The sequence below is a fragment of the Ylistrum balloti genome, unplaced genomic scaffold, assembly GCF_031769215.1.
Source record: "Ylistrum balloti isolate Yb309-2 unplaced genomic scaffold, AGI_CSIRO_Ybal_v1 Utg369674, whole genome shotgun sequence".
Taxonomy (NCBI): Eukaryota; Metazoa; Mollusca; class Bivalvia; order Pectinida; family Pectinidae; genus Ylistrum; species Ylistrum balloti.
Genome location: NW_026781918.1, coordinates 97,051 through 231,677, shown reverse-complemented (window position 1 = coordinate 231,677; position 134,627 = coordinate 97,051). Strand labels below are relative to the sequence as shown.

At 36.1% G+C, this 134,627-nt stretch overlaps 2 protein-coding genes across 2 annotated transcripts; both read right to left on the bottom strand.

Moving 5' to 3' along the window:
* Window positions 1–62,141: 62,141 nt before the first annotated feature.
* LOC132563409 (guanylate cyclase soluble subunit alpha-2-like) lies at window positions 62,142–120,345 on the bottom strand. Its single transcript, XM_060228173.1, has 10 exons — window positions 119,638–120,345; window positions 87,011–87,081; window positions 86,537–86,658; window positions 79,856–80,565; window positions 77,430–77,609; window positions 70,460–70,598; window positions 68,289–68,455; window positions 63,389–63,532; window positions 62,739–62,893; window positions 62,142–62,613 (listed from the first exon to the last, which is right to left on the bottom strand). Exons 1-10 carry the CDS (start codon window positions 120,007–120,009, stop codon window positions 62,412–62,414), a joined length of 2,262 nt encoding a protein of 753 aa, XP_060084156.1. The 5' UTR covers window positions 120,010–120,345; the 3' UTR covers window positions 62,142–62,411.
* A 1,528-nt stretch (window positions 120,346–121,873) lies between these two features.
* LOC132563457 (uncharacterized) lies at window positions 121,874–122,553 on the bottom strand. The gene is made up of 2 exons (XM_060228219.1): window positions 122,476–122,553; window positions 121,874–121,957 (listed from the first exon to the last, which is right to left on the bottom strand). The coding sequence occupies exons 1-2, from the start codon at window positions 122,551–122,553 to the stop codon at window positions 121,874–121,876; spliced, it is 162 nt and encodes a 53-aa protein (XP_060084202.1).
* Window positions 122,554–134,627: the final 12,074 nt, after the last annotated feature.

The window sequence follows — 134,627 nt, the reverse complement described above, 5'->3', positions numbered from 1 at the left end:
TTAGTTTTCTTTCTTATCTTTTTTACTACGAATCTGATCATGTTTTGCACAGACTGGGGATGTACAGTAATGTCAACGTTGAAAAAGAAGAATATTTCTTAGGAATTCTAGTTACGACGAACAGGTAGTCGATGTGCATCAATCCTTTACTGTCAAAAAATGGTTACCACTGCACTATTTTGGACCTGGTGGCTTTGAACGTCTCTGCCTTTGGAAATTGGGTTCGTTTCCATGTAATCAATTCCTCTTACTCTTCAGATCACAACGACAAAGCCAACGAAAATAACAAAAACAAATGTTCCACTGATGGAGACCTTCGATTTCTTCTTGTCATTCAAAAACATTCACAAGGACCCATCATGTACATACCGTGGACATTTTGTAGATTGTCATTAAGATGCCATGTATGGATCCATATTGAAAGTCGTTTTCCTCTACTAACCCATGAAAAGTAATACAACAATTTCCCATCACTAGTTTGTGCAGTGCTATTCTTTTCTGGTTTGGTAACTGTTTGGTGATCGTCACGACTGAGTGCCATCTTTTAAATTTTCTCTCTGCCACAATGTCGCTCCTTCACACAGCATATGCTAGGAGAAGACGGGAAAGACACAAATAAAAGACAGTCACTCTCTCTTCAGCCTTGGTAGATTGAGCCTTCAGGACTAGAAACTATATCAGCGCTCTTTACTCTGGTTTTTCAACCATCGTGTTCATGTTGACAGGCAATCACATTTAAAAACAGCTCAACGTAAAAATCTTTCACAAAATATATTTCAATCAGTCATTACAGATTGTTCCAAGTTAGTTTTGAAAAATTATGAGGGATATAACAAGTTTCTTATGCTACGTGAAATAAGTAAATACATAAATATATTTAGATTATATAAGATGCACCAAATGTCGTTTAAAATCAAGAACAAATATACTGATATGTTAACGAAATCATAATTTAAACATAAATTCGATGAAACGAGGGGAAAATATGATGAAAAGAAATCTTTCTTTTACAAGACTCCTGAAAAAGTACAAGGAACATACTAACTAAGTCAGTCAAGAGAGGGACACCGTTTGTTATGAAATCTTTAGTCTTATCAAAAATAGACAACATAACATATCTTAGATGTCTCCTGTTACTATTATCACAATATGTCATGAAGAACAGGGTCTTGATTAAAGAGTGGCCATCTCATACGTTATTGATAGCTGGCATTGATATTAGTTGTGTATTTGTGTAGAAACTCCGTTACAAACGTCCTACTTTATCTAGCTATAATGGGGGCATCAATAAACCGATTAAACAAGGCATTACAGTACGATCTTCTGATACAGTATGATTATCCGGACATGATGTATGAATGTGTAAATATTGACGATATAAACAACAAACATGTAATCAAAACAGAGGGCAACACAGATTGATTTTTGTAGACCAAAAGAAAACAGAGAGTAGAGTTAGAGTATGTTCTTAAGTTTGTACCAGCTTTACTAATTTGATGCTTTTTCAAGTCACTGAGGAAGAGAAGCATCGTAGTTAATGGTAGTGCAAATTGTTCTTGTTTTACATTTAGGTACACATGTAAAACACGACTATGGTAGATGTAGGTCCACATACGGACCTCTTATAATTGGAAATCGATCTCGAGTGCCGTAAGGTCCTTACCATACATTGGCATTGTGGGCACACTTGGTTGTTGTCGTCAATTGAACTGCCATAAATCACGGTACCTGACACAAGCACATTGGAGATGTCCCAGGAGGACATCAAATCTTCGACAATCCATGTCGATATTGGAGAGGCACATTTGTTGCTACTGCAGACGAACCGACACTTTACAGACGTGTCAGGGCAATGTCCGATACCTCGATCTGATATGGACTAAAAGCCCAAGGTCATTCCTATATTGAACTTTTTTCGCTTTTCCTGTCATTTCCGGAAATACTAATGAACCCTGTTCGATTTATATTGTCAAGTAGACAGTGCGGTAGAGAATGTTAGATAATATTATGGATACTTCTCCTTAAGATTACAGATAATTAGCATATTTCGATAATAACCACTGTTGTGGGAGACTAATTTTCTTTTTCATTTGTTTATCATCCAAATCTGCTATTTTTCCTCTTTTTCCACATTCTCGTTAGACATTCTAGTTTTTTTCCGTTTTTATCGCTCGACATGTCAACGGAATCTTAATTCAAGTTCAAATTCGTTCGAATATTATCGAAATTTAAACGATTTACATGGTAGCATCTAAAGAAAAGTACAGGTTAATACGACCAAGTGTTCTGGAATTGGAAGCGTCTTCTGTTTCATCGCCGACACCTGCCATGTAAATTTTGGTCAACCAAAAGTATGTAATGTGACGTTCTCAAATGAGAACAAAATATACTACAATAGAACCACCAGGCAAACTGATGAGCTTCAAAGACATATCGCATAAGAACATAAATCACTTGCCAATGAGTAAACATCAAAAGTTCCACATGATAATCACTAAACAACCTTTGTGTTACCAGTTTATTTGTCAAAGATCGACATCTTGACACATATATAAATGCCCTTGTATATGATTCATTCAGCAGAGGACGATATTATATATTATTTTATATATATATATATTATTTATTTATTTTTTATTATTATCTTATTTATAATAATGTTTTCATGGTATATTTTTCTTATTGTATTTATTATTACTCTTTTATATAAATAGAAGTTTTAACATGTTTTCGGCTTCGCCTTTTCCTCATTTATAGTTTTTCCGGAAATATTCAGGTGCCCTAGTCCATGCTATTTTCACCTAGGATACAGATATTTTTGTCTAGTTTCCCGCCTATGATGTCGAAATTTTAATAAAAGTCGATTTTAAAAAGTTTGCTTGAAACTATTAAAATTCACTTATTTTAAGTAATGGTTACATTCTGAAGCATACAATTAAAAAGTCATCGTGCTGTAAAGAGTAAACTGGACAATGTCGAAGTCGACCAAAAAGGCCTATCACGGAGATGATGTCAGGAATAAGTTTTTATATGGAAACAACACGCTTGTTATTATTTGTTCCATATATGTTTAACGCAGGTTAACTTAAATTGAATAAAAGTTCAAAGAATTTTATCAAAAGAAATGTTTTGCATAATTTAACTCTGTAATACCTTGCAATATAACAGGCGATCAAATATATTCTCTAACAGCTCTTGTGCATTGATATACACTAAACATCATTTTGTTTTCTAACCATGCAAGGAAATAGAAAGCTGAATGTCAAGTTTCTTTGCCATTGCTTCATGCTTGGGTCATCAATGCTTAAAGCATCGTGTAAGTTTGATATTTTAAAACTATGTTATTCGTAATCCATGGATGGATTCACTTTTTATGTCTAATTTTCGGTCGGTATCCTAACCCAGATCATGTGGATTATTCTCAAACAGGAGTCATTGATTTTTATTTTTATGGCCTCTGAGGGAACTTTTTTTATTTTCATGGGATTGATAATGATTCCGTTGTAAAAGTGAGTGCCATTGTAAAATAGTTTAACTGTTCTCTTAAGATCGTTTAACCTTTAGAAATATAACCGGTAAAATGGTGTGACTTTTGATTACAGATTTCGTGAGGTCGAATGCAATTCTTTTGTGGCATCGCTTGTAAAATCAGCCTCTTCATTTAACCCTGATGGAAACTCTTCTGTTTCTCAAAACATAAATATCAAGCGATTAACGCCTGTAATTTGATCAAATTGATTTGTCTGTTAGAATTGACATTTGCTTGTGTATTTTTCTTGTTTTTTTTTTTTTAATCTTAATTTACAGTCTCAATGTTATCAACTTAAGCCTGTCATACTCGAAATGATGTGAATGCCTCGTATTTAAATAATGAGAATTAAAAATTTAAAATTTAAAAATGTTAATATTCTCTCAAATTAGTCTTCTCGATCAAGCAGTTTGATATACATTTATGAAAACTCTATTGTAGTTTTTATATTTCTTCTTTTGTTACCGTAAGCCATCTGATTTTTGTGGAAATAGGTATCTCACACTTTTAAGTCAAAACTTTCACCAAACGGAAAACGCTTAAATCTAATTTGATTAGCTACTTTTCTACAAACATGGTTACATTCCCTACATACACAAAGAACTAGGCTTGTTTGATAACTAAGGAAACACCACCTATATATGTACGTTATGCGATCTTTCCAAATGAAAAATACTGGCTAATCATGCTTCAGTACTACAATCATCTCAATAACCTACATATGATAAGGATACAGACCTCCCCCGTTTATATTGGATTATTAAACTTCACAAAGATACTGATAAACAGCGTTTCATTGCTGGCTCGTCTAGATATTCAACCAAACCTATGACAAAACTATTTTCTAGAATTCTAAGTAGTATTAAATCTGCGTAACAGTATTATCGTAATAGTGAAGAAGTGGAATTATTATTATGTGGATTTAAAAGAACTCCAAAGAGCGTTTGACCCATCTTCAACATCCTCTTCTTCAAAAAGTTTCTTCTATAAGAACATTTGAATTTTCCAATCTGTTCACCGCCATACCCCATTCTAAACTGAAATAAAACCCTTTATCTTGTTATGTGAGCTTTCCTTTCCGAGGTGAATTTTGTTATAAAACTATGATTATGAAATATACTAAAGCGTATGTCATAACAAACGCAATGTATAGGGAGGACGAAGCATTACAGTTGTCGAGGTTGTGATTGACATCATTTCCATCGACTTTGATGGTAAGAACTTTCAACAGACTACTGGCATACCTATATTAATCATCATTATCATCGATGAAGCAGAAGACGCTTACTCTTCCGGTACATATCGGGTTTGAAGTTCTGTTAACACGTCGGTATTTCATTAAATTATAAGTTTTAATAGATAGCAAACACTTTCAACAAATTATTTTCGAAATTTACCTAACGCGAGTACATGTAAAAACTGTCATCGAGTCACCATATTGTTTCACAACATGTAACGGTCCATATTCAAGTTACCATTAAGCTTGACAACATGTTCCGGTCAATAGTTAGACTTCATTTGTACATTGGCATTTCATCCTGTATACAGAACAAAAATATGTTGAAATTGACACAGCTACTTGTAGCAATATTCTTCTGGTAATAAGTAAGACGTGCCAAGACGTATTGGGCCGTCTGTTTGGTTATCGTCACGCACATATCCCCAACAGAATTTACCCACCTCAGCTACTTTCCGTAATAGAAAGAATTATATAGTGTATATTGCTTTTGATCCTCAGTTATTCGTCTGGGCAAATATAAGCTTTTTTAAGTAGCAGCTCGTTAACTTTGCCTTAAAAGCGTCTGGAAGGCAATGATCACTATCTCTAGCAAATAAAATCATTTCAAAGACGTCGTCAAAAGAGAATATTAATGAAACCATAAAGCACTGTTTTTGACCATACAGTTATGCAATTTTCGTCCTCTGCATTTGAAGTGTATATGTATATATAGAGAGATATTGTAATTATCGCAAAAGAGTTGAAAAGATGAATAGAATGTGTGGCTTCGAACGATAAGGACTTTAACAGTCAGAGGGAAGCATCAATCGTTGACCGCCAACCACAAACATCGGAAATCAATGTGGAGGAAAATTGAATTGAGGCGCGAACGTACCGTTATGCATGAACATCGTCCTCTTTTTACCAGCTCCCCAACAAAAGGGCATATCTGTTTGATATGCAGAAGACACTTATTAGGGATCGTTCGTGCACGGAGGCGCCTTTGGACCGGAGACAGCCCTCGTGACTCCAAATGTAATTCTATCCGTTAGGACAACTACCGTGAAAGTGTTAATCCGAAATCTTGTTTTTCCCATAACACAAAGAACGTACACCACATACACCAAACTGTTTATGAAGTATCTACAATAAAGCATATCAAGCAATGCGTCTGTTGGTTCCTCTGGTTTATTTCAATATCATCAGTTTTATAGCTGTACTCAGAAAAGTCGCAAAAATGAGATATCCTAGAAACGATATCGGGACAATGATGTTTTTACTGGTAATTGTTTTTAATCAATAACGTGCGACAATGTTAAAGTCGAAATCGAAATTGGAGACTGACTTTCTAGTTTGTTTAGCTAATCCATACATTATATCATGAAGACTATAGACATCTCTCCGGGTATACATTTCCTCACAAAATTAGGAAAAGGGGTTGAATATAATAAAAGACAGTACCTATATAGTCTTGATTCGCACTCAAGGTCGATTAAGCATCATATGGACAATCTAGGTAAATAATATCATGTTCGCAAATGAGAATAAGGATAAGGTTACCAACAATGAAATCATTACATGTGTATATATGGGGTTGTAAAAACAACTGAAAGACGGAAACTAATTTCACCACAAACAAAAAATCTTCATAATTTTCTTTTATCTAGTTATTTATATATAATTGAAAATGCACGTTCTTTTTATTTTCGATTTTATAGTATTATAAAAGTGCTGTCATTGTTAATGTTTCGTGTTCTTTTTAAAACAAGCACTTCGCCAAGGCAAAAAGTACAAGCTTAAAAGTCAATTCATTTTGCAAAGCTTTCTCATGACCTAGACATATTAATCCAAACAATGGCGTGACTGGAGGATTTCAGGTTGTTAGATTGACCAATTACCCCCAGACTGTTTACCGATTACCTGTATTACGCTGCTTGTAAACAAGTGTCTTCACTCAATCAAAATGACAACCAATGTTGATCGTCCCGTCTACTAATTACTACCCAGCATGGCAGACTTGAACGCATTTTTCGCTGAAGCAATTAAGAAGGAACAATACGCTCAAGACATTTTAAAATGGCCATGACAATGGCGACAAATTAGTACATACATATAAAAATAGATTTTGATATAAAACTGTAGTTTACTAGGTTGGCGGCTTCTGTGTGTCTTTCTTATAGACCTTTGTCTAGTTTACAATCCAACAGGCACCAGACTGGATAGAACACCCTCTTTCCTCATGCTACTTACAGCATTAGCGAAAAAGCAAACAGACGTTTTTGAAGGTTGCGAGCACAGTTTTCAATTATCAACTGACCTTTTTCTTCAGGTTGATAAGGTCAATAGAATTAAAGCTCGTTTGTCACAACCAGTAGATGTGAGTGTGACGTTTCGATGACAACTCGGTCACCATCATCAGACAAACGACCAGTGTGGAGCGTACAAGCACTGACGCGCTCAGTGTATAAGATGGTAAGGACTCGACCAACGTTTCAGGCTTTACTGTAATCTCATGAACGCTAAGGTCGACAGATGTGTGACGAATGGTATGCAGATTACAAAATTGTACTGTAGTCGATTCGACCACGCATTGTTTAGTACTTGACTATAGATGTGAAGTACAAGAATCTTCTATTGGTTGTGTTATATGAACTTTTATCCTACAATAGTTTTCAATTGCAGTTTTTTTTATCAAAGAAAAACATCTTTGAAATATTTGCTCTAACATTTTTAACGATTTACTTGCAAGTTTTGACTCTTCAAATCCACCAATGGAAAGATAAATCTCATTTTGATGCTTTACAACATTTTGCGTCTTAATGGCATTTTCATTCAAGCTTTACTCTTTTTTGTAATTAACTTTAAAATAATGTATGCCAATACCATTTCTGCGAGTGTTTTCAAGCCTACAGTTTTAACAAATGCGAAATCACAGAGTGCATTCTCCGAGATCTACCTTTGACAGAGCTATATTGTCAGAAGAAATACACACAAATTTGGAATACGAAATACCAATATATTTTTTTAAATCGTGGAATAATATATGTATTTTACTCTGTATCTACATGCTTATCATAGAATTACTTTAGCATGGTGAACTTAAAGAGAATAAAACGCTGAATTTTGATTACCAAAAACGGAGTTCTATGTTACCTTAAATAACAAGGAAAACTACTTTAACACTTCGATTGACAATTTGTTGTAAGTATTGCTTACTGCATATCCACAACGGGAGACAGTGTGTTATAATCAACTGATTGCCAATCGAACCTAAATTTCCATTGAAGTTGAAATCCCGATCATAACAAGGTATTCTTTCATAGCGGTTGGGTTGCTAATGAAGCTAAGCCCTCCTTCAGAACCTCGAAACCCATCAACGTCGGGTTAACTCAAGTATTCCCATCAAATGGCGGATTTTAATAAGAGTAAATGCCTACATTACAGTCAGAATTCCTACCAGAATAAGGATCTCCCTCAGGAAGAGGTTCACACATTGTCAAGGTTTTCATCGCATCAGATGAAGGATTCACATTAGAGAAATTGTTCCTTTCAAAGCAAAAGTTTTTAACGGAATGAGTGTTTTCAAGGGAGCAAATGTATCTTCTATGACATGGTTTGTGGTTTTGCATTTGATCGAAACAGTTTTCACTTATTCTGTAATCATCATCTTTCATTCTAGTCCAGACCAGCTTATTGTTCAATAACAGGCAAATTTTAGATCACTTAATTCATTGTTCCCTTTAGGTGATTGTAGGTTCACTATAATTTATTTATGTTAGACATAAAAATTTCGATGTAGAAATTTACTTACTCTTTGTTTTTACACATGTTTTCGGGTCCCCTTGACATCATTTCTTCTCAGAGACGTTTATCGTATTGCATTTTCCTTAAGTTCAAAAAAAAAAAAATTAAATTCCAACTGCACACCACTTCAATGTTAAATATACATAACAAAGCCACATATGCTTCTATTTAATTACAATGAATGTCACCTCGCACCAATAAGTACGATTTATGACAAACATAGGACTGATTCCTAACGTTCCAGTTTATAGTCACCTTTCTCAAAGTCTCTTTTAACACATGTATTTCTGCTGTCGGGACAAATGGACGCCATCAAGGTAATGAAACACACGAAGTGTTAGTGTAGAATTGCGTGTGGGTTCACGTGACTGATATGTTCTTACATTGACAACTTAACATTATCTAAAAAAAAAGAAAAATAGAAACATATTTCATCATGGTACGAAATATAACAGCTAAAAGTACTCGAACAAATGAAACCAGACAATTAAATGTCTGGTTTAGAAAAATGTCAAATAAACAGTAAACAATCTTATTATTTTTATCGTTTCCATGGGCGTGGGATTGACGTCTGTAGGATTAACGTTTACGTTGGTGAAGCTTGGTTTGAATAAATTCCGCTTGTACTGCTAAAACACCCTTGTCTGCATCCGATCACGTGTTTTATTATATGTATGTACAATAAAGTTATACAAATACAGCTTCAAAATACCATATCTTACCTTAGGAAGTTAAAACATGTCTGAAATCTATGTTATTACAGATACTGGGTTCATACTCAATTGACAATGCGATGCGACACCAATTCACTTATCACAATAGTGTAAAATATATATTATTTGCAAAAAAAAAAAAAAATGCGGAAAACTGAAAACAACAACGTACAAGAGACCTGTGATGAACAGAAGCTAACCCTTTGTTATATGTGTTACGTTTGTCATGTTATGACAATAATATATAAGGTGTTTGAATATTTATCAGTGTGTCACCACTTTAACCCATTGTATGTAATAATGTTTTTGTTATATGTGTAACGTTTGTTATGACAATAATATATAAGGTGTTTGACTTTACCAGTGTGTCACCACTTTTAACTCATTGTATGTAATAAACCATTCCTGCTCTAAACACCTCAATTGTTTCCTCGTAAATATTCATTCACGAACCCAAATATTTACAGGTGAACATTTCTGTATTTATTTTTAACTTTCAACTACTTTCCCTTTTATTAGAGCAATATTTTCTATTGAGCAAAATGTTTGCGCTGTTATTGCACCATGCTAACTTTAACCTGAATAGAAATCTAAATTCTCCAACCTAATAATGTATGAACATTATTATAAACTCTATCGTATTGGAACGTCTTCAAAGCTTTTCTGTAAGTCGTCTGAATTGAATGCAGGAATATCCGTAGGAGGATTGTTGTCGTTTCAATCTAATCTGACCTTTCTGTCAACATCCCCGCTTACAGATGACTATCAACCACTCGATATTCAATACCAAAGTGTATACAACATGAATACAAATAAGTATACAATACAAATTTACAATAAAAAAATACAATACTTCAGATATGAATAAAACATCGCCGAATAATGCAACGTTTCAAATGTAATAATAAGGTTTACCAATTTACGCTAATATGAACTATTCTCCGGATATGAAAAGAGAAAGGACTAAGTTGTAATATATGCGAATATATTGATATATTTACTTTTAATCTAGTCTATCCGAATAAGTAATATGACATTGCAAATATTACTCAACTTACTAACAAACCAACCATCACAGCAAAACCTCTGTAACAGTCTTAGTTGGCTAGTCCTTCTTACTTACTTGTAGTCCACTCCGAAAGATTAAAATTACGTGCTTTGTGATTTTAGATATATTTTCTGATATATTTAACCTAGTTATGTCATATACGAACGGACTAAGAAACAAGATCTTCCATTCGTCGTCTTTACCTTCTATGATTCCATCCACTAACACTCAGTCATATTACTTTTAATCGCCACTAACACCACTTAGCTTCCGCACGAATGATGTTGTGACATAACAGTTTCCAATATGGTTGGATGGCTGGTAATACCACTTAAGCTCCAGTGTCACACTGGATGTCCGGGCGGTACCGACAACCACAATCACACAAATCTAATTACATACGTTTCCATTTCTTTCAAGTATTATTTTTTCACGTTACCTGAGTTATAATGGCGAGACTTTACTCTAGTTGTAAATACCCTCCCTCGGTATTGTTCCCATGTTGGCTTATGTACAAGTTAAAGTAAAAAGGGTAAATTTCGCTAGTATCATATGTTTATGTTCACATACGGATTTAATGTTGCTGACAGTGTCCATATATACATGTACAAGTGTTTGTAATATCTAGTTTGGTATGAACAACTTGGTAGTTATCTACTGGCAGATACCATACTTTAAAATCGCGAGCATACTTACATGCATATCGGTAGGTGCTTACTAACATTGTTTGTTCACATTATTTGATAAATAGAACTTGCCGTATGAAAGTTCCATATGTGATAATTTTAATGAACAGATTTTTAAGGCAAGCAGCTTGGAATGAATGAGTTTTGATATGCGTCTTGTTACTTCTTTTTCAAACCTCGGTCACCCTTTCATTAAATAATAGGTGATTAAGGACAGACGTTAGTTTTGTTGAGTTTTTAATACATAATCAACAACGAAAATACCGGCACGTCATTTGAATTTTAATTAAAATTCAAAATTTTAATTAAAATTCAAAATCAATTAAAAGAAAGCTTAACACAGATATTCATGGAAAAAACAAGGAGAAATAAAACCAACTGTTACTGACAAGGTTAGCATCTACTACTTCATCGATGACATCCGTCATGTAAATCTGGGTCAGTTAAAGCAAGTAATGCCATGTTCCCAAAAGGAAACAAAGTCAACAATGACGAAACCACTAAGCACACTAACAAGCATCATCCCATCCGAATAGAATATTTTCTATTGTAATCATCAAAACGACAGCACAACATTATCTTACATCAGCTTGCATCTCTCGAAACCTTGAGTCATTAGTTTGTCAGCTACTGACATGAGGCGTGCGTGATAGCAAAAATCTTTTTATGGCCTAATAATTCTTCATTCACTCGAAATTCTTGATACAAATTTTTTATGAACCATCAACTTGTAAAGCACAACTATAGAATAAACAACCTTAATGTTTTGCTAAATTCAGGTACCATCTATTTTACTACTCTCCTTGCAGGAGAAGAGTTCTTATAATAAATCATTATCTAAATTTAAAAGAGAATGTTCTTGCTTACTGGTTACTGGATCCAAGGTTGAAAATATTAACATTTATTTCAAATTATATTAAACAAAAAAGATTTATTACAACGTATTGCAATTTGCAAACGTTAGAACACGATCCATAATTGGTTTAGCAAATATAACATTACCATTCGATATTGTTAATACAAAATAATGGCCTGCTTTTGCATTGTTCCGGATTTCTGCCGAACAATTATTGATTGATGTCATTCAGTTCTGTTCTTGCGTTTATAATCATGTCAATGCATATTTAGAATCATGTAATCATTATATCAATCAAAATTAATACACCTTGTTGATTTGAGCTACAAGAATTAATTAGCTTAAATATGAATATGTTTGAATTTGTTTTGATAGAGATCTGCATAAAGACATGCAATCTTTAATTCTAAAAATAGAAATGGTAATAGTTCACATCACAAGGGGATTACCAGAATCATTAAAACAAGGAAGCCTGCATTTTGCAAATAAACCAATCGAGTTTCTGACTGACAGCATCTTCCTTGAGTTTGGTGGTAAGACAGACTATTGGCATACCTATGGGAACTTACTCTGCCCCTCTGTTGGCTTTTATTTCGTTTTTGCTTATTTGTTTGTTTGTTTTTTGCATTTACTTTGTCGTATTCTCCTTGTACTTTTTCATGAGTCTCACTGTAAATCTTTCTTGCGTTGATATTTTAGTTTGGATTATGATTTTGTTGACATGTCTGTTGTTTCTTGATGTTTTTTTAATATCTTCGTTTGAATTAAACTAAAATCAAACTGACACCTGTTCCTTAGATTCCCATAACTTAAAATTCATCAAATCGTGCTATTGATCAATTTTTGTAATATGTCTACAACTTTGCGACAATAAAACAATATTCTGTTTTAGATCAGATTTTGTCAGCAACACTGTGGCGGAAGCCGTAGAATACGGCGGCGACGAGGGGAATGTTTTGAGAACTGCTGCGTCGCAGAACAGAACCACTTTGACGGCGGAAGTATATCGGTTGCGTGGTGTGTGTTATCGTTCCAGACGTGTTGTGTTAAAGGGATATTTAACTTGCATTCGATAGCAAGACGAATTCTGAAGATAAGAGGTCCTGACATTTTTAGGCGTCATGGGATTTGTGCCATTTTCCAGTAGGATAGCGCGCAAGCGCTCACCAGTCGCCTCAGTAGAACTCTTCTGATACAGAAAACGTACAGGTGTCACCCAATTTTTCACAAGTTTCGGACGTCTGTGGGCAACAATTCAAAGAAAGTCTTAAGCAGTCGTCGACTTACAGGAGCTGTCAAAAGACGTGAATGGCGAATGAAATAACATCATTTCTCGAACTGTTAAGCGAATTCTATAGGGCGACGCGGTAATGGTATTTATCTTGCAGACGACGACCATACCTGTTACTAATTATGTTATACTTGAAATTAACCCCAACATCCTTTAACGTCAAACGTGCAACTGAAAGAAAAGTTCTGAATTTAACCATGATAGCAGTTAAATACGAATTGATCAATTACTCTGTCCGAACATGATGTAGAAAGCAGAGTTACATTTCTATCAAACTCAAATCATGAAAGGCACAGTATTTTTCTGTCTCTTGGCAAGTGATTGTCTGGTTGGCATAACCGTTAGAGTAAAAACGTGTAGGAATGTGAATTTTAAAATCGATAATCGTATTTGGCAATGATTCCCTGTGTTTTTGTGTTGATATGATAATGATATAACACTTTTTGAAAGTGTCTTTAAAATGAAAATTCAATGATAATTTTTACAGACGTTATCCGCTCCAAGTTATAGGTTTAATATAAACTTCCACGAAAATAATGAAATAACACTCTAATTGTGACTGAGTTTCTACTTATACAGGAGACATCAAAGACACCATCGACAGTTCCACAGATTTAGTTTTTGTTTAAACTTCGATAACATTACAGCAAAACATAAACAAAAGGAAGATGAACACGGATATTCCTGAAAAAGGACAAGAAGAATAAGAACATGCGTTACTGCCATCCACTTCACTGAGAACACAATCCATGTATAATTATTTATATGTATTATTGTTACAACTGGAAGACGGGCAGTTCTTAAGAAAACGTACCAGAAACCAAGAGCATTTCGTATGATTTCTAGGGACAACGCAGTAACATCAAACACAGCAAGGTATACCATCATTTTTTTTTTCGTAAAGAAAATAAAAAACATAATATAACCATACATCAAACAATGTAAGAAAGACAACAGCTTGCACAATAGTACGAGATTATATTGTGTCATTATCAATAACAAACCTACTGGTACAAGGCGCTCAAATTGATGTTCAACAGACATGGCCAAGGAAAATAAATCCTAGACATGTATCGCTTTGACAAGCATTTCTCTTCTATTTGCGAAGTAAATCACTCAATATCCTATTATAGTCGCATCTCTAGACACAGTAATTGGGTATAATGATTTATATCATAATGCATGGCGAATGTAACAAACGATGAAGGGTTCGGGTGATGGTCCTCTTTCACGATAGCCGATCTGTAACATCAGGCAGTTGCTTGCTTTGTATATGTCGTATTTGTTTTTAATGGGTTATTTTGATGAAGAACTGTATCATAAATTTCAAGATAAAAAAATTCAATACATTGCACATTGAATTATTGTAACCATACTTTTCTAAAAAGATCTATATTAATATATAAGTTTTTGCGATGATTGAAACTAGTATTAAGCACCACAAATGTAACAAAAAATAATTTTGATTTCATACTTTCTTAACACTTTGTTAGTAAGTATTTAAAAAAAGCATCTTAATTTAATTGACCTTTCATGAAATGGATATGACTTTAAGATGTGAAAAGTATATTTAACACAACAAATATATCGATTCTTTCTTGTAGTGGTATGATACCATCTTTTGTTCCTGTACTCTCTCAAACTGCGATGTCTTTCGTTTCCAAGTTCCCCAATGAATTCATCAACACCTCATTAATAACCAAATGGATTTTTGCTGGAAATTAAAAAAGAATCATATTTAGATGTTCATTAGAATAAAAAAAGCACTTGAAAAAGTCTCGATCGGGTTTCAAGATCTTTGTAAGCTACGTTAAAAGAAAGGAAATGGAAATTCGAACCTTTTCAAAACCTCATTAAGCTTCAAATACCGGAATAACTATTTCCATTTAAGTATGAAATTTGATTTACTTTTATGGTGAATTTTTTCACAATTCATTTATTTTAATGCTTTCTCGGGGTTACAAACACCAACCTTACACAAACATTGCATTTGATACTCACTTAGAAATCTATATATCTTATACATGTGTATACCACCTTTATCATTTGTCCATTACTGCTGCCTTGTCCTCCAACACGCTATTGGCATACCTTTGGGAACAAATGCTGTTCCTCTCTTGGTTCACTTGTTTTTAGTTTCCATATCACGCTGAAATAAAAGTCATATCAAAAACAGGTCACAAAGTCGAATAAACTTTAAGATATACTGATGTGGTATTTGAAAAACAAGAATTTGACCACGCCCATAACATACCCATCAAAATTGAAATTCAAGGACAAGAGACTTTTTATTATCAGGCGTCTACCTCAATATTTTCTCACATGCCACTCCAGCAACCGTTGGTATTTTCAACTATCTACAGTGACAACTAATACTGGTATCCCACTACAGCCACCACAAGTCTTGGTATTCAAGTACAACGACTACTGGACCGTTGGTCCTCTAACAGCCATCCTGTTATCCTACTACAGACATCACTGGTCCTGTTATCCTACTACAGACATCAATGGTCCTGTTATCCTACTACAGACATCACTGGTCCTGTTATCCTACTACAGACATCACTGGTCCTGTTATCCTACTACAGACATCACTGGTCCTGTTATCCTACTACAGACATCACTGGTCCTGTTATCCTACTACAGACATCACTGGTCCTGTAATCCTACTACAGACATCACTGGTCCTGTTATCCTACTACAGACATCACTGGTCCTGTTATCTCACTACAGCCATCACTGGTCCTGTTATCTCAATACAGTCACCACTGATCCTGTTATCTCACTACAGCCACCACTGGTCCTGTTATATCACTACAGCCACCACTGATCCTGTTATCTCACTACAGCCACCACTGGTCCTGTTATATCACTACAGCCACCACTGATCCTGTTATCTCACTACAGCCACCACTGGTCATGTTATATCACTACAGCCACCACTGGTCCCGTTATATCACTACAGCCACCACTGTTCCCGTTATCTCACTCCAGTCATCACTGGCCCTGTTATATCACTACAGCCACCAGTGGTCCCGTTATCTCACTACAGCAATCACTGGTCCCGTTATCTCACTACAGCCACCACTGGTCCTGTTATCTCACTACAGCCACCACTGGTCCTGTTATCTCACTACAGCCACCACTGGTCCTGTTATCTCACTACAGCTACCACTTGTCCTGTTATCTCACTACAGCCACCACTGGTTCTGTTATTTCACTACAGCCACCACTGGCCCTGTTATCTCACTGCAACCATCACTGGCCCTGTTATCTCACTGCAACCATCACTGGCCCTGTTATCTCACCACAGCTATCACTGGTCCTGTCATCCTACTACAGCCACCACGTGCCCTGTTGTCCCGCTACAGCCATTATTTGTTCACATACAATTCCTGTTGCCCTGCCACAGACGCCACTAAAATTTCAGCACATATATTGTATCTAGCTAGGTAGATCATGTAGCCATTTCCGTCTTGAAATCGGGAAGACCTTTTGTGGCTTTCGTAACTAGCCCATAACAACACGACACATACAGACCTAAATTCTAGGATATGTTTACAATGGGATGATTAGTATTTATATAACAAATTTTATAATTCATTAATTTACTTCTCATGAATCAATTTGCTGATACATAAATGTACATTGTCATTTCAAGAAATTGAGAATATTTAATGAAATGGTCATTCATTCTGAATACTGACCCTGTTTCTTTAAATCTGGTTTTGTAGACCTGTATATAGATATTGACACTGGGGTCGGTGATTTCCTTGACCATTTGCGGTGCTATATAAGTAAGACATACCATAATGTTTAAATACTTAGTCAGCCTTCCCTTTAGGTCTATATATACTACCGGACATGCTATCCTGATCGTACGTCACCTTCGTTAGCGCAAATTTCTCGGACGTAGACAACGTTGATTTACGATAATTAAATCCAATTACAGCTAATTCTGGTCATATTGTCTAAAAGGATCTTACCTCTAACCATCCATTGTGAAAATTTATGAATCCCGTGGTACGTGCAAATAAGGAAAACGTGCAATTAGACACGTAGCCGGTTTTAAAATATCACCTTCTGCTCTTAAGCATTTTCTTTTTATTTCAAATATATGATTATGTGAATCACAGGATTACGATTCGATCAGGCTAAACCCACTCAAAGCACCGAGTTTGAAATATATCTTGGAACCGACTATTGCTGAGGATCAGGATTTCACTACATCAATTCTAGGCATAAGAATTTTTGTTTTTACTTGTGATAGATAGCCTGTAGAGTATGACACATCTACCGACACATTACGCGAGTCATAAAGATGTTTATTCGAACAGAGATGTATCAGGTCTATGAAATACGATAAAATTTGTTCATCTATTGCGTGTCATGAGAATGTAATTATTTTAGAATAAAACTTTGATTTATTTTTGAAAGCTGTTACGGTACTCAATTCAAACATTTTTGCATGAAAGTAACAGGCCTCAAAGGAAATGATTAATACAACTCTCAATGCAAATTTATTGGATTTAAAGCTCCTCTACCGTTCACTGTGAACAGAAGGTGTCACACCTATTAGAAAAAATAATGGTATATCGCAAAGCGGCATTTACACAAAGTACGATCCTAACGGTAAACAGTCAGAGGATAGAAAATCATAAAATGCAGTTTCATCAGCATTGAATGATTGATATACGAAACCATCAACAAATAAAGAGGAAAAATACTATATTGTCTATTGCTTTACTGAATTAACTCTACGGTATTGAACAGATAACATATAGACAACATCGCACATTCACTCGAGACAAAAAGACAACATCGTCCATTCACTCCAGACAAATATACAACATCGTCCATTCACTCCAGACAAATATACCACATCGTCCATTCACTCAGACAAATATACCACATCGCCCATTCACACCAGACAAATAGACAACATCGTCCACTCACTCCATACAAATATACCACATCGTCCATTCACTCCAGACAAATATACAACATCGTCCATTCATTCCAGACAAATATACCCAAATCGTGCATTCACACCAGCCAAATATACCACATCGTCCATTCACTCCAGACAAATATACCACATCATCCATTCACTCCAGACAAATATACCACATCGTGCATTCACTCCAGGCAAATATATCACAACGTCCATTAACTACAGACAAATAACCACATCGTCCATTCACTCCAGACAAATATATCACATCGTTCATTCACACCAGACAAATATATCACATCGTTCATTCACTCCAGACAAATATACCACATCGTTCATTCACTCCAGACAAATATACCACATCGTTCATTCACACCAGACAAATATACCACATCGTCCATTCACTCCAGGCAAATATATCACAACGTCCATTCACTCCAGACAAATATACCACATTGTACATTCACTCCAGACAAATATACCCAAATCGTCCATTCACTCCAGACAAATATATCACATCGTCCATTCACTCCAGACAAATATACCCAAATCGTCCATTCACTCCAGACAAATATATCACAACGTACATTCACTCCAGACAAATATATCACAACGTACATTCACTCCAGACAAATATACCACATCGTCAATTCACTCCAGACAAATATATCACATCGTACATTCACTCCAGACAAATAAACCACATCGTCCATTCACTCCAGACACATAGACAACATCGTCCATTCACTCCAGACAAATATACCCACATCGTTCATTCACTCCAGACAAATATACCCCATCGGTCATTCACTACAGACAAATATACCACATCGTCCATTCACTCCAGGCAAATATACCACATCGTCCATTCACTCCAGACAAATATACCACATCGTCCATTCACTCCAGACAAATATACCACATCGTCCATTCACTCCAGATACATAGACAACATCGTTCATTCACCCCAGACAAATATACCACATCGTCAATTTCCTCAGATAAATATTTGACAGAGACATCATTTTATGTAGCGTAGCATCATCAATTTCATGAGACAGATATGATTGCGCGATGAATAGATTCCACGACAACGTACAATTTGTTTCTTTGTTAAGTATGTGCGAAATACAATCAAGCATGAATCTGTTGCATGTCTCAGTCCTCGTCTAAGCCGTGTACGCATCCACAGCGTAAACAGAACTGATCCATGTAAGGTGGAGGAGATATCCCCGTACACAGAACAGATCCATGTAAGGTGGAGGAGATATCCCCGTACACAGAACAGATCCATGTAAAGTGGATGAGATATCCCCGTACACAGAACAGATCCATGTAAAGTGGAGGAGATATCCCCGTACACAGAACAGATCCATGTAAAGTGGAGGAGATATCCCCGTACACAGAACAGATCTGTGTAAGGTGGAGGAGATATCACCGTACAGAAAACAGCTCCATGTAAGGTGGAGGAGATATCCCTGTACACAGAACAGATCCATGTAAAGTGGATGAGATATCCCCGTACACAGAACAGATCCATGTAAAGTGGAGGAGATATCCCCGTACACAGAACAGATCCATGTAAAGTGGAGGAGATATCCCCGTACACAGAACAGATCTGTGTAAGGTGGAGGAGATATCACCGTACACAAAACAGCTCCATGTAAGGTGGAGGAGATATCCCTGTACACAGAACAGATCCATGTAAGGTGGAGGAGATATCCCCGTACACAGAACAGATCTATGTAAGGTGGAGGAGATATCCCCGTACACAGAACAGATCCATGTAAAGTGGATGAGATATCCCCGTACACAGAACAGATCCATGTAAAGTGGAGGAGATATCCCCGTACACAGAATAGATCTGTGTAAGGTGGAGGAGATATCACCGTACAGAAAACAGCTCCATGTAAGGTGGAGGAGATATCCCTGTACACAGAACAGATCCATGTAAGGTGGAGGAGATAACCCCGTACACAGAACAGATCTATGTAAGGTGGAGGAGATATCCCTGTACACAGAACATATCCATGTAAGGTGGAGGAGATATCCCTGTACACAGAACAGATCCATGTAAGGTGGAGGAGATAACCCCGTACACAGAACAGATCCATGTAAGGTGGAGGCGATATCCCTGTACACAGAACAGATCCATGTAAGGTGGAGGAGATATCCCTGTGCACAGAACAAATCTATGTAAGGTGGAGGAGATATCCCTGTACACAGAACAGATCTATGTAAGTTGGAGGAGATATCCCCGTACACAGAACAGATCTATGTAAGGTGGAGGAGATATCCCCGTACACAGAACAGATCTATGTAAGGTGGAAGTGATATCCCCGTACACAGAACAGATCCATGTAAGGTGGAAGAGAAATCCCCGTACACAGAACAGATCTATGTAAGGTGGAGGAGATATCCCTGTACACAGAACAGATCTATGGAAGGTGGAGGAGATATCCCCGTACACAGAACAGATCTATGTAAGGTGGAGAAGATATCCCTGTACACAGAACAGATCCATATAAGGTGGAGGAGATATCCCCGTACACAGAACAGATCCATATAAGGCGGAAGAGAAATCCCCGTACACAGAACAGATCCATGTAAGGTGGAGGATATATCCCTGTACACAGAACAGATCCATGTAAAGTGGAGGAGATATCCCCGTACACAGAACAGATCTATGTAAAGTGGAGGAGATATCCCTGTACACAGAACAGATCCAAAAGATTCTCCAAGCGATTCTCAAGACATTTGTATTTAGATATCCTTTATAAAACATCCATTTTCTTCTTCCCGTCAATTTTTCTAAGCAGTACCTGTCTGTTGTTTATTTTTTGGTTATCTGTTAAATATTATCATCAATGATATATCATACTTACATTTAAAGTCTTTAAGCCTTCAAATCACTATGTCTTTCATCAACAATGACATAAATTGCAAAATATGTCATGATGATGTTGATAAAATGGTGTAATGATGTTGAAAATGATATGTTGGTGCCTTGATGATGATGGTGGTGTCGGTTGGTGAAGGTGTGGTGGGGATAGGGTGGTGGTAGTGATGATGATGATGATGATGATGATGATGATGATGATGTACATGGGTAATCTTTAATGCGTATGTATAAAACAAACACAATAAAAAATTGAATTTCTTTTTAAAAAATCAAATGTTAAATCCACGCGAGGTTTGGAAATATGTCTTAAGGAAGAATATTACATCATATTATTTTTTACAGTAAGTGTGATTTCGCATAAACAACATGTATAGACATACCTAGAGTCGCAAAGGTTTCAGCATTGTTAAGCTACTAGTACATTATAAGCAAGTGGGAAGTGAAAAAAACAAAATACACCATACAGCATTTTACATAGGAATAGTAGTGTATATATCGCGGTCTGCTATCTCATTTTTGTCCCCATGGATTGTTTTTTCACAAAATAAACAGAGCTGTTAACATATGTATGATGCTACGCAATATTAGACTTTATCAGTCGCTGATCACGAGCGTGCTCGTTCGTGTTATAAGAACATGACAGTCCATCCACGTCTTCAGATTCTGCTCTGAAACCGATTGTTTCCTATCATGAAATAATTTCTTCAAAACGAACACTTCGACATCAACCATACGTATTACGGTGAAAGTTGAACTCTCAATAATTAAAGCTATGATAAGATCCGTCAATTAAATTACTAATGTCTATGTTTTCTGGATAAATCGTTCAGGGTCTGTAGTAATCTATCTTGTAATTTGAAAGCCGATGCCAAGATTAACAGAATAGTAATAAGACCGTTGCTTTAATCAGGGCCGTGAATTTTCCCCAATCTTCATATCTATATGTGATCCTATTGCGTATCGCAGTGCTATTTTGTCTGTCTCCGTTGCAATGAGATTAAAGCAAAGATTCCTTCTATTGATGGTAATGAATTTTTACATTTGTTCTGACAAGTCTTTGATTTTTGCTTTGTCTTACTTCATAGTAACTGGAAAACCCATTTAGTTGCATGACGCATTCGTAAGTTTACACATTTTTAAGTTACGGAACCATGTTTATTTCATCAAACGGAATCATCATCCTCTACAAATGAGTGTTAAACCTTAAAGCATGCTTGTATTTTTTTTTTTTGCAAATTATGTCCTTGGAACATGAAAGTATTCTTGCTTCAAGAAACAGCTGACATTGTCACAAAATATTGTAAAGTGTCTTTTTTTTAAATCCCTCTAGTCTCGCATTGATTTTTAGAATTCAGCAAACTTTTAAAGGACTTTCGATTATTATTGGCGTTTAAAACAAGTACAAACAGGTTAGGAACGACCTTCTCGATGGAAGAGACCGATGGGAGTTTTGTCAGTCGGAAGGATTGCGTAAGCCTTATGCTATGGCGTCAATATCTGATTTTTATTATTCATCCAAATCTTGATTTGTATTTTTGTTTTTTTTTTTTTTTTTGTTTTGTAATTTGACTGTTCAATGAAAGAGGGTTAATTTGTAGGTACTATGATTAAACTTTTACTGTGATCAGTTCCATTTTTTTTCTATCTTCTGAAGATTTGTCGCATTCAAATTTCGTTAAACACCTTTAAAATTCGTTTATATTCCATATTCCACAGGAAAGACAACAAATGCATATGATCTGGAATAGTTTCCACTTTCTACGTCCAACGAAAATCCAGATATATGGTGGGAATGGGTCAGCTGGCGAGTTCTCCTAATCAGACTTGGACGCATCTGAACAGAATCACTCCCAATGATATCATGAGAACAGACAGTTATAACACCCTACCCAGTCATGCATGGAACATGGTTATCCCTTCTTGATATAACTTCATTACGTTGTGAGAACATAATACAATCTGTACTAGCCATATTGAGTGCGCACTCGGGTAACAAGACACTGGGGAAGACGATAAGGAACGCGAAGGGAAGTGGACACAAGCTCCGGTGGACAGTGTCAATAACCTCACACTTGTGTGTGTTCTATAACAATAATACAAAGTATACAGAAGGGATATAAAATTTGAGAAATATATCACTGCGGGAATGTTCTGTCTGTATCACTGTAAAGCCGGGGATCGGTTTATTGTTTGTTGTTCATCGATATAAAAAGAGAGAGGAAGATAGGAAACTGGGTGATATAAGCTGATTACTGACTGTAAGAACAGGAAGAATCAGAGAAATTCTTATCGATATATCTTTGCAAAAAGGATTTGCATAAGTAAGACATTGATGTAATTCACATTATAGCAGGGGAAATATGTTTTATTACAACAGCAAATGTAGGCATCGACAGCAAAAACAGAAGGTGACGTTATTAACACTGTTACCGCAAAACACATAGCTGACGCCATGAAACAGTCGAACGAAAAACATCAATCAGATGATATACCATTTATTAAGACCTTGTTCCAATAAACTTGTCACAAGCTCATTGGAACGGTTTTTTTTAAGAACTGTTGAATTAGTTTTGGTGTGTTTTGATCTGAAGCAAAAAGGTGGTCATTCCGGTTTCAATGAGTTACTGGGATACTAACAGATTTTAACCTAATGAACCAATGAAGCCTGGTAGGAAAAAAGTCCCTTCATCTCAGCACCACTCCCCGGTCAAGGAATGGAGACACCCCACAGGTGATGGATAATCGATTAATGCGCCTGTTTATGGTGGGATAGTGATTAAACATACTGTGTAAGTGTGAGAGATTGACACATTTGATCTGAAGTCCCACTAGGTAGCTTACCTTTGGCTGCGCTGTCAACAATCAGCTAACTGACGTGGTCCACTTTTGTTACTACGATATCGCGATATTATTGGCTGTAATATCCGTTTCCATGTTTACAAATCATGGTAGATTAGAAATTGTTTTTGACGTGTTTCGAGGTTATCGCAGACTACCGAACGATCTCCTACCACGCATGAAGACCTAACTAGAATTATTTCTGTCATATAAACAACGGGGGAATAAAAAAAAATACACACACACACAAAAAGAGATATGCTTCTATATTTGTAATTGAACCTATTTATGGTTCGATCTTTACGTCATCACTTCAAAAATAGCTGCTGACAAACCGTTTTAATTTGATTTTGATTTAAATGATATTAGTACCATTGTGTATCATTTTAACGCAGCTTCTTACTAATATTCTTACTTCAACTTTGTCCATTTTAATAAGAGTTGTATTCATTTATGATAAACAATGGTGATGAACTGGCAAAAAATGAACATGTTTTTTTAATAATTCCAACGAAATTCCCATCGATCCTTTACGTCTGATCCCTGGACACTTATTTTCTCTAGAAAGCTCTTTTCATCGCTTCGTGAATCGGTGTGAAAAGTTGATATCTTGATTTGCAGCCGGGCATTCTACCGTGTCCATTTGTTATGTTAGATAACGCTTTCAAAGCATCAGAGAGTCGCCGCAATGGCCTTGGCAAAGGTGAGGACATGAAACCACACACAAAAATATTATAATCAATTGATTAATAATAACAGCATCTTCGGTATTATGTTACAACATTCAAATTCACCATGTCATAAGCACCTTAGTGGATATCGATATGACTTTTATAATGTTTCGTTGTACCGTTATATCAAACGCATAATTGTATAAAAATGTTTAAATTGTACGCGTCATTATTAAGGAACATAGAACAAACAACAGAGTAAGCACGCAGTCAACACAGACGGTGAGTTTCACAGCAGTTTTCACTATCAGTCGAACAAACGCCATTTTCAATTTTTACTCTACATCGAAATCTGATCAAATTTGACAATGCAAATAAAAAGAGTATATTACATTTTCAAAACAAACAAACAAACAAACAAAAAAAGTAAATTTTTACCCTTAAAAATCATAATTATATATGGCGTATGAATCAGTTAAATCCCCAATGCAACGTATTACATAACAAGACAATCTAAAAAAACAAACAAGTGCGTGTTTTAGGTCAGACTGAATTTGGTTCAATATTTCAATCTAACATTAATGATGACAAATGTATGTTCTCAGAGGAATTTGAAACAAGAGAAAATCCAAAGCAAATAATGACTGAAAATGTCACTGAGTTCAACTGTATTGCAGTCTCATTTACTACGCGTTGTTGTTGTATACCAAATGTCGGTAAACCACATATCTGTGTGAATACCCTTATTGCAGGTGATACGCTTTATCATCATGTGTACGTGTTCATTTATATAGCATAATAGTTAGAAGGAGATGTTGTTATTCTTATTAATGGAATCTTCATTATTCCTATACGGGTGGTTATATCATTTTACGTATAAAATCAACGGGCCTCATTTCTAAAAATCAAAGAATGTCTCCGGAGAACGTTTTAGTATAGAAAGAGAGAATTTTTAATGAAAATTTCTTTGATTTCAAAATTGCAATATGCAATACATAAGATTTCTCTTTTAATTAGTCTTTGATCATTTCTTTGGGAAAGAAAAATGTACAATTCAAAATGTTTATTTCATGTGTCTTTCCATCTCAAATGTTTCCGTACAGCGTTATCAGAATTCAGAATAATGACCATCAGTTCCCTTTAGACGACAAATACGACAAAGAAATGGGAGGAAATATTTCTGTTCTATATTTTTATCTGTCTAGGCCTTGAATTACATCTGTACCATGAATAGATTTATATATATATATAGCTTATCATTTTACAATCCACAATGATTTAAAGCATGACAGTATCCGTTTAAATATGGTGATGAACCATTTATTAAAAGAAATGAGTACATGTAACTGGATGAAGTGTTACGATGTATTTGTGTTTGGTGACAATGGCGATGATATACTGAACATATATAGTACAAAGGAAAATGGCCCATTTGTGACTCGTGCTTTGTACAAGGACTGCGGTGACGATCACCACATTGGCTCGCCATGACATTTCTCAGCACCGTGTAACGGAATTCTCAGTAACACGTTAACTGAATTCGGACGCCTCGTCTTGTTAACATCCTCGTACATCTGATCTGATCTACAATACATACCGGGGTCATTCCCATGCATTTGACAGTTTTCATAGGAACTTCTCGTTCCTCCCCTATCAGTTTAGACATGTCATCCCAATCTATTTAGCTTCGTTAGATTATATCCCGTTTCTAATTAAGAACAGGTTTATCGACGGAGAAAAGTCGCTGTCGTTTATGTACAAAAATAATCCCACACCAGTTTGGCTAGTCTGTTTATCACTCTCATGATGGATATTACCCACGCTTTCCAGATTACACTTGGGTCATTTCCACTCATGCAGGTCCAACGGTTCCACTAATGCTGTGATTTACAGTAACGCCTTTTCGAAAGGACAAATTGTCGAAACCTGTTGACTGATCATGTTATTGTGCCTTGCCTCGTTGTTCTGGACACAGAAGTGTTGTTTCCCTTACAGAGAGTCATGTCCCGGGGGAGGGAAGCACGTGACTCCATGCAGCCATTAGTAGGATTACGACAGAGCATCATCGACAGAGATATGAGGATTGATCAAAAAAATACTGTGATGAGCACTGTTACTTAGTGATTGGCATACATTTTACAAGGAATTCCCCGTAATGTAATGCAAAGTTTATACGTGACAAAGGGGACATTATGATTTCAATAATACACATCCCAGATATACAAACAGTTTGATATGAAAATTCAAATTGCAATGATGCCAACAACGGCACTTTCAATCACTGACAATGGTTTCCAAATTACGTTAATTGTATATGGAAAATATGTTTTCTACAGAAATTAATTTTCCTTTCAATTCTCTCTATTGTCCGCCACCATTAAGTATCATGGCTTATTTGACAGGTGGAAAGTGGCGTATGACTGATCGGGTTGTGATTTGGAGGAGCAAACAGCGATAATAGTTTGTTGACATGTGGTAATTAATTTGGTTTGCCGTAATCAGAACGTTTCAAAGAGACGACGAGAGATCCAGTGGGGGTTACATGCAATGATCTGTGTTTGGACGCAACAGAGCAGATAGGGCGATCAATCATTTGGAGAGTGGATCCTAGAGTAGGGACTGAGATAGTCAAAACATCAACAGGAATAATCATATTCAGTAGTCAAGATTGCCAATCAAACTGACCAATACCAGATTTGATGGAAATGTTGACAGGTACATTCTACATCTTTTTAAATTCACCTTTGTTACTGTATTGACTCCTTTGATAGCTGTGTGAAACATTGATTTCTACATAAGATTAATGTTAACAATTTTACAAAAGGACACACCAGTGAATTGTACATTTCAATACAAATTGAGAACTAGATACAAGGGAACCAGATACTGAATTTAACTGCATCATATGTCCTCCTTCAGGGAGTCGTCAGTGATGTTAAGGACCTGAATTTTGAAACCTAAGAGACGATTGAGAGAATTGATTGACAGAAGAGTCAAAGTCCAGATATGGAGGCCCAACAGCCCCACAATTGATTTTTATGATTTGCTTTGAATACCAAATTTTCATGATCATTTTCATTGTTGAACTATTTAACCATGGGTTTTTACATTAACTAATTAAGCTAACTCTTCCGGAACATCTGGTCTTAGTTCATATTTTGCCTTAGCTTTTTTGAAATAAAGTTTGGATTATGATCATGTTCATACGTAGTTATTTTCTTGTTATTCGTCAAACCAATAAATTCAATGGAAGTCTTAATTTTGCAGTGCTGGGTGTGTTCGATGCTCGATATTGTGAATTTCTTGTTATAAACATGCTTCTATTTTCAGCATGGGACATGACTTAATTGGATTGAAGTTACAGAAGACATCGTATCCTCCTCCTGCTTAGTATACAGTCTAGGTATAAATACTTTTATTTTGCCGTCGTATCGATGGTTTACTAATATATTTTATATACGTAAGATATCTCTTTAACATGTTGTTTTTTTTTTACTTGGAGTGACTCTTCTTCCAACAAAAGCGTAGTGACAAAGGACTAAGCTGTTATCTCCTCAAAATCAGCAGTATGTACCCGCTACACAGACACCGTTTCTAGAATCAAGGATAAATCCTGAAGTCCACTTTACCTGGGCGGATTATCAACAGACAAATTAAAGATTGTTCCACTGAATAAGACATGACATTGTATGTAAGGAAACCTGGATAGAAATGTTGTAATAGTTGTTGAAGACCTATTTTGCTCATACATATCTTTGTGGGTATTGTAGGCAACAATATGGGAACAGTAGCTGTATCTGTCGATAACAGAATTCGCTACGAGATAAATACGATCTTACTGAACCTAATAACAACTTTGATTTTTATTCAATATTTGTTGGTTAGGTATCAGACTAATTCAGATTTACTTTGTCATAACTTGTACTGCAGACAGTCTGCTCGGAAACGAAAACTAGATCTTACGTCCACGTGAGGAAACATCTCACGACATGTGTTTCGGTCATTGGTTCTTTTTAGGTTTTTAAATGATATGCCACTTTCTTACTGTTACTTCATAGGGACTCACTCTCTTCACAATAAATCTTCCGTTGTGTCACCCTGTGAGTACACTAAATGTTAGCCATGTCCATACACGGTTTATACCCAACCCAAACTCACTTCCGGTTCCATTAGATTACACACATCAGGACCATTAGTAATAGCGGATGCCTCTGTTTCCCACCATTTAACCCGCCATCTATGAGCAGTCGTCATTTGTCACTCATACCACGCATGACTGATAAAGAGGGTAATGATTTTTATTGAAGGGCCACTTTCATATTTTCTAATTTCAATTGCGTTTGATTTTGTAGCCCTTTGTGTTAAAGAATATACAACAGTTATGTAGAATTGTCATCATCAAAATTGAGAATTCAAAATCGAATGCGTTTTTTCTGATTTGAAACTAAACTTTTCGGGAAAACCTTCTAGGAGCCCCATACATCTGTCCTGCTTTCGAAGACATTTATCTTTCGGAAATAAATGGAATCATGTTTCCTCTATTTCCCAGTTTTTCGGTGCAAACGACAAATATGCCAGCATCAGAACGGCATCATACGCTGACACGTCCGTTACTACTTCCGGTCAGTAACACGAAAATGGCCGTCTGCGGAGTACAGGAAGAAGTATGTCACAGATGTAATGCACTGTTAGCAAGAAGAACAATTATCCAAATTAGAATTTTCCCGGTGGTAAAGCGTTCTGTCATCAATGGCAGTAATCCTTCTTGATATATTACATTGACATAGGAATGTCACGATTTGTTATTGTAGCCAATTCGCAAGACAATCCAAATTTATTGTAATAAGCCGCAGTTATGAGTGGATATTGGAACACCTACGCGGAGAATGAGGCTGTAAAATAATGATATCAAAAACGTTTTCTGTATGTGTAAACATCAGACCGACTTACACCGAAACTGGATAAGCGCGAAGCAAACATCTTAAATGCCTAAGTTATCATATCTCATTTCTGGGGAAAAAAATCAAGGTTAGAACATCCCTCTCTCTCTCTGTCTCTCTGTCCCTCCCTCCCTCCCCCTCTCTCCCTCCCTCCCTCCCTCCCTCTCTCTGTCTCTCCCTCTCCCTCCCTCTCTCTCTGTTTCTCTCTCCCTCCCTCTCTCTGTCTTTCTCTCTGTCTCTCTGTCTCTGTCTCTGTCTCTCTCTGTCTGGTTGTCTGTCTGTCTGTCTCTCCCTCCCTCTCTCTCCCTCTCTCTGTCTGTCTGTCTGTCTGTCTGTCTGTCTGTCTCTCTCTCTCTCTCTCTCTCTCTCTCTCTCTCTCTCTCTCTCTCTCTCTCTCTCTCTCTCTCTCTCTCTCTCTCTCTCTCTCTCTCTCTCTCTCTCTCTCTCTCTCTCTCTCTCTCTCCCTCTCTCTCTCTCCCCCCCTCTCTCTCTCTCTCTCTCTCTCTCTCTGTGTCTCTCTGTCTCTCTGTTTCTCTGTCTCTCTGTCTCTCTCTCTCTCTCTCATTATTATTCGGATCCTTTATTCAAGGGTCTGCAGGAAACCAAAAAACGAAAGTCATTGCAATCGTCCATACAACATTTAATAGTTTTCTTCGCGCATATCGCTGTGGATCCTAACGATATACAATATCCACTATGACGATTTTTAAGGTAAAGTTTGGAAGTGTCATGGCAAACTTAAATCAAGACAAGCATCAAAGCATTGCTTCTTTAAAGCATTTTCATCTTCAGTCATGTGCTTGACAGACAGAAATTGCTTTTAGGACCCATAAATCAAACAACGATAATTCCTTTATGGAGTATCTTTAATGTCATTGAAAATTATAGACATTTCTGGTGCAGAAATGTCATGTTATTGCTACAGTGACATATGTTGATTATATATTTGGATTGTCTTAAATAATTCAACACCAATCCTAAAAAATGAAAATTTAAGTTTACCAGATTTCGTTAACTATATTCATGCTCGAATCCCTATTAAATATATTTTATTTCCCTGTTAGAACCAACACAATCAGCATATCTTTGTCAAGTGATATCCATCATGAAATAAGACGTAATGATGTCAGAACATACCAGGAATATGCATTCCTTGCTTTGATCGGAACACCCATTAAGGAAATATGACCACAAACAAATGTTTCTCTTGATCTTTAAGAAACAAGACCCTTATAAAAAGTCTTAAACATTTTTCCTTATTTGTTTATTGTCTTTACATATCTTTTTCTTGACTGTCGATTGTTTTTAAACCTTGAATTTAATTTGAAATGAACATAATTGAAATCGATTTCTTCAACGTAGATCAAAGGGAGAATTCTTATCAAACTAAAGATCAAACGAAGAAACAGATACGGAAAGCAGATAAAATAAATCACTGTAGTATCTAATAAAGCTTTGTGTTATATAATATATACAAACAAGCTTTTGATTTTTAGAGTCTTTTTATCAAATCGAAAACTCAAAATTAGTTAATGTTCCTCTTCTTATTTGCAACGATTTTACTGTTAGGTAATTTGCTTTTGTACAAAACATTGACTTTAAAAACACAAAGTACCATTATACTAGAATAAAGGAAGACAGAAAACTATTTTCTTTATCCAAAGAGAGAGCATTTTTCGATACGGCTTTCGTCAGAATACAATATAGCTCCAAATTATGATATATACTCTCCGCTGTCAAAGGCTACATGATTTTGAAGAATGTTAATATATTTATGACTCTTTCAACGTTTCGCTTTTTACTCGTTTTAATATTTTCTACTTTATTTTTGTATTCTAAAGTCATTTGTTGTCAGGCGCTCTTTTCTTTTTGTCATACATCATAGTAGTTCTGAATGCATGTGTTACAGGAATGATAAAGCAAGTATTCCAAGTCACGAATACGCTTGAAACATCTGACTGGGTCACGTAAATGTTTGGACTTCGATGATATCTTTGGTGTGGAATAAATGCTATGTTGTACGCTATTAATATCATTGGAATCAAAACCTAACACGCCAAGAAAAAGCAGATACTTTCATAATATACAAATTTGAGGATCTTTAGTTTGTCAAACGCAAATGTTAACTTCTTTTTATAATACATAATTTTCGAGATTAGATATTGATTAAGATAGTGATCTTTCTTTCTTAATCGGTGGCATACAACTCCTTAATTCACATTACATATTTGTATTGCACCAAACAATTGTAAACACAATCTACGACATGGAATATTTTTCGAAATGATTTTTTTTTAACTTAAATTGGGATTTTTTGTTTATTTGAAGAACGTTATGTTAAAGATTATGTAAGCGTTTGTAATATTTGAGGAGAACAGAGCAGATCAGCCGATACACAACACATCTGACAAAGATAAGGTCAGTTAAGTGCTATTTTACTGTGGTATCATGGATCCTTCAATATCCAGTATTTCCACAGTCTTCGCTCTGGCAATAACTTACACTGAAATTTTTAGCCTTCAATATAAGACCAGACCGAGATACAAACCGGGACTTTTCAACTTTCACTTCGCTTTTCTGTATAAAGCTCAACTTTAAATTAGCGATGGCATAATTCTACCAGGTGGAGTGTCAGACTACCTCCTCCAAATGCTGCTGTATTACAGCCTGTATGTAGAGGTTTGATGTACTACAACCCTGGTATTTAACAGATATAAAAGTATTAAGTGATATCTGACAACTATTTTAGTTCCAGTTAGATGCTCATGTGTTGAAGCCTATTTGCGTTCAGTTTTTCCTTGCATGTTCGTTTGAAGGGACAAACAAATATTGGACATATTACGTGTCTACGGCATTGAAGCCAACAGTGCATAGAAACGTTTCCATAAGTTATATAGTACATACTTATTTTTCCAAATTCTAAACTTCCAGACACAATTATGAACCTAGATATGACAATAAATTCTACAAGAAAATGTCTGGCAAATTCTTTGACTTCTTTTAGTGATACAACTCCTTTCTTTTATAGTGTTATACATTTTTCTATCGGAGTCTGGTTTCGATATTCCTTACACATACACATTAACTGGAACAACAGTCATATATTTCTTACGAAATGAATCCTGGCGGGATCAGCTGTTGCCTTTGTCATAGACATAGTTAATTCAATTATCCTAGTACTATAGTCCTGATGTGTAACGATTGAGTCGTTAATGTGGGTTAAACTATGTTTGAGTGAATACGAAACGAAATGTTTATTCGAAATAAAATATTTCTGGCATGTTTAGGGTTTTGTGTGTCCTCTATGCTATCCAATTAAAACAATAAAATACTGATTATATATATATCTATAAAGAAAATTGTTAAAAAACACACACAAGAAAAAGTTAAGTTAGCATTTTGCATAACGTTTTTTAAACAATTTTCTTTATATTATCACTTGCGTATCTTCATTAACTATATTATATATATATTTTCTTGTCTAATTACATTTAAGGTGTAATTCCAAATATCTGTTTTCTAAAATCTTCCATTTTGAACTTTTGTAAATAAAATTTTCAAAAGTCACCTTCACAGGACCAGTAGAGAATATACCTTATCAAATTACCTTAGGATACCATTTGCTGCCAAATATTCATTAAATGTACTGTATAGTTGTTTTAATATTGCGCATTCGACCCGGGTTGAATCTGGTAACATTCCATAGTATTAAATTTCGTCTATCAACTATTGTCCGTGTACACAGGCATAGCAGATATTTTCAACGATTTTCATTCACTGTAGAATTATTCGCGGTGTATTTATTTTAGCGTCATCTCTATGGACCACAAATATGGAGAAATTAAGACCACCGCAAATATTACCTTCAATACAGTAAGATTCGCCTTCGCATGAAACGTTTTGGTTTTCGCCTTGTGTTAAATTGGCACTAAATATATAAAAGTACACATTTCGTCCCCTTTTGTAACAGGGTGAAACGAGCGAACGTTGAACTGCAGCAAAAACGTACAATAAGGGCTGCCCCTGGGGAAATGAATCATCCAAATTGTACTGGTTTGTTTTCACTTTGTCTTTAGGTACACGTTGATCAGCGTGAATTATCTTTTCTGACAGTGAGTGATTTTTACATAAAATATCAAACAATCACTTATTAAATTACACGTATCTTATTTTTGCAGCATTGGTGCTGAGGGATTTGAAGTTTTGGGGGGAGTTTAACAGCTGGATCGAAATAGATTTTTATTTTATACCGGATACAACTACATCACAGAAATAAACAACAAGTACAATCACAATGAAATCCTAACAATATCCTGCTCGTGTGATTTAGTGTGAGTAACTCAATATAGGGAAGCATACTGACTTGAATGCAACAGGTGGTCCTTTGGGAAAATGACAACGAAGATTTACAGTGCAGGAGTGTCCATAGAAAACAGCGTATATTTGATAGTAACCATACTTTATACAGACTACGATAAAATAGCGATCTGACAGACAGCATATAAAATGAATTACTACAATGAATTTAATTGGTGTCTTTATATAAAGAGACAGCTGCCATCCTATCACATAGAAAACGGTCGCGTGATGTATGGCAAGAGACTTGTTTCAGTTTCCATTGTAACGCAAATGATCAGTGCTTTTTAAATGATGTTGTTATTTATCCAAAACACAAGTGCCTAGAATAAACCATTCCAATTTTAATTTCAGAATTATAGGAAAGTGATACGACCGTCATAACGATCTCATTGTGAGATATGAAACTAAATGTGCTTGATGCTCGTTAGTTTGCCTGTTGGTTCTGTAATCATATACCTTGTCCCTCATTTGAGAACGTGGATTTCTTACTTGGATTGACCAAAGTTTACATGGCAGGTGTCGTTGATGAGCAAAAGACGTTTACTCTTCCAGAACACCTGGTCTAATTCGCATTGTATTATTACAAGATTTCTCGTGTGTAGATCTTTCTTTTGATCATATTTTTCATTAGATTTTATAGAATTTGAGTTTGGTTTATGATTATTTTGACATGTTGGTATTTTCCTGGTTTTTTGTTTTACAAATACTTGGATAAATGTTTTACTTCTTCTGGAGTAAGATAGAAAAAGCGCTCGTTAACATGTTGAAATGAGTAATGTCCTCTCCTTGTCCATCATCAATGATCGCTCGATGCATTCCAATCGTTATATTATCTTCTTATCTCTGGGCGGAGAAAGAATCTTTGTGAGATCTCGATCTGTTCATACAACGAAAAACCGACAGACACATATTTCCCCACAGATGTATAATAAGCCTACTGATTTTTATATTCCTACTGAAATTGTTCCATTCTTAACTAATACCGACTTCTGCAGCCAATATCAATATATTGTGCAGCATTGAGACGTCTGACAGATAAATCCAATTTCGACAACGCAGATTCGAAAGGTGCAGCTTCGATGGAGATTATGAGAAAATTTCAGGGATGGTTGTTACAGTCAACACATTTTGGAATAATGTGTTTCGTTAAGCAATACGAAGCTGGACGTGATCAACGCTCAATAATTTGCCTAGTAGTACCTTTGTTATTTACTTGTTCTCATTTTGGAAACATGACATTATTAATTGGGATAGACCAAACTTTACATGGCTTCGATAAAGAAGACGCTTATTCTTGTAACCCCCTGAACGTTTTCGTGTTCGTTTGTAGAAATCTCTCTTTTGTTCATATTTTGACTTATTTTCGTCAGTTTTCAATTTGACTTAAGAATCGCTTAATATTTCGTTCTTTGTTGTTGATTTTGTTGCTATAGAGATGAACATGTTCAGTAGATATTGTTTGTAACAACGACCTTTTTGAGAAATATGTGTGAAATAATTAAGTTTACCACAGACCGTTTTACCACACACCGTTTTTACCACAAACCGTTTTTACCACAAACCGTTTTTACCACAGTCCGTTTTTACCACACACCGTTTTTACCACACACCGTTTTTACCACAAACCGTTTTTACCACAGTCCGTTTTTACCACAAACCGTTTTTACAACAAACCGTTTTTACCACAGACCGTTTTTACCACAGACTGTTGTTACCACACACCGTTTTGACCACAAACCGTTTTTACCACAAACCGTTTTACCACAAACCGTTTTTACCACACACCGTTTTTACCACAGTCCGTTTTTACCACAGTCCGTTTTTACCACAAACCGTTTTTATCACAAACCCTTTTTACCACACACCGTTTTTACCACACACCGTTTTTACCACAAACCGTTTTTACCACAGACCGTTTGTACCACAAACCGTTTTTACCACACACCGTTTTTACCACACACCGATTTTACCATTTAAGTATTTACTATATGTAGTACCAAAGGTATTTGGACCTGCTCTATATACATATTATGTATAATGTCAAGCTTTCGTCGGCCTAGACTTTCACAAACTTGTTGAAGTCGACCAAGATATACAGTATTGGTGATATGGATGACTTAGAGGACGCTTACCCTAGAACATATCATAATTCAATAGTATCTGAGGTTGATGTTCATCCCTATCTTCCTGTCGACAATATTTGATAAGAAATAAGATTTTGTTGATCTGTCAATATTCTCATGTCGACTTTGCAGCAAGAGAGAAGTTATCCATCTTGAATAAAACGGAATGCGTTTTATCTCACTACAGGATCAAGTTGACAATTAGGATTTCCTTTTCGCTCGACTGAAAAGACCACTGACTCTTAGAAAGCTCTATCGTTCAGCACCAAATGCAAATTGTGTTCATCTTTATATAGCAAAAGGAAATAGAGTATTTCCCAATAAGATCGTTATGAAGAAGGCGAAACTTCGTAATCTGCATCATCTCTCGAAAACCTGACGTTGTCTGTCAGTTGTCAATATCTTGACTGACTTTGTATGATAAAAGTAGACCTTCACACATTCACTCCGACTATTCGAATGTAACTAACTGAAGGCAAATGTGTAACATATTTACCGTAATAATTATATACGATAAAGCTTTCCTGGTGAAGCTAAATCATTCTTTTTAAGTCTTCTCTTAACGTTCTCTACTAATACTCGTCTTTATTTTGTAGAACGTTTATTTAAAAAAAAAAAAAACATTATATACGCCGTTGTGTAATAACTAAGTATGTGTTTTCTAGCATTATGTTCTTTTAATTGTGAAACTGTGACATATTTTTTATTTAAGAGTCAGCGCCCTGGTTTAAATCTACTGTTGCGTTGTCAGTCATTTGTCCGAGAAGCTATAGAGTATGTGTACAGACTCCGAAATGTCACGCAAAAAATGTTTTCTTTATGGTTGTAATATAAGAACATACATTCAATATACACAACCTATCTGAAGAAAATGTCATTTGTCAAAATGTTTTGTTTTTGTTCAGTTGTATCCATTTCACATTAAAATTTGATTGAATGCATAGATAGGTTGAATAATATCAAATGTATATCATAAAACGACAAGATAATAAGCGACATCGTGCAGGAAACTTGTTGTTGTCTGGGGAGTTGCAATGTTTTCACATTAGCCGTGGTAACACATGGCATGTGTTATTATGAAATATATTCGTTAGACACTGCATTACTCTATGATTACAAAATTGATAAAAGAATGTCGTGTTGTATCCATTATTAAAATCATACATCAAAGTTTGGTTTATCACGCTACATGCCAGGTTAGGAGAATATTTCCTACCCTTGTGTATATTAGTTTTCAGATTTCACTTAACCATACTCAGTGTCTAGATATTTCTACACGATACTGAATATTATTATGATAGTACTATAATGGTACCGGTTAAGCTTATCTACAGTTACCTACCACGAGTCTTTCACGTTTTTTGTTATTTTGCCATAAATTCTTTGTATAAAACCTTTTCCAATGATTTTTTTCACTGACGTTTTTCAAAGATCAATTTTAAATGAATTTAGTATATTTATTGTGAATTGAGCTTCGTCTCATTTTATTTTCATTGTTTTCCGTTGTGTGTTACCAGGGAAATAATGATTTATTTGCCTTATGCGAGTTCCGGGATGCCATTTTGACGTCATTTTGGTAAGAGTATATAGGAAAATGGCGTCACACGGAAATTGAAAGTGTAGATAATTTTGTATTACTCCTGAAATAAACAAAAAGGAACATTAAATGAATATTATGAGAAGTTATGAATGTTGTTGTACAAAATGGCCAAATATTGTCAAAATCTAAAAAAAAAAAAAAAAAAAAGTAGTCAAGTAAATTCATGGAAAAAAGGTGGAAAGTTAACGAATATATCAAAAAATGGAAAAAAGTGAAAGACTTATGGCACCCCACTGTGTATATACCGTGTCCTACCAAAACATACACATATAGACATTCGAAGGTATGGAGGAGGGAGAAGGGTGTTAGAGAGAAAATGTTCGCAAATTTATTTTAATTCTTAATTCAAACTCAAATGTGATAAAACTGTCCCTATGTGTGTATAAGGAATATAAGACCAGGTGTTCTGGAAGAGTAAGCGTCATTTGCTTCATCGGCGAAAACCGCCCTGTATATCTTGGTCAACCCAAATGTCATGGTACCAAATCAAAACAACGTCAAAATCAATGAAACCATCATATATATTGAAGAACAACCAACGAGTTCTAAATTATATTGCACACGGTAAAAAAAATATTAATCCAAACAAAATTAGAGCGATTTTGAGGAAAAATCAAGATACTTGTGTTATAAAACAAATATAGTACTTTTATTTTACGTAAGAAATCCACAATATACTAAAAATGTATAGTTAACGACCAACCTATTATATTGGTTTTCGTTAACGAGTCCTTCTGTTCTACCACCTAATCAATTTCCCCGTGCTTAACTAGAATTATCACCTCATAATGTGACCGAAATAGAAAATCTATTCCTTAGATAAAACCAAGATGTGCCGAATTAGACAAAAATATCGACTCAGACGATACCTGTCCGTACACTTACCAGTTGATGAATTGGTTTCCTGTTATCTCTGAGACATTAAGAGATATATTGTCCATACCGTGAGGTTCACAATTTATTAAGTTAACTGGTTAGGAATATAAATTATATCGCTTTTCTTTGAATTCTGGGTTTTTACACACTTTAACTAAAATTAGTCATAACACGTTTTGAAAATACCTGAAAAAGTGCGAACGAAATGTTCAGCCTATCATGAAAAAGGACGCCGTCAAAATTACGTTCATGTTTTGAATATATATATATAGTATATATGTTGAAGATGTATTACACAATGGCTTACATCTCTAGCGAAGAACGTTTACTTTCATAAGTCTCATTCTTTTTTATCTTGGATGCATATTTCTTAAAAAGGATAACTACGATTGTTATAAACAAGAACTAAAACGATATTTATGAATAATTTATCGTGTGTTTCTCAGTTACTAAACAGTACAGTGCTTCCGTACTCTATTTCTGAGTGCATGACACCCCATGTCGTAAAAAATATACTGAAACACGCGTCTGTTTACAAAAGACGTAATAAATACATTTTCCATTTTATTGTGTTCCTTTTTTATTTATTACTCGTTCTTATCAGTTCCTGTCGCAAACGTCGTTGTCCAAAAATGTTTTAAACAATCACACCTTTTCGTGTCTTTGATTAGACTGAACCAATCCTGGTCGTTTGTGTGTTTGAGGATATGGAGTTTCCTATAGACATCGGTATAACTACTCTCCATTACTCTAATATCAGTGGTATTTATATCGGAAATGGATAGGACATTCACGCCACTCAATTACCGCTGAGTGCTAAAACCTCTTATATATTTTCACTCAAAATACGCAATCCATTTAGCGTCATACATACCATAATACCATTATGCTTCTTTACAGAAATCCAGTTTCCGTGGAGATAAATCATAATGAATGTAGCAGACAAGACCTACTCATAGCTGCATTAAGAGGAAGTCATTTTTATACATAATCTCTACACTTAACCAAGACATTATTGCGGAAAATAAATATTTGTGAAATGTAGTTATTTATTTTTACAAAAAAAAAAAAAAAAGAAGAAGAAAAATTCATCCACTGCTCAAAAATTCCATTTCTCCGATATTCTGTATTGACATGTTGACAACTAAACACTATATATACCGTTTATTTCCCGCGCAATCTAATATTATGTACAAGTGCACTGTTTATCGTGTCGTTTATGACGGCACTCACGCCGATATGAATACACATAGAGCGATAACGCCGGATGCTGTTCATAGGTTTAATCAATTATTTCTATAAGTTGTATTTAGGTATTATGTCCGTTCTTGTTTTTTTGTTTTTTTTCGTGAAGAAATGATTACATTTTTTTAACAACATGTCTTTGTTATTGGATACGTCAACCTATCCTTGTCTATGCATTCAGATAATAACATCAAGAGTGACAGTGAATGTTAAGAATAATTTATCGGTTTCCACAATATATTTCTTATACTGAGCTACCACTGAGATTGTCCTTATCTATATGTTTTACAAGTCGAACAGGAATAGCAACAACATTTGACCTATAGTCATGATCTGCATAAGGAAAGATCACATTTCGCTCATATCTAGCAATATGTACTCATCTGGCTATATCTAATGCTCTTTTTTGGTGTATCTGAACTTACAATATAAGGATAAAGGCAACTCGTGGAGTTCATTTTTTTCAGTTTTCAAAAATAATTTAACATTTCAATGTCCTTGTAAGATTATATACCTTTGATAAATCGACTGGTCCATCAATAACAATAGCGTGGAGCACCAGACGTGTGACTTTCACTTGAGTTGATTTCTTCTTCCTGAAGATCTCAAAGCAGCAATAATATTCTTCAATAATGATTACTTCACTAAGAGGTGAAAATAGGATGCGATATTTCGAAAGGGATTCAAATTAATCTGCAGGAGGTTAATAATTTTACGGACTAGGTGAAAAAATTAAGTCTATTTTTTATTTTGTCTTGCATATCTCCTTTGAAATTTTCTAAAAAAAAATGTATGTACAATTTGTATATCAATCAATTTGATGACAATAAATCATACTCAAATATTTTTTTGGCTTTTTTTTTTAATCATTATATCTTAGTTAATCCAATATACCATTGACAAATTGAGAGTTTAGGCATGTGGTCAATGTATGACCTGTTTAACTTGCATGGAAAAGGAGTAGATGCATGATTTACAAATATATAACCCCCACCCCCCTTCACTCTCTCTCTCTCTCTCTCTCTCTCTCTCTCTCTCTCTCTCTCTCTCTCTCTCTCTCTCTCTCTCTCTCTCTCTCTCTCTCTTCTCCCCCTCTCTCTCTCTCTCTCTCTCTCTCTCTCTCTCTCTCTCTCTCTCTCTCTCTCTCTCTCTCTCTCTCTCTCCGTCTGTCTCTCTGCCCACCCCCCCTCTCTCTCTCTCCCCTTCTCTTCTCCCCCTTCTCTCTCTCTCTCTCTCTCCCCGTCTGTCTCTCTGCCCACCCCCCCTCTCTCTCTCTCTCTCTCTCCCTTCTCTTCTCCCCCTTCTCTCTCTACGTCTGTCTCTCTCCCCACCTCTCTCTCTCTCTCTCTCTCTCTCTCTCTCTCTCTCTCTCTCTCTCTCTCTCTCTCTCTCTCTCTCTCTCTCTCTCTCTCTCTCTCTCTCTCTCTCTCTCTCTCTCCCCTTCTCTTCTCCCCCTTCTCTCTCTCTCTCTCTCTCTCTCTCTCTCCGTCTGTCTCTCTGCCCACCCCCCTCTCTCTCTCTCTCTACGTCTGTCTCTCTGCCCACCCCCCCCTCTCTCTCTCTCTCTCTCTCTCTCTCTCTCTCCCTTCTCTTCTCCCCCCTTCTCTCTCTCTCTCTCTCTCTCTCTCTCTCTCTCTCTTTCTCTCTCTCTCCGTCTGTCTGTCTGTCTGTCTGTCTGTCTGTCTGTCTCTCTCTCTCTCTCCCTTCTCTTCTCCCCCTCTCTCTCTCTCTCTCTCCCCCCCCCTCTCTCTCTCTCTCTCTCACTCTCACTCTCCCCCCTCTCTCTCACTCTCCCTCCCCCCTCTCTCTCTCACTCTCCTCTCTCTCTCTCTCTCTCTCTCTCTCTCCGTCTCTCTCTGCCCACCCCCCCTCTCTCTCTCTCCCCTTCTCTTCTCCCCCTTCTCTCTCTCTCTCTCTCTCCCCGTCTGTCTCTCTGCCCACCCCCCCTCTCTCTCTCTCTCCCTTCTCTTCTCCCCCTTCTCTCTCTCTCCGTCTGTCTCTCTGCCCACCTCTCTCTCTCTCTCTCTCTCTCTCTCTCTCTCTCTCTCTCTCTCTCTCTCTCTCTCTCTCTCTCTCTCTCTCTCTCTCTCTCTCTCTCTCTCTCTCTCTCTCTCTCTCTCTCTCTCTCCTCTCTTCTCTCTCTCTCTCTCTCTCTCTCTCTCTCTCTCTCTCTCTCCGTCTCTCTGCCCACCCCCCCTCTCTCTCTCTCTCTACGTCTGTCTCTCTGCCCACCCCCCCCCCTCTCTCTCTCTCTCTCTCTCTCTCTCTCTCTCCTCTCTTCTCTCCCCCTTCTCTCTCTCTCTCTCTCTCTCTCTCTCTCTCTCTCTCTCTCTCTCTCTCCGTCTGTCTGTCTGTCTGTCTGTCTGTCTGTCTCTCTCTCTCTCTCTCCCTTCTCTTCTCCCCCTTCTCTCTCTCTCTCTACGTCTGTCTCTCTGCCCACCCCCCCCTCTCTCTCTCTCTCTCTCTCTCTCTCTCTCTCTCTCTCTCTCTCTCTCTCTCTCTCTCTCTCTCTCTCTCTCTCTCTCTCTCTCTCTCTCTCTCTCTCTCTCTCTCTCTCTCTCTCTCTCTCTCTCTCTCTCTCTCTCTCTCTCTCTCTCTCTCTCTCCGTCTGTCTGTCTGTCTGTCTCTCTCTCTCTCTCCCTTCTCTTCTCCCCCTTCTCTCTCTCTCTCTCCGTCTGTCTCTCTGCCCACCCCCCTCCCCCCCCCGTCCCCCCACCCCCCCCCCCCACCTCTCTCTCTCTCTCTCCGTCTGTCTCTCTGCCCACCCCCCCCCCTCTCTCTCTCTCTCTCAACTTATTTTTAACTGTTTCATTGTTATTATATCATACTGCCACTTTTTAAATATAATGTGTGTGTATTAATATGTTTGGAAAGGGCTTTACATAAGTTATAAAACTTGATCTCAATCCTATTGCTACTTATGTACAATAACATATGTTTAAATTAATTCACAAGACATGATATCCACCAGATACCGACCAGCCGTGATAGCCAGCCGTCACGTTGGGATCGATGGACGATTACTAAGGCTAAATCGGAGTGATTGATGATCTTAATGCTTAATTTAAATGACCAGGTGTAATAATGGCACGATCTATCATGCAATTTACCCAATGTCAAAATCAAATTAGAGATACAATAGCTAAAGACAGACACCGGAAGTAGGCCGTTCAAGAATATGTCAAAAAAAAAAAGTATATCTACGCTGAAAAAATGGCGACAATGATTAGAGTCAATATTTTATGACATTTCAGTCGATATCGTTGTGATCTTAGCACGTGAATTATATAGTGATTACTATCTAAAAAGATGCTTTGTTTAGCATATGTTTTTTTCTTCTGAATATCACAGTATCGTGGTTAATCAGAGGATGTTGGTGGGCGAATAGAAGTTCATCTACGTTTGCTGTACTTAAGAAAAGAAGAATGCTTCAGGCAAAATACAAAATCTTAGATATTGGACAAGAGAATTCATGGCCAGAAAAGTGTATCTTAGAATGATGAAAAAAATAAAATAAAATGAAAAAAGTAACACCTGAACAAAGGAAATACCGTAAAAACTCAACAATGATACTCAGTTTATTTTCTTTAAGAGTGAGCAAATGCATGCTTTTTATTTAAGACACTAAAGGTTTCTTTTCACTATAGGCTTATTTTTGAGGTAGGCTTTTTTTCGAGTTTTCGGTGTATTTACATGGATCCACGCAGGAAAAATCAAGAAAATGAATAACGCTTGTTTAGGATGGATAGTCACCTTCCGCTTCAACATCAATCAATATAATGCTACGTTCTCAAATAAGAACCGTGGAAATCAATTACGAATTATTCTATATCACAGGGAAATAGATGATTTCAAATAGATATAATGGTGATAACAGTAACACTGACCGCTTTATCCATTTGTGTTATTTTTATGCCTTCAGGTATGCATTGTTTTTGTGCTGTCTGTTTGTCTGTTGACAACTTTAACCACGCCCATTATTATAAAAGCGTAATAGGTAAGTCATTCATATTTTGTATGTGTGTTCCTTGTGGTAACAAAACCTTTCCAATGGTACCAACATTTTTTACCATGTGACCTTGACGGTGACCTTTGACCTGTATTTGAAAGTAAAAAAAAAAGAGATCATTACCATAATCACGTCTTACACAGTTCAGTTTTAATGTCTCATTCAGAATTTTGTTGCAACAGGGAGCATAGTGTTTCATAAACAGATCTTCTTTTTGTCAACTGTCGACATCTATAGTGGAAATCGTAACGACTGGAAGACGAAAATTTATCTAAATCAACAGTGCCATGTAAACACCATCATTTTTGAAGCAGAATTTTTGATTGCTGGTTAGAAATCGGAAACTGCTTAGTAGAAAGCTATCCCTGTTGGACACGCTCGAAAACTGCACAAAGGTAACATTTATTGTGAATAGTACCTTCTAATGTAAATTTATAAATGGATACTGTAGAGTTAAACAATAAATTAAGCTGCATCATACAGCTTTTTATCCTTGTAGGATTCGTCAGTGATGCTACAGCATACCGCTGTTTCCCTCCCTAGGACTCGTCAGTGATGCTACATCATACCGCTGTTTCATCATTGAAGGACTCGTCAGTGATGTTACATCATACAGCTGTTCCGTTCTTCTAGGACTCGTCAGTGATGCTACATCATACAGCTGTTTCATCCTTCTAGAACTCGTCAGTGATGCTACATCATACAGCTGTTTTGTCCTTGTAGGACTCGTCAGTGATGCTACATCATACAGCTGTTTCGTCCTTCTAGGAATCGTCAGTGATGCTACATCATACAGCTGTTTCATCCTTCTAGAACTCGTCAGTGATGCTACAACATACAGCTGTTTCATCCTTCTAGAACTCGTCAGTGATGCTACATCATACAGCTTTTTCATCCTTCTAGAACTCGTCAGTGATGCTGCATCATACAGCTGTTTCACCATTGTAGGACTCGTCAGTGATGCTACATCATTCAACTGTTTCATCCTTCTAGAACTCGTCAGTGATATTAAGGAAATATTTCTTAGAACTAAGACATGACTGAGAATAATTCAAAGTGATCGAAAGACATGTCTTAATTGTTGATGTGGATGTGCACTGTCCACATAATCAAATTAAAACTCAATATGCAGATTTTACCGACAGAATCTACTACTTGCATCTTCTAAGCTTGTATGAAACACCAACACGTGAATGACAGCTTTTAAAAATTATATGTTGAATTGCATACAGTGAACAATTAATAAAATTAAGGATATTGGATTTTAGTTCATCTCATTTGAAGTACAATACTGAAGCTTACCTAATACTTTACCGGATCTCTAAAGACATCTAGCAACAGAAAGTTTACATCCAAGGTCAGCATGTGTTCTATAGATGTGATGCCCTGCTGCTTAATATTTCCTACAGTAATCTAATAGTGACATGGTTACGGATGTATTTAATCAGTCGATGGAAAATCCTTCTCAGCCCAGTGAAGAAGACGAACAAGTTAGGTATTTTTATGAGAAGTGGTAAATTGTCGTCGAGTAGATTTGGATGTCAAACTGTTAGACATGGATTTAATTTAAAACTACATCCGAACATGATTGTCACACGAAAACGGAGAATTTACAACTTAATTGCAAACTTAAGATTTTATTTTGCTGCCTTGTCGAGATTTCTTCGTTATACGTTGTATGTGTTTGATTGGATAAAAGAGCACGCGATTCGAAATCTTCATAATGGCTGAATTCACAGACATTCGGATAAGAATTTTCCTGTCATTAAAATCGTGTAAGAATATAGATTAATACACGGTCAACACAAATACTAGCATACTATTAGTTTATATCAATTATTACAACAGACACAATGGATGTGTGGATGATTGTATTATAACACAAGACACGAGGGATGTGTGGATGATTGTATATATAACACAAGACACAAGGGATGTGTGGATGATTGTATATATAACACAAGACACAAGGGATGTGTGGATGATTGTATATATAACACAAGACACAGGGGATGTGTGGATGATTGTATATATAACACAAGACACAAGGGATGTGAATGATTGTATATATAACACAAGACACAGGGGATGTGTGAATGATTGTATTATAACACAAGACACAGGGGATGTGTGGATGATTGCATTATAACACAAGACACAGGGGATGTGAATGATTGTATATATAACACAAGACACAGGGGATGTGTGAATGATTGTATTATAACACAAGACACAGGGGGTGTGTGGATGATTGCATTATAACACAAGACACAGGGGATGTGTGAATGATTGTATTATAACACAAGACACAGGGGATGTGTGGATGATTGCATTATAACACAAGACACAAGGGATGTGAATGATTGTATATATAACACAAGACACAGGGGATGTGTGAATGATTGTATATATAACACAAGACACAGGGGATGTGTGAATGATTGTATTATAACACAAGACACAGGGGATGTGTGAATGATTGTATATATAACACTAGACACAGGGGATGTGGGGGTGATTGTATATATAACACAAGACACAGGGGATGTGTGGATGATTGTATATATAACACAAGACACAGGGGATATGTGGGTGATTGTATTATAACACAAGACACAGGGGATGTGTGAATGATTGTATTATAACACAAAACACAGGGGATGTGCGGATGATTGTATATATAACACAAGACACAGGGGATGTGCGGATGATTGTATATATAACACAAGACACAGGGGATGTGAATGATTGTATATATAACACAAGACACAGGGGATGTGTGGATGATTGTATATATAACACAAGACACAGGGGATGTGTGGGTGATTGTATTATAACACAAAACACAGGGGATGTGTGAATGATTGTATTATAACACAAGACACAGGGGATGTGTGGGTGATTGTATTATAACACAAGACACAGGGGGTGTGTGGATGATTGCATTATAATACAAGACACAGGGGATGTGTGAATGATTGTTTTATAACACAAGACACAGGGGATGTGTGGATGATTGCATTATAACACAAGACACAGGGGATGTGTGAATGATTGTTTTATAACACAAGACACAGGGGATGTGTGGATGATTGTATTATAACACAAGACACAGGGGGTGTGTGGATGATTGCATTATAACACAAGACACAGGGGATGTGAATGATTGTATATATAACACAAAACACAGGGGATGTGTGAATGATTGTATTATAACACAAGACACAGGGGGTGTGTGGATGATTGCATTATAACACAAGACACAGGGGATGTGTGAATGATTGTTTTATAACACAAGACACAGGGGATGTGTGGATGATTGCATTATAACACAAGACACAGGGGATGTGCGGATGATTGTATATATAACACAAGACACAGGGGATGTGTGGAGGATTGCATTATAACACAAGACACAGGGGATGTGTGAATGATTGTTTTATAACACAAGACACAGGGGATGTGTGGATGATTGCATTATAACACAAGACACAGGGGATGTGCGGATGATTGTATATATAACACAAGACACAGGGGGTGTGTGGATGATTGCATTATAACACAAGACACAGGGGATATGTGGGTGATTGTATTTTAACACAAGACACAGGGGATGTGTGGGTGATTGTATTATAACACAAGACACAAGGTGTGTGTGGGTGATTGTATTATAACACAAGACACAGGGGATGTGTGGATGATTGTATATATAACACAAGACACAGGGGATGTGTGGATGATTGTATATATAACACAAGACACAGGGGATGTGTGGATGATTGTATATATAACACAAGACACAGGGGATGTGTGAATGATTGTATTATAACACAAGACACAGGGGATGTGTGAATGATTGTATATATAACACAAGACACAGGGGATGTGTGAATGATTGTATTATAACACAAGACACAGGGGATGTGTGAATGATTGTATATATAACACTAGACACAGGGGATGTGTGAATGATCGTATTATAACACAAGACACAGGGGATGTGAGGATGATTGTATATATAACACAAGACACAGGGGGATGTGTGGAGGATTGTATATATAACACAAGACACAGGGGATGTGTGGAGGATTGTATTATAACACAAGACACAGGGGATGTGCGGATGATTGTATATATAACACAAGACACAGGGGATGTGTGGATGATTGTATATATAACACAAGACACAGGGGATGTAAAAATGATACTAGACATTTTGATTTTACACCGATGTATATCTATGTGTGGTTAACTATGTGAAGCAGGCAGTTATCCTAATTAATCTTACAGTTGACTACAAGTTTTACTACATGGTTCATGGGTGTTATTGGTAGTTCATTTCCGGCTGACAAAATTCCTAGGCGCATACACCCAAAATCTTAATTCTATGTAACTGGTGACAGTGTGTAACTGGATATACAAGAATGGTCTCTTGTTTGTAGTTATACATCCTGACATCGACTAGTGATCCAATTTCAAATTCAATTTCCGTGTAGGTCGTCAAATTCTCCAAAAGGTTGTAAGGATCAAATAAACAAACTATAAACATGATTTATTGAGTAGACTGGGTCATGTTTACATATCCATGGGGGTCGGCTACAGACCTATAGTCACAGTGCTATAAAAACCGAACACTTCAGGGTTAAGACAATTTTCTTCTGGTTTACTATTACAAATCGATGATGTTTGATGAAGAACCTGTCTTTTTCATTATAATTCTTCCGAAATCTATTTAAATCGCTAACGAGGACCAGGTTATAACTCTACAGAACTACTAGACACATGGGACGAGAAAGCGTACCGGAATAATCACAATGAAAGAATATGCTATAGAAAGTCACCTCCTGTTTGTAATTCTACGTGACAGGAATACTAATCTACTTTTAACAATGATATGTTATATCAAAGATACACATATTAAACAAAAGTCGATATTCTTACGCAAATACGATTCTCTCGATTACGTACAATAAGCATGTACTTGTGATTTCCTCCGACCTCCGTTGTAGTGAGATTTTATTCCGGTTGGTGTCTCTGGTACAATACAATGATATGATATCATGGTGAAGCTAATGTTATTATATGTGATAGTTCCATTAGAGCGTCACACGAGCGGGCCACACGAACTCAAACGCTATACAAAGTCATTACGGTTCCCTTTCATCTCCAATGGTATTCATCACAGTTTCCGCGATTTATATACGATCTTTATACCTTCCACGAAAGAAATATGGCAAGTTGCTGTCACATTTTATTCCTAACACATAAAATTAGATTATTGTCGGTTAAATTGATTTCTGATTCTGTAGGATTGGCCATTCTGACTTAAAAGTACAAAGTATAAAATTGAAATAAGAGTTTTATTTCATAGCTATGACAAAGGCTATATAGTCACGTGCAATTTAAAATAAACAGCAATATGGTTGAGAAATCCCAGCCCTGTGATCTGAAGGTGTTTTAAACACACGGGTGTAATCGTAATCTTGAAAGTATTTAATTTACACTGGTGATGATGGATTGGTATCTTATTTGCCCTAGTTAGATGTACAAGTGATTTCACCGGAAGCATTCTTAACATTCTTGTAACGGTTTTTTAACAAGGAGTCCAGGGAGTGTTGGAGAACAATGGCTTCAGGGAAAAACATAAACTGATACAAAATCTTATTGTATCTCAATGCATACTAACGGGTACATCTTGTTGTATACTTTGGTTTCGCAGTGTTCGAACGTCGATAGTCACAGCTTGAAGTTTTGAGGGTTCACTGAACAGATAGTGAAAGGAACAACAATTATCGATCTGTTTCCATAGTTACTATAATGGGAAACCTTCGTTCAACACGCCATTGGTTTTCCTGCCGTGGGGTGTATCTGATGTGTCCTGTGAATAATGGTGCGTAACACCAACCGACCGGACAATGTTCCCAAATGAAGATGCTTCAAACCTGGCGATGTATTTCTCTGATACGTGATAATTATTGCGGGAAAATGCCGAAGAAATGTCGGTCTTGTCCAAATGATGAACGTTTAGATGGGTACAGCTTTGTTTATGGATAAGATTTTAGACAAAAAATATTTTAACGTAGATTTAAATTTCACGAATTTTGTACATGTACATAAATTTGCGGGCAAGAAGTGATGTATTTTAATGAAAACGTCTTTATGAATCAACTTTCTTTTTGAGACTGAAATTCGATTGTATTTACATTCGATAAAGAAGAAGAAAAACAAAACAAACAAAAACAAAAAACTGCCAGTAAATCACACTTCACTGACCTTGATATCGATTTGCTCTGTTCCGTTTTGGGTAAACAAACCACAGTAATTTATTTGTTTATTTGGCATTATTAATAAAGACATAACGCTCAATTCAGTGGACGATTGTCGACTTGTGAACTGTATCATTATCTACTATCGACAATTTTATTTCAGAGGGATGTATCTGAAGTCACGGGTTTTAGATATAAACGGTATTCTTCTATTCTTCTCAGAGGAAATAGAGTACTATAGTAGATATTTCAGACGTTGGTGAAAGACATTATTGAATTACTCAATAGACCGACGATGTTGACTTACACAGTGCTATAACAGACGCTAAGATATGACAGAAGCAGAAGACAGACGCTGAGCTATGAAAGACGCTGATGATAGGATTCGGGCCATGGTAGAAGATGTTGCCGGGCGCTGACACACACTAAAGTTTGTTGGCAGACGCTGAACTAAGACAAAAATTGAAGGTAGAAGCTGTGCCATGGTAGAAGATGTTGCAGGCGCTGACACACAATACAGTTTGTTGGCAGACGCTGAGCTAAGACAGAAATTGAAGGTAGAAGCTGGGCCATGGTAGAAGATGTTGCATGCGCTGACATATTAGAGAATGTTGATACTTATCTGTGACTGACATTGAATATAGAAGCTGGGCCATGACATATACTAGTGTTTGTTGACAGACGCTGAGCTGTGACAGACACTGAGCTGTGACAGATGCTGAACTGTGACAGACACTGAGCTGTGACAGATGCTGAGCTGTGACAGATGCTGAGCTGTGACAGACACTGAGTTGTGACAGATGCTGAGCTGTGACAGACACTTAGCTGTGACAGATGCTGAGCTGTGGCAGATGCTGGTTGCGACAGACGCTGAAATGTGACAGACGCTGAGCTGTGACAGACACTGGGCTATGACAGACACTGGGCTGTGACAGATACTGAGCTGTGACAGACACTTAGCTGTGACAGACATTGAAGGTAGAAACTTGGCCATGGTAGAAGATATTATCAGGCGCTGACATATATTAGTGTTTGTTGACAAGACAGTGAGCTGTGACAAACGCTGAACTGTGACAGATGCTGAGTTGTGACAGACACTGTGCTATGACAGACACTGAGCTGTGACAGATGCTGAGCCGTGACAGATGCTGGTTGCGACAGACGCAGAGTTGTGACAGACGCTGAGCTGTGACAGACACTGGGCTATGACAGACACTAGGCTAGACAGACACTGAGCTGTGACAGACACTTAGCTGTGACAGACACTGAGCTGTGACAGACACTGATATGTGACAGACAATGAGATGTGACAGACACTTAGCTGTGACAGACGCTGAGTTGTGACAGACACTGAGCTGTGACAAACACTACACCGATGCATCGATCGAAATATGCCGAGTACTTCGATACAAAGGGACACTAAGAATGTTGCTGTCGTTGGTGACAAATAAGAAAGACAGACTCTATAGACAGACGATATTGACCGACACTACAAGGGAAGCGTTGATGAAGAATGAAGCTGAATTATGACAGAGGATGTTGCTAGACGTCGAGCTAATTTTTGAGAGTGAAAGAAATACAATTTATATTAACCACGAGTTTGCGTGATCTGTTTATAACTCACTACAAAAGCAATTCTGAGGATGAATTGACTTGTTCTGAACCAACGTATCGGTTTGGCCGTAATGATATAAGTGCCGTTATTGATATGCAAAAGTGACAATTTAACAATTAAATTCCTGACAAATCGTAACAAATAATAAAAGAGTTTGTTACATCTACAAAGCAAAAACAAAATTCTAATTATTACAAATTCAATCATAAATGACATGTTACTTTAATTTTAGCGAGTGTTTGAAAATGCTTTTTCGGCGAAAACTTCAACTTTTCAACCAATTAAAGGACCGGATGGACATATACCACAAGTGGTACATACATACATTGTATATCATATAGTCGTCTGCACATTTACACAATGGCTTGAATGTGGAATAACAAAACGTATTGTGGAAGAAACATGTATGGCAATATCTTTAGGAACGTCATTTCCTTTAAAAGAACCCGTCTTTTAAACCCATCTTTGATTCCGAAATGGTTTCCTAAGGTCAATGACCCAAGACAGAGTAAGTTGCTATCAACAACGTCATTTCACATTCTTTCAATCATTACTTTCCTCTTGTTGTGATACGCATGCGCAGTCAGCAGAAAAAAAGACCGGAAAGAACGCTGGTTACTCTAACTGTCGCTAGCCGGAAGCAGGTACATCTCATACCAGTTTGATTCTTTTACCATGACGGAAGTAAATACTCCCACTGTGTATACCGGAAATAGACACGGTAATGTACACGTTGGTGTCGTGTGCAAACTTAATTGCTGACAGGGCTTTTGCACGTAAATGGTGTTGTCTATATTCTTTTTGATACCAGGCGTTCAGACGCCGCGCGTGGAAAAATACACGTGGGAGATTTAATACGACATTAATTACACTAGATATAATGCTCCATTTGAATAGAATCAGTGAAACACACTTGGCAAGGACGACTCGGCAGATCGTAATGACATTGGCGGACAAAGCTTAATGTGTTCAGTTCAAATAATCACTTTCATCAGGATGGATTTATTTCACAAAGATAACTCCAAAGACTAAATTATATTGGTCTGCAAGAAAAAAAAAGTACGGCGACATGGTTAATTCCAAGAAATGATTACGTCACATGTAAGAGATCAAATTATTTAGCGTTGATTACCCTTACCGATTCCCATAGCTACAATATCGATAGACAACACTTAGGATACACACTATACTTAAAGTCAATTTTACTTTGGTATTAGGTATCAATAAGGACATCGGCGAGGCAGGGCATAAAAGGCATTACTTCAATTTCGATGTACACAACAATTCCCAAGGAGCCATGGAGACGATAACCATAAAAGTCGTATTTTTGTTTTTTCGTTTCTTGTTGTTTTGTTTGTTTTGTTTTCGTTTTTATTTTTGTTTGTTTGTATGTTAGTTTGTTTGTTTATTTGTTTGTTGGCCTCGTTGTTATTTTTTTTATGAAATGTGGGTACTTTTATAATGTCATCATTCATACAAGATTTAGACTGATCTTTCATTTCATATGCAAGTTTATGACATGAATCTTACAAATTTTGATTGCTGTAAACCTTGGCGAGCATAGATTTAAACATAGAGATCATTTACTTAAAAAATGAACACAAATTGAAGATACTTTTTTTTTTTGTATTACTAAAACCATATTTTGGCAAGTTTTAAAGACACAATTTTGAAGTCAAAATGTTGGGAAACAATCAATTTCAATGCAAAACTTAAAGCGATTTCTATAACACTTTAAAGCCAGAAATTAGGAAAATGGTAAAAATGTTGAACTTCAAGTATGTCAGTTATTATATGATGTTATCATGTGAGTCTAATATTCATAACGCAGCACTGAATTTTCTACAAACTCCATCAGGGGTGATTTTCCATGTTTCACAACAGGATATCACGGTTGAAAACATGCGGGAGATATACATCAATTATTAAGGCTTGATAAATGTAGCTGAAGGAAAATGTCGCCGTAATACGAGCTATATTTTACCACTCGTCTTGATAAATAATTAAAAAAGAAACTTTAAACATGAACCTTTGAGTAAATTGATTTTTTATCCTAACGTGATAGAAAATTTATGACGTATAACTATTGGCGGGAGATCACAATAAAACATTGATGACGTATAACTATTGGCGGGACATCACAATAAAACATTGATGACGTATAACTATTGGAGGGACATCACAATAAAAAATTGATGACGTATGTCTCAGTCGATATTCACAGTCGATATGACACAGTCGATATGTCACAGTCGATATGACACAGTTGACATAGCACAGTCGATATGAAACAGTCGATATGACACAGTCGATATGACACAGTCGATATGTCACGGTCGATATGACACAGTCGATATGTCACAGCCGATATGACACAGTCGATATGTCACGGTCGATATGTCACAGTCGATATTCACAGTCGATATGACACAGTCGATATGACACAGTCGATATGTCACAGTCGATATGACACAGTTGACATAGCACAGTCGATATGTAACAGTCGATATGACACAGTCGATATGACACAGTCGATATGTCACAGTCGATATGACACAGTTGACATAGCACAGTCGATATGAAACAGTCGATATGACACAGTCGATATGTCACAGTCGATATGTCACAGTCGATATGACACAGTCGATATGTCACGGTCGATATGACACAGTCGATATGTCACGGTCGATATGACACAGTCGATATGACACAGTCGATATGTCACAGTCGATATGACACAGTCGATATTACACAGTCGATATGACACAGTCGATATGTCACGGTCGATATGACACAGTCGATATGTCACAGCCGATATGACACAGTCGATATGTCACGGTCGATATGTCACAGTCGATATTCACAGTCGATATGACACAGTCGATATGACACAGTCGATATGTCACAGTCGATATGACACAGTTGACATAGCACAGTCGATATGTAACAGTCGATATGACACAGTCGATATGACACAGTCGATATGTCACAGTCGATATGACACAGTTGACATAGCACAGTCGATATGAAACAGTCGATATGACACAGTCGATATGTCACAGTCGATATGTCACAGTCGATATGACACAGTCGATATGTCACGGTCGATATGACACAGTCGATATGTCACGGTCGATATGACACAGTCGATATGACACAGTCGATATGTCACAGTCGATATGACACAGTCGATATTACACAGTCGATATGACACAGTCGATATGTCACAGTCGATATGACACAGTTGACATAGCACAGTCGATATGCAACAGTCGATATGACACAGTCGATATGACACAGTCGATATGACACAGCCAATATATCACGGTCGATATGACACACTCGATATGTCACAGGCGATATGACACAGTCGATATATCACAGTTGATATGACACAGTCGATATGTCATAATCGATATAACACATTTGACTTAACACAGTCGGAATGAAAAAGTCGATATTCAGAGTCGATATGTCACACTCGATATGTCTCAGTCGATATGTCACAGTCGGTATGTCACACTCGATATGTCACAGTCGATACGTCACACTCGATATGTCACAGTCGATATGACACAGTTGATATGACACAGTCGATATGTCATAATCGATATAACACATTTGACTTAACACAGTCGGAATGAAACAGTCGATATTCAGAGTCGATATGTCACACTCTATATGACACAGTCGATATGTCACGGTCGATATGACACTGGTGATTTGAGAGTGATATTAGTGAAACAATAAGTGAAAACCCGTTTTTTCAGCACTGGATCTTCTTATGGGTGTCGCGTGTGTGACTCTAAGTCAAATCAGAATTAGGAATTACTTGATAGTGATCGTCAACAATGTAGCGACCGATTCGGGCAGGTAGCCATTTTTGTGTTCTGGCGTTGTGTTGTGCGCATATGATGACGCAAAAATATACATATCCCGACTTCTGCTCAGCAGATAAGGATTTGCTTTGTTATCATTATTAGTTTACCTTTTTATGTGCATATTTCAACGAAAACAAACTGTCATTGTTCATAAGGTAATACACTTGATATTCAATAATAAAAAAAGACCAGGAAAAAGAACCATTTACCCGGATGTCGCTTTAATGATTGGTATGAGCGTACTTGAGGCTGTGATGCGTGAGATGTGTTGTGAATATGTGATAAAGTGCATAAGTATGACGTCATATGCTGCTGCACAGTATCAAACTTTAATATTATTTATACACTTTAACATTTCCCTACAAATACACTGTTATATTGATTATGTCAATTTTTTACCTAGTCTTTGATTTAAATTTATTGTGACAATACCATCAGTCAACAATGACACAAGCGACGTTTTCTCAATCAGAAAAATGTCACAAGCGGCCCAACTCATTTTGCTGGTGTCACGCGCAGGCATTCTCATTCTGGGAAATGTCACATCTAACCTGCTGTATCCTGATAAATACACCCACCGAACAGCCTTTATTACCATCAATCATTTTGTAATTGTGGTCAAACAGCACTGTCCTAAGTCTTCTGGACACTGTCCATTTGTAACCGTGCATAGTTAAATTTCTTGTTGTTTTTGAATATCTATATAAGAAAGCGATAATATTCTCGAGAAGAGTGACTACAATAAGATGCAGTTTTGTTATGATAATATACTTCATGATATTCAGAACAGATCAACCGTCTAAACCACCTAGATTGCTAACGTAATATTTTAGCAAAATCGTCTCAATTGACATGACAATAAATATAATTTCTACAATATATTTTATTTACCAATTAGCTTTATGGTCCCATTCTGTTTCAGTGGCAATACTTTTCAATAAATAAATTATTTCCATGCTGGTTTTTATAGACATCTTGTCGTGACACGCATACCTACTTTACAACGATACTATCAATATATGTTTAAGATCATTTAGACTATCTCAGTTTACTATGTTAGGACGAAATTCGATGTCTAGATCAGATACAGTTATACTATAGAAACTTTTGCATATTTTTCTGTCCTTTTTCACTCCCGCCCACCACATGATCTATACTTATTGGTAGCATTGACCTCCGTCTGTTTTGGTCATGGTTGCCATCAGCCATGAGTTGGCACATATTACTTCTCGCAGCAAACAGAACACGATGTCGGCTGTATCTAACTGTATCTCTGTATGTTTTAGAATTCTATAGTATCAGCTTTGCGAAAAATCACATACTTATCGATATTCTTCTGTATTTGTAGATGAGAGATATTTCAAAACCAACACGGATATTGGCTAAAGGGAGAATGGTGTCCTTACAGAAAAAAAACTTTCCATTTTTATCCATGCCCTATTTCTATGGTAGCATCATTTGTCGAGCTGATGAGAACGTTTCCATATAAATGATGTAAAGCCTAAAGCATTACAGCGTTGTTATTACATCATACATTGTCAAGGTGATATTTTATCACGTCGAGGGGCAAAATTACAAATAGGTCATGAATCGATAACTGTTAATCAGTTTATATAGGACATCTCCTAATATTAACCTGAGTGTCTCTATTGTCATGTGAGTGATATTAACTTTACAGACAGGAAATTCTTTAGTCACTGAATTTTTATTATTTTGTTACCGGTTGAAACCGATAAAACAACAATATATGACACAATGAATCATTCCTTATGGAAGGAATTAAACTAAACCATCAAATTATCAGAGTTTTATCAATAACAAAGCAAGTTGCTTAAGGGAAAGTTTCGTTCCTAGTCTTAAATCACTTAAGAAGTACTTTTTTCGAAATGTATAAAACTAGGTCATTCGACAGTTGGTATCTCGATCTGGCCTCTTTGTCATTGTTATCATAAACTTCTGTTCCGGAACGCTTCATAAGACAGCTAAGAGGACAAGTCTTTCGTGAGATCCAGAATTTATGGAACTATCTGATCCAGGTTACAACTGACTTTCGTGAGATCCAGAAGTTATGGGACGGTCGGATCCAGGTTATAACTGACTTTTGTGGGATCCAGAAGTTATGGAACGGTATGATGCAGGTTATAACTGACTTTTGTGAGACCCAGAAGTTATGGGACGGTCGGATTCAGGTCATAACTGACTTTTGTGAGATCCAGAAGGTATGGGACGGTCGGATTCAGGTCATAACTGACTTTTGTGAGATTCAGAAGTTATGGGACGGTCGAATTCAGGTCATAACTGACTTTTGTGAGATCCAGAAGTTATGGGACGGTCGGATTCAGGTTATACCTGACTTTTGTGAGACCCAGAAGTTATGGGACTATCTGATCCAGGTTACAACTGACTTTCGTGAGATCCAGAAGTTTGGGACGGTCGGATCCAGGTTATAACTGACTTTTGTGGGATCCAGAAGTTATGGAACGGTATGATGCAGGTTATAACTGACTTTTGTGAGACCCAGAAGTTATGGGACGGTCGGATTCAGGTCATAACTTACTTTTGTGAGATCCAGAAGTTATGGGACGGTCGAATTCAGGTCATAACTGACTTTTGTGAGATCCAGAAGTTATGGGACGGTCGGATCCAGGTTATAACTGACTTTTGTGAGATCCAGAAGTTATGGGACGGTACGATGCAGGTTATAACTGACTTTTGTGAGATCCAGAAGTTATGGAACGGTATGATGCAGGTTATAACTGACTTTTGTGAGATCCAGAAGTTATGGGACGGTCTGATCCAGGTTATACCTGACTTTTGTGGGATCCAGAAGTTATGGGACGGTCTGATGCAGCATCTTGTTGACGTATGGGGGATCCAGAAGTTATGGGACGGTCTGATCCATGTTATAACTGACTTTTGTGAGACGAAGAAGTTAATTTGTTTGGGCAAGTTTTCTTGAGTGACTGAATTTTGTTTGCAACTGCTGAAAGGACTGATTTCATACATCTTTGTGAGAATAGAAGTATGCAGTGACTAAACTGTGTTTGTGAAGGTTGAAACGAATGTCTGTGTAGCGACTTCAGTGCCTAAATTTACCTTGCTACTGATCAAACGACTGATGTGTAGTGTGTGTATTATGTGGATGACTGAATCTAATCCTACACCACTGGTTTTTAAACAAAATAAACAATATTGGAAATATTTTTATCAATATGGAACTTTCGGTTTAGTAAGACAGGTCCGATTGATATATCTTGGTTGTTAGCTTTGCATTTAATACCTTTTTTATGTTCAGTGGCTGCAATTTGTATTTTCACTAACCACTTGGGCCTGAAGTGTCTGAATTTAACTAACTACGTCTGTAAAAATGGAATTCTTGTGCAAATCCTAGCAGTGGTGTACAGCACTTCTGAATTTATGGAGTGACTGATGAAAATAATGACTAAAAGAACGGCTTCTCGTAGAAGTCTTCAGTGGATGACTGAATTTATACTCTTACTGCTGTAAAGATTGTTGCCTAGAGTCAGACTTAGAGACTGAATTTTACTTCTTATAGGAATGATGTCTCGAATTGGTTTTCTATGATAATTGAATTTGTTACATTTTACCTTTCAAGGTGATGTATACATTGTTCATCTATTTTGTCACAGTAACAGTTTACAGATCCTATTTTATACCATAAGTGTGATTTATCAATGAACAAGCTTTCCAAAACAGTCCCTAAGATTGTCATATATACATCTTATAATACTAAACATTATGTCAACACCACTTAATGGACATCGATAAAACTTATCTGACGTCACACTACCGAAAATGACGTCATCGCCCGAGTGAAAGAAAAGAGAACTTCACTGAAACACAGTTATCATTTCTTAGTTCCTTTAAATAAAAAAGTATTAATCGACTAGAAATCTAAATAAAATTTCTCCACTAAATAATGAGATGTACATTGTTTGTTTGACAAGTGCAGTAAAACGAATGATTGATTTTCAAACTTCTGTATAAACATCTCCAAAAGCCATCTGCTTTTTGGAATCAGGCATACCAAGCAAATTCCATGTTATCACTGACAGAGATTCAGTCAGAAACATGCATTTGCCCATAAGTTGTACATTGCTGAAGGTTATATTTACCACGATAAATGTTATCATGATAAGTTTAACAGATGGGCAGTATCGAAGCCAGACGTTTTTTTTCTATAATGCTTTAAATTTTGTTGGCCGTGTCGTACTATTTTTATTTTGTTTCTTACTTTAAATATATTTCACTACAAAACCTGCAGCTATATCATCCTACACAGTTCAACTAATGTGAATCAGACATAAACGCTATCACGAGAAAATATCTTGGAACTCACTGTAAGGGAGCTCTTTATCCAACAAATTAGCTGGCTTCGATTATCACCCGTTTCAAATTGGATATGTACGTAACACAGCGTCAGATTAAATAAATAACACATTTCAATGAAAAGATCGGAGACCTTGATAGAAACCAAAAATTTATTACATCTGGGTCACAGCAGTGGATGAAAGACACAGACTATTGATTTCATACTTCGCCTAATAATGTGTTTACGCTTTGATAAATTTCTCAATATCAGAAATATTCTGCAACGAAACTAGTAGTCTCGTAAGCCGTACACCCTACCTGATTAAATTGATATTTTTCTGTTCTTCGAGAGTTCTTTTCTTATCACATACTTTCCAATATCCTCACATGAATTACCTGGCGTTCGAGATTACCTGGCGCTCATCATCTGTAAAGATCCGTATAGGATTACCTGTTTAAAGAATGACTATCCTTGTACATAATGAGTCATATCGTGTTTGATCTGGTTACAACATGAGAGGTGAGGTGAATGAGTTAAAATTCGTCATGAAATAACTTGCAGAATATTTCTATTTTTTTCTATATCAGATACTTGTTAAAAACACATGTTAGTTAGGAATTGGTTAATTACTATGATATGAATTTTTAATTAGCACATACAAGATATACATGTGGAGACATATTTGAAATATCACTCTTTCACATGGTGGTTCAATCATACCATCAGAGTCACATAGATATATATTAATATCAGATAAAAATATGACTTATAATGATCCAAACATCTTATTTCGACGTATTCGATAAAAAAAACATCTGGTGGGGACGCTATCTTCTTACAGAATTATAGTTTTGGTGTGAAAATAAACGGTAAAAATTTTCACAACACATGTGCTAACTATTCCAGAAAAGAGGTATTTCATCAAGTCCCTTTCTACATTCACATATTTACACAACCAAGCACTGTGATATGATTAACACAAACATGTATTTGTTTTATTTTAAACCTTGTTAACAACATCTTAATTTTTATATGGCCATATTTGGAAGAATTCCAAACATGTGATACTCAAATTAGTAAACTTACATCTATGATAAATAACCAAACATCATCATTCAGATGATTTCGACTGATTAACAGACACACAAGTTGGGGGAATCCGTTTTATCATTAATATCCGTGAATTTGTTGTCATCATCCAAATATTTTGTCGGTAAAATCAAGGACCTGACTGGTTTGTCTCGAGCATGAGACAATATTCCCTAACAGCAGGGGATAGCATTATTTGTAGATATACACATTGACTCATGATAAAATTCTTTGTTATAGGTAATACTATTTACATCTTGTGTAGAAAAAATACACATTTAATAATCATGGGACATTGAACGACATTGATGTAGGTGGGACAAACGATATACAATGAATGTCGGTATACACAACATGGTGAGAGTCAAATATCATATTCCATCACATAAATATCACAATGTTCAGACTTACTGACATATTCGTTACAAGTAATGTATTATAATATCTAACCAATAAAGTGATAACGTCATAAAGCCGATATCTGGGTTTTTCTTTTCTCGAAATCAGATCGTTTTGGTCCCAAGACTATCGAATATAGCATTGATATCACGTTCATGACACATATACATCGTTGAGTAGCTTGTTAATCTTTAGCAGAAGTAATATTTGACCATAAACAGTCCAAGTGCATTTTGCTCAATTGTACAAGCACAATACACACGATGCCAGAATATAGAGACTGAGATCAGTATCCAAACCTCTAAATAAGGATAATGGTAAGCTGTTATTCATCCATCTTTGAAAATGTTGCCCGAAATATCTGGAACGCTTAAGTGGCACATATAAGAATTAGCAATGTATCACAGGAACTTGTAACCTAGAAATAATTATTTGACGGGGTGTTTTTGTGCATAAAATGTATTTATAAATAGTCATTTACATATAGGTTTACACTAATAAGATATCTATTTCTTCAAATTTATTAACATTGAAAATGTGTTTGTATGAAAAACACACGAACAGCAAAGTTAAGACCGGCAGTGGAAGCCATTTTGTCATACGTCATCACTTGTTGTGAACATTTTATCATATGTAAACGTCATATCCGGTGTTCCAAATAGTAAAGATTGAAATCGCACTTTGTTGGTTTCGTTGCTGAAACATTCCCTCAAGAGAAAATGTTCGATTGTCTCAGTCCGTTGATAATAACACATCTGGTAAATGTGTAAAGCTGTTACATAGCATAATTCAAATATACATAATATAGATATATATTTAAATATATATATATATATACAACATAAATAATGTACTTAATTACAATGCGATATATAAGAACAGAAATCACGTAGAAACAAAACTCAGATAGAATTCCTACTCCATTATAGAACCCGTCTACTTCATGATACTTACCTACAGAGTGTAATATTTCTCTCACTAGGGGAATAAGGATATAAGAGTGAGTTTTGAGAGCTATGAAAAAAGGCCTTAGATTGTATACCTCTATGCCTACATAAGAGTGTATTAAGGGGAAAAAATGGACGGTATGAAAATATAAATAAATATTTCGCAGCAACCAGACTGGATATTCCCTGATTGGTCAATCTGAACAACCAGTAACGGGTTAGGTGGTAACAATGTCCAGTCTCCGAAATTCCTCCATTTGTAAGGTTATGTGGTCGATGCTTTTGTCATCTTTCTTTGCCCCTGGGAATTTAAAGTCGTCCAAAAAGTAACAAACACCTTCAATATCTTCAGGGAATCCGTCTGGTAGATCCTCACGTGTTCGTGGAGTGTACGAAAATCCCTCTGTTTCGGTAATACATCTGAAACATGTAAAGGCATACCCTTTAACAATGGCGTCATATATTGATAGTACTAAAATTCCATTTTCATTTGATTCACAAATACAGACAAAACTACATGTATAACGTATAAGCGCAGGCCTTACTTGTAAGTGGTTGGACTAATGTTGATGCGTTCGGCTTCACTCCCACTCTCAAATTTGTTTGCAAGAGTGACATTATTTCCAAAAAGACAATATCGTGGCATGCGCACTCCAACAACTCCAGCTAGAACGGATCCAGTATGGAGCCCTATTCTCATCTACACAAGAAAGTTATATGCCGTTATAAAGGGGATACAGAGGCTGCAAAAATCTAGCATTATATATCTAATCATCTAAATATCATTATCACTCTGCTTTATATTACTCCTAAGTATATTTCCGTTTCAATATCAAGATTGCCTGATGAACGAACGTTGTGGGATAGCTATCATAATCACAATAAGGTCAGGAATGGATGACGATAAGATTGCACTATTTTTTTTAACCTTTTATATTCATCGTTTTTAAAGTTTTAATGGACAATCTGTGGCTACTTCAAAATACATGTATATAATCTGAATTGCGAATACCGTTGGCGGTCGTTTAGCGATTCCACAGTTGCAGATACCTTTTAAATCTTTCGAGTGGCTTTTAGGGAGAAATGTCAACGTTTTACAAACTACATTTAAGTATTGTTACTATTAAGAGATATTCTAAATATACATCGCTCATTCGATCTGAGTGGGAGCCGCTTGGCCGCTTGTCATGCATACCCTAATGGCATTCCCATCCTTAGATCTCTCCTTGCCGGCGATTTCCATCATCCTTAGTGCCATAAACGAAATTTGTTCAGCATGTCTCCTTGACCTTTTATGGAGGCCCCCTGCTACGCAGTAGGCGTCACCAATTGTCTCCACCTAGGATGAAATAGCGTCACATTGTAAAATCATACTATACACCCAATGTCGTAAAAACACCACACTGTAAAACGCTGACTCTCCGCCTTGCGATGATAATTACTTAGTGTAATTTGATAATACGTATGCATGCCATACGACAAAAGTAAACTATCACATCGGATAATAAACCTCGCGTCATCTTTATCCAGTTTACACAAATACATGTTACAACACTTGGGTATTTTTAAGTTGCCGTTTTACAAGACATTGTGTTACTGTCGTATTAACAAATACAAGGATGGGTACTTCTTTATCACTTAATATAAATTGCCTCAAGTTTAGAAAAGTTAAGCTGATGTTTCAAGTATCCCATTATTCTAGAATATTTAACTTTTCAGGAATATAGTAAATGATTTGATAAACGCTTCATATCCTGCACAGGTAAATTCAGAAAAAATACATAACATCACACCAACTGAATTGTTTTACTAGTATCTGAAATCGACCGTGAAGTCTGTAGGTCCAACCCACAGTATGTAAAATATGAAATGCACATTAACGTTAATAAATTACATATCCTATTATTATTCCATGTAATATTCAAAATCATCTCCATCCAAATTGCACTATAGAAGTTATGAGGGTACAAACGGAAGCCATGGCGAAAACGAAAGTGACTAATCTGTTTGAGATTTTACTACAAGGTAATTATGGTCCAGATGACAAGTATTTTTTTTTCTAAATAATTAAAATGGGATAAATGTGTAATGATATCATAAAAATCAATAATTGTTTCAAATACGAACATCAATGATTAACAAATGTGCAAGAGCCAATCCACTGAATGGCGTTTTGGCCCATAATTCTGATAAGAGAAGTCCTTCCAATGTCTTGCGGGCAAAGTGGTACTCCCATTTGCATTTAAGTCCATATTAATCTTCGTGAAATGAATTGTTTAATTCTTATTTTGAAGATAAAGAAACGAAAAAAAGAAATCGAAGGAAAATATCGGTTAAAATCGGATTTTTATAGCTTAGTGGGACGAAAAGCCATTAGGTTTTGTGAACGGTTTGATTACCCGAAGAAATCGACCATGCCTCTGGTTAGGGTAAATCGCCCAAATGGATTATTCGTTATAATTGTGTTAGCTTCGAGAAGGCTAATACCAAGTGATTAATAACCAGGCCACATAGAAACCCTGTACAACCCAAAACGAAAATGCGAGATCGAAGAGGAACTTGCGATAACTATAAGGAATCTTGGCAATAAGTTGCAATATGATATTGAATGACGTTTCCATTCACAGCTTTGAATCACCAGATCACAATGGGATCAACATATATAACTTACACGTACGAGTTTCTTTGAACCATGACGTCACAAATGTCACATGAACGTTACCAAGCATTGATACTGTAAGGCGTGAAGAAAGCGTATTGGTAACAGCGACGTGTCCAAATTTTTTGGGTTTTTTTTTTCGAGGGGGGGGGGGGGGGGTTGGGGTTTGTAAGAAAGTCGAATATTACAAATGTAAACAAAATAGTTTATTCAAAGGATGTTTGGTGCCATATGAGAAAAATATTGTTGCAATATATTTGTATTGAAATATTAAAAATAACACACACACAAGAAAAGAAATTTTAGTAATAAAAACATACTTCTGAACAAATGGTCTAATAATGTGATGTCGATTTCCTATTATCATCTGATCAGTAAAATAAAGTGAGAATTTCATTTCATCGTTGAGTGTAGATTGATAGATTCTGGCTTTACATGAAAAGAAGAAATATGCTACTAGACCTTTCGAAACCCCTAATTTTATTATAGGTTTAGACACCTGATACATCAGGACTCCCGATATAAATTTTCCCGTCGTTAGCTGATAGTGTAAACATCGATATCTTTTATCTAATTTCACAGCATGGACACATTTGTTATCTTGTACAGATGTTCACACTGTTGTTGTAATTACCCTTGGCCACATATTAACATAAACTGTAACCCACAAAGTTTCTTTACATTCTTAGTAAAACCTCAGTGCGGAAACGTGATTGTGGGCGGTGGTTTGTCTTTTAAAAGAAATATAACAATTACATAGATTATTGAAAGACATGCTTAATATATACTGCCAAATCTTATGTTTAGGACTATGAAGTACGTAGTGTTGCGTCGACATGACAAAAAACTGATTACAACACACGCGATTGTCGGTGATTACATCTCAGCTTTTGAGATGTAAATGGTTTCCATGTTTGACCTAAGATGCCTTCCTCGATTGACTGACTCTGTTTGACCTGTTTTTCGACCGTGGCAGACTTTCCTTGCTCTTTGCTGTCTTTACCTATCTGGTTGAATCAACGTTACCTCATTCCAAAAGGATTGTGGAATTATCTCGACCGGAAGTTCAATTAATTAATTTCTAAAGTAATTTTTGTTTTAAACAGCAATAGTTGTCTTATGTCACGTCACATATCGCACAAAACGACTCAATCTCATAGAGGTCTTGGGTACTAACAACTTTTTCCCATTATCGTTGTCATGCAACTCGCTTGAACTGGATGTATGATGATATAGAAATAATTCACCATGGTGAAATATCAAAGCCATGCACTCAGTTTAATCAGGAAAAAATGGTAGTCAGAGCAAACAGCTTCCGATAACGTTTGCTTCTTCATCAAATGCAATAATCTGTATCAGTGAGCGAATTAAATTTTTCTTCAATTAATTTTCTCCTCCTCCTTTCAACATTATTTTTTACACTCCCAAAGTGCGCCAACTTTGACAAAATGCCAACCTGATTTTAATCATGAAAATGTATCATAATAACATATCTATGCTTACAGCATAAATTCTTGGTTATATGCAAAGCAGCTGAAAGATGCAGCACTGTTTGACCTAACCAGACTAAATCAACACTTTCATACATCATGATTTAAAATCAGAAATATCACTATTGTAATCTAGGCGTACACTCCATTATTTATCTACCAACAAAAACATAGTTATTTCCTTTCCCATCTAAGATTCCAATATCTCTTAAGGCTTTTTTAAATGTTTTTACTAATACAGTTTCGTGTTCTCACAGCTTCTGGAGGCGTGCCAGTCCGAAGGCATGACAATCCAAGAGCCAGCATGTGTCGGTTTCTCGTTAAAATGATTGGCTCTAGGACGTGAGTATAAAATTGGGAGCATATCATCCCTTTTATTCAATCACATTACCTTGTGGGACACTCTCAACAAACTTAAGAGCTATCAATAATTTATCGGTCGATGACTCAATCAAAAATATATTTCTATGTTGCCACTAACATATTTGTCGGCCGATGACTCAATCAAAATATATTTCCATATTGCCACTAACTTATTTGTTTGCTAATTGCAAGAAATCTGTTCATATGCACCTTACGCAAGACGCTTATTCTTCCGAAACACATGGTGTGGTTATGTTTATTCTTTTGTCAAAGCTTTCAATGTCTTTTGTTATCATGCTACCCATTTTCAATCGATTCGAGCTTTCCTTGTTGTTTTTTCATTGAACAAATACATACCTCAACATACACATCAGGTCTGTTACAAATCAAATATAGACTAGTCCCACTACCTTAATCGAGTCTTGATCAAACTGTTTTCATTCGAAAATGAATATTCTTCCTTTGCAACTTAAAGCAAGAATAATTTATTACATTGTTACCAAGCTTAGCATGTTATGTATCCTCCAACAAGTAATGTTTTCATCAGAAAATTTCAACAGCACACCATTAAAAGCAAGGCAAGTTGGCATATATCCAAAACAGTTTACCTGACAAATGCATCAACTACACAGTTATGTAGAAACCGATAAAACTGACCGATATCTCAGAATATAAGTATTACTAGGAAAAAATGAATTATCGACACTGGCAACACTGAGTTGAAACTCCTTCCTTCCATCTCGTTGTTTATGGTCACAAAAAACAATGTCTTTAATAAATCAAGAAATATGAAAAGGCAAGAAGACATTAAGAGGAATATAAAGCGGCGTAGAATTCCTACAGATAACTCGATGTCAATAAGAAACACAGATGTCCTCTTTTCATTTACTTTGATGCAGTAACAGGTATTATGCGGAGTGTAGTCTGTATAGCTGTAGTGATGCGGTCACACAATGATGGAAACACAAAAACTTATGTGTGTTCTGTGACGGAAATACAAACCAAACAGCAACAGACTTTCTTATCGTTCAAATTAGGCATATTTCTATGGTATAATGTTCACCTCAGTAAGATGTGAAATGACATGGGCAAATAACATGCTATAATGCCCCTGTTTCCGAACAGTATGCCATGGACTTTTAAGTGTTTAAAGGTTTCTGTTAACAATCTTATACCAACATTGAATAATCTTGATATTGCATTCATAGTCATAGTAAATGACAAGGTTTTGGAAGCAAACATTAGATTGAGCTTTAGCCCAATATGTTATAGTTATATGTCGTTATTTATAACGACTATAAATACAATAACAAAACAGCTTGATGACAAAAGCTATGTACCTCACAGATTTTATCGCTTTTTTTGAAATCCTATCTAATTTTATAAAATAAAAAGTTAATTATGACTATGACCGACTGCACATTTTGACGGTGTTACGGTGATGATCAGGCGAGAAATCTATAACTGTATTTTCAAACTTCACTTCTATGAGACATATTTATACAAGGAAAATGCCACGTCATTCTAAGCATATAGAATTCAATTTCACTTAGGTTATCTTTGTTATTGATGATAAGAATTACCTTGTAAACGTCAACCACTCCACAAAAATGGTCAAACTGAGTGTAAAGCGAATTCAGCATGTTGATGACCTCCATTGGAGTACAGGACGAACAAATCGCTGTAAAACCGACAATGTCACTGAACAACATCGTGACGTCATCAATCTTCATCGGATCAATTGTCTCTCCTACGATGAAAACGATAACATAATAGTTAAGATATAAACTAAACGGGTAGAAGATGTAATGATTTTAACAATTCAACAAAAATACAAATCACTAAAAATCAGTTTAAAAGAACAAAAAGAAACTGATTTGACTATTTTCGTTGTACATCCTTTTCAAAAGATGGTGTGAAGCAAGTGTCTCCCCTCCCCCAGAGAGCAGAAAGTATGAAAAGAGGGGGAAAATCCTACCTTAGACCGATAATGCGATTTCTTATTCTATAAAAAACTATGATTAACGTTGAGAGCGTTTTCCTGTAAACATACCATAATGCTTGCTAAAGTAAATTATTAGAAGGATTCACATACTAATGAAACTTGAAAAATGGGTTGAGTAAACTTGTCGATATTGTCCGTGTATTAAAACCTCAATCCGACAACGACAACGTGACAGAAGTTAACACTATTGGGAATTCATACTTCAATAACGAATTAAAATGTATAGGAATTGTACAAAGAACAAGCAGGTGAATAACAACTTTTGGTACAAATTTAGATAAAAATCAATGTCGGAAACCAGATAGGAAGGTACAATGACCTCAAAATTCAATAAATTTCATAATGAAATCATTTAAAAAGAAGGAAGTGAAAGTTAAGTGTATATTACAAAGCATCCCTTAATCAAAATAGAGATGTCAAACAGTATTAACAAGGCTGCCTCTGTATTAGGAAACATAACGTTTTATATATTTTTGTAGGCCTTGGGCTCTTGCTGTTTCCTTAAAGCCTTTACAGCTCGACATACTGTTGGTGCATTCTGGTTTCACCAAATTTCGTTCTTCTCATGAAAGCAATTGAAAATGAGAGAAATAAAAAGAGAGAAAAATATTCCATTTCCTCACTTCCGAACAACAAGTACTTTTATTGATATATCTCAATCCCGCAAATATAAACGTTTGTCAATACAAATGATTACATAAAGACTCCAGAATCCGGACTCTGTTAATCTTAAAGTTAGTCTTACAGTTTTCCAAATAGTGATGAAGGTTGCTTATTTTGTTAACTGTAACCCATCACGTTAATTACTGACATAAGTCGACAATTAAGTTAATGTTAATTGATTTAACGAAAGGGCAATTCTAAAGCTGTGTCTATTTTCTACATTAACTTTGCCCTCGCTGTTAATATTTCATCGTGGAAACATTTAGTGTGTCGTTACCAATTACCGAAATACCGTCTATGTTTTCCAAGTTTGTCACATATTGCTTCAGTTGTTTGACAGTGTGTATTTCGGCTTGGCAAGAGTTCGTGAAAACAAATATTGTACTGACAGTAGAACAGGCAAACTCACATTCTATGGGAAAATATGAACTCAAGAAAGATTTGCATGAAGACAACAGAAAAATAAGAGCTCAAAGAATAAAACCAGGTATTCCGGAACACCCGCCGTGAAAATCTTGGTCAGTCCAGGTAAGTAATGTCATGTTCCCAAATGAGAACAAGGTATACAATTACGGAACCAACAGGTAAACAAATGAACATCAAAGATCACTCAAAGAAACAGCCAATAAAACATAAGAGTATAAGATGTGAATTATTAAAATATATTTATGACGACCATAATTTTAGTGCTAAGAAATCAAATTTTGATTGAAAATCATATGATGTTAGCCACAGTAATGTTACATACGTAGACAATACTTTATAATCGAGAATTATGTTTCGTCCTAGATAAGCGATGGGTATCTCAATTTGTCACAAAACCAGTTGTTGTTTGCGAATAAAATGCAATAACTAGTATAAATATCAAGATTAGTTAAAAGCATGTCGACCAAACAATTCAACCGCAAAGTCGATAAGATTTATTAACAAAAATAAGAATCTCACATTTCGGTAAAAATTTTATCCTCAAATCGTGAAAACTATATTTCAGTATATTTCTATATTTCCGAAATGATTTGTATCAATATGTAAAACTTCCAATGACCAGGTGACATGAATACGCCCCTAAGTCTAGTAATAACGTACCTCTCCAGAGACGTTCGGCGATATTTGAGGGGAAAATCATCTCCAGCAATTCAATATTCTTGGCTTTTTCATGCTCTACGGCTTTGGTACCTTCAATGATACCATTCTTCAGTTCTTCCATACGTTTTTTCAAACTTGCCTGTAACAAACGATTTTATGATGAAAACAACGACTGCCCCTATATCTCTAGCTATACAAACAAAACATATGACACTTGTATCGTTTAACCCGCAGCAACCAGCACAATCGGAGCTAGCGTAAAAGTTTGGTAAAACATGGTTTTGGACTATGGCAAAACGAAAAAAAGATGATGATAATAATGATAATGACACTGATCGACAGGACCGAAACTTCGACACGAAAACATAAGCTTAGGTCACCTTAAACGAATCTGTGAAACATAACGAAATCTTAACACTTATCATGAGTTAAGCGTCACCACATGTGGTACCGTCATTATTTGCCGTCAAATAATTAAGCATACGACTTAGATCGAAGTATCCATCCAGATCATACTATATGATACAGAAGAAATGAGTATCCGGGGAACAAGGTCTATTGGTATCGACCTCTTTGTCACATGTCCGACAATTATCCATTGACTAGAATGGCTTTGGGATGTTATTTATCACACTAACGATAAGCTTCATTTTAGTCTAAATTAGCCGGGGCGTCCCTAATTTTGTTCTCGAGATGAGCCGCGTGGTGTGTAACTTATTATAGCTTGATTTATTGTTCCCCTAACAAACATAGACTACTTCCAATGACCACCGGTCACTACAAGGGCAACGGTGTTCCTAGAGTTCAACAGAAACATATTGAACCAATATCTCACGTAATAAATTTATATTGGACATGTATCCGTCTTTGTAATGACATAAAATAGCGAGAAAAACACAGATGTTAGATAGTGAAATGATATATGCTCTGCTTCATTGGTTTTAACAATGACTAATTTGTACTCTGTTCCAAATATAGTATATTTATATTCAGGCGTACAATGATGATTATATCGAATCAAGCTATAAGGTTGAAGGCATATGCAAACAGGGACATGGAATGTTGGCTGATCCATTATAAAGATAACCTATACAAACAAAAATGCGGATAGGAATATCATAATTACCTATCTAATTGAATTTAGAACAAAGTATAATAGAAAATGAAATACGATATTAGAATACTTTAGGCCTTTTGCGTCACTGACGAGTCATAGCAGCGCAAAAGTGTCATAAAATACAGATTTATATGTTATGAGGTTTTATTTCTAAATGTGTATAAATTTTGTACAATCTTATATTTTCATTTATCAACAGCGTATTATGTCTTGTGTTTCACTTCACATATGTATCACACTATGACGCTGATCAACCTTGAATAATTAAAAAACGACACATGTGATAAGCAGGTAGGATTTAAAACAGCTACCCATGGTGACAAATCCAAAGTCAGTATAGTTCAAGACGGAAGAGTTAATTCAGTGAGACATTACTGATACATAACTTCGATCTCACCAGCTCTAAGACCTCTATAGACTTTTTGTTGATAAGCTATGGCCACGATGGAAGTCACTCATTACTAATTAATGACACAGTTGCTAGGTTAATGTATAAGACGTTAATAGAGCGTGGGTATTGTGTTGGTTCTCAACAATTTATGCCTCGACTGCTATTCGTAGTCTCAAAGGTATATTTGGCTTGATAAATTTCATATCTTGCATCAAAATGTTATCCCCGGAGGATCTATTATTATCCGTTCAGTCTACAACGGACGTGTTGTTTCTGCCAGAGGTGATCAGTACCTGTCTTGACCAGAAATAGACATAACTTCCCCAAAAAGCAGTTTCCAGACAAAAAATGGTCATTACATCATAAAAAGAATTTTCGGACCTAAAAACTGCCATTAAATAAAAACGAGAGACTATCCCGGTCCAGATATGGCCGTAATTCACATCTAAAACAAACCCAGGATCAGCTTTATTAGAATCAGTCTTACCAAACAGGGATATGTTCGCAAAAGAAATAGGCTCCGGTGCACTGGAGAGTACTTCTATTTAGATCAACATTGACCAACAGATTCAATCAGACTAGATGACAAGATTTAAGTGATCTGTTTTTTTTTTAAATATAACGTAGTGTACTCTTAGCTCACCAATCTATTTGAACAGATCAAAAGGCTTTTTCCGGGACCTTCTCCTTGTATAGACATGATGTCTACCGAACCCTGAGCAATAGCTCCTGTAAATGAACCACGGGATAAAGCCAAATTGTACTTGGTCAAGAACTCGTGCGATATGAGATAGAATAGGCCTGTTAGTGTAATAGCACGGATGTCCACTTTAGTAATATCATATAAGTGTTTACTTTTCGGAAGATACAAAAGGTCAGCATATCTCACGAATTATAACGAAACGATCAGTTTAGAAAGGGAATTCATAAGACTAAGTAATGTGATTAAATCATCTTTGTAAACTAGGGTTGCCTTTGAAAAGTCCCTCGAGTTCCTGTATATGTCAGGGCTGATCCCACTCAACATACTTTACTCTTTGTAATGGGTTATCTAAATTTTTACATAGGATTGGCTAAGCCTATTAATGGAGGACAACTCAATTGGTGGCCTTTCTTCTACCATTTGAAATTGGTGCGGGGCTCTAACATCTCCTTACACGATAACTTAAGCCTACGCAAAGTGCATTGTTTTGTACAGCCGGGCATCTAGTAATAACCGCTATTTAATCCCTGATAGGTCAACAACAACATTTTGTATATTCAGATATGGGTAGATCCTCTTACAATGTTGATAGAGTTCTGAGAGACATAACAAGAAACCAAGCATTGCTGGAATGACGGTTTCGTGTATAAAGCCCATATACAAAATTATGTGTTACATAAGGATATAAACACATACAGTTACTTAGCCTATCGCTTAAGTGTGCTTCGGAAATTTATCAAACAGCCCTCATGACATGTAGTGATTCTAATGCTTATCAAACAGGACAAGAAATTTTCATAAAAGTAGAAGGCTTGTACATAACGGAATATATTTCTTTAATAAACTAATATCAATCATCTAGATGCTTCCTTCATGTACAATTATGTGGCAGTTTTGTATTAAAACAATAAACTAATATAAAGTGGAAACTACTGCTAATTGATAAATTTTAAACATTTTTATGCGTAACAAAATGAAATTACGGATTAAATAATGTTATTAAGTTAGTCATGAGATTGGGGCTTAAATGAATATATATGTTTTAATTTTAACAATCGAAACAATTGTCAAATTAAATTGCATACGTTCTTATTAAGAAATATGGGTATGATAAAAGGAAACGATATCATGAAATGTTATATCATATATTTCTGGTTACGATTACTCGTTATAGAAAGGGGATGGGTGAATCTAACGCAATTTCATAACTCCCTTTTCGTAAACATTTACATTGCCAATACAATATTTCAATGAGTAGGTGTCCTATATAGACGGTATGATTATTGATCATCGATAAATACGAAATAGAAAATGGCATTAAGTGAATTACGAATCCAGTGTTATTTTTTTTTCTAAAGTCAGGAATAGTCATCTGCATGCTTAATAACACCATTTTTGATCATATCAGCGCTCTTGCAAGCATTACATAATATTTCAATTATTGCCGATTTACCGACTTCTTTGTCGGCACTACAACCTTACCTACACGGTAATCCCTGGGATCTGACAATGGACCACTGTTCAGGAATATCAGACGGAAATGACACTTCACGATTATCTGGTGTCAAACTATTGAACCCATATATAACGAACCGATTGTTGCGCTAGATACTTGTGACATTACAAGCCCTCCACATGTGGTGCACACACCACAAAACGAGGTTTTAGTATCCAGATCGATAAGTCTAGCCTGGTGTAAAATGCTACTTATTTATCCGTATAACCAGTGTCAGGACTTAGGCAGTCTGCCAGACGAACAAAATCTGAGGGCAGACAAGGCCTATTCAGAATTGGACACATTCTTTGGAACATATTTACATAACACGAGTTATAGATAATGAGTGTATGACGAAACAGCTGTTGATTGACTCAACGATGAATTAAATGCGTCGGATATAATTTATTTCTTTATAAAAGTTATTTTGATTTCATGCCACACAATCATATGAACTCCTACTCATCACCAAACTGTATCCAAGGTCTTTGGTGTTTGCGGCGTTTCTCAAACAACAAAATATTGGTTATTCTGAGCACTATTGCAATGGTCTGTCGGTATTAACCAGAGGGGTAAGTGAATTGATTATTTCTATAGTAATTAAATCGCCATGGTATTTGAATACGACAATACATCTACTGCGTCATTAAACAACCGTGATTTGTCAGCCAGTTTCTTTTTGTATTGGTTGTCTTAGTGTTAATTTATCTCGTGAGCGGATTTTATCTTCGTTTTAGTGTGTTATGAGGTTTCTTTTATTTCTATTTTAAAGAGTCTCTGGTGACAAAACAATATGGAATGGGTCTTTGAAATAACATGAGGAGCATGGCTGATGAAATGTTATCCCAACACTTATGCAATAATTATTGATAAGTAATTGGTGATAAGAGTTACTAAACGATGTGGAAAAGCATAAAATATAAAGATGAGGAAATGATGTGAAACTGGGATGAAAGATTCAAAGAAACACTAAACAAGTACATATGTCCGTAGAAGAAGCCGACTCCAAGAATATAGAACCACGTGTCTCTTGAAGAAGACTCTCAGAATATAGAACCACGTGTCTCTTGAAGAAGACTCTCAGAATATAGAACCACGTGTCTCTTGAAGAAGAAGACTATCAGAATATAGAACCACGTGTCTCTTGAAGAAGACGACTCTCAGAATATAGAACCACGTGTCTCTTGAAGATGACGACACTAAGAATATAGAACCACGTGTCTCTTGAAGATGACGACACTAAGAATATAGAACCACGTGTCTCTTGAAGAAGACGACACTAAGAATATAGAACCACGTGTCTCTTGAAGAAGACGACTCTCAGAATATAGAACCACGTGTCTCTTGAAGATGACGGCACTAAGAACATAGAGCCACGTGTCTCTTGAAGATGACGACACTAAGAATATAGAACCACGTGTCTCTTGAAGAAGACAACTCTCAGAATATAGAACCACGTGTCTCGTGAAGAAGACGACAATAAGAATATAGAACCACGTGTCTCTTGAAGAAGAAGACTCTCAGAATATAGAACCACGTGTCTCTTGAAGAAGACTCTCAGAATATAGATTCACATGTCTCAAGAAAAAGGATTAAGTGTTAAAGTCCTATTATATTTCCATAATGCATATCTCCGAATATCAACAATAAAATCACATAACCCTTCCATAGTCAGCAAATATTGCATTAACACTTTATCATTCTTAAGACTAATCTGAAAACTACTATTTGCAACTAACGATGGATTCGATAGTTATTGTAACACTGGTATTACTTATTCGCAATATCTTATTTTGGTTTATTGATTCTAAGTTCAGATGTCAATTCGTCTCTTCTATCTTAGGTGTAAATAGCTGATCAATAGCCCTATCAGTAAATTGAAGAAGGGTTGCATTTTCCTCAATGCTCTATTAAAATATCTGTTAGTAATCCCCGATCTATATACCCCGGTGTTCTTAAGCTTTTACACTTCGATACCAATGAATATTTCATCGACATTTTCCTGGCATTTCAAACAATAAAAAGCATAATGCAGAAAAGTTTGGCGCTTTGCGTTGTATAATTTGGACGTTTGGCCACACAGACACGGACATTTACTGTTTATCTTCATATGGGAGATAGGTGTCTCGGGCAGCGGAGTTTCCATTATTCATACACATACCAGAAAGGTCTGTTTGAGATGACACCTCCAGGAGTATAGGAATACATGGAAGGCAAACATGGTAATAATACACGTGTAGTAACAGCTACGAATGCACCGAGTTGGTTTATTCAATACACAAAAGAATATCCTCACTTGGACCTATTTCAAAACATGGGGAAATTGGCGTGTTCATCTTGCTGACTCCTTGAAATAGCATCTAGTTTGGCCTATATCGAAATATTTTACTCATGATGTCGTTAACAATAGAAATAAGAATTTGGAGAAATATCAAGGAATTGACAGAATTCATTTATCATTGTTCATCAAAATTCATGTACATATTAGTACTAAAATATTTAACCTTACCACCACAGAGCAACGGAGCTATGGAAATATTTGACTTTATATGGAGTTATTTAAAGGACATTGATTTGTAATTTGGTTAAATGATCTTAAAAGCACACTAGTAACAGGATGTGTGCTATGACGGACGGTATTTCAGGAAAGGTGCGTTTCGGCTGCAGTATTGCACTGATAGTGTCACAGATATGATTTCATTGACATCTGACATATTATCAACAGTTAGGTTAAACAAATTAACATATACATATACTATGTAAAACATCCGTCGGATTTGTGTTTTAATGGTAAAAACAATTAAATTCTTCTAACAATATATCTATTAGACAGGATCAATGATTAAAAATAGTTTGACATTTCTTCAGCATATAGACAAACTGCATGAGTAGAAGTCGGAAAGGCGATAACTGTCTTAGTTAATTTTTCTTCGGATCTAATATATAATTATTTGTTTCGATACCTGCTATACATAATGCCCTTTACACTGATCAAACCACTAAAACATTTAAATGTTTAACGAGAAAATTGGTTCATTTTGATTGGGCAGTGTCTAATATACCTGCATAAGATACAGAATTCTATTGCAGATGACATGCCAGGTTAAACTCTTGACTTAAAGTGTATTCTAACAAACATGGCACGTGTCACAACTATTGATGCAATAAATTAATCGGGTTTGAGTTTTTTGTATACTTCAGTTTGAAAATCTCCAATATGTACATCTATTGTCCCTGACGACTGAAATCAAAGACCAACAATACCTGGGCTTTCGTCTGCTCTCCGACCAAAATGACATCACGTGTCGCGTCATGGATAGGGACATCAGATATGTACAACCCTTTCGCTATCATTTCATCCAGTTTCTCGATACTTGGAGAACCGAGAAAAAGAATTGCATCCGACTCCTGTAGGTAGATCATTTGGCCTTTCAAAACGGTATCCTGAAATTGACATTACACACAATATTTACAAGAAGAAACAAGAAAATTGAAGTTAAATAATAAGTACAGTAAATTGCCTTTGATATGACTCTCATTTGGTACTCACAGTAATAGGCACCAAATGAAAAGAATAAATATTGGATCTTCATCTAATTGACAAGAGCATTTCAGAACTTCTTTCTATTCAAAAAATCGCTCCCGCGAAGACGTTGCCAAGTTGAAAAAATTGTTCAATATAGTCTAGAGTAGTAATGTCTTCAACGTAATTCTTAACTACACACGAACTATTGCGATTTTTTTAACAGCTCAATTTTACCTTTATTTTTTTAATTACTCTTAGGGATAAAGTAATATAGGTAATCTATACTAAGTTAATTCGACAATCGTTTTTTGTTCACATAATCAACTTAAATGTGAATAATAAAGGATTGAAAACCATGGTAACACAACTGAATAACATGTTTTATTTTAGAGGTGTTAGAAGTAATTTGATGTACACTATACGCTAATCGTATAAAGCCTGATAAAAGAGCTCGTCAAACACATAAAAAGTAGGTAAAATTTCAGTCTAGTGGGCCAATTTTCTTTTGTTTGTATTCGTGAGAAACTGAAGTCATGAAATTAACAGTGACGTGTAATATTGTGGATATGAAACCCATAAGTATTATATAAACCACTAATGCCAGTCATCCTCCCATCCTTCACCAACCAATCAACCAACTAACCAACCCAGTCCCCCCCCCTCCCCCCAATCCCCCATATAGGAAGTTGACCAAAGGTTGTCTCCATATCATAGTCTCTACAGCTAACTATAGGAAATAGTTCAAAGGTTGTCTCCATATCATAGTCTTTACCGTTAACTATAGGAAATAGTTCAAAGGTTGTCTCCATGTCATAGTCTTTACCGCTAACTATAGGAAATAGTTCAAAGGTTGTCTCCATGTCATAGTCTTTACCGCTAACTATGTCATAGTCTTTACCGCTAACTATAGGAAATAGTTCAAAGGTTGTCTCCATGTCATAGTCTTTACCGCTAACTATAGAAAATAGTTCAAAGGTTGTCGCCATGTCATAGTCTTTACCGCTAACTATAGGAAATAGTTCAAAGGTTGTCTCCATGTCATAGTCTTTACCGCTAACTATAGGAAATAGTTCAAAGGTTGTCTCCATGTCATAGTCTTTACCGCTAACTATAGGAAATAGTTCAAAGGTTGTCTCCATGTCATAGTCTTTACCGCTAGTCTTTACCGCTAACTATAGGAAATAGTTCAAAGGTTGTCTCCATGTCATAGTCTTTACCGCTAACTATAGAAAATAGTTCAAAGGTTGTCTCCATGTCATAGTCTTTACCGCTAACTATAGAAAATAGTTCAAAGGTTGTCTCCATGTCATAGTCTTTACCGCTAACTATAGAAAATAGTTCAAAGGTTGTCTCCATATCATAGTCTCTACCGCTAACTATAGAAAATAGTTCATAGGCTGTCTCCACATCATAGTCTTTACCGCTAACTATAGCAAATAGTCGAAATCGTGTCAATAAGTATTGTTGTCCCAACATCGCACGATTTATTCGCAACTAGAACACATAAATGTATATAGGAATATAGAGTAATCCCAAAGTGGTGATGTCTGTCGGTAACTATAGATTCAGTCTCAACAGTGACAATGATAATTCAATATATGGCTCTACTCTATCAAATTATTTTCTAAATTGTGTTTTCTACTAATGTGCATTTTGCATAATCTTTTTTTGTGTGAAAGTATGTCGGTACAACAGATACACTAAGTACATTTTGTATTAGAGAATTAACATTGAGGAGCGTGGCCCGTGCGTTTAGCATGTAATATGGTTCTTGAAAGCGGCCAAAATTCGGGTTCACCTTCAAATAAATTGGCTCACCGAGCTAATGTGTCAAACAGTAAACAAACAAAAATATAACATTATCCATGATTACACACAGCTTGTCTCCTAATTCGTTTTTTTAGATAAACACGGATAGAGGAATGTTGTTTGAAGAATTAACATAAATTGGGGATGGCTTTACTGAGTGCCTGTATTAACCCATGGCTACACACACAATGAAAGATCCATGTGATGGAAAGTGAGTGCCTGATATAACAAATTATACGCATCATAATAATATCAGAAATTAATTAAAGAAAAATGGTTTCACATGCAAAGTATTATGAAACCGTAAAGAGGCGGTCTAAAATGGTTGTCAGTGCAGGTCAAAAGAAGACTTTACCTGGGATAGCTGGTGTCCATCTCGTTGTTGAGATTTGGTCTCCAACACAAATGAAAAATTCACCCTAGACAACAACTTTGAGAAAGTCAACTCCTCCAGTTTTGGGCTTTTGATAACAAAGTATGTGTCAAACTTCTGTCCCTTTGTGGCAAACCCTGGAGCAATCATTTTGAGGAGAGCCGAGCCAAGTTGTGTAATTTTCAAGTCCCTGTCAAAGATGACGTGGAATGGAAATGTGCTACAAAATGTATCAACGCCAATCTTTAGATCGGACGGATTATCAGAGGTGGAAGCCCGAAAGGTGCTGAAAGTACATTCCTTTTTGTTCGAGTATTGTCTAGGTTGTATATGGAATACATGATGTGTCTTGGAAGCTTTTTCTTTAACCTGTAATGTAACCTCGGCATCTACAGAGAACATAAGCCGTGCCACAGATTGTACAATCCCAGCATAAAACTCCAAGAGGTTCCGAAGATCTGAGTAGAAATGGAGATCGACGCATCCTTTTGACGTATGAGAACATCGAAAAGATGGAGGCACTTGGGATCCAAATTTTGGAGATGTCCTTATATGGTCGTGGAGTCCATCCAGGTTGCTGAAAAATTCTACCATATTGCTTCCCATCATTCCAAGAGCACGGCCATATTCCGATAAACAGAGTTGGACATATTCGTCCCCCAGCATCCGCAAAACAGCTTCCTGTTTAAGGTCTGTAAGAAAATCAAATAACACAAAGCATAGTTATTTTTACAATTAGGATGGTGTTTTCATTAGCTTTCTTGAAAGAGACATTGTCTTAAAAAATCTCATTCGTTTTATTTATATATATATATAAATCCATTTGGAAAGCATTTCCATTAGAAAGCCGTGATAAAGCTTAGCTAGTTAACCAAGGGTTTCTCTTAATCTCTTAACTCAATGAATGCTTTTCAATTTTTGAACTTTGGAATCGGAAAATTTTCTGAAAGAAAAATGAAAGTGAAGGAGTGTGGAGAGGAGGCCTAAGGATTCGTTGTAGTGCATTTAAATCCTACTCACATCAATCGTTTGTTGATAGATTGCACCAATCCCTTATCATCAGAGTAGGTATATGTTACAATGATATCATTCCGACAAAAACGACAATGCAGAAGATATACATCACAAAAGCCGATACTTTTGTATTATCGAAAATATCCTAGCGTATCCAAGGTAACTAATATCCTATCAGTTATAGGTGTTACCTTGGTCTAGCATAACGATTTCACAGACATAGTAGTTCCCCATAGCCTACAGAGGATTCAAGAAGACGTGTATGATGAATACTCAACGGCGTGAATCGTTTAATATGTAAGAAACTACAAAATATGCTAACAAAAAACAGTCGTTAACGGAATTACTTCATTCAAGTGTTACAGTATTAGTTATAGGGACAGAAGGTCTTTGATGAGCATCAGTTGTTCATAGTGATGTGAAACTGTGACCATAGAAATTCTAAAGGTTCTAATTAACACTGACCTTTTACAACATATGGCGAGCATTAATGTCACGTTGTATGTCCCTATGTTCAGAGCGTTCTAAACAAGATAATTTGACGAATTTCAGTTCCCCATGGATACATCTCCTCACCAAGATGAACCAATACACAAAGTGAAAGTTCCAGTGACTAGTGGTGTAGGACATTTTTGTCTTTGTGTAAATGTTGATCAAAGGTCAAAGTCATAGTGACCTACTTTTGATATGCGACAAACCGTCTCAACAAGGTGAATCAATATATGAACTTCCTGCCATGTAAGAGAAAGGGCCCAAACAATTTTTTTTCTTGATGCAGTTCAGGGTTAACTACTTTGATACGCGACACACCATCTCACCAAGGTGAAATACATGGGCCGGACAAGGAAGCGGACGCACGGAAGGATGAATGGACGAACGGACAAAAAGCAAACCTTTAGGTCCCTCCGGTTCCCGTGGAGGACTGAAAAACGTTTGGTATTATACACTTCCGTTTAATTAGGAAAAGACAAGACCTGCAGAGTGAACGAGAATATATTTCAGTATCAACAACCCTTCAGGAAGCATTGGTGACAGTCATCCGATGTTCATTTCCCTATATTAATGGAATGATGTGTATAGTTACAGACACTCTCCCACTGGCCCGGCGATAAAACTGTCTGAAAGCTCGCATTATGAATTGCTAAAATCGTTGTAATACACATCATTTCAGTTTGTATGGGGTTTACTTCGTGGCAGAACAGGTCACCTATGGCCAGACGCCAACGTGGGAAGTCGTGGACAGGAAAACAATAAAACTAGAGACAGAAGCATTTCGGTGTCCCAATGTTATGATAGAAATATCGAAAAAGAAATAAGGAGTAACCGCTCTCCTGTAAAAGATGTAAACGTCCCAGACTTAAATATTGGCCATCAGTACTAAACCTATATATGAAAAGGTTCCTCAAAGTGAATAGGACAAGAGACTTATAAACAAATTAAAAAAATAAATAACATGCAGACATAGTTATGATAAAAGAGTCACAGTTCTAACTGTGTGTTAACTTCTGTTTCTCTGAGGATTTTCACAAAGTAGACACTAGTGTCTTACCAAAGGAGTCTATACACGGTTAGAAGATTGTACTAAAGACACGCAAATGACTCGCACAATTATGAAGAAATTTGAATAAGATAGAGTAGAGACAAACAACGTGTAAAACTGCATCATTCAGCAGTTTCATCCTTCTGGGACTTGTCAGTGATGCCAAGAACTTAAATGTTAAACATTGAAGGCGAGTGAGGAAATTTCAAAGTGATCAAAAGAAATGTCAAAATTGTATATGAAGAGGTGTACAACTCCCATAATTCAGTAAATTCAGTAATTTTCATATATATATATATATATCAATTTCGAAGAATGCGAAGTACATCTGTGTATATACTGAACCGTGCCACAATTTGAATGAATCAACACTTGGCACGCAGGATACGACAAACCTCGGGGAAATTACTTAAGAAATGAACTGTTACCATTTGTTTGTATTAATTCGATGTGAATACAATTTGAGTGTTAGACGAGTAGAACGTCGCCCGTTAGGACTTCGAAAAATTACTTTGCTGCTTTTGTCAAGTCCTCTTAACAACCCCGGTTATGTCTGTATATTGATACCGAAAATGCCGGCGTCCATTTTTGTTTACCTAGGAGATATCTAGCGGTATATATACACAGACCGACACACTGTTAACTGCAGCATATATGTCTCATATATATACTCCAGTTTGAAATACTAACGACATATAGACAAATGAAAGATCGAATGTGGTTATACGAAATATATCTTCGTGTTGTTTGAACTGGAAAAAAACACATGAAAAACAGTAAAGCGCTTATTGAACTGAACAAAAGCGATGACGATAAACTGGTGTCAATTTACTTGTCATATCCAAGGCTGAGAAACCATATTGAGGAGAATCAGGCACTACCGATCAATATTTATCGGATTTGGGAAATCAACGAGAAAAGTTGCCGTTATAATTATGCAGTTCTGACGACAAGATTGCGGTGAACTTCTATATATCACGGTAGTATATGAGTTTCATGTGTGGTTCAGTGAAGAAATTACGTATAACTCAATAGAGACTTTTCATCCCTCTATGTTGGTTCAGATACGACTTCAAGGGAAAGTAACATTTTGGTTTGTGTTAAGTTGTTTATGGCATCGCTTACTGCTGTTTTCGTGACTCTGCCCCTAATGCCTTTTTATATTTTATTTACCAAGCTTCGCTGTTGACATTTTAGAACCGAATGTTTATCTTTACTTTGTCATCCTTTATTACTTCAATTGGTGGTATAAGTTCAGAATTATCAACTTAGTATGTCTTATTGTCATTTTACGTGCTATTAACAGCCAGGGTCGCTTAAGGGCGTGTCAGGTTTGGGTGATGGTGTAAACCTGAGTTACTGATAAAAAACACTGATCTGCAGCCAATACCTGGTGACTGCAAAACGTTCGCGCGACCAAGACGTGAAGTTAGTGATAAAGACTGCCAGACGCTTTAACCACTAGGCTACCGCGGCGTAAGATAATAATTAAGAAATAATTTGTCGATGTCCCGTTCCAGAATTTCCTTCCCGACCTTTGAGTGATTAGATACATCTAATAGGACATATCTGTAGGCTGCAGCTTCACACTGCGCATATTGCTAGATTAGAACTGAAATTCGACTTGTTTACTCGTTGAGTGTTAGGGTGGCACAGTGATTTTTTGCAATCATTTTTCACTTCGACGTCCGAGGTTCGATTCTCGGAATGGACGTGAAAAGGTATAGGTCACATACTCGACCACGCAGGTATTTTTCGGGTATATTGTATTATCTTTGTGTCTACATCAAGAAAAAACAATTACTCTTACACTTGCCTATGTTTGTGATTTGTTTTGCCAGAAAATATTACTCGTGAGTACTTTAAGTTGTAAACTACTTGTCGGTAGGTAAAAATTGCGTAAAACGTACTACACCGTACTCGAAAGCACTCGGATAAGATAACGGTATTCTCGGATCTCCCAACCTTCAAAGTCTGCTCCGATATGACCATGGCGTACTCTTTATACCATGATAATGCTATATCACAAACTCTCTTTGATACGCCGAAACAAGCTGAATTATCAGACCTCAAATTATATATTTTCATTCAAATACTTCATTTACCTGTAATATTTTATCTTTAATATATAATTAAAAAACGCGATCATCGAGTACGACATTTTTGTCGAATTTAGGAACTTTCCCTAGGTAAAATGAATTTAAACAAACGCATTTACGTAGAATATTTAAACAGAGAGTGTGTGTATGAACATGTTCGGCTACCGGATAGAGTTCAAACATTGTAACCGAGGGTGATTCTAGAATAAACATCCGGTATAACAAAAATACGAAACAAGGACCTGGCAACGCACTCAATAACACTGACGTCACGAGGACGCCATACCTTCAGGACATGTAATGTAAAGTAGATTGGTAGTTGAAAAAGACAAATTCTACAAAGAAATACGGGGAAAATGCTGACACTGCGTGAGAAGAAAGTGATGAACTGAACAGCCAGTGAAGCGGTCTCGACGTTATATTAATTTGAAGATGTATATGTAATACTCTTTTAATTACCAAGCGACACTCAAGTACAACTTGCACAACATCAATATTAGCCGTCACATTTACAGCATTTTTGCGCAACGTGTTGTAATTATTCGAAAATTATGAATGAAGGGTTGACCTTTTACCTTTTTGAAATACACTTTTGATAGACAACTGACACTGAACAGCTATACCTGTCTATGATGATACAAGTCATCTGGTTAACTCTAACGATACATACATGTAGTCGCCTACACTAAAATCGGATCAAGCACATGTCACCCCTATTGCAATCATTGTGATACTTCAAAACACGCTGGGTTTTATTATTCATTTATTACTCTTTCTATGCCTGCACCACGGCATTCTTGCATACGGGTAACTACATATAGATTGGTTAGCGTTCGTAAGCTGTATCAAGAGACTTCTGCAACGTAGTTGTACACATTACCGCCAAACATACGTTACCGCAAAGTATACCATTAAAAATGCAATATATCTTTTTATCAAATTCAAAGAAAACTTTTATGTCCATATTCACACGATCAAGGGTAAATTAAAAACCCCTCGCAGTTTTTTTATCACATTTTTCTTACCTTATCAATCTTAGCGATGAGCAAGTTAATGATAGAGAGAGGAAAGAAGGGAAATACAGATAAAACACTGAGGAAAGGATAACAATGGAAATAAATGGGGCACAAAAATGGAAAAGTTAAAGATATATGGGAAAGAAATAGAGAAATAGTCTTGTATTACAAACATCTTTAATAAAAAAAATATATTCTTCCGTTGGGAAAAAGTAATCATTTTTCTTTTATTATAGACAAAACCTTGAACTTCAATCAAATATTCATTATCTGGTAATCGTATTTTACTCTCCAATCATTTCATGGTTATGGTAATTCGTTAATATATAGACTGTGATGATACATATATGTAGGATATAACAGACAATAACGCGGTTTAGGTGGCAATCACGTGACTATTATAGGTAGGAACTTCCGCCTGGTGGCGCACTCTTTTCTCAATTAGGCGCGTCATAACGGCAGTACTGTTTCCGGTCAATCATACTAAAATAAGAATTCATGTGCAAACAGCTACATCTTGTGACAACAAGGGCTAATAAAGACCAACATGAACCAGTGATAACCACTCAATAAAGACGGTGTCAACAGGGAAGGCCTAACTATCTATAGCAGGTGCACGATATTAGTGAGAAATCCGTTTTTGTCCAAAAGTACATATGTAATTCCCAGGCTCAACCCCTTCTAATTAAATTATCAGTATTATTTCACAAACAGATATACTAAAAGAGAGATAGGAGTGAGAGGCGATATGGTGAAAGGGGTTATTTTCAAAAAGTGAACATTTGTGAGTCAAGTACTTCCTTCCAACTAAAGTTAACTTTCTGACTTATTTAGTGTATATGGTACAAACCGCCTTCATAAAACTTCCTTACCTTTCTCTGTGAAGTTTTTTCTTATAAAATTTGTGGGATTTTTGAAAGCAATATGCAATTGTGGAAAATTAAACATTTTTAAACGTTATATTTGGTTTTCAGTAAACAAGCAAGTGTCTTACCTAAAGCAGATGCCGCTGCGTCAGACATACCAAGGAGGAGAGTTTCGTTCATTGTCGAGTGACGCACATCCGGGTCTAAGTAGGACGTTACAAATATCATTTCATCAAAGTTCATCAATTTCCTAAAATATAAATAAAAAAAACATAGAGATCAACGATAACTTTTTTTCAAATGTGTTAACAAAATTCATGTTTTGAAAAGGCTCTATTTTTTAAGTATGACTCAATTTTTTGCAGATTTAACAAAAGTATGAAGAAGACATGTCTCTCAGCAATTGTGCAACAGTCCATAATGTTCCTTGGAATAACAATCGTAACAATTCAAAGATCAAAATAAGAATTATTTATTTCAGCACGAATCTTTCTTTATTTCAGTCTAAAGACAAAACCTCTTAGCAAAGGATGGGTAGATAAATTTTTTTGAAACAAAACCTGAATACCATAGGTAAATTCAAAGCATTAGACTGGTCTTACCTAACACGCTCCATAACGGCCTCTTCCTTTGGCCGGATCACATTCTGAAAGGATCTGTTGATAAATCCAGTCTGTGAAAAAAATCAACGATAGTCTTATAAATAAATCAAATGAATGTCAGTCATACAAATAAATTTAAAAAAAATAGTTTCATAAATCAATTTTCATTAAAAAGATGTAAATTGATTTAATTATACAACATTTTTAGTCAGCCTGTAATACGGGGGTGGAAATGAGAGCGATCTGATACATATCTGGAGGTTTTCATTAGTATTCTTGTATCAGGCTATTTATACTCTCTAAGCCGGGAAGAAGATGATTGTCCGGGCAGTAGCTACTTGTTAATCTCTAAACATACTGCGATCTATTTACTGTCTGTGTTTTACAGTGATTGTTTACACATCCTAATGTCTTTGGGTCATCAACAGGTATCCATGAACACACCTCAAAGGTTTCATGAAAGGTATTTTTGATCACTTTGGATGACTTTTCTGTGACCAAGTGCTTACAATAACTCGATAATTCAATTTCTCTGTCACCCTTCACCCACGAGATTTTCCCTTTTTGTGAAATATAACACATTATATAGTTACTTTCCTACCGAACCGAATGATTGCTTAACACTTCCTCTTGATTTGTGATATGTATTTGATACTCTCTGCCTTACCAAATGATTTTTTAAATACATACTCGCATCTGCAACACAGACCTGCAGTGATTCAAATGAGATTTTTGTTGGAAATACCAGCAACTTTATCTTCAAAATACTTTGGGGACTGTCGAAACAAATGAGCTTTTGATAAAAGAAAAAAAAGTGAAGGACATTGAACCTTGTTTAATTCAAATCACGTAAAAGCCTAGGAAATTCAAGAGACGTTTGATAACGAAATTTAAGTAGTCTCAATTTGCACCAGTCAGTGAAATATGGTGTCATTGTCAAATCGAATAATGGCCACACAGAGGAATTGAAAGTATCAATAGCGCCAACTAAATGCTAAAAACACGTGCTGGATGCTGTCATCTTCACCAATGGTTCTTCAGTAATCCCATTGGTTCGATGGTTCTTTGTACCAAAATGATTCACTGCATAATTGAATCCAGTACATTATTTGTCTATATTAATCATTTTCTATATCTCTGTGGACTACTAAGTAGCTCGGTGGGTCCCTGAGAAAGTTCGTTGTTTCGTTAAGTAGCTCAGTGGTTACTGAGTGGTTCAATGGATTACTGAGTAGTTCGGTGGATTGCTGAGTAGCTCGGTGGATCACTAACTAGATCGGTGGATCACTAAGTAGCTTGGTGGATCACTAACTAACTCGGTGGATCACTGAGTAGCTCGATGGATTGCTAACTAGCTCGGTGGATCACTTAGTAGCTCGGTGGATCACTGAGTAGCTCGGTGGATTGCTAACAAGCTCGGTGGATCACTTAGTAGCTCGGTGGATTACTGAATAGCTCGATGGATTGCTGAGGAGCTCGCTGGTTATTTTTTTATGTACCTCAATGGTTAACTAAGGTTTACTGTATGGGTCACTGAGTACCGCTATAATGACTTTCTTTATATCACGACGCATCTGTCCTGCAACTGGCGGTGCAATTGTTGGTATATACCTTCCACATATGTTTTGCTGTATGAGTAATGCCAGAAAATAAGCGTATTTTAGCATGTACAATATACATTAATTTGAAAGAATTACTCATTAAATTTATTTAAATAGCATGTTTGAAAATATAAATAACTATTTAAACAAGCAATTATTTATGTTATAAAGAACAAGTTTATTTACTTAAAAAGTCATTAAATTGCAGTTATATCCGTTGAAGTCTTTGACTATATTTCCGCATGGAGCAATTATTTGGGCGTATGTGTTCTACAACGATTCCCTGAGTAACCAATATGTTCTTTGTACATAATGTATGTTCTTATCTTCAAACAATTCCCTTGTCAAATTAAAGACCTTTTCTTTATACATGTATAACACATATCTTTTTAATTCAAAATTCTTATCATGTTTAACAACACCATGAAGTAAAAGTCTCCACGATTTATTTATATTTTTCAAGATAATGATGTGTTTAAAGTTACATAATAGAAATAAGTTAAACTTATCCAGGAATGCTTTTCGATTACGCCATTAGCAAAATTAAAAATGGCATCTTTTGTTTTCGTTAAATTGATATCGATAACGTTGACTGCCTGTAATTATGTTTTACGTGATCAATAAATGCGGAAACGTCTGTAATAAGTGGTATTATATGTCTTTCCAATTTTGTAACATGAAGTCATGCCACGAACAAAGTGCGAATGATATTCGTAGCACTTCGTCTAACATCCGGTCTACACCGGATGTAGCAGTCTGTTAATCCGGAAGTGTTGAACAACGATTCCCGGATATACTATCGAACTTTGACACGAGTATTAGATCGAATGTAACACAGCCTCTGTCGATATGTCTGGTAATTCACGTCATAAATAGCACACTAACAACAAGTTATTACAAATAGGATCACTTTACAATCAACACTGCGCTCAAACAATGGTCTGGATGTTTTTATCTCACATTGATTCCGATTCGATGTGACTCCAGAAAGGTTTGTGTTTAGTGACGTAGACACTTTTGTATAGATTTCAGGTTAAAGTATGAACACAATTTTTTTAATTGTCTTTAGGAGGATGGTAAAAAATCGATGACGTAGGTGAACTACACCAACATGAGTCAGTAATCATTACCAACCAATTAAATGTTTTGTATTTATTGGAAACTTTTGACATCCTTCTGTATTAAACTGTTTTATGTTTAATAAATGGTAATATTAAGATTTTTATTGTGCATATCTGGTTATAAATGAGATTTTTTTTACCTTTTTTTATATACCGCTGCTGCAACCATTCATTCATTTTACTGCTACAAATCATTTACATTTCGCGTGGGATTTATTTTCGCGATGATATAATGAAATCATGAATTCGCGAATATGTCTGAAAAGGTAACTTCTCGCAAAATATAAGTGATTAACAGTACTTCACCAGATTTTTTTCTCGGTGGAAATGAGTTGTTAAGGTGTCAAAATAAAACAAAGAAAAAACCGCGTTTTGCAAGTTTTATCTTTAATCTTGATTTATCGTAATTGTATCTTATGTATGTCATCATATTTGAAGCACGTTCACTTTTACTAGATACATATTTCATTCTGCAACTGGCACTTAAGTATTACGTTTAGTTATAGAAATAACTGTTGAAATAAGTGATTTTATATACTGTAATGAATAAGTTTATTTACGAAAATTCATAAAATCGCTCTTCTATCTGTTGAAGTTAGGAACTACATTTCTGCGCGGAGTAATTATTTTGGCGCACGTCATCAGGCAAAATTCAGCGTAACGTCAACGTCAGGTAACAAAGTTTGAACCACAAAACTGCTGAAATTTTAATGATCTGATTTCCAATCTATTTCGATTGATAAATAGAGTACATGGCCAATGTCTGAAAGCATAAGCTGTATTTTGGCAAGGGTGTTTGTGTGTGTGAGGGTGTGTGAGTATGTGTGAGGGTGTGGGTGTGGGGGTAGTGTGTAGGGGGGGGAGGGTGTGTGTGAGTATGTGTGAGGGTGTGGGTGTGGGGGGTTGTGTGGGGGGTTGTGTGGGGGGGGGGGTGAGAGTGTGTGTGAGTATGTGTGAGAGTGTGGGTGTGTGGGGTTGTGTATGTGTGGGAGGGGGGGGGTGAGGGTGTGTGTGAATATGTGTGAGGGTATGGGTGTGTGGGGTTGTGTGGGGGGGGGAGGGGGTTGAGGGTGTATGTGTGTGTGAAGGTGCGTATGTGCGTATGTGCGTGTGTATTAATAACTTAATACAAGAATGTAAACATCACAATAAAAATAAAGATGCCACGCGTTTCATTTTAACGCCACCATTTGGCTTTTTAGAGACAAAGCATGTTATACAGGTTCGCCCTAATCTGATACCAAATACAGATTGTAACCGTTCGTGAACGCACTCTAAAGAGATATCTCGCGAGACTTGCACTTCCATGCCATGGCTGCCGGCGATGAATGTCCGCGTTTGATCAACATGATGATTCAGCTATGCAATCCTGTCTATCATGCGTACAATTGAATGCAATCGCGAATCTTCAGGTAGTTTCACGTGGAGTCTGGAAAGGCAACTGTCGCTGTCAGGAGAAGGTAGGTTCGCGAGGAAAATGAATAGACTGATGTCAGGATACACACTGCCCAGAACGACAGGACATAGGATCAATCACAACGTGATATTTATTTTTTTCTCTCATTCCAATCAGCAATTTAGACCTGGAGTGGTTACCCGTTTTTACTGTCAAATTAAATAACAGGAGATCCCAAGAAAACGATATAATAATCCTAACAGTAAACTGAACGATGGTTACCAGTCAGTATACAGGTTTTTCTGACAATTCCAAAATCAAAAAGGAAAAACAAGGGACCAATGGAAACCTACATAAAAAGACAGATTCATTCAATAATTCTCAAAAGATAACAAACTTTTCAAGGTCAAAATTTAAGATGGCCGTCTGTTGGCCATTTCCATTCTTTGATCAGACTAAGAATTGAATAGGCACAACTAGGGACAGAGATAAAGCTACATATGAAATTTGTGACAGATCCATCCATGACTTCAAATTAAATAGCGATAATTTCCATTGTCAAAATTCAAAATGGCCATGTTCAAAATCAAAATCACTTCAAAATCAAAAGCGTACAACTAGGTACTAAGGGAAACATATATATTTGAGAAAAAATCGTGAAGTACTTCTCAGAAGATAGCAAAAATGAGTTATCACTGTCGGTTTTGTTCTTTAACGGATCTGTCCGAAAATAGGACATTGTACAACTCAGGAGTCCCTCAATATGAAATCTGTGAAAGATCCATCATTTATTTCTCCAGAAATAGCGATAGGAAATTTTTACTCTCAAATTCCAAGATGGCAGCCTGTCCTGTCGGCCACGTTGTTTTTTGAATGAATCCAAAGAAAGAAAAATGCAGCTTGGGTTCAAAGGGTTCCTACATAAGATCTTTGAAAAAGATCCATCCAGTGCTTTTCCAAAAATAGCGATAATGTACTGTAATGTTAAAATTCAATATGGACGCCTGTCGGCCATGTTGTTTTTCAGATCAGTCCGAAAATGGAACAATGCATATTCAAGGGATATTAAGGGATCCCTACTGTAAAATTTGAAACAAGTTCTTCTTCAGAAATAGCGATATCAATACATCGCTGTCAAAAACCAAAATTTACGCTTGTCGACGTACGTTTATCATTATTATTATCTTATTGGCGTAAAACGAATATGTCTGTCTAGTACTTTTCTGGGTTTCAACACTTAGGCCTCCTGCACTATTGAATAGTACTTAAATCACGCAGATTTATTTTCTCGAAGCACTTGAAGGTGTTATAATTTACTTGTAGGTGTTTTTGATATTCCCTGCAGTGTACACAAATCAACAAAAGCTATCAGAATTTGTGAAGTTAATACTAAGTTATCTTGGTTACGGAATAAATAATACATCAATTTAACCTTATTTAGATATAGAAATAGTTTTAAAGCATTGTTACTGGTACATTATAGAAATGACGAGAGTCTGTCTGTACTAACTACTAAATAATTCCTTGAAAAGATTTTAAAAACAAAATATATGCCTGTTTTCAAAATTGATGACGATAAAAATCAACATTGTGTTAAATACTATTTGAACTACGAGATAAATGTGCGCGTAAAATCGAAAAACACTATAATGTAAAATAAAACTAACACTTTAACTCAAAATCGATGAAGTACATAAATAACTCCCTCAAAAGAAGACAGCATTTTATTCTCAAGAGCAGTCAAACAGTCTACTTGAAAATTCTGACGCTTTAAATCATATTCTTTAGATACCCGCAAGGCCAAAGCTCATATCGAGTTCGAGTTTGCTGGTAAGTTCTTCAAACAGACTACCGGCATACCTATGAGAACAATTTGTGCCCATCTCTTGGCCGACTTGTTTTTTTCTTCACATGAGACTGAATTTATCGCACAGTTTATCAAAACATGTCACCAACCCCTTACTTCTGATTTAAACATATTTACTTATCAGTAGCCGATAAATGGATCAGAGACAAATTCGAACAACTTATGAACTCTTCTCCATAACTGAAATTACAAATAATTGACATACTGCACGTGACACATATTTATAATATAAATATGAAGATAAGTATTTCGTAGACGTATAATTGTAAGATTAAATCATTTTTTTCAAAAGGAGAAAAAGATTAGTCCTTCAATTTTGCCTGCAGTTATACTATATACTAATGAGGGACTTTTTTTAAACAAAAGAGATTCACTGACAATGATTGTGATGTGTCACTTATCATAACCAGAGCAGCTCAATTGTAAAAAATAACTGTTTCGACTAAAGAAAGCATTCGATAAATTATTAATTACTATTCCCATTGAATTGGTATGAATCTGAATATTTGTATATATATATCTTCAAGTTACAATTCAAGAATTTTAACGACAGGAGATACTTCAGCTCAGAAGAAAATCGTCTCTCGAAATAAATCTGGTGCTGGCAGGTTTTTTTTTTTTTTTTTGTTATTATAACGCATCCTGCTCACAGCTTTTCATCGCCTCTTGAATATACTTTTACCGACATAAGAGTGGGCTGCAGGGAACATGGAATTCATAGCGCCTCTGTGCAAGTATAAGGTAAAACAAACCCCATCAAAAATTGAAATTGGATCGAGCGATAATCCAAAATGTTATTACACAAACGATATTACAGGAGGCAATGGATCCGTGTGAATCGGTGTAAAATCCGACATTATTGTAAACATACAACTCCAGTGTTTCCACATGGTGCCCTTGAAAAAACACCATGGAGCCATATGTAGTGTCCATGTCTACACATTTTCTTAATACACTTAGGGGTTTTGTATAGAAGATCAAAAGCCCGAAAACCTTATACATTAACACAAATATCTTCTATAAACAATCAGCGAGTATTTATTATCACTGTGTAAAACCATTGGCTTTCAAAATTGTTGTACATTTTCCAAAAGAAGAGGATATGGGATAAAAATAGATTTTACTCCATCCACATGGCTTTCACGTATAAACAACGAAGGAGAAAACTGACACGGACGTATACAGAAACGTTGCCGAGAAAATCCACCATCTTAAGCATGCACTACGTGCTGCGGCAAAAACCGAAAGTGTTTTCTAAAATATTATCACAAATGTATTAGACGAACGTGCATTCTATCAAAATCAGTTCGTTTGAAGCTTAATTTTGGAAGATAGTAATGTAGGATCGTCGCTGGATTTATCGTTTTAGAAAACAGCGATTTTGAATATATTTTTGATGTACAGATTGCTTGTACAAAAATAACATTATTGTCAGTACCGGTGGTCATTGAAGTAAAAGCTATTAAATATTGGCTTATCGAGATCCGGAGGAGCGTGACTTTCGAAGCCACCTGAAAACGGTGTGATCAAGTAAACGACTTGGTATAATTTACTCCTAGGAGACGATATCAGCTAGATGTTTTCTCGTGATTAGTATGATGTAATAGAAATATATATTTTAAATCTGTATCTTCGTTATCCGTTTTCTCCGCGGGGAGTTAATACCGGGATATACAAACGTTGTTACGAAGGTAGGCTGGTATGTATTAATCAGAAAGGGAGAGGTTCTTTCAAAATACTTATCTTAATGTATGGTAAACTAGTGTATGTCTTGGATGATAAGACAGGTCTGTAAACAGAATTTTGAAATGAGCAATTTTATCATAGTGCGGTGTTTTGTGTGATGATAAAGCACGTTTAAGCAGCATCTTATTGGTTGAGGACACATCACAATGAGAATGCATCTGATTAAATGACTTAAACCTTTCCTATATCATGTAATGGGTTCATCACACTATGATTTACCGTAGGATGGAATTTTACTTTTTGACGAGAACGAACTTTCCTTCCCAAGAGTGTAATGCGATTTTTACGGCTTTCCGTCGATATATTGGCTAATGTGCACTTTATTGCAACTCGCAAACCGTTCGTTCATTGGCTAAGAACAAGTACGTGGTGAACCTCTATGAAATTAATGTTTTTCGGATCAACTTGATTTCGTTGGTAATTACAGTTTACAGCGGAACAACTCGGCTTCGCTGGGGCCATTAGGTATCTATCTGTTTCGAAACGAGTCACTATAATTTAAGTTTTTTATGTCCATCCGTCCGTGCGACTCGGTGTTAATGATACGTATCAAATACTTATCAAAGGCTACCGATATATCAATATCTCCCTCTCTCTCTCACTCCCCCCCCCCTCTCTCTCTCTCTCTCTCTCTCTCTCTCTCTCTCTCTCTCTCTCTCTCTCTCTCTCTCTCTCTCTTTAGTTTTTCTTTCTTTCTTTTTTTTGAAATGAGTAGAAAGTAAATGATCTAGAAATGTTCGTTGTCACGAAATAGGACCAATCACATTCTTGCTCCACTGAGAAGCACTTTATATAAGTATGTAATACCATTGTCTGATCAAAGCCTGGAAACCGAACGAAAATTCAGTAACATATATTATATATATATATATAGGAATGGAACACCGAATCTTTACAGACAGCTGACTAGGGAAATGTGTATAATGAATATTGTTCGATCTGAAACATCAATCTTTGGCTAAAGCTTCTGTGTAATGTATTATAGAGGACGATTTCCCGATATACAGGTAGTATACCATCGGTCTGTCCAATATATCCCGACCTAATCGGAGCCAAACTCCAGGGTAACGGTCCAGTGGTAGCCAAATGACCCCACAGGGACGAATATAGACGGACTGTCTAGAAAATTAAATAAAAAAAACAAGTCCCATATTTCCTTTTCAAATCAGTGACCGGCATCATTATTATAAAACATTTTAAAACGTTGACCTAGGCTGTTACTCGTTCTGTCGCTGGTTGGCTTGTTTCTTGTCTTTGCAATAGAAAACACATGCTTTCGACTGTATTGCTGCTTATAGGTTACTCAGAGACAATTTTACCGCCATATTGAAATGGAATTAAAAAAAACCTGAAGCCTGACATGATTACGGGTTGTCGAGTGGCGCAGTGGTAAACACTCGCCTTACGCTTAGGCATACGGGGTTCGATTCCTGGCATGGATGTGGAATTGTATGGGATCACCCACCCGACCACTTGGGTTTTCCTCGGGTACTCCAGTTTCCTCCCACAATAAGATTCCTCGCGTGCTTACATCCGGGTACAGATAAAGAAATAAGGGAGATTTGATCAAAACGGAAGAAATTAAGCTTTCATCGTTGTAAGATTTAGCCATGTTTTAGAAAAAAAAGTTGATTTCTAATCAATTGAGTAATGCTGGTATAGAAATTAAAAATAAAGAAAAACTAGCGAATATTCATTAACTTTGAAAACAGGAACTCCAACTTAAATTGGTTATCACGATTGTCTTCAGGGCCTGATATTCCTTACAGCATTTTCTGGTATATATGGCGTCGCAAAATTATGAACTTTGTAACTTCAAAAAATATACTCTTCGGGAAATTGCTATATGAATAAATAGTGAACGGTGTTGCGGTGCACTTTCGATTGCTATGGCAACCGAGAAACTATCAAAGTCAACAAACGATTCCATTTTCCAGTTGGAAAAGGAAAATACGGCGCATTAACCGATGATACACATGAACTTAATATGACCATGTAAAATATCTGAGTCAAGCAAATGTTTAAAAAAAAAAAAAAAAAGAAACCCGCATATAGTTTTTCTGGCAGACTGCATACAGGCTTATATTTCTGTAAACTCCATGTACTTGTGGCTGTGCCTGAATTTGACGAGAGACAAATCTTTTCTGACAGAATCTAAATTGTATTATATATTGTTTTCATAAGCGTCATAAAAACTTGAATCATCCCGACACTTTATCTACATACGGGTGTGGAGCTGTGTGGTATGGTGTCTTTGATGCTGGTTAATATGATTTGTTCTGTAAAGGAAATCGATATGTTTAGATTTAGATTGTGTTTGTCATGTCAACCCTATAAACACGACCACTAGGTTTTGTGTTACGTTCCGATATTATTTGCAGTTAATGTATTTAAGTATGTAATTAACAAAGCTAATAATATATTTTTTTACAATTAACTGAATTAAGTTATAGTACATCTGACCTCCGCTTTTCAAAGGCAAATAAAAAAAAGTAAAAATACGAACACGACATGTTTCGTCTCACGGGTTCTCTATTAAGTACTAATGGACTAAACACATACAAGGAAGTTTAATATCATTGCTATATATATAAATCCGTTTTTTTTTTTATATATTTAATTAAACTAAACAAAAACAGCTGGTAGAGACACACGTTCTCATCATGTCAGTAATTTGTAACAAGACGAGCACTCTCTGAGATTGTCATGATTTAGGCATGACGTATGTATTTTTTGTGTAATACTTACTGTTCATTTTACTCTGTCAGTAGTTTTCATCTGATGAATCAGAATTGTTTGTATCGAATGCACCCCATTTATGTGTGGCACGATATAAAACACGAATGCACCCCATTTATTTGTGACACGATATAAAACACGAATGCACGCCATTTATGTGTGACACGATATAAACACGAATGCACCCCATTTATATGTGACACGATATAAACACGAATGCACCCCATTTATGTGTGACACGATATAAACACGAATGCACCCCATTTATGTGTGACACGATATAAACACGAATGCACCCCATTTATATGTGACACGATATAAACACGAATGCACCCCATTTATGTGTGACACGATATAAACACGAATGCACCCCATTTATGTGTGACACGATATAAACATATCAAATCTTAATCTTCTATCTTGCGATCGAAACAATAATATCTTAAGATAACAAACTCTGTTAAGTTGCATTTATCAGACCATAAACGCTGGAGATGTCATCAGATTTGTTTATATCCCTAATTTCAGTCAATCATTATCATATTTTCCCTTCGGGATATTCCTCACATTATTGTTCTTCTTATTATTTCTAGTCATAACTTCTAAACCATTGAAGATATCTTGACAAAACTTGCAGAATGCTTACATTATCTTCACCGATGTATAGTGAACTGTCGTTAGGTCAAAGTAATAATAATTTCTTGGCCGATGTGGTAATGAAAGTTGCTGTAAACTAACATTACCCGTTCGCGAGGTGCAGTGCCCTGTCATTGCGCCAGTGCAACCTTGACCTCAAGGTCAAACGTCAAATAGGTGCGATTCCTCCCCCCCCCCCCAACAACAAACAAACAAACAGAAAGCGAAAATTTCTTATCTTCACTCTTGCACAACCGCTCTCTCTCAGAAGAAGTAAATATATATATTGGTTAATAGGAGAGACACGTATATTTTTTACTAAAACAAACATCTGGTTTAACATTTGTGCGTATATTGATTACAGACATATATTTAGACAATTAAGTTATTTATCTGATACGTTATCTCAAACTTGTACATTCGATTTTCAGATATAATTATCATAAAAGAAAACAAGTGTTAGTTGTGAAGCATAGCTCTGTTACTTTACACAACAAACAAATGCGCGTCGTCAAATTCTTAGCGTCTACAGAAAAAAAATCAGTTCCTCCATGTTTATGCCAGGACAATAAAAACGATAAGTACCAATAATTCGTAACTTTTACTGTTTTGACCCTATTCAACTGCCATAACAGAACTTTTATTTCCAAACTTGTTTTGACAATGTAGTTGTATGTACAATTTATTTATATATGGGACAAAATTTCGGCACTTAACTTTCTCTTCCAGCTTTGTTTATTGTGTATATAAAGTCTACACTTAAAACATAAAACCGGGAGTGAATTCAGTTCAAAATTCTCAAATACTTATAATTTCTTTTCTTGTTTATGTTGTACATAAAATTCATTTATCTACAAACAGTTATCACTCCCTTGTGAACAAGCTCTAAAACTCGACATGAAAGACAATATGATCCAATAAATAGGTCCTTAAATCGATACATGTTTTAGTGCCCGTACTGATTGTAAACAGCCTTTACTCAAGTGTTCCGGTGAACAAGACTTTGTAAACACAGTTTTAGGTTATGGATTTGATGATTTTTAAGTTGCTCTGTTTATGATGCTCACGAGGTCACGGTTAAGAGAAGTATTCACTACAAATAGATAAACGGCAAATCTGTATGACGTCACACAAACACTCATATACCCTCCTACAAAGAAAAACATCTACGGAAAAATTATGTTTGCGTGTAAATATATTTTTAAAACTTGATATTCTGCCAAAGCTGCTCCAAAAATAAATTTGAGTTTATGATGCATTAGAAGTTTTTTGGAAATCGATCTATAAATGCAGACTTGAAATAAAGTAACAGTTTTCATGGTTGGGTGAAAATCCATTCACACCTTCGTGATTTCATCGGATAAGTTACCTTGGTAACATATGTATGCATTGTTTTTTAATTTTGATAATGTTTTAATGATAGTGATGAAGAAAAAAAAATTACAGCTGACGGAACTGGTTAGTGATACTGGAAAGTGTTACTGAAAGCACGAAGAAAAGCATGCGTAAACGAACCAGAGAGCATTATGGGAAAATGAAGAGGTTTGAATGTGGTATTGTACAACACTATTGTTACAAAGAATCGCATTTCGACTGGAATTGAGTAAAGACGATAGTATTGTGATGAAAACAAGATGTACGAAACGATCTGGTCATACGTAGAGCTGGAAATTTTGAAGACTCGATCTACCGATTATATTTGAGAACCGGAAGTCGTATCAACATATACAAGATGTAAAACTTCTCCATTAGGTATGACTGATCAGCTCTAGTCTTTAAATGTCACGTCCTTAGACATCAACACTGCACACTGTTAATGAAACTGATGTACCCATAGCAACAAATGGGTTTATCGTGTTTCTAACGAAGGCAGTTTAATCTATCTGCAGCAAAGACAAACCAGAGACGAGCAATAAATGAGCTATGTTCCTAACAATGATTAGAACACTTACCGAGTATATATTGTATCATGTATACTTCCGAAAAAAACTCGGCATTGCATCCGGTATACGAATTTTGATAAGCCTGCAAGTTTATCTAATTTTCTGAATATTTTATTGTCTAACATCATTAGCGGAAGAGTGGAACATGGATAGCTTATAGTAAAATATCACCTTACGTGTGAAAAACTGTCTCGGTAGTCTAGATATCCCGTCATCATATCGTACTTAGGTATCCATTTTGGTGACGGCAACCTCCCCATGATGCAATATAAACCATTCCATTTATATTCATGTGTTTTTGCAATTACAGCCTGACACCTTCCATCCGCAAACGACAAGCTTGGGCAAAAGTCGTGTCGCCTGCTGAAGTTGGGCAAGCAGTGAAACGAAACAAAAACACCTACCACTAAGTGTGTTCTGTCAAAATTTTACACATCATTTCTATTTCAATTTCACTTATATGCAAACTGCGCTAAACCACAACAAATTATGTTCGTTTGTATACAAGTCAGTGATAATGTCTTCCTTGTGAGTATTACATAAATGTCATTAGATCGTGTATCAGTATTTCGGGTGATCTCATGACGTCGGAAAAATTTATACAAATCATTGAAAAAAGCGACCAGCTCTATTTCAGGATTTGCTTATCTTTCTCTGTATCACAATGTGCTGTATTTTTCCGACTCGCCTAATAAAACGTCACTGGCGAATGCAGAACTGAGGCGTTTGACCGATTTCTGAAATGTTGTGAAGTATTCTTTCTAAAATCAATTCGTCCAGACTGTTTAAATGTACAGGGTAATTGACATTCATATAAATGTATTGGATGTTTAATGATTTCTCTACCACGTCTAGTACATTTCGAAAAATTGGCTATACAGAAAAATAAAGGTTTGTGGACATGAAGACACGCAATCTGGAAAAAAAGAAGAAGGTGAATATTCATACCTTTATTTATTAATTTATTTATCTTTAAGTTCATTCGAAATGTGACAAAGAAATGTATAAATCAGAAAATAAATGCAACATGATCTTCAGGAAACGATATATTTTCCATACATATAATGCATTTTAGTATCAACAGTCATTTGCGAGTTGATGACAGCTGAAAGTACACTTTGTGAAGATATAAAACTCGATCCATGTCCAAAATGTGCACGAGTGTATAGCAACTTCAAAAGCTTTAGAATTAAATACAGTAGAGTCAAAAAAAACGAATGAAACTGCAGTATCATACAGCTGTTTCGTCCTTCCAGGACTTGTCAGTGATGTTTATGGCCTACATGTTTGAATCCACGAGGCGACAGAGGGAAATTGAAAGTGATCTAAGAAATGTCGAAATCCAAACGTACATATATACATATATCGTTTACTTCAGTAAAAAGAGTTGACCAATTAAAACGATTCATCGTAAACAACAGTAATTGAATTAAAAAAGTTTGATACTGTTTTGCTCGTTTCTAAGGATTTATTCTGATTTATTGTCTGACACGTGTCATTCAAATTTAAGTTTAATAGTCGACTGCCAATCCGTAACATGAACTTCTAAAACAAGTGATGAGATTGTAACATATGCACTTTTACTTGGTTATATAACTCAGTGATAGTTATTTAGTGAAAACCTCCAGCAAACCTTGTTCTGATTGAAAGAAAAAAAACCGGGAGGCATTCACACAATGCCAAGTACGTTGGATCAGACTGTATATTGCTTTAGTATGTCGGACACGTTAAAATCAACAAATACCGCCTACGTTCCCGGTGGCTAGAGAAATTTCCCAGCCATTTCGACATGATGGTCATTCTTTATCATGTTTTACAGACCAAATATGTGTTAAAGACCCAGTCTATTTTTCACCCATAATTGAATCGATTTTGGCGAGTTCTGGAATTATATTATTCAATTTACTTATCAGCAAGCTACTCAACGAGTTGCTTCATTGGACACAAATAGTCTGGCGACGATTATCTCAGAGAGTTCTAGCTGTAGCCGATTTGCTTTACACGGGTGACAAAAGTACAAGTACTTTTTAACATGTCGAGAATAATAAAATCGTATCACGATTTGGAGAACAGCAACGCCAGAGTGAGTCCTTATCATGGGGAAGTATGTTCTTTTTAGATCGAGGGTTAGCGTTGATAGGAATACCAATCCTGGCTTAGGGCTTATAGCAATACCATCCCTGGCTTAGGCCATATCACAACTAAACATGCCTCGGGCTTATTGAAACACCAGTCCTGGCTAGGGCGTATATGAATATCAACCATGGCTTAAGTCATATAACAATTAACATGCCTCATGTATTATAGAAACCCAATCCTGGCTTAGGCTCATAGCAATACCAATACTGTCTTATTGCTTATAGCAATACCAACCGTGACTTAGGCTTATAGCAATAATACCAACCCTGCCTTAAGCCATATCACAATACCATATATGCCTCTCGAGGGCTTATTGCAACACCAGTCCTAGCTTAGGGCGTATAGGAATATCAAACCTGCTAGAGGCCTTATATCAATACCAACCAACTTAACATCCCTTAGTGCTTATTGCAACACCAGTCCTAGCTTAGGGCGTACAGGAATATCGAACCTGCTAGAGGCCTTATATCAATACCAACCAACTTAACATCCCTTAGTGCTTATTGCAACACCAGTCCTAGCTTAGGGCGTACAGGAATATCGAACCTGCTAGAGGCCTTATATCAATACCAACCAACTTAACATCCCTTAGTGCTTATTGCAACACCAGTCCTAGCTTAGGGCGTACAGGAATACCAAACCTGCTAGATGCCTTATATCAATACCAACCAACTAAACATCCCTTAGTGCTTATGGCAATACCAATCCTTTCTTAGGCCATATAACAATACTTTACATGCCTAAGCGCTTATTGCAACATCGGTCCAGGCTTAGGGCGAATAGTAATACCAACCCTGTCTTAGGACTTGTAGCAATACTAACCTTGTCTTAGGGAATATAGCAAAACCATCTATGACCTAGGAAATACAGCAATACCAAACCTGCCTTTAGAAATAAAGCAATATAAAACATGACTAAGGAAATACTAGTTACTGGTGTACTAGACTGGAGATGGATGTTTATATATTGTATTAGTATCAAGATAAGGATTGATTAATACAATAGTATAAGGCTGAAATTTTAGAAATACAAAATTGTCACTTAATTAGTTTAAAAGTACAAAATCGAGGCAAGGGGAAAGGATAAGTACTAAAATGAGACTTTAGAAAAGGGAATTTCCACATAATGGGACGTGCTGAGACGAGAGAGTGTTAGATCGCATGAGCCTTGATGTGAATTTTAAAGCCAAACAGCTAAGGCTTGGAAAATCACACTTGTAATATCTAGAGCGAAGACTTTGCTTCTGAAAGTTGTTATTAACTTGCGTGTCTTTTGTACAACCTTTAACACTGAATGTGGTACACACTGCAGGTGGACTATAGTCCACAAGGTTTGACGTCATCTGCACGCCACGTTTTAATTATTTCGGATGGTGGCAAAGGTCAGAATAAACACGAGGATTTGGCATTCTTTAGTATCTTCATTGAATTTTTGGAGTTGTATGATGCAGTTTAGTTATGAACAATCTGACACTATGACAATTTCAATAGTACGATATAAAGCCACGGAAAATACACGGGGATATGACTACAATGTCATATCCGGACCAGAATATGGGGTTGTAACACTAATGTTGTAAAAAAAAATGACACAGGAAAGACAAGACAGTACAAGTCGGCGATCTCAAAATTCCATTGTTAAACAGTGTAAGAAGAGGTTCTTTTGTGGATATAACGGTATCAGAAACCTATGGGGAAAAGAGTAGTACATGGTTATCTGTTCATTATGAACCAAGATAGGAGACATAACTCTATTTATTAAACAGGGATAAATACCCATCTCAGACCAAGGCTTGGAGTCATCTAGAGCCAAAATGATCCCAACGTCGTTTATTTTGGCATGAATGACAATAATCATTAAAAACTACTATAATCTATTGCATCCTATGTATTGCGCTGGACAGTCTCAGTGTTGTTTCCCTAAAAGCTATGGACACGGTGGAAGCAATGCGTCATTTGGAGTCACGCTAACACTGTTATAATTTGTTACATTGCACCCGCATTAACGATATATTGAAATATCAATATTTGAAAAAGTGTTAAGAATTCTATTTCAATTAGTGTTGATATCATGCGAGTTCTTCACAAATCCCTTTAACTATAGTGATTTTTCAGAAATAACTTTTCACCGCTGCACTTTCGTCAAAGTTTACAAATAAATTGCCTGTCTTGGTAAATGATTTCAGTGTTCTGACAAATAGTACATGGTAACGTTTGTTAATATATCGCTGCTTTCCACTAAATTTCTCTAGAACTGACGATCCAGCTGTAGCTAAAATGCTAAATTCACCAGACCAGACGATCTAATCATACCTGAATTAAGAATAGCAATTTGACCGTTGCTGTATTATCTTCATGATAAACAATGGCTGCAGTCACAGTCTCGCAGTCGTTCTTAAAATAAACTGAATGACTGATACATTTATTTATTTATTATCAGATGTAGAAAGATATCAAATATATACAACACATCAACACAGACTTGTTTAGTGTACCCCGAACAAACTACATATTAGTTATCTGTTTATAATATATATGGACGTGAATGACGAGACAAAATATAACACTGATACACTATATAGCACAATAAGTGTTAGAATAATATTTTCAATGTTTCTTTCACCGAAACCAAATCAAAAGATTGATTTTCAGAAGTGAACGTTAATTTCTTCGTCCAACACACGTGGCAATGACCGATTTTGGCTCCAGGATCATGAAATAACCTTTCGTTTTAGGTTTAGCCATCCGTATATGAAGATATTCTCTGACGTTAAAAGGATTCTTGATTGGATAATAGCCTGTAGAACGGAAGGGAAAATAATAAAGGCACATGACGAATTCTCATGTACAATAGCAAATTACTAATTTGGATCTAGGCGATGGAAGATTGAGAATCATATTTAATCTGGATTTATTTAGTGCAAAACAATCTTACCAGATGCGATTTGTCACTTAAACATTCGCTTCCTTAAAGTGAGTTACCAGAATAATGAATTGCAAGCAGCTAGAGATTCAATGAACCAAAAGATGATAATCTTAAGGGATTCGGAGTGTTTTTTACGCTAAAGTCATTAGTTCTGAACGATTCTACGTTGATGAGAACATCTCTTACAACAAGATACATCTATCAATGGTGTATACTTTTAAATATCTGAATATGTGCAAATACATCTTCCCATGCTGTGTTCTCCATATACAAAGCCACAAAAAAGTTGTAAATGACATCTCCTTTTAAACTTTCCATTGTCGTTTTTCGGATTGCTCATGGAGTGTAGAGGAATTGATATTAACTAAGCAGATGAAGGAATTTGGCATTCATGCACACCAAGTGATGAGGATACAAATAACCAGGAGAGATACGATCTAAATAGATGCAAATCTCCACTATGGAATAATGTATCGCGATTACATGATTAAAATTTCAACAAATTAAGAAAATATTTAATTGCGCTTAATTTTCAGCAAAACGCCAAATTAATACAACAATTCCAAATATGTATGTTTCTCATTAAAGAGAAATACATTATTTATATCCAACGACGAATGTTTTCGATAAAATATTGTATAAAATATGTATCTAAGCAACCATAGGAACATTAAAGTTTTTTATTAAAGTTATATATCTAATTATCTTTTAACTTATTTTATTTACTCTTTCTACAGTGCATACATATATCGTTGTTAAATCTAAAGACGCTTACTCTTCTGGACTTCCTGGTCTTATTCTCCTTTAATTTTTTGCACGAGCCTCCGTGTAGTATTATTGAAATTTGAGTTTTCACATGGTGGTATTTTCTCGTTTCTTTTTAAGGAAAGTGCAAAGAAAGTTCAAACAAAACCACAAATGAACAGGTAAACAAACAAGCAAGGACTATCTATACCTGAAGACAAATAAAACAAAAGAGCTAACACAACTTGCTCGCGTAAGGAATGATACTCTGGTGTATAGTTGATAGAAAGCCCTTTTCATTCTTATAAAACATAATACAGCATCTATACCGTGAAGCATGACCATTTGTCTAGCGTTAAAACCCAAGTGACTACTCCAGCCGACTTCTAGACTTAATGGTTTTCTTAACTAAACTATGATCTATAATATCAGAAACCCTCCAAGTCAGGCTATACATGTATGTACATACAATGGGTGTAGCCAAGGCTTCAAACAGCACTTTAAAACAAACCGGAAGGTCATGTAATGAGTATCTTTCTTGTGATAGAAATTCCGTACTTCTGACCACAAGCTGGACGAAGGAATATCCAGTCTTTGTTTACTTCTATATACGACTATTGGTTTCAGTCAGGTCAGGTCTTTAGTATGATTTTTTAAAAACTGTCATATCTTAGAAGAAGATCATCCCAGGAATATTTTTGATAACATATGTTACTAATTTAAAGTGTAAATATTTATCTAAGTTGTAGATAAATCGTCATTGATCGAAGGCGCTCGAGTTTCGGGTACAACACCTACACATTCGGTAGAAATGTATCTTGACAGGTAGGAAATGTAGTCGGACTATCATGGAAGCACAATGATATACAAACTCTGGCAAAATACCTTTCTAATTCTTAAAGTACAAAGTAAATATAGAATAATCATGGAGCGCAGCTCTCTGGTGCCGTATGGATCATCAATTCATCAAACCGAAATCTGCCAAGTTAAATGTAATTTTATCCATTAAACCAAACTGAAATGTGATTTGTATGAGCTTTTTACACATAAAGTCTCTAATTTTCAAATCTGAAATACATTTCAAAAAAATATTCTGACTTGTTAAATACGTATGCATAATGAAAATTTGTACAAGCACAATGAACATAATGTGTAGTGGCAGCTGGCAAACCAATGGCCAATATTATTCCGTTACTGCTCTCTTTTTTATGCATGGTCTGTTTTATTTTCCATTAACATGCCATCAAACAGACATGCCCTATCATCACTATATACCTATACACTGTGCTACATTGTACGATAGAAAAAATGTATCAATGGCCAGTTTGTTTAAAGCAGCCTCTGGTATCATCTTGTTTTTCTGACCGGAGTGGCATCTGGTTATATTTGGACCAACAATGTGAATGACCTTGTTAAAAGCAATCAGAGTATTATCTTCTGTCTGACTGAGTGTGTTACCTGTAGGAACTTAATTTTGGTGACGCAAAATAATTCATTGTGTTAAATATGTATAGAACGGTATACATTGGTTTGTTTCAGAGATTTATTCAGAGAGTTCATTGATATCAAGGGTATGATTTCCTAACAGGATACAAAATTCAGCACGAGCATTATGGCCTGCACACCAAGTACATATCGAACACCAATGCCTTAGTAGAATAATTGGAACCGTCCCTTCCAGCAACATCCATGATTATTGTGATACTTCGTGGTAGTAATTACGGCGATATCAGGTGAATGGGTTATGTACATTTCATTGAATTCTGCTTAAAGTGTCGAACACTTATGTCATTTGTCAAATTATCATATTATTTTCAGATCCCGGAAGTCATATTATTTGCTTCCAATTTAAGATTCAAATGAATTTCTTTATTAGTTTTTTTTTCAAATAGAAATTCAGAAGGAAACTAATTCTGATTTGCAAAATTTGATAAATTACTACTATAAATATCTCGCACAAGGAATGCGTTGAATCTCTATGAGTCTGAAACCTTTATGATCTCTAATAAATTGAACATACTCAAACAATTAACCAGTTAAAAAATAAACGATATTATGAATTACTTGAGTTTACATCGCATGTATTGAATGGAGATCTGACGGAGTTTTCTGAAATAGACAGGGGTAACGATTCTCTTCATGTTATGTCGACTTTAAAATGGCTTTCTGGTGTTTGTAAATGAGATGGAAGGACCAGTATACATTACACCATTTAAAATTGATATTGAGAATCATTTCGGGCTATTTTGGGATCTGAAGTTACATAAATGATACCTAGAACTTCTTTCCATTATCTATTTTCACAATACACAAGTTACCCATTATGTTCGATTCTAGCAATTATGGCACATACGTTGTGAGGTTCCGAACAACCGTCGGAAGGCAAAAGTAACAAATGTTTACAACAAAATCTTTGTGAGAGATAAATACTCCTGTTTGATAAATATGCTATCCAAAAGCCATAGATTACTCTGACAAATTTTTTATCAAACTCCAAAACGAAACCTCATTCATTACATATATTATACGTAATCATGACTTTCTCTGCAGTGTAGGTCTGTGTAACTTGGCTGACATCCGAGACAGTGAACACAGTTTCACATCACAAACCCATGGTAAAATTGCCATTACGATATAAATATCGTTTTTTAGAATTATAACTTTGTTATGGCATTTGGGGCTTAGTTGAAATCATATTAAATCCAAATGCAAGGATCATAATTTAATTTCCTATTGTTGAAATACAAGGGACTTTTATTTCATTGTATTGTTATTATTTGCGAAATTTAAAACCCCGCAACAGAAAATAATATTAATTTTATCTCTGCTGTTTGCACTCGAACAGCTTTATCATAGTAAACCAGACATATTTAGTGGTATGTATCATAAACTGACAGATTGGAAAGTATTTGGATGACTTTACTACTGGGTCTGCTGTGCAGCATTCACTATGTGTCAGTAAAGCTTCTATATAAAGCTGAATTAATTTGCACTGATATTGTGGTCCTCAAAATCATCTTTATTCTATAATTATCTTAAATATACCGCCCAAGGAGCCATTAGGAAGGAAGAATACATTTCACAAAAGAGATACACCCATGAACAGGCCTGCGATAATCTCATTTCTCAAAACCAGACATTTTCGATAAATGAAAATTTCAATTTGACATTTTCTAAAAGCGCCATCTGATAATTTCAACCAGTGGGAAGTAAGGGAGCAATATTCATTTCGAAAGTCGAGAAAGCAAAGACAGTGGCCAAGTAGTTGATGAGGAACGGACACCATTGGCCATTGGAGGATTGGTTTAGCTGTGTTATTTGATTTGCTGTAGAACATCCTTAAAAGAAATGACTGTTTAAACGCGTGCGGTCAAATTCGTTGACGTAGAATACTCAGCTATACATATTTAAACGTCTCCCGTCTGGGACAGTCCTAAGAGCTATTACTTACCCTAATGCATACATAGTGCGCTGGTAAGGCAAGACCATTTAACAATGGACCTAAGGAAAGGGACCAATGTTATTCACCCTCAGGGTTGGGGAATTAAGTAATATTTCGTCAAAAGAGAATGTATTTATCATGAAAAATATCCCTGTATATTTATGTAATGGTTACATTACATGGCGATTTACGAGAACATATTACAGTACTTATACCTAAACATATGTTTGGTATAGTGTTTGAGAACAGGACCGATCCAACATTTTATAGTGGTTTAAACCGATAAAATTGTAAGTTAAGAATGTATGTTTCATCAATAATGTTATCTATTTTACCCTTGCTATAACCACACTCAGATACACTTATTCATGTTCGAGTGGAAGTGTTATGGATTTTTAGCAACGGTAAACGAGCTGCGAGATCAGTGTGTTGGTCTCCGTTGGTCATTATACTAAGAAAACTATGTCACACTTTACATTATCTTAATATTTTTAAGTAATCAGTAAGTATGTTGCTTTAACGCTTGGGATAATTAAGGGCAATCCCTGTGCATTAACTGTAAATAGTTATATATATATATTTTTAACTGGCTTGAAAGTTTACGGGGTAGCGTGTCTCAAAGTGTATTAAATGCTGCAAACAGAATATTTAAAGTAATACCCAGCCTAAGAACGCCGTTAAATGTGTCGGTCATTAAATCGAAACACGAGCATTGCCGTGGAGGTTTAAGGATCAACAATAATTATACAAGGCATGGCAAAAGTGTACTGTTTACCATGTGACCAGACCTTAGGCGGTCAAGATGTAATATAACTTAAACTCTCAAACTGGTCGATAGTCAGGTAATGTATATGTAGACATCGTCCAAATGCTCCGTTTTGTTTTTGCTCAGGTGACTTCTACTGAATTTTATGTAGAGTCAGACTACAAGCACTGGCTCGTCAAATCCAACTGTTGCGGGTCACCGGAAGTAACCACATGATAATCAGCTTATATATCCGTAACCCCAATGATTCCACACCCGAGCTCAACATGCCAACGGTATGAATTACGTTGCTAGATCAGTCGCCTAAAGGTTTTGCGGGTAATTCCCACCAACAACCAATCAATTAACCTCCATATACAGAAGAGTTCCAACATGACACTACCAGAATGGCGAACGTCCAGGCGGAGTGTACCTCTGATAGTATAACAGAGAGCAGACGAGTCAGGCAGATAACGATCGATCCGCATATACAGTGAGATATTACAATACACAGGGCAATAGTTCGTAAGCATAATCCTTTGCAAGCATATCGTATTTCTAAGACGTTGCACAGCTGAAAGAAAAATTGAAGGCGGGTTTTTTTTATGATGAAGACATATCACCCAAGATGTTAACATTGGTAGCAGACATTTGATACTTACGGACGAGGTATTTTCAACTCAAAACCTGATCGTCGCCATTTTATGTTATTTTCACGCTTTGCCTTTTGTACTTCCATTAAACACGTGTTTTATCTGGGATGTGAAAACTTTCACTCCGTTAACCTTCTAGTCAAATCATTTCTATGTTGAGTAACACAATTATTTATCTGACAAAACGTTTGACGTCTGACATGTTTGCCCGATCAACTCTCCGATGAGACCCAAATTATCTATTTTTGTGACGAAATTAGCTTATCGGCAGCGCAAGCAAGTAACATTTTTATGACAACCGTTTTGAAGACATTTTTAATGACACCTGTGTACTGCTGGCCTGCACAAGACACTGTAATGGAATCACACAGTGTACCATGTTAACCAATTATAGAGACAAACGACACCGAAATCACGCTAGGAATTTAGACAATCGATTAGGTCCAACGATATCGATCTATCTTAAATATATCTACTATATACTAGAATAAAGCTTCAGATAACACAACTAGTAGAAGATTTGTGTGTGGCGATTTATTATTTACATGGCCATCCTAATCAGACAAATGACCAGATCAAAGCTTACGAGCAGTGACGTACGTAGTGTACGAGATTGTAAGGAATCGACTATTTTCGGCTATAATATAATCCTGTGTACGGTACCCTATGAAAATTTCCATCTCTGTCTCAAATCTATTTTGAAATTCTAATTATCACGTCTTTTTTCACTATTTGGTTTGAAGTTTTTTTCATTATTATCATTCATTTCTGTTCATAATTGTTTCTCCCAGCATATTCACTTGCCGCGAGTCTGTTTTGACACATGAAAAGTCAGATTTTCATTTTTGCAATTGAAGTCACAAGGGGAAAACAGAATAGAAAGCATCATCGCCTCCAGTAAATCACTTGTGTGTCTTTGTACAATTTTCCAACAACATCTGAACAATGAACCGTGTACTTGAAGCTGAGAAATCGAAAAGTCACATGGGCATTAGTTAAAGGTTATGTTAATTTCCATGCAATATGAAAGCATTTTGATAATTAGCAAATATCACGGGTAACCAATGGCTTACTGACAAGGTATTTGGTAACGTGTGGTGTATAGGAGTTTCGTTTCATCAAAGAATCTTTCAAATCTTTAAGTGGGCGTGGATACTTCTAGGAGTTTTCCGAACAAACATCGGAATCAGATTAGTAATTCAGCCATCGGCCATTAGAACAAAGATAATGTTGTCTTCTTTCGTTTTTTTCCAAAGAAACCTTACTAATGAACTTCTTACATCGAAAAAAATATCAAATGGTGTGCACCAATCACAGAAAATGTGAAAATGAATTATATTAAAACCCTCTTTCATTAAGTTCTATTTTAGTTATCAGTTGTATCATCGGGGTATTCCATGACCTAATAACCATTTGTGACAGATTCATATCACTTAACAAAATCATCACACGTTTAATAACTTAAAAGTTCCTTGTTGAAAAAATAGGCAATTTCATATATTGATTTTTGTATAGGACAAAACAAATAATTTGTAGAAAAAACGTTGTATATCTATAAAGCTTACACTGACAAATAAATAAACGTAGGCGTCTATTATAAAGATTATGGAGGAAACCAATATGACAAAATCCTACACATATTTGTCGCTAACATTTCCTCATGATGTAGATTTTTCACATATCAATCAATAACCAACCTTTCAAACTAAATCTACGACAATATTACGTACCGCGATTATGAACTCTTTTGAAATGGAGGCGATTTTAGACGTATCGCTTGGAAAGTGAAAAAGCATGGCCGCAGTTTTCAAAAGTTAACGACCTCTACTTCATACTTTAATCACGTGTACAATATTTAAGCATGGAAAGTTTCTCTTAATATATATATATAATAATTATTCTTTTTTGACGAAGAATTACTGGGGGGAATCAAGTAACGAATTATCGAGTGACATATGTAATTGTACAGTTGTTATGATTCAGTTTCAGACATTTGTAACGATACGGTTAAGACATTTGTCATTAATGGTACAATTTAAGATAATCACAGTGGTTTTTATATATTCATTATGGTGCAGATTAGGTAACGTGGAACCGTACAGTTTAAGACGATATAATCGTTATCATGAATATACAATCATTTTACAGTTAGACTGTCCTGGACGCAGATATCGATATATCGATCAGACAAACTTTCCAAAGCGCTGAATAAGAGATGATCTACCTCAGAAAATATAGATTTCGACAACACATGTTCCAAATTTATACTCCACCCAAATAGCCATACATTCAGAATTTAGGAGTTTCCATTTGTGTCGGAAATGCTGACTAAGATTCATGTTTTCTGCAGTTCTCCTCAGAGAACGGTCCGAAGGGCATTTTATAACCTTACAACAAATTTCTAAATGCTGTTTCTCGTTTATTATTATGTCCCATCCCAACAGATAATATATCTAAAACGCATGTCGCTTCTAACTTCATTATGTATATTATATAACTTGCTGAAATTGTTCATGGAATGTCTAACAATTCGTGATTATTAATGGATACGATTTTATCTCATTTTAATATAAACATTGTTTAATATATATATATACGATTTTTTTCTATTCATTCATCCGAAACTAATTAATATTGATCCCTTTGATACGAAATTCGAGATATTCTATGGCGACACGTTGGTTTTCCCCGGAGATCGATAAGGTTCGTTTGAAATAAATTGTCTATGACTCTTTCTTGAGTCTTCTCCTATAACTGACTAAATCAATGTTTCAGCCGTCAATATGTCCAAGTTTATAACCTCACAGAGTCTTATGAATTATTCAAAAAGATCAAAATTATCACGTACCAAACATCAAATCCCTTTAAAGAAATAAAGGCGGAATCAGCTGTTGGACATTACGTAACGACTGGCACTTTAAGAAGCGAGTTGTCAATATTTGATTTCTATTTTAATGGTAATTTTACTTTTTTGGTTTAAATTCGTCTGCAAACTTGAATTTATATTCACTTTCCTGATTTGACCACACCAATAACGTATTCCGTTTTCTGCAGATGTACGTTTTAATATACATGTATTTTAATATATACAAAATGTAAAACGCTATGCCAAGTCATGAAATCCTTCAAACATGTTCCTACTACAAAATTTAAAGTTTTTACAAATACATGAGGCTTGATTCTACAGTGAAATATTGAGTGTTTACCGTTCGCAAACTCGGTATCAATTACTCTCTCCAGGAGTTGTGACCTCCGTGAACTTTGCCACGTGCTTGTGGTCCCTATTTCATATCATTAATGCATAAACATATCCCATGGGTTCGTCCCTGGCCCCCACACAGCATTTAGGAGTATATATATGTATATAGGTTTAATTTTTAATATCAATATTTGAAAAGTCTATCCTAACTTATGACCCTATTTTGCGTACACTTCAATATATTAAACAGGGACATGACGTTGTACAAACATTGGTGTCATAATGACGGGAAAGTGCTTTATGTTTGTTGTGCCATGCAAATATTGTCTAAATCATCAATGTTAATTATACAATTCTGTGTGGTGAATCTTTATGTCGAGAAGAGCGGTCTTTCATAAATACCTCTTCAGTTGGGGTATTGAAAGTCTATCAGAAACAGAATAAGACATCGATTCGTGCAGATCATTTCCGGTAAGTGCTTGGCATGCGAGTTTTATTTTGTTTGGATTTGTGTATGTATGCTAGTCCAATTTCGCACAAGGTCGTCAAGGTTGGCTTGAAGTCAGCAGACTGTTCAAGATCCATGTTACCACAATAAAATGTGTTTCAAACAATGTCTCAAACTACGGTATATTATATTCTTCTTCTTTAAAACCTTCCAACCGCAAACGAAGCCACAATGATTGCTGTAGTCTACGCTTCATGCTCTGTCGTATCCCATACAATTTTAAAACGTATTTCTACGTTGCCTTATGGACAGTTCTATAACACTGAGTGTTCTGTTACCAAAGGTTTCCCTACCTTAGATATTCTGATCAATTTTGTACACCTGTCCAATTAAGCTGGGCTTCCGCTGTTTGATCTTCCCCGCGACTATCTTAGATGTTAGATCTCTGATGGGTATGATACTGAGCCAGAGGTTATGGCAGATTATCAGGGTAACTTGATATAAAAATACTGTCATTCTCCAACTAATTGGTGGTCGAGTTCCGTTTAATGCACCACGGTCTATACCACATAATATCATGCTGGTTTTTTTTTTTTCTTTTTTCTTTTTTCACTCCTTTAGCTTTGAAGTTGCTGTTATTTTTCTACAATTTAGTATCGAAAAGAAAATTGACTGCAAAGTCACACGCTTAGCAAAGAAATGATTCGTTGAAATATTTACAGGGTGATATCTTAACAGAATGGACAAATTTAACACATGTTCCTATATTACATATCGGAATATCAATATTCATTTTCTAAAATTGATATATGATATTTTGATCTGTAAACCATACGCACACTAAACACTGGTTCTGTCGTTACAGCATTAACTGCATGCCTCTCCCGAGGAAAAAAAAACTTGAAATGCTTTACAATGATTTATGAGTGAGTGCAAAACACTCTGTCGAGTGTTTAATATCCCTTCTCATTAATTTCTCATAGAGCTGAAGTGACATATGTTTTCTGTATGTATATTTAAGCGTGTGAGATAAAAATGATATATCTTAATATGACAAACTGTGTCATATCCGTTAAGTACATCAAAGTGGGTATAGTGTCATTATCAAATACATTACATACACGCATACACATATATGATATCTCTTCTCCTCTATTGGTAATTTTATCTCAAGCGTCATCTAATGTTGAGTGCGTTAAAACTGACTGTTGATGCTTCTAAAGCCCAAAGCGGCAACCAAACATCGTGAATGACGACGATTGTAAGTTATCCTTTGTTCTAATGTGTATCTGAATGATCGCACACCCTAGCGAGTTTTTTTTTCTCGTCAAGATATAAATCGCAAGTACAACACTTCTGATAACGAGTGGTACATTGATAGTAAATGATAGATTCCACTGTCCGTACTTATATCAAGACTTGAGAAAAACAGTTGATGATCAAACGATAAACAAAAACAACCAGGTTATCTTTACATTGAACGATCGGCGTATCTCTATAACGGGAACAACTTCTTGAAAATCTTCCACGCATGGGCAGCTAAAATAATAGTAAACACAGATTACACAGAAGCAAAGTATCAACATTGAATAGGTGTCTGTTAATCTTTCAGCCATTACAAAATGGCTACTGTGAAGGGTTTGATATTGGCCTGTTCACACTGCGCTAGTACTACTGCACTGACACCAAGCCGGTGACAGACATTCTATGCGATCGTTGGACGAAACCGTTGGTGACCGATGCTACAGTGTCCATATCTCGTTAGGCTGGCTATTGTTATGGCGGGCAAACTTTACAATTAAGTGTTGTGTAAAGCTGGACAAAGCTGTGTGGTCGAAGGAAAGTGTCTTATTGATATAAAATGTCTGATAATAGGGTGTGAACTAGGATTTATATTGTACTTATTTACGACGGCGGATGCGTTAAGCAAGTAAAGTGTGTCATTAGTCTCGAGGGAACCGATCGAGAAAAACTGGTCGCTAGCTCATAGTCACGTGTTGTTATTTCGCGCTTAACCATATTGATGCGCGTGTGTGGAATCTAAAAAGAGGAAGATATTTTGATTGAATTATGAAAACTTGTCTATGATTCGTTTAAAATGCTAGATGTAAGTTATAAGAACACTGTTATGTATCTTGATGGATGTTTTACTTTCCTTAACAAAATCATATTAAGTAAAGATATGGGTAGGATTAACCAACAAAAAAAACAAGGTTATCTTTTAATACAGTTGTAATGTTCGTTTCAGCTCCTGTGAAGTAACCGCTGTTAAAAAAAACCTTTGTTGGCACGATCTTATCAAGTTTATAAAAACGAAGTTCAAGGTCACTGGATGACCTCATCATACTTCTTAAGATGATAACCAGTTTTATTTAGGCGAGAAAATGTGTTGTCATACAGGGAGAGTGTGGTGACGAGCGGGTCGAGCAAATTATAGAGAAGGTAACACGCCCACCCATGTCGTTAAATAAGGCAGATGGGCGTGGTCTCGCAATCAGCAAAGACAACGCGTTTGTGAGTTAAACAGAATAACTAATGGATGAGCATATGGACAATGTACGCGAGGTCATAGAGGGGAGAGTAAGCTACTCTGGCAACGTTGAGGTCATAGAGGGGAGGGAAAGCTACCCTGGAAAAGGTGTGGTCACATAGAGGGTGTGTCCTAGTCACATAGGCGGTGTCTTCCTCATCATACAGACGTGATGATAACCCTAACTTTCCTGGTTATGTTGTCTAGATGAACTGTGTTTGCACGTGTTTATCTGTTTTCATACAAGAGATTCGCACGTTATCCGAAAATCTCACCGAAATTAAATGGAGAGCAGATATTATCGGGAACACGTAAGACTCCTATAAAGAATTTCTCAGGGATTATAGTATCTTTGAACTTCGTGTTTACAAAAATTATAGTTAAAAGCATGTACCCTAAAATAAACATGATATCTCCCTATTCAAAACCCGATGATGCTGCAAAACCCCCAGGTCGTGTGTGAAAAAAAATTAAACGGTCGAAATAGGAGGCATTTACTAGACGATGTATAAATATTCGCCCTGGTGTTTGATGAAACCTTGTAGTATGACTGAGAAAGGCATTAACTAATACGGCCGTAATACGGATATTTAAATATCATTTGTCAGCATCAAATAAAGATTGTATATGTTCCATACATAAACGTGTCAACATACCAAAGTGTCACTTGTGGGTTCTCCTATTGATTGTTGGTTTGAAATATTACCATACGTTATTTGTAAGTCATGAGCAAGACTTAATCACTTTCCTGGAAGCTTGTAACAAGAAGTATTGTTATATACAGTATTGTGCTTTCCTATTCTGTCCGTTTAATATAAATTTTGATATACCTCATGCTCTCAGAATATACACACTTTTTTAAGATCAGCTCTGATATTGATGTTTTATGGTGTTATGCCGTCACCTCGCAACATTCTGTCTGAAAGGGCACGACACGATGGGTAATTATGGTAGGGACGATGTATCAGATGTAAGCACACTGTCCTATGGGTTGTCATGATAGGACAAGTCTTGTGGATTGTCTTGAGAGGGGGGCTGTTTGAGGGTCATATGGATTGCAGTTATACATGTAGGAGATGTTGTACATGGGATTGATGAAACAAGGAACTTATTATAGATTGTCGTAACTGAACATGTAGCCCTGTATACTGATGAAGGAATGAAAACTCGTCGTTACGAATCGTCATGGTAGTGTGATACAAGGATCCCGGTGTTAAATAGGTCTTGTGGTGGCCATGATATTAAGAATGGTTGTACAGAGTAGTAAGGGAGGCTGGGCTGTAGATTAGTGTAGCAAGGGAAAGATGGCTTGTTAGATTTGTCGTGGTAGTGCACACTAGAGGGAATGCTTGACTATGGATTATCTTTGCAGGGTTACGATATTTGTTTTTGGTAGGAAACATTTCCAATGACTTATCATAATAAGGGACATGTTAATGGGATTGTAGTGGTAAGACATGGCATTCTGTTAGTAAATGATAAGGTAACTGATATGATGGCGTACTTGTGGGATATAAGTATGACGGACACGTGTTGGTGAATATCATAGCTTGGCACACTATGGGTATGTAGAGACAGTCCTTTGAATTATTGTTGTTTGGAACTTTTGGGTTTGGATTGCTGGTGTAGGGCCAGTTCAATGATTTATCGTTGAGGTCAATTCCTTAATGGGACTCTGTCGAAGGGTACATATTTCGCAACGAACTTTATTGTAGGAATAGCTACTAATTTAAGTCAAAATGTTATATAGATAGTGTTTTGGGGGTCACAGTCATGTCAGGAGTCGTGGTACGGACAAAATTGTATAGGTCATAGTGAATACCATTGTGAGGAAAGCAAGCATCTCAAGTTATACTGTTATATAGATGGTGATTTGGGGGTCACAGTCATGTCAGGAGTCGTGGTACGGACAAAATTGTATAGGTCGTAGTGAATACCATTGTGAGGAAAGCAAGCATCTCAAGTTATACTGTTATATAGATAGTGATTTGGGGGTCACAGTCATGTCGGGAGTCTGTGGTACAGATAGAATTGTATAGGCCGTAGTGAATACCATTATGAGGAAAGCAAGCATCTTAAGTTATACTGTTATATAGATAGTGATTTGGGGGTCACAGTCATTTTGGGGGTCACAGTCATGTCGGGAGTCTGTGGTACGGATAACGTTGTATGGGTCGTAAAGTCAACGACGTCATGGTAGGGACCTGGCACCGTGGATTGGTCTTCTGACGAGCTGAGTAAACAGCATTCATTGTCAAGTGAGGAGAGTCTTATCGAATGTCGTGGCCGAGACAGAGTGTTATGTAAAACCATCCAAGTAACACATCCCTATTGTTTTCCTCAATCGTCGTTGTAGGAGACATGATTTATGGTTTTTATATAGGGTAATGGTTTTATTAAACGCACTGCATCAATGTGAATCTTACACGAGCGTTTACTGGTCCCTTAAATGTCGGGAATCTGATTAACCATTAAGATAAGCTAATACATCGAACTCATACATCATTACGCTACCAAACGACCAGAATTAGTTTTTAATTACCCGTTTGATATAATGGCTGTATAAACACAACACATAGCTTGGTTTTTCTTAAAAGTAGAACCCTTGTATTTGAATGTTTTCTATTATCGAAGATGCTGACAAACTCTAAAGTTTTCAAGTAATGCAATGGCATGAACTTCCGGTGCAGACACAAATAGTCGATGAGGACCAAGGTGTTGGCACCAATAAAACATATAAATTTGGGACTTACCGAGGGTAATAGGAGGGTCCCCACAGACTCGATCAGGCCCAACAGATCAAGTTTCTTCTCTCCTTCCGTCTCATCTGATCCTATTGAGCAAGTGGACATGTTACTAGTTTTTCGACTCGTGCCAGAGCCGATAATTTCAGTCCCAAGAGACGCACTGGACATAGTGCCCTTTCCGGGTCCGTGGTGGTTGTCGGACAGTGCATGTTTGCCCTGACCAGTCTGGGTACTGGTGGTAGTTGTTTTTATAGCGTCCTGGGATTCATTGGCACTGCCATTTGGTAATGAAGATGGCTCAATGTTATTGTTATTATTTTTTGTCTGTTGTGACACTTTAGCGTTCTCTATAGCGTTTCTAAACGGGCAGCCGCTCATCTTGGCACAGAAAGTGTCACATCCACACAAATATACGTAAATCAAGATTTAACCGCACGTACGCACCTGTCATAAAATGCCGGTATGTAAAAGGTCAACAACACACAGATACACAATTTTCTAATATAAGATCGAATTCCTAATGCAGTTTTCATTGATTTAAAGTATTTTCCGGACGACCATCACAAACCATCAAGTAGATTGACTCCTAGTGTGGTTAATCAGGAGAAACAGCGACAGGACTAGAGTTTAATTCCTTTTAGTATCTGACACAATAGCTGCCATCGTTCCTATAGTGTATTTACAGTGCCGTTCTGTCCTGCTACAATGTTTACACCTAGAATCTCACCTGAATCCTGCTCTACCTGTTGATTAGTTTAACATGTGTAACACATATACAGTGTGTCTTATCTTACGGCTAGGGTGGGCCTACACCCTTCCTACTGTCTTCCAGAGTATTTATATAAACTTCAAACTACACAGTCGTGTCCGCGTAGGCATATAACCTCCACTAACTATATGTTAATCCGCAATCTATTTCTTATTATATCTGTTGTGGGTACCAGCACGGCCGACAGTGTGCCGATCTCCCCTCCATACAAACACGACCAGTACATGTGCGGACGGTCTTACACGGCAGATCAGGCAAGCTCTACTACCGCGGGCGTCGTGTATGCTCAGCTTGTTTAAAATCAGGCGATGAAAGACGGCAACATTGCTATATAGCTAATGTAAACACAAAACGCGAACGGCGGACGAGCCAAAGTAATACTGAATCTCTCTGTGGAGATTTCTTTAGTCAGGACGGGCAATAACCTCAACCTGTTTGTGATTGAAAAAGGTTACGCTCAACATCAAAGGCATCAAACGAGGATGTGATCGTCACTAATTTCTTCCTTTCCTGATCGATTTATCTGTGATTTGTTAAAGCTGATTAGTTTCGATCATGTTAGCGTCCTATTTGTACGGTAGTACTGAATAAATATGTTATCGACATTGTAATACTAAGGCCTTTCGGACGTGGCATGTTTTTTTGATATATTGTGAAATAGAAATTGTGACGTCATCGTAAGCACTTAATAAGTATTACTGAAAACATCTATTAAATAACCGACCAGAGGTTAGACAATTAAATCTTGCATGTATAAATAATAAACAAAGCAATATAGAAAAGATGTAACATAACTACGATATAACTGTACTGACGAGATGTAACATAACTACGATATAACTACTGACGAGATGTAACATAACTACGATATAACTACTGACGAGATGTAACATAACTACGATATAACTACTGACGATATGTAACATAACTACGATATAACTGTACTGACTAGTGTACTACGAGACGAGATGTAACATAACTACGATATAACTGTACTGACGAGATGTAACATAACTACGATATAACTACTGACGAGATGTAACATAACTACGATATAACTACTGACGAGATGTAACATAACTACGATATAACTACTGACGAGATGTAACATAACTATGATATAACTACTGACGAGATGTAACATAACTACGATATAACTACTGACGAGATGTAACATAACTACGATATAACTACTGACGAGATGTAACATAACTACGATATAACTGTAACTGTAACATAACTACGATATAACTGTACTGACATAACTACGATATTACTGTACTGACGAGATGTAACATAACTATGATATAACTACTGACGAGATGTAACATAACTACGATTTAACTGTACTGACGAGATGTAGGATAACTATGATATAACTGTACTGACGAGATGTAATGTAACTACGATATAACTGTACTGACGAGATATGACATAACTACGATATAACTGTACTGACGAGATGTAACATAACTACGATATAACTGTACTGACGAGATGTAACATAACTACGATATAACTACTGACGAGATGTAACATAACTACGATATAACTGTACTGACGAGATGTAACATAACTACGATATAACTGTACTGACGAGATGTAACATAACTATGATATAACTACTGACGAGATGTAACATAACTACGATATAACTGTACTGACGAGATGTAACATAACTATGATATAACTGTACTGACGAGATGTAACATAACTATGATATAATTGTTCTGACGAGATGTGACATAACCACGATACAACTACTGACGAGATGTGACATAACTACGATATAACTGTACTGACGAGATATAACATAACTACGATATAACTACTGACGAGATGTAACATAACTACGATATTACTGTACTGACGAGATGTAACATAACTACGATATATTTGTACTGACGAAGTGTAACATTACTACGATATAACTACTGACGAGATGTAACATAACTGTGATATAACTACTGACGAGATGTAACATAACTACGATATAACTGTACTGACGAGATGTAACATAACTACGATATAACTGTACTGACGAGATGTAACATAACTACGATATAACTACTGACGAGATGTAACATAACTACGATATAACTACTGACGAGATGTAACATAACTACGATATAACTACTGACGAGATGTAACATAACTATGATATAACTGTACTGACGAGGTGTAACATAACTACGATATAACTGTACTGACGAGATGTAACATAACTACGATATAACTACTGACGAGATGTACATAACTATACGAGATGTAACATACTACGATATAACTACTGACGAGATGTAACATAACTACGATATAACTACTGACGAGATGTAACATAACTACGATAACTACTGACGAGATGTAACATAACTACGATATAACTACTGACGAGATATAACATAACTACTGACGATAACATAACTACGATATAACTGACGAGATGTAACATAACTACGATATAACTACTGACGAGATGTAACATAACTACGATATAACTACTGACGAGATGTAACATAACTACGATATAACTACTGACGAGATGTAACATAACTACGATATAACTGTACTGACGAGATGTAACATAACTACGATATAACTGTACTGACGAGATGTAACATAACTACGATATAACTACTGACGAGATGTAACATAACTACGATATAACTGTACTGACGAGATGTAACATAACTACGATATAACTGTACTGACGAGATGTGACATAACTACGATATAACTGTACTGACGAGATGTAACATAACTACGATATAACTGTACTGACGAGATGACTACGATATAACTGTACTGATGTATACATAACTACGATATAACTGTACTGATGAGATATAACATAACTACGATATAACTACTGACGAGATGTAACATAACTACGATATAACTACTGACGAGATATAACTACTGACGAGATGTGACATTACTACGATATAACTACTGACGAGATGTAACATTACTACGATAAAACTACTGACGAGATGTAACATAACTACGATATAACTGTACTGACGAGATATAACATAACTATGATATAACTACTGACGAGATGTAACATAACTACGATATAACTGTACTGACGAGATGTAACATAACTACGATATAACTGTACTGACGAGATGTAACATAACTACGATATAACTGTACTGACGAGATGTAACATAACTACGATATAACTACTGACGAGATGTGACATAACTACGATATAACTACTGACGAGATGTAACATAACTACGATATAACTACTGACGAGATGTAATATAACTACGATAGAACTGTACTGAAGTTATGTAACTATGATATACTACTTAACTATGTCTGTTTTAAGATATTGTGAGCTAACTTTATTCCTTTCGACATGTATCCATCTAATATAATTGTTCCAGAAGCATCATTGAGACCTTAATATTGCTTCAGAACGAAAGTTCCTGACTTTCTACGATTACCTTTATCTAAACATTGTTCGGTGTATTTTCAAACATATGTTTCGGGTGTAAATGGATTTGTCTACCTATTCCCTTCCGCTATTAATCATATTTAAATTAGATGCAGACAATTTTACATCCTTATTTTTTAAATCTGTAAATCAGCATAATTACCCGCATTTTGTCATTTTTTTCTCAAATCCAATTGATTTATTGGGTATAAAAATTAACTTACAACATTTTTACCATGATTGCGTTGTCAGGAAGTGTTGGTGTAATTATTTTATGCACACTTTAATTCTCGGCATGCGGGTGCTTCTCTGATTAACACTGAATTGAGGTTGGCAGTTATATGTTTTTGTCGGATCAACAGTAGAATTGTTTTGACATAAATACAAAAGAAGCCATGTTACGGTAAAATTACATTCTGTGTCGTGATATGTATTCTAGTTAACTCATATCATATGCTTGAATTAAAAACACGGAAATAACAAAAACTAAAGAACGGAAACTTTACAATAAAAAAAACTTGTAATAGGAGTTGAACAATTAGTCCACAAGTGTTGTAGCCTACTACTGATGATCTTTAACAGCAAAAATTAGTCAGGTTCTTAAATTGAGGAGAGTTGACTTGTGCTTCTATTTTCGTATGCCAATTTTTATTCTACTGTCAGTATTATGTTACGTGTGGTTAACCGACTTTTTTCCATTGTTAATATAAATGTAGGGATTGTCATATCACTGACTTATAAGTATTGTTTTATCATTAGTTTATCGTTACCTGAGCCTCTAAACACTGCTGGCATGCGGTGTGTGACCGGTACCTGAGTCTCTAGATACGGCTGGCATGCGGTGTGTGACCGGTACCTGAGCCTCTAAACAATGCTGGCATGCGGTGTGTGACCGGTACCTGTGCCTCTACACACTGCTGGCATGCGGTGTGTGACCGGTACCTGTGCCTCTAAACACTGTTGGCATGCGGTGTGTGACCGGTACCTGCGCCAGTGTGTGACCGGTACCTGAGTCTAAACACTGCTGGCATGCGGTGTGTGACCGGTACCTGTGCCTCTACACACTGCTGGCATGCGGTGTGTGACCGGTACCTGAGTCTCTAAACACTGCTGGCATGCGGTGTGTGACCGGTACCTGCGCCAGTGTGTGACCGGAACCTGAGTCTAAACACTGCTGGCATGCGGTGTGTGACCGGTACCAGTGCCTCTACACACTGCTGGCATGCAGTGTGTGACCGGTACCTGAGTCTCTAAACACTGCTGGCATGCCGTGTGTGACCGGTACCTGCGCCTCTACACACTGCTGGCATGCGGTGTGTGACAGGTCCCTGCGCCAGTGTGTGACCTGAACCTGAGTCTAAACAATGCTGGCATGCGGTGTGTGACCGGTACCTGTACCTCTACACACTGCTGGCATGCGGTGTGTGACCGGTACCTGAGTCTCTAAACACTGCTGGCATGCCGTGTGTGACCGGTCCTGCGCCTCTACACACTGCTGGCATGCGGTGTGTGACAGGTCCCTGCGCCAGTGTGTGACCTGAACCTGAGTCTAAACACTGCTGGCATGCGGTGTGTGACCAGTTCCTGTGCCTCTACACACTGCTGGCATGCGGTGTGTGACCAGTACCTGTGCCTCTACACACTGCTGGCATGCGGTGTGTGACCAGTACCTGCGCCTCTACACACTGCTGGCATGCGGTGTGTGACCGGTACCGGTACCTGAGTCTCTAGACACTGCTGGCATGCGGTGTGTGACCAGTACCTGTGCCTCTACACACTGCTGGCATGCGGTGTGTGACCGGTACCTGCGCCTCTACACACTGCTGGCATGCGGTGTGTGACAGGTCCCTGCGCCGGTGTGTGACCGGTACCTGAGTCTCTAAACACTGCTGGCATGCGGTGTGTGGTCGTTAATACTTTTGATATTTGGTTCGAATAAGACTACCTACAAGCAAGCCATTAGTACTATATTTTGTTAGTAACAAAGATGTTACAAGTCGGAATACATGCATGTGCATATATCTCTTTGGAAGAGTGGTTACTTTACGAGAGTTTATGGTATGCGTGTGTGTGTGCGTGCGTGCGTGAGTACGTGTTGGGTTTTTTTATCGGTATCGTTTGAAGCGTAATAATGTAACAGTTGGTGAATGGTCGCTAATCATTATGCAACCTTACAATTTCAGAAATATCTGGAAATATTATTTTGCTACAAATATCAACAAAAAGCATTCACAAGTTCATTATTTTCAAAGCAAAAATTGACTTCCATAAAAATTTTAGATGTCATTACAAAAATAATAAAGTACTACTTTTAGTACGTTTTTTAATCTGTGAACGCATTATCACCATTACTGGAACAAATAACATTTTGGTATAGGGAAATAGCATCTCCAAACAGAAACGGAAAAGTCTTCAAAGGAGTGTCGGTCTTAAGTGAGCGTGCGACATGATGACGTCAACGAGCTCGGTCAAAGTTCATCGAACCACCAATCAAAACACGTTACACTGTTTTATGTTTACAATAGTATCAAGGACGTAATGATAACTTGGAAGGTGAACAATACCTATCTATTGTAGAAATTAACTTGAAACTAAGAATTTGATAATTTTTTGGATCACACAGATAATTAATATGATCAAATCTAATATCACATGTTGCAGTCATACATTAGTTATAATTGACCGGAGTGAAACACGAAAGTCACGAGTGTAAATCTGATGGTTATTGTTCGTCAACAGAAGAGACTTTGCTGTAGAATCAACTGGACATTGACACTGCTAACGATGTTAATAAAAGCCGTGGTACGGTTTTAATTACAAAAGAAGGTAGAACAGAGTTCTTTAAACAATGTCTATTGTTACATGGAATATACGTATTGACTACACGTGATCAATTCTTTGTTTAAATCATTGAGATGTTTTCCTTTTAGTAATTATGCGTATGGCAACCCAGTATCACTGTTTATCAGTTATATTTCGTTTGGGATTAGGATCGTTAAGACACGAGGAGAGTTAATCGCGAATATAAATCCTTCACGATAATTTGTATGAAAATAACTCTGGATGGTCTCCAAAAGCTCATTATCCGCGAATTTCTAGATCAGCATCCGCGAAATCCAGTATTTAAAAATTAGTCTGAACAGATACATTCGCAAAATAAAGAATTTGCGAAATCTATGTGATTTACAAAACATACTATGTACGTTTCTTTATAGCAGATACCATGAAGCTTATTGCAATTGCAGCGACAATAGGAGGCGCGCTTGAGTCCAGACACAAGGTATGACGATCAAATATGATCGCTTTGATTTTCATTAAAATTTCCTTACTCACTTATCAATTCTTCAGGCTCAGATGCGCGAGATATTGAGTTTCTTTGTCGGCGACGTTTATCTGTAATTTAGGATTGAACCGAATAGAGTTACTTTTATTAAAGAAACATCATCATTATAAATTTAGAGTTACTAAAAGGTCTGATGTTACTTTGATCCCATCAAAAGATTTCTGTCATATTATCGGTCCTTTATCAGAAGAAAACAACCGAAGAGAAAATACAATTTACCGCTAAATCAAATTCTCCCGGCATTGTTTAGGTAATTAAATAATATTGAGGAATCCAGTGTTTGTTTTGTTTGAGCAGATGTCCTAGAAATCTAGATCGAACACAAATATTCACATAATAATATCATATCACAGACAATTGGGCCAGGTTTTGACTACGGTTCGCTGTTATTGATGACTTGACCTAGACCGAGCGGTGAAGATCGGGACAAAGCAATATTGATTTACAATTTTATTCATTAATTACAAAAGAATCTTATTTCATCAATACAAGAAGAAATTAAGTATATAAAGGTCTATTTTTATATAGATACATCTGTGACATAAATGTTTACAGCACACGTCTGTCAGCACGCGTTTGATAGCACTTATCGGGGTTTTGATTAGCTGAAAGATATGACTGTTTCGATTGAGGCGTCATAAATCCATGCGGTGAATGAACTTTGATGTAATCAAACATTGAAATTATTTGATATCGGTGTAATGTAGTGCTGTTTTCACAAATATTGACAAATATATGACAATTATGTAAAAAATAGAATTTTTTATATTAGTTCCCATTTCATATTAGATTTATGAAACTCACCAAAAAATCGACCCGTTCCGTACAATATCATGTAGGTATCCTGTACAATTTAAACTAATGTAAGGATCTGTAAGTCTTGCAAAATTAATGTTAAAGTATGTCGTTAAATTAAATAATTAAATTTTATATATAAAAACACGTAGACTTTAACGAATTATTCATCAAGTATCGCTATGTCTTGTCTTGGTCCTGTTAGTAATAAGGTTAGAAAATTCATCTTTTTCGTAATGTTTACTATGAAGTTGAAGAATTCTCGTTTCCTGTTATGTTGACAAAGAGGTTGGATTATTCTTATTTACTGTTATGTTGACAACGAGGTTGGAGAATTCTCGTTTCCTGTTATATTGACAACGAGGTTGGAGAATTCTCGTTTCCTGTTATATTGACAACGAGGTTGGAGAATTCTCTTTCATGTTATGTTGACAACGAGGTTGGATAATTCTCGTTTCCTGTTATATTGACAACGAGGTTGGAGAATTCTCTTTCATGTTATGTTGTAAACGAGGTTGGAGAATGCTCTTTCATGTTGTGCTGACAACGAGGTTGGAGAATTCTCTTTCATGTTGTGTTGCCAATGCCGTTGGATAATGCTCACCTCTCGTTTTGGTTCTAAATTTCTCAATGAAACATGAAAAGCAGTGTCTCTACCATAAGAGTACGTAAGTTTCTTGATCTGTTCCTATATTCCATCGTATTTGTTTCTGCAGTCAAATCTTTTATACCTCAGTATAAGGATTTCCCATGTCATTAAAGATGCTGATTTTGACGTGTGATCAAAAGCAAAGAACAGAGTATCCGAAAAATAGACATGGACTTTTATACCTCTTCCTTTCATTTTTAATAAAATCCAAACAACTGTAGAATATTGAATTCCATAGAAACAATTAACGGCTGGGTCTTGTATGAAATGACTAGGATGCAATATCTTTTGTTTTGTCAAAAAGCATTAGAATTCAAAGTACAGTTTATCAAAGCACGAAGTCATCAAACGTAGGACGAGAGACGGGGTGTCGTGGAACATATAATAAAGGCACGCGTAACCCATGTCATACAATTATGGAAAGAGTTCTTTTGACTCAAGATTATTATTTCTGAATAAATATTTAAATGAATTTTACTTTCACAACTAAATCATGTTCTATGATATCGGTAGATATAAATATACAAAAAATTCTAAAACAAAAATACATATTTGTAAGGTCTAACACAGATCCTGAGTGTGACACAAGTACCTAATCAGCATTCATTGTTTTAAGTGTGATGAAAAGAACCGAGCTTTCCCGAAGTTAATTAACATATTCTGACTGTTTGATATTCAATAATATCGATAATAGTGTCGACTGAATCTTGTTTTATTAAACTACTGACCTTTGTCAGCGTGTTAGCTCTACAAATAGAAATGTTTAGTCTTGTTCTAAATGGATGTCAATTCAATACCAATAGCAAGGGCACAGAGATTCTCTAATTTCCAGAACCTAAATAATTTACGCTGCGTCGATTACGCCAACATCTCATGTTAACAGTAAGCTATGCTTGCGTGTGTTTGTGTAGGTTAATCACATGTAACCAGACCATGGACATCAGTGTACAGATGACACAACTCGAGGTACGACGTAACACAGGTGTGTTTATTCAGCCTGAAAATGTGCCCAAATTATATATGGATGTTCTCACAAGGTCTCAATGAAGGGAGACCATGCATCAGATATTGTAGTATACCAGTGGTAGGGCCAGCTGTATTCTCAACATTACTATTTTCTTTTTGAATTTATCCTGGTGTCACACAATAATGTATCAAAAATGTAGATGTTCATTCACAAAGATAAGGTATTCAGGTGTAAACCCTACACATTGAGTCTGTAGTTGTAATATATTTGCATTAATGCTATCGGCTTATCCTCACAATGAAGTGATTTCGGAGTAAGTTCAACAAGGTTCACATCATTGAAAAAACCACTATATTAGATATTGGCCCTATATAGAGAAAGAGAGTTTGCATATTGCTGCGTCTCTCATTCTGGATGAGAATTGTTCAAAGACGTCCCGACAGGATAGAACATCTACGTTTTCTTTGTCCTCTGGTTCAGTGTATATGACTCATTTTAGATGTCGAGTATGCCAGCATGAAGACATTACCTTTTCTAATATTAAACAATAAAGTGGTTACTTTCCATTTCAATTGCGAGGTAATTAAATTCAAACATTTGTTATTTAACTAACAGGTAGTCAAACAGCGCGTGACGGTATTAGGTTGCATCTGGTGTCTTTTGACCCAAGCCTAATCGTTGAACAAAAACATTTTTGGGGTTAAGTAATGACCAAACGTTTACCTTCTTTACCTGTGATCTTTAACATTTATTTAAGGAGAAGAATAGGTATCACACTTACCGTATTGATCCTATCACATGTTTTGGTCATTATGTTAATGATACTGTGACGTCATAATAGTTTTAAGTGGTAGGAGAAAATACTCTGTTGATACTGTGACTTCGAAATAGTTTTGAGTGGTAGAAGAAAATACACTGTTGATACTGCGACGTCATAATAGTTTTGAGTGTTAGGAGAAAATACTCTGTTGATACTGTGACGTCATAATAGTTTTGAGTGGTAGGAGAAAATACTCTGTTGATACTGTGACGTCATAATAGTTTTGAGTGTTAGGAGAAAATACTCTGTTCATACTGTGACGTCATAATAGTTTTGAGTGGTAGGAGAAAATACTCTGTTGATACTGTGACGTCATAATAGTTTTGAGTGCTAGGAGAAAATACTCTGTTCATACTGTGACGTCAAAATAGTTTTGAGTGGTAGGAGAAACAAAACGCCTTTATCTACCCTAGAGTAAGTTGTTTCACTACAATAAAAGTATGGGCGAACAATTAAACGCTGACTGCTATCAACTGTTGCTAAAGCCACGTTCAATAATAGTTTGTTTACTAATGCAAGCAGGGAAGAAAGAAAAAACTCGATTCTTATTAAAAGCCTGACTTATGATGATCTCATTAGGGTACGTATTGCTTAATTAGGTCATCTTAATTACAGCTCATATACAAATGAACACTGTAGCATGAATCTATTGAATCCTAATTAGAATAAGAACCGGAACTGTTTTTTTTTTATATCAATTTTTTATTATCAATAAGGCTTTCTTTTCTTTGGTCGACATTGTATATGCCCGTTGAGGCAATGAAAATGATTTAGTTTCCATTCTGAACACTTTCGGCTGTGAACACTGAGTGATTTCTAGTTTTCCATTCACATTTTTAAGTGTCATGACTCATTTCTTCATTCCCTGTTTTTGCTATGCTATCGAAGCAACAAAGTAGGCTTTATGCTTTTGGAAATGAACATCACCAACTAGTCATTGGATGAAACAGCTGATCATTGTATATCTATTCAATTCTATGTAATTTATCTACAACTGATATCATTATAAAGAATGTTATTTACTTGCATATTTTATATAAACCTTTAAATGTTTTCAGGATATGACAAGCAAAACATTTTTGTCACATGCAACGTTTTAGTTTTCAATAGGTCTTGAACCTTCGTTTCGCCACAATATTGTTTGTATTTCTTGTTTGTAGAAGTGTTCTAAAACAATTGAAAACTATGTCTATATATTTTATAGTATTATATTTCCATAATTCTAAAATCATTACAATATGTTCGTTCTCGATTTGTTTGTTTAGAGGAGTAGATTTTTCCGGACATTGATATTTCCGTTTAAGATAACACCAGATATTGATATACCGGAAGCATGCAGACGCTATTTAAACGGTGATTTGTAAGAAGTTCGTTATAGATATGTGGAATGTTTTTGTATTTTAAAATGATTTAATGTCAATGTTTTACGGAATAAAGCCATATAATGTTTTGTTTTCATAATATGTTAATGTAAATATTGAATTACTTATACTTGCTGAAGGGTAAATATTAGAAATGATTATTTTCATCAGTACTCCCAGCAATAATCTACAATTCATCTAGTTATAATTGGTCCTTACTGTTTCATGTATATGTGCATTAACCACAAGCAGTTATATAAAACAATTTAATAGTTTGCCAAATTATACATTTTGTAATGTAAAAAATGTAAAAAAAGATCATGTTTTGTTGTTATTGGGGGAAAATACAAAATGGTCCTCACAGAAAATAAATGTTTTGTTCCGTGTTATCGTACGTGTTGGAATTTTTTAATACCTTATTAGCGATCTATATATAGAAATGTTAATTAGCAATTACCGACTGATTGAAAATTACAGTTTTATGAGAAATGTCTGGCATCTGTCTGCATCACTTAATTTAAACTATATTATGTTATGTAAATTGAAAAATGAGAGGTGGGAAAAATAATTATATGTATTTACATCGCTTTTGTTAAAGAGAACTAGTGATTTGTTGTGGTATCAATGACTGTGACCGCCTAAGGCTCAGAATATTTATACAAGAAATTGTCCTCACAATACGCTCTGCCTGCGTCTATTTCACCAGATTTACAATACAGAGTCTAAATATATTGACTATTATAAGGGGGCGTTTACATATCTTATACACATTCTACTGTGTAAGTATAGTACCGGGCTATCTGTATTGAGTACAGCCACGAGTTGGCCTTGTCAACCTGTTATAAGTACCTCGTTGATATGAAGACGAGATTCGAGCGAACCTCAAGTACATCTACTACTCTATTAAGCGAGCATGCTATGGCGGGCGATATATTCTGAGAACCTGTTGACAATGGTAAACAAAGACCTTCGTAACTCCGCTAATGTAAACTAGAGTTCTCATAATGCCTTTTTAAATATACCATCAGTTCAATTTAAAGTGGAGATGGAAAAGTAGCACTTGAGGTCTAAAAGCAATATTTTACAAAGTTATTGGATTTCTGGTCAGGTTTATCGCAAACCTAACACGAGCGACTTATGAACGATTTCAATATAACTTTGGCTGTATCGGTGACCGGTATTAAACCCGTACAATAAATATTGAAAGTAAAGAGTTATCTCTGGCCTTCACAAAATATCTCATTATTCAAAATATTTATTTCAATTTAAGGTTCAGAGCTGTAATAAAAAATATTGCCCGAGGTAAATTGGCAGAAATGTGTTAAGTCAGTCTGGGGCGTATCGACAAATGATGCAGCCGGGAGTGGAGAGGATCAATCTACACCTGGTGTTATCATAAATAACACACATTTACTGTTTAAATATCGATCGTACTCACTGACCTTTTTCCGAAAAAATATATTAAAGAAAATCCAAACTGATTTAATTAACAATTTACTTTTGCTTAGTCACAGAATGGAAGGATCAGTAATGAAATAATGTTGGTGTATACCCTTAATTAGACTGAAAATATATTGGTGGAAAGTAGATTATACTTCGTCTTTGAAAACAATAAGGAATATACCGCCTTGCCCGAAAAAGTTCAAGGAGAACATGAATACGTTTCACGGAACAGCAGGCGTCTTATTCTTTATAATAAACTTTATTTATTTTACAACAATTGCGAAACAAGTTATTTCAACTTATACTAATCACTCTTGTTGGCGTCTTATTCATTGCTGCCAGATTATTCTTCGACAATTGGTCAAGCGCTGTAATTGATTTCACGTTCCCAAATGAGAACAATTTTGATAACGGATCCTTCAGATGCACCATTGTGCATCTACCTTAAATCACACAAGGAAATAGATTATTTCCTATCTACATCCTAATGATGAAAATAAAACTTCCCCAAACTCTTAACCAATTTGTATCTTTCGATGTCTGGTGCTGTGAGTCTATCTGTCAGCTGTCGACATCGTGCGTGAAAATCGCGAGGGGAAACATGTATTCACTACAAGATGTATCAGCAGGATGGTTGCTGTCTAGTAACGGAATATTCATAGCTGTCACTGTTGGTTTGGTCTTGATATGTGTCTTTTGTCAAGAATAGAATCCTTCAATTTCGCAACAATTTTCTGTCATGAGCATTACCCATTTCAAAATGCACCCGAAGTCTTTATAATATAATGCTTATAAATAACTCTCATTAAATATATACATTGTATAGGCATTTTTACAATGCAAACAGAAGTTTGTTTGCTTTCTTGTGTAATTCTAGGGTTATTTAAGTTGTTTGTTACAGCCACCATATACATACAAATGATCATTTCTAATACATATTCTCAACTTACAGACAGAACCTCTTTTCTGAACACTCGTTATTGTCCCGCAGTCCTTTTGGACCAAAGGAATCCAAACATTATCACATAATGATACCACCGAGACCCTCCATTTAGAATATCACATACAAAGCCGAAGATAACATGAAGTTGGAACACATTTTTAATATTGAAAGAACTCTTGCATGCGTTTACACGGTGTAGAGATTCTCGAAATTGATATCTTAAGTCATCATAATGATATTACACTCCCTAAAATCCTTATGTATAAAATCATAAAATAATTATCAAAACCTCTCATTAATATTACATATGCTATATTTGTAGGTCCCGCAAACAATTAAAGAATCTTTGTTAAACCAGACCATTGTGCGAGTTGGTATAAAGTCAGTTCTGACTGTGGACAGCAAGTGATCCAACAATTAGTTCTCATACTATATATAGATAGGGTTGATGATCGCGA

Coding starts and splice junctions, on each gene's coding strand:
- LOC132563409 (XM_060228173.1), bottom strand. CDS start 120,009: ATGAGCGGCTGCCCGTTTAGAAACGCTATAGAGAACGCTAAAGTGTCA. Junction 80,566..86,536: donor CGCAGCGGCATCTGCTTTAG/GTAAGACACTTG, acceptor ATTTTCTTACAG/ACCTTAAACAGGAAGCTGTT. Junction 77,610..79,855: donor ATGGACACCAGCTATCCCAG/GTAAAGTCTTCT, acceptor TGTCAATTTCAG/GATACCGTTTTGAAAGGCCA.
- LOC132563457 (XM_060228219.1), bottom strand. CDS start 122,553: ATGTTACATCTCGTCAGTAGTTATATCGTAGTTATGTTACATCTCGTC. Junction 121,958..122,475: donor TCGTAGTTATGTTACATCTC/GTCAGTAGTTAT, acceptor ACATCTCGTCAG/TACAGTTATATCGTAGTTAT.